This window comes from Pteropus medius, unplaced genomic scaffold (assembly GCF_902729225.1).
Source record: "Pteropus medius unplaced genomic scaffold, Ma_sr-lr_union100, whole genome shotgun sequence".
Taxonomy (NCBI): domain Eukaryota; kingdom Metazoa; phylum Chordata; class Mammalia; order Chiroptera; family Pteropodidae; genus Pteropus; species Pteropus medius.
The window spans coordinates 2,318,787-2,462,965 of NW_024351546.1; the positions used below are offsets into that span (position 1 = coordinate 2,318,787).

A 144,179-nucleotide genomic window follows, 5' to 3' on the forward strand; every position below is an offset into this window, starting at 1 on the left:
GCAGGAACTAATACCCTGCCCCCTACACACATGCACACACACACACACACACAGAGCAGGAATTCAGACTAAACACACCAGACCTGTCATTCTTATGTTGGAAGTCAACATTCAAGTTTAAACTCCCAGCTCTCAGACTTCTATTCTCTACCACACCATCACTACTTAGTGTTCTTTGAGTACTCTTAATCTAATTTTCTACTACTCCTTCACCTCCCAATCACTTCCATTGTGCTCTCTGGAACTGGCCCCCACCTGGCCAACCAAGCTCTGTTTAGGACACTACTTACCTTTGGATCTCTCAGGTGGTAGCGATTTAGTAACCCACAAACCTCAGGATGAAAACATGGGTGTGGCAACACGCATTCCAAATCCTCCCACTGTAGGAACTGGAAAATGTAAAACATGTTTTTCTTAAAACTCCATGTTCTAGGATTTCTTAAGTCAGAGTACAGATGTGTGACCTGGCTTCTGTCAATCAGAGGCACCCTACAGGGCACCTGGAGGTGGAGGTGAATCAAGTCATCTGAAGGTGAATTAGGTTTCCTGGCAAGCTCTGTAAAGGGAGAGTATTAGGCAGCTGAGGAAGTTGCGAAATCCCGTGCCCTATAGAGTCAGAGCAATAAGTAGTGGGGGCATTTTTTTTCTGACTGTGTTGTCCCAGAACACACTGCCGTCAGAACTCTAACATTCAAGCTTGGTTCTGTGGCACTCTTGAGATGTTTGGAATGAATTCCACTCTCTGCAGCTACGAACTCTGACCTACTGATTTATTCATTCATTGTAGAAATATTTATTGAAGACTTACTTTGTGCCAGGCAGTTTCCTAGGTGCGGGAAATCCAGCAGTGAACAAGATAGACATAATTCCTGCCCTTGGGGGGGCCCACATTCAGGAGTGAGAGGGTAACTGACAATTATATAGATATAAGTCAACTATATAGTATAGTAGTGATACATATGGTTCCTGTTTCTTATCTCTCTCTTTCAAGTTGCTCTTTGTTGCTTGCTGAAACTAAGGTTAAAAGAAAATCTCTAGGGTTCTGCATGTCCCAGCCCCCATAGAGTGACAAACCACTTCTGCTATTACTCATTTTTCTGCACCAAACTTTGCATTATGTCAAGCCTGTCATCTCTACAATCCACAAACTACAGTGTACATGAAATATAACTTTACTGATGTTAACAAGTTCTAGTTGAAGTCTCCATGTCACCAGGATGGTTAAACCTTCCCCTTTCCTCAGAATCAAATCCAAGTTCAGGGGTGGGTGTGGATCTTACCAAGGGTCTGGAGTCAGATGGGGCCTCTGGTACTTTATGTCCGTCATTTGTCTGTGTTAACACATACGCAGAGGTCCATTGTTCTTGGGTCCTTGGTTGTTTGAGAGCTCTCCCATGTACCTGCCTACATCCATCTCTCTGGTTCAGTGGCTCTTGGGAACATGAAAATCTCTGAAATGGCTATGTTGTGCCCTCACTGTCTAAGACACCACAATGTTATTTTCACTCTCTGGGTTCTGGTTGCCCCCCTACTACCCTTCTCAGAGAGGGACATATCAGCTCCATCTCTTCTCAGATCCCCCAAACCTCTCACATGTAGTCAAGCCAAACAGGACATAGGTGTTTTTCCACATTATTTCTTCTTTGGAATCACCCTCTTCTCTCCAGTTAGAAAAGAAAACCCATTGCTCTAATTTACATTTTCTCCCAAATGTTTTATGCATGCCAATAATTTATTCCTTTCCTAAAATGGCCTATACTTTTGAAATCAGAAGAGAGCATTTTCCACCTCCCTTAGCCTAACCCCTAGGTTTTCTGATGTCCTGATCTCCCCCTGAGGCAATGAGCCTGGAGCAGTGTAATTTTTTGAAATGACATAGAGGAGCAAAGCATCGTAATGAAATAAATGATGAAGGATGGAGGGTGGAAAGAAACAGCTAATATTTTTAAAATATCATTTTATTGACAATAAAATACAGCAGGAGAACTACAATAGGATAGTAAGAATGAAGACATGCAATGGAAAAGAAAGCTAATACTACTGATGTGTATCAATCTGTCATTCTGTGGCAGATTGTTTTGGGGATTGAATGAAGTTTGATCAGGTTAGTTGCTTGTATTTTCATGTAGAAGCATGATTATTTTTTCTAATCAAGAGACTGCTCAAGCCAAGTTATAGATAATGCTCATGAGTGTAACTGCACAAGATTTGTCAAGACTCAGGTTATAGTCATGGGGACAATAAGTTTTCGTTACACTAAAGATATTATCTTAGCTTTAGATGTGATTCAGCCCCAAGCCCACTGAGGCAGAACCACCCCTACTGGCCACAGTACTAGACAGTCCTGTCTGAACACAATGATCAATTACCCCAATTCCCTTAGTTTCCATGACAACTGATTTTCCCCTGTGTAACCCATACTCCTGAGAGGGATGGGGTGCGTTGAGAGCATTAGCTTGCCTGTGTCTCTGAGACTTGTAACTCCTTGAAATAAATTCTTACTTTCTTTGCTGCGAACCTCCCTGCATTCTTCTTTGACTTGAATGCAGGCAAATGAACCTTTTTTGTTCAGGTAACAAAAACTAAACTGTGTTGTGGAGAAATAGTATTTCTGCTGTGTGTACTGTTCCTTTAAAACGTGAGAACAAGAGTGAATGTGTGAGGAGAAAAGTGACTTCTATATAAAGGAAAAGCTACCCAGAGGCAAATCACAATAAAAGGGACGCAGACATGGGTAGAGCAGCTTCAAGTGGCCAGAATGAAGGATAAAATCAAACCATAATGGAAAAATCTGCCCAAAGGAATATAGAAAAACAACTCAACATTGTAAGAAAGTGAAGGCTAAAAATGAAGCTATGAGCAGAAAGAGAAGGAAAAAAATGAGAGAAAGAAAGAGAGAGAGAGAGAGAATGAGAGAGAGCAAGAGAGAGAGAGAAGGAGCAGCAGTAGAAAAGGAATAGTAAGTCATGCTGAGTAAAGAAGGTATTCATATGTAATATATTCAAGAAGCATATTCCTTAAAACAAGTTTTTGGTAAATCAGTATATTTGATAAACATTAATTCTTTATTACTCATTTGGCAAATGGATGTTTGAGAACTGACTACAGTCCCAGTTCGAGAGCCTAGATTTTAACTTAGCTTCCAGATCTCAAGCCCTAGCTCTTCACACCATGTTCCACTTCCTCCTGAAACAAATGAAAGAAGTGAAGTAAATTAGCCAAAAAAGAAATCAAACAAGGACTTCAAAGTAAGCTGAGAAAGGTTCATTGCTTCACACAAATAGGAATAGAAACAGTTGTAGAAGGACCTAAATGTGCCTGACAGATCAAAGATATAGTTGTGTGAATGGCAGAGAGTATTCCCAAATAACTGTAAATATGTAAATATGTATATGTAATTACAAGTGCATGCAAAGATTGACATAAAGAGTTTCTAAAATGTTTTAAGGAACTTTAGTTACCACTATGAAATGTGTTTTGTTTTAAATGTGATATATATATTTACATACATACAGACAGACATATATATATCTAACTTTGAAAAGGAATGAAATACTGACATATGCTACAACATGGATGAATCTTGTAGCTATGTGAAATAAACCAGTCACATAATACTGTATGATTCCATTTATACGAGGTACTTGGAAGAGGCAAATTCATAAAGACAAAGTAGAATGGAGGTCTCCAGGTGCTGGGGTTGGGGGGAAAGAAATGGAAGTTGTTGCTTAATGATAGAATTTCTGTTTGGGATGATTAAAAAATCTGGAAATGGATAGCAGTGATGGTTCCACATCATTGTAAATGTACTTAATGCCACTAAATTGTAGACTTAAAAATTTTATGTTATGTATATTTTACCACGATTAAAAAAAAAAAAACTTGAAGAGAGAAGTAAAAAAAAGAGTGTCAAAGTAATGCAATGTGAGAAAGACTCGGCTCTGTGTTTCTAGCTTTGAAAAAGGAGAAAGGGGCCATGAGCTAGAGAATAAAGACTCTTAGAAGCTGGAAAATGCAAAGAAACAGATTCTCCCCTAGAGCCTCCAGAAAGGAAAGCAGCCCAGGAACACCTTGATTTTATTTTATGGTTTTATTTTTTTTTTCAGTTAAAATTACATTTATTTATTTATTTTATATTTAATTAATTTGTTTCTATTAAGTTTATTAGGGTAACATTGGTGAATACAATTATGTAGTTTTCAAGTGTACATTATAATTTGACATCTATATATTCTAATGTGTGTTTACCACCCAAAGTCCAGTTTCCTTCAGCTACCATATATTTGATTCCCCCTAACCCCCTATATTTGACCCCCTTTACCCTGTCTACCTACCCACTCATTTCCTACTCACTACCCTCTGGTAACCACTAGTCCATTGTCCATGATCATGAGTCTCTGTTTGTTTCTCCTGTTCATTTGTTGCTTTTAGGTTTATATACCACATATAAGTGATATCATGTGATTTTCAACTTTTGCAGTCCGGCTTATTTTACTTGGCATGATTATCTCGACGTCCATCCATGTTGTCGCAAATGGCAGTATTTCATCTCTTCTTATGGCTGAGTAATATTCCATTGTATATATGTACCGCAGCTCCTTTAGCCAATTGTCTATCATAGGACACTTTGGTTCCTTCCATGTCCTGGCCACTGTGAATAATGCTGCTATGAACATCGGTGTGTGAATATTTTTTTCGGATATGGGTTTTTAAGTCTTTGGAGTAAATATCCAGTAGAGGGATTGCTGGATCATATGGTAGATCAATTCTTAGTTATTCGAGGAAACTCTGTTTTCCATAATGGCTGTACCAATTTGCAGTCCCACCAGCAGTGTAGGAGGGTTCCTTTTTCTCTGTATCCTATAACAAATGTAATAACATTTGTTATTACTTGTCCTGTTGTTGATAGCTATTCTAACAGGTGTGAGATGGTATCTCATTGTGGTTGTGATTTGCATTTCCCTAATAGCTAGTGATGTTGAGCATCTTTTCATATGTTTGTAGGCCATTTGTATGTCCTCTAGGGAGAAGTGTCTGTTCAGGTCCTCTGTCATTTTTGATTGGATTGTTTGTTTTTTTGTTGTTATTGAGTCGTATGAGTTCTTTTGCATATTAGGCCCTTATCAGAGGTGTTGCTTGCAAGTATATTTTTCCATTAAGATGGTTGTCTCTTTACCTTGTTGACAATTTCTTTTGCTGAGTGGAAGCTTTTCAGTTTGATATAGTCTCATTCATTTATTTTAGCTTTTACTTCCCTTGCCTTTGAGGTCAAAGTCATAAAATCCTCTTTAAGTCCAAGGTCCTTGAGTTTAGTTCTTATGTTTTCTTTTATGCATTTTATTGTTTCAGGTCTTATATTCAGATCCTTAATGCATTTTGAGTTAATTTTGGTGTCTAGTGAGAGACAACAGTCTAGTTTCATTCACCAGCAAAGGTGGCCTTTCAGTTTCCCAGCACCATTTATTGAAGAGGTTTTCCTTTCTCCACTGTATGTTTTGGCTTTTTTGTAGAAAATTATTTGCCCACATAAATATGGGTTTACTTCTGGACTCTCAATTCTGTTCCACTGGTCAGTGTGTCTGTTTTGCTGCCAATACCATGCCGTTTTAATTACTGTCTCTTTGTAGTATAATTTGAAGTCAGGAGAGTGACGCCTTCAGCCTCGTTCTTTTTTCTCAGGATGGCTTTGGAAATTCGGGGTCTTTTGTGTTTCCATACAAATCTGATGATTTTTTGTTCTATTTCTTTAAAAAGTGCCAATGGGATTTTGATGGGGATTGTATTAAATCTGTATTATGCTTTAGGTGATAAGGTCATTTTCACTATGTTGATTCTTCCAATCCAAGAACACAGAATATCTTTCCATTTCTGGATATCTTCTTCGATTTCTTTTAATCTTGTAGTTTTCATTATATAGGTCCTTCACATGTTTCATTAAATTTATTCCTAGATATTTTATTATTTTTGTTGCAATTGCAAAAGGAATTATGTTTTCCACTTCTTTTTCTGACACTTCATTATTAGAGAATAGGAATGCTATGGATTTTTGAACATTTTGTATCCAGAAACTTTACTGTATTTGCTATTGTTTCTAGTAGTGTTCTTGTGGAGTCTTTAGGGTTTTCTATATAGAGAATCATGTCATCTGTGAATAGTGACAGTTTGACTTCTTTGTTTCCTGTTTAGATGCCTTTTATATCTTTCTCCTGTCTGATTGCACTTGCTAGGACCTCCAATGTTATATTGAATAAGAGTGGTGATAGTGGACAGCCTTACCTTGTTCCTGATCTTAGAGGGAAGGTTGTTAGTTTTTCACCCTTAAGTATAATTTTGGCTGAGTGTTTGTGGTATATGGCCTTTATTATGTTAAGGTATTTTCCTTGTATACCGATTTTGTTAAGAGTTTTGATCATAAATGGATGCTGTATTTTGTTGAAGGTTTTTTCTGCATCTATTGATATGATCATATGATTATTATTATTTTATTTGTTTATGTGGTGTATCACATTAATCAATTTGTGTATATTAAACCATCCCTATGCTTCTGGGATGAAGCCCACTTGATCGTGGTGAGAATCTTTTTAATATGTTGCTGTATTCAGTTCGCTAGTATCTTATTTAGGATTTTTGTATCTGTGTTTATAAGAGATCTTGGTCTGTAGTTTTTTGTTTGTGTTATCTTTACCAGGTTTTGGTATCAGAGTAATATTGGCCTCATAAACTGAGTTGGGAAGTCTTGCCTCCTCTTTCAGTTTTTGGAAGAGTTTGTGGAGAAGAGGTATTAAATCTTGTTTGAATGTTTGGTAGAATTCACTGGTGAAGCCATCTGGTCCTGGACTTTTACTTTTTGGTAGGTTTTTGATGATTGTTTCAATTTCCATACTGTTGAATCATCTATTTAGATTTTCCAGTTCTTCTTGATTCAGTCTAGGAAGGTTATATTTTTTCTAAGTACTGGTCCACTTCTTCTAGGTTATTAAGTTTGATATTATATACTTTTTCATAGTATTCTTGTGTGATCCTTTTTATTTCTGCAATGTCAATCGTCATTTCCCCTTTTTCATTCTTGATTTTATTTATTTGTGTCCTCTTTTTTCTTTAGTGAGTTTAGCCAGGAGGTTGTCAATTTTAGGGACACCTTGATTTTAGTCCAGCGAGACCCATTTTGGACTTTTGACCTCCAGAACTATAAGAAGTAAATTAGTGTAAGATAAAAAAAAAAAAATGTGTTACCATCACCAAACACAAATTTCTCTTTGTTTTAAACTAGCTGACTTAATACTGCTACCTTATTACATAGTAACATGAAGATTAATAAATAGAACTTCATTTAAATTGAAGTTGAGAAGACCTGTAGGCGGAGCTCTCATGCCCTACCACTCATTCTCAATTACTCCAAATAGGGAGATAGTACTTTCCACCTCCAACAGTAAGATGTTTTTCTACTCTACTACTCCAGTAGGAAGGAAGAAAGAGATCTTCTTTTCACCCAGCAACCACTCAGCCAATGAGAGACTGTTACAACTCAGCCAATGAAAAGCTACTGCATTTCCAACTCCCAATTTCCTCCAATGAACTCTTTGTTTACAACAGCCTCTTTGAACTCCCTCTATCTTCTATAAAGAATGGTCCTCTCTTTTGGGCTTGTGAATGGTTTGGCATTAGACTATATGGCCTGCATTGCAAGTTGTTCCCGTAGTAAATCCATTTTGCTTGAAAAATAGCTGTCTGTCTGTACACATTTTGTGACCAGAGGAAAATCTTCCCTCAAGAAAGTCATCTTTTTCCTTCCCTGCACCACCTCAAACGTGAGTATAGCTAACCAGTCTTTTCTCAGGATTCCAAGAAACCTCCTACTTGAGGGCAAAGTCATGGAGCTGTTGGCTCCCAAGTAGAGTTGCCAGATGTAGCAAATGAAAATACAGAACCCAAAACAAACAAAAGACCCACAACCAGTTAAATGTGAGTTAACCATATAATATCTGGAATATATACTAAAAAACTATTGGTTGTTTATCTGAAATTTACATTTAACTGGGCATCGATATTTTACCTGGCAACCCTATTTCTGGGCCAGATTCAATGACACCACATACAGATTTTTGGTTGTTTTGTATTTTTCCAAGATTAAAGGATAGATTTGTCATTTTAAAAAAATCCAGTTTCCAGATTATTTTTCTAAATGTGTTTTCGTTCCAGCTGGCTGACTTTCAATAGTCCTGAAGACTCCGTAGGCACAGAGCGGACTTCGAAGCTGGAGAGTCTCCATCTGTAACCAGAGCGGGAACGCTGTGTGCAGGCCTAGAGCGGTTCGCAGAGCCTCTGGTGGCGTAGTCCCCCGCTGCCTTAGGCGCCAAGAACGAGCACCTGTCATCTCTCAGGAGCTGCCAGCGCTCTCCCTCCCCCATCCTCAGGGCGCGGCCCTGATCCCCTGCCCTCCCTGAGCCATCTATTTATACCGCTGGGCTTCACAGGCCCATATTAGGCAGTGCTGGTCAGTCAGACCCACTGCAACCCTCCCGCCCTGCGCTCTCCCGACTCGAGAGCGTCGGGAGGGCCACCAGGCCAGGTCGCGGCGCCATTGCAGGCAGCCCCTGCAGAGGGAGCCGGACCGTGCCTCAAGACTCCGTAAGTAACCGAGCGACAGGGGAAACGTGGGCGTCGAAAGCCTTGTCTTAGACCTAGGGCCAGGCCAAGGGAGAAGGGTCGCAGCCCGGAGTTGGAGGCAGCCTCATTGCTTGCAAGTCCCTCTGAGCTTCCCTTGGTCGCCCTCAGGCCAGCTCCTGCTAGCAGGGCTCAGCTCAGCAGTCGCCTTCTCCTAGAGACCATCTCTGCCCAGCCAGCACCCCCTACCCTGCTGTTTTCTGTCGCATTGTTCAGTTTCATAGACTTCACGGTGTTGCCATTCTCTGAACTGTCTAATTATTTGATCATTCGCCTCCCTCACTAGATTGTGAGCTCCAGAAAGGTAGGAACACTCCTCTTTCTGTTCCTGGTTGTCTTCCTAGAACCCTGAATAGTGCTCGGCACTTTTAAAAAGCTTCAATAAACATTGAGTGTATCCCTGGGCAACACTCTTAATTTTAAAGCCAGGAATATAATTGTCCTGCTTCCCACCCCCACCCGCTCCGGCCACACACACAAACGATTCTTAAGCAGAACTAATGAACTATAATGCATATTAAAAATTCTTTGAAAAGTATAAAGCATGGTGAAAATGCAAAACATTGTGAACTCAAAAGAAAGAAAAAAGAAGCCTGTCTTATTTAGCTTTATCATCCATATGCCTGACCGTTATTAAACACCTAGTGTGGGGATGTATATTACTATTAAATGAATCAGGCATTTGTCCATACCAGTGGGAGACTCACAATGCATTTAGGGTGATGTCGGTGTTCTGAGTCTTTTTCTACCACTGTCTGTGAAAGATGGTGATGCTGAAACAAATTAGGGTATGGGAATATTATGGTAAAAACCAGGGTTCACAAACTTAAATGACTGTAGGATAGCTAAAGGGACAGGGGTGAGGAAAGCAACAGCAGGAGAAGAATTATAAATAATAACTGATACTCAAGTCTGAAAAGGGAATAATGTGCACTGTGGAATGGGAAGGTAGATGTGCCATTTGAGAGCTGGCAACTGGCTACCCAGATCCTGCACACTGTTGTTGCCATGGGAATTATGGGCCCACTGTTGCTACATCTTCCATTATTTTCAATAGATGCTGGAATGTTTCAATTTTGCTTGTTGAATTTATCAAAAAAAAATAAGAAAGAAAGAAGAAATAAATAAGTAAAGAAAGAAAAAGAAAAGAAAAGAAAGAAAGGAAGGAAGGAAAGAAAGAAAGAAGAAAGAAAAAGAAAGAAAGAAAGAAAGGTAGAAAAGAAAAGTCTATGAGCAGCTAATTTGTTATCTCTGACTTCAGTTGTTCTCTAAGCGTGGGGGCCAATTTCCTGAGAGCACGTGGAGTGAGAAATGAGTGTCACAAAGCATTAAGCTATGGGCAAGGAAATCAAGTTAATGATTCTGGGTGATTTATTTAACTGGGACAAAAGGATAGCGACTTGAAGAATCAAGCACAACTTTTATATGTATAAAAAATCTTCAAGATACTGGTTTATTAACGTGTATAAAAGGTTATCATGAACTTGTAATTTAAGACTAAGCAAAGCATTCATATAATTGCAGAAACCACATCAAGCAACTCTAATGTGTCAGGCATCATCACAGACAGATGTTAAGAATACAGAAGTGATTAAGACATGAGCTCCCTACCCTCAATGTGCTCATCATTGAAAGGGGAGGCAGGCATACATATAAATTGCAGCAACCACAGTGCAGCCACTTTGTTCAATGTACAAGCAAGGAAGAACAGAGAAGGCTTCACTGAGGAAGTGATGTCTGAAATGAATTTTGAAAAGCCAGTTACATTTTTTCAGGTATAAAAGCATGTATGCATTGTTAGTGGTTCAGTACTACTAAACTATTGAAAAATGGAAAGAAGGAAAGTTAGGAGATGGGACAGGAAAGCTTAGGAGGTGCCAGATTGTGAAGGGCCTCATAATGCCCGAATGAGGAATCTTGTTGGTGAAAATAGTCTCAGGATAATTTTTTTAAATATGGAGTAGTGATTTTATATACATGATAGTCACCAACTTACAGAAGGGTTTTGTTTTAAACATTGGAACTGGGACATCATTTTCCGATATCATGTTGACATTCTTCGTCTTCCCAACCGAAGTCTGTTGAAGGCAGTTTTAGACAGACTGGAATTTAGAACACTATCCAAGTTATTTCTCAGGTCTTCAGATATTTTCATCATGAAAATTGAAGGCTTAGCTGTTGATCAACTCTATAATTTTATATTATAACCTACTCACCATGCTAAATATTTCTATGGGGGCAAATGCACACTAATTCAGAAATTTGTTAACCTCTTTTCCCACCAAAGCAGGGGTAGAAAAGAGTTGTTTTCACTCTCCCCGCAAATTTTTGCTTTATATCTAGTCTGCTCATTCAGACTGAATAAGTAAATTGTAAGCTTTTGTATTTTCCAATCACATAAGTTGGGCTGCCTACACCTTGACAACTTTTATATAAATATTATATATATATATATATATATAATATATATGCATAGATATATATATGTACATATATATGCATAGATATAATTTACAATGAGTATTAGATTTTCAAAGGTATGTTACTCTAATTTAATATAATTTTTTATTTTAAACTTAGTTTATGCCATATTTAAGACATACAAAAAGGCATAAAGAATAATTATGTATTGGGTACCCATCATACAGCTGGTGAAGTGAAACAATGAAGTGAAGTGAAACAAGCAGTTGAAACTTGTCATCCTTCTCCAATTGTCTTCCTCCTTCTCACCTCCTGAAGGCAACCACTATCCTGAATTTGGTATTTATAATTACCCATAATTTCTTTATATTCTACTACAGTTTTTTGTATCTTTAAAGAATATATAATTTTTTTAACTTTTTATTTTGATATAATTTCAAATTTACAAAAAAATATTCTAAGAATAGCACAAAAACTCTCATATGCCCTTTACCAGATTCACCAATTTTTTATATTTACTTTGTCAGGATATATCATCTACAGTTACTCTATTAGAATATATACTATTGTTTCGCATAGTTGAAACAAGACATCAATAGTATGCGGCATCTAGTCTTCTATAGCCTTTTTTATACATTATTATGTTTGTGAAATTCACCCATATTGATACATGTAGCTGTAGTTCATTCTTTTTTTTATGCTGTGTACTGTTCTCTGGAGTGAATACACTACAGCCTATTCTGTTAATGTATATTTAGGTTATTCCCAATTTTTTGCTTTTCAAACAATGCTGCTATGAATTTAAACTACTTTTAACTTTGACAAAACATGGAGGCATAGCTTTATGTCAATTGTTATTTAGAAAAAAAGCAACTTTAAAGATAATGTAAAGATTATAAAATTAAACATTGTGAAAGCAAAACAGTGGTAATTTAAGTAAATTAACATTATTATGTCACATTAAAATGTAGAGCAGTCCATTTCTCAAAACTAAATATACTGGACATGAGTACAACTGCATTTTGGATTTGCAAAGTAATTAGGCTTTATTCTTGTGATTTATATTTATCTTTGCTGCTCATTTATTCTCCATTATTATGGGTACTATTAATATGAATGCACCAGTTCAGTCTTCTATAAATTGGAGCAGAGAATAACTTCCCATTGATATCATTGAGAACACTGATACAATTTTGTCTCGCTGATGAAAGGAGAATGCCCTCTATGCCCTCATTAAAGAAAAAGTTGCTGTCAGCTCTCTTTTATGAACTGTGTTGGTACTCACAAGCAGTTTGTATATGGACCCAAACATTGTTATTATTTGAAAATTATTTATATAGATATCCTGCCTTAGCTTTACCAGGCAAATTTTACCAAGCAAATACATATCGCACAAGCATGGTGTTATTTAATTCGCCCAACTATTCTTAAATAATTAAAACTAATCTTAATTGAGAAAACTTAAAGAGGCTAAGAAACTTGCTCATGTTGCTAGGTAGCAAAGTAAGGATTCACACCCGGGCCTCAGTAACCCAAGCAAAACCCATGTTTCTTACCTCTGAGCTACACTGTGCTATACCACTGTAAACTAACAATAATTTTTGTTGGATGCTCAATCTAACTACTTTATTTATATACATTATCTCCATTTTACAGATGAAGAAACCAAGGTTTAGAGAAAGGTTTAGTAATTTTAGGATTACAGCAATGAAGTGGCTAAACTGAGATTCACACCTAGGACTAACTCATATCCAAGCCCCTGATTGCACTGCCAATATTTTCTATGCACTTTATATGTACAAAAAACAATGCTAAGAGTGTTTTTGAAATGTCATGGCTAATTTAATTGCTCAGGTATTTTTCAGGATTTCTATCAGTAAATACATTTGGTCTGTAAATCCATATCAATTAGGGTAGCTTTCCAGAGTTGTATAAAAGGCAAGTGGAAGGAAGAGTTACTTGAGAGATATATATGCACATCTAAAAAAATCATAAATGTTTCCTCAGAATGTTTGAAACAGTTATTTCTTTTTTTAAAGTATCTTTTTTTGTTTTGGAGCCAGCGTTTGGGACAGAGAAGCTGCGTCCAAATAAAGTATTTATTAAAGAAATTGATTTATATTTGAGAAACTTGGAGACAACCAGATGATCTTTTTAAAACAAGAACCTGACCATTCCCCTTCTGAAACTTCTTTAGCTGGATTTAAGCAGAGAAGTGGAGATTAGGTACCCAGACAGGATATTGTCATACTCATAATCTAGAAAATGGATTTATTTATGAGTAGAGCAGAAGTTTTGACCTGCATCCTGTTTTGGTATATAGCCCATGAGCTAAGAATGAATTTTATAATTTTAAATAGCTTTTTAAAATGAAAAGAAGAAAAATATTTCATGACATGTGAAAATATATGACATTAAAGTTTCAATATCCATAAAATATTTTATTGGCATACAGCCATACTCATTTGTTTATTTATTGTCTATGGCTGCTTTTGCATTACGACAGCAGAGTTGAGTTGTTAGTACAGAGACCTTATGGCCTACAAAACCCTAGTTTGCTGACACTTGCACTAGAGGGAGTAGTTAAGTTTACAGACTTTAAAGTCAGATGAAACTGGGTTCAAGACAGTTTCTGCACCTGTAAAATGATGTGGCCATTTAATGAGAAGTAAACTTAGAAGAGTGATTGTTGCTTTCCATCAAGGAGAAATGAAGATAGGTTAGAAGTTTCTACGTTTTTTTTTTTTTTACTTGACAGTATAATAATAGAAAATATAAGAATATAAGAGAAGTGAAATTTTATTTAAAAAATATAGTTTTAATTACCTTAGGTAACCCTTTCTAAATATTTTTGCATATGCCACATATAGTGTGGTAAGGACCCTTGAGTGCCAATAAAAGCAATCTCAATTCAAATTAATTTAAACAATAAAAGGAATGGTTTGTCTCCCCAAACTGAAAAATAGATATAAGGCATGTTTCAAACCCATTGCTAAAGATTCTATGCATCTTCCCTATATTGTCCTCATACTGGCTTATGGCAACATGGCCACAGCAGTCCCAGATCCTTCATCTATATAAGACATTGAGACCCCCAACCATTGAACCAGAGACCTGAGTTTCACTCTTATTAGGCCAGTCTCAGGTCTCACACCCATCCCTGAACTTGTCAGAGTGGTAAATGGATTGGAATCAATTTTACCAAGTGAAGGCAGTTTGGATGCTGGGGTAAATCCAACATTGTCCACTATAAAGTTTATGTGATATTATGTATAATGTGTTTAAAAAGAAAATAAGCATAACATGTACTAGTAATTATTCCGTTCTTAACCTCTTTTTGAAACTGATGCTACCTGTGTTGTTTTTAAAATAGCCATATGATGAAAGGTTTAACAAGGATGGTTTGGGTCCTGTCTTAAAGATACAAAATCCTACAGTGTGGTCATAATATTTGAGCCTCAGCATCTCATTTCTGTCCTAGCAACATCAAGATCAACATTTTAGGAACTAATGAGTCTGAACTACCTGGAGCTACCTGCATCGTGTTGAACGTAGTGATCCTATCTGAAAGCTGCACTTGGCTTTCCAGCATTGTTAAGACTGATATCCTTTGAGGGATTCTTGTATATTGGTGCAATTCTAGAAATTTTTAAAGATCTATTTTGTTATAGGATAGGTTTTATGCTTTTCAACTTAAAGTAACAACTGTCATCTATAGTTGATGTGTTTATATGTAAGGTAGCCTACATAATATGATTTGGGCAAGTCATAATGTGTTGTAGGAGAGTTCAGAAATATAATGAAATGACCTCTTAGCTCATAATTGGATTCTCTTTGTAAAAATCTAAAACAAATGAGAACTAAAAGCAAAGGTCCATTTTTAATCTGCAAACCCTTGCAAAGAAGGTCTTAAGCTTTTATTGAAATAAAACTGAGTTATTAATACCAGAAAATCTGGCAAGGAAGGTTTTATTCCTATTTCAAATATACAGGTTCTCAGATTGGCTAGTTGGTATTCCTTTTTATAGGTCTTATAGTTGCCATTATATAATTATACATTCTTATCATGCTTAACACTTGTATCCTGAAAAGAACTTTAATTCAGCACTAAAAAAACTGTCATGTCTCACTAAGTAAGATACATGAGATTTCTAACCTTTTTTAAGATTGGAGATTTAGAAAATTTATAACTTTAATGGCTGACAATTTTTACTTTAACATTGTTAAAATTATCACCTCCCTTTCTTTTTTAACTCTTAGTACTGATTTTTCTCCCATCAATGTTTATTTTTGTCGCACACAACTTACAGCCAAGTAAGAACTAGAAAGGGTGACAAAGATTTGAGATCTGCTCCTCACATTAAGGTTTCTGACTCTAGGAATGTCCTTCATTAAATCAAAACAGCTAATTAACTTCCTTGAAACAGTCTGTTTTCATTCTTCTGGGGAAGGTGAAGCTGAGACATCTACCTTAAAGAGACTTTTAATCAGACTAGTGCTTTTTTAAAACAAGAAGTGATACAGTCTCTGCCACTATGAAATAGGGAACAAAGAAAAACTGAGTAAAGAGGGAGGAGAGAGAAATAGGATGATTTTTGTGCGTTTTCTAAATTTAGGATGATTTAGTTGTAAGTTTCAAGATTTGTGAATTCTCAGATCAACAGACATTGGTCATGTTTTTCCAAAGCATCTGTTTTGAATTATTTGCCCCATAGCAAAGTTTTAGAAGAATTTTAGTGGACTTTTTTTTCCAGCCATCCTACATGGCCCCTGTTGTGATTTTGTGAATTGGGCCATTTTAACATTTGGGTGCGTTTTGGGGGGAGGTGAACATAACCCTCTAGGTGATGTTGCATCTCCTCAGAGAGAACATTACCTAATGCTTTTATATTTTCTGCTTGCAGAGCAGCTGTATTTGTTAACTGGAAATGGATTGCAGAATGTGCCCATCTTATCACTTCTCTCTTTATTTACCACCGGAGGGAGGACTTTCCAGCCCTCCTAGAAAAATCTCTGCTGCTGATTAGGAAAATATTGTTAGTGATTAAAATTTTGCTGTTTATACAATCGATCTTCTTTTTAGATATAAAAAGTAGTTATTTTAAACTACTCTGTTTAGAATGAGTAATATCTATGTAGAAATATGTCTTAGAATTAATGTTGCATTTTAAATTTTAGAGAATTTTTTTCTTAGAAAAAAACTGTTTCTTTTCTTTCTCTCAGGAAAATTGTAAGACATCTTTGTTGCTTTGTGAGTAATCAGACATGCAAATAGCCCCTCAAGAATCAAGTTAAATCTAAAGAAGACTTACTTAGACACATTGGAGAGTGTATCATGGCATGCAAGATTGAGGGAAAAGAAAAATACCAACACAGCTTGAATTTACTGAATAAAGTTAAGAACATGAAAGAATTAGCAGAAATGATTGATGTAGTACTCATAGCGGAAGGAGAGAAATTTCCTTGCCACAGACTGGTCCTGGCTGCTTTTAGTCCTTATTTCAAAGCTATGTTCACCTGTGGACTACTTGAATGTACTCAGAGAGAAGTCATACTTTATGACACCACAGCAGAAAGTGTGTTGGTTATATTAAATTTCATGTACAATGCAGCTTTGGAGATCAATAATGCCAATGTACAGACTGTAGCTATGGCTGCCTATTTTATGCAGATAGAAGAAGTTTTTAGTGTGTGTCAAAAATATATGATGGATCATATGGATGCCTCCAACTGTGTAGGTATCTATTATTTTGCAAAGCAGATTGGAGCTGAAGATTTATCTGATCAGTCGAAGAAATATTTATATCAGCACTTCGCTGAAGCAAGCTTACATGAAGAAATACTAGAAATCGAAGTGCATCAATTTCTGACGCTTATTAAATCAGATGACCTTAACATATCCAGAGAGGAGAGCATTCTGGACTTAGTTCTGAGATGGGTAAATCGTGACCAAGAATTACGCAAAGAACATCTTGTTGAGCTTTTGAAGCAAGTCAGATTGGAACTTATAAACCCTTCTTTTTTAAGACAAGCCCTAAAAAGGAACACAATGCTTCTATGTGATGCTAATTGCATTGACATAATTCAAAACACATTCAAAGCTTTCAAGACACCTCAACAACACCCTCTAAATCTTCGTTATGGCATGGAGACTACTAGTCTTTTGCTTTGCATTGGCAACAATTCTTCAGGAATTAGGTCAAGACATAGGAACTATGGGGATGCCAGTTTTTGTTATGATCCTGCATCACGGAAGACCTATTTTATCTCATCTCCCAAGTATGGGGAGGGTTTAGGAACTGTGTGTACTGGTGTTGTCATGGAAAACAATGCTGTAATTGTGGCTGGAGAAGCAAGTGCCTCTAAACTCTCTAGACAAAACAACAAGAATGTTGAAATCTATAGGTTTGTATCTAGCACTATATTTATAAATTTATGTTAATTATCTTGCTTCGACATTAGCAACAGTAAAAAAAAAAGTACTGCTGAGTGACATTGTAAATTGCATGTAGTCAAAATTATCCTGTAATTACACATTTTACGTATATGTAAAATTCATAATGAAATCAACCACATTTTAAAATTATTTTTTATCTCTCTTTGTTAAGAACATGTAGTTGAATTTGCATAAGTTAAATGTATGTTGTGATTCCATTGTATATTTTCATTTTTTCCTTATTACTTTGTTTTTGAAGAGCTTGATATAGCTTTAACCAGAAGAAAAGTTTATTACCACTGACTCCTTTGAACTGATTTTTTAGTTCCTACTTCAGAGTAATAAGTACTATTTTTCTCAAAGAAAATTATTAATAATTATGTCAGTTTTCATTATCCTTAATTTGTGAATTTTTCTTAAGCCTCCAATAGTGTAAAATGTCTGTGACCTAAGTAAGAATGCTTCAGTCCTAGAGAATAGTATATCATCTAGGTCTTGTATGTGAGGACACATATATTTGTTTACTATCTATTCAGCAAGTATTCAGTGAGTAATCAGCTCTTAAATGTAACTGGATAAGTAATAAATATATGCACAGAAGGATACTGGATAATAAAGCTCCCCTTAATAGCTTTTTTCTCTCAGTTCCCTCTTACCAGAGTTTGATAAGACTTTTCAGACAGAGAACGTTGAATGTTTTTGTAATTCTTCTTGACAGTGAAGTTGAGATAAAGAAAAAATTAAGAGGTCTACTATTTTTCTGTCAACTCTTAGTATTCCATTATCTGTTTCAAATTATAAGCCTGTCCGTTTTTCACATTTATACCTTGGAGACATGTCTCACCTCCCCTAGTAGTGAGAGAGGGGAAATGCAAAACCCTGGATGATTGACATGGACCTATGCACATAGTGGCAGAGCATGTCGCTGAGCAGCAGGAGTCGCTTTCTTCAGCATTATCAGGTATAATGTACAGAGCCGGAATATCAATCCTTACAGAAAGAGGAAGCTTTGGCTTTCTCAGCATGGGTCCATGCTACTTGTTTTGTTTGCTCTTGGTTAGATGCCTTTCTTTCCATCTAAGAGCTTCTTGTTAGAAGTGCCTCAGATTCTTTAAATAGCTCTTCTTCTTTCTCATCAAGATAGGCCACAAAACTGCCATCAGAATTTATTTTTAATAAATGTCCAATCCTGTCAAAGTGTCTTTCTGTTTTGACCCTCAAACATCTTTCCTTTAGCTTCTTTTGAAAGCCTGCTTCCCTCTCTTATGGCATATGTCTGACTATATACACTTCTTATCTATCTTGAACTCAACCAGGTTCTCATCACCAACCAGCTCCTGTGGTTAGAATTAGGGTAAAAGTATCAGTTGCCCTCCTCGTTTCTTCTAATAATGAAATTGTCAACAAAGCAAATAATGAAATTATCAGAAGCATTGTTTTGGGCTTAAATGAGACTTCCAGCAGATGTCTGAATAGTTAAAATCTTATAGCACTACTAAAGGTCACTTTAGTGGCAGTTTTGTGATATGTGTGAGAAATCATCATCTTGCAGTATATTCCTCCCATAGCATTTGTATCTTATCCCTTTTATTTTTGCCCAGATGCTCTTCAACTTGCCCTTACTCTAATTAATAGATTTTTATGCAGATATATTTCTTTTTGACTTAAGGGGAAGTAAACTAGTACTCTAGTTGGTCATTTCTTTTCCCAAAGATACACATTTCTATCTCCTTTACTTACCTCTCATACTTTGATATACAAACAGCTGAAGATATGTGTTCTTTTTAAACTATCAACCTCTGAGAACATTGAATGTTTTTGTCTTTATTTAGTCCTTATTTCAAAGCTATGTTTTTGAAAAGAAAACTATTATTTTCTTTTTTTATGTCATGCCCATTTATCTTAACAATAAATGTTATAGTTTTATCTGGGCACGTTCTCTCCTCATTTTCAGTTCAAATGTTAAAACAAAAGTCAGATTATCAAATTGCCCAGCAAACATGTATATCCCAACCTTCATGGGATATATTTCATTCTTGGCCTGTTTTCTTAAAGCACATCTCAGAAAACTAAAATCCATTTTTTAGTCCTATGTGTATATTCATTAATTGGTTTTACTTCAATAGCCCACACCTAGGGACACCTAATCCCCCTTTCTCTTCTAAAATCCAGTACAATTAAAAATAGTAGTGAAAATATCACCTGTGATTCCAGAGACTCTGGTTTCCTACCTAGAATTACGTAGAAGACAGCTATCATGAGGTTTAATAAATTTTTGCATTCAGTTTGTGACAAGCTAGGCATGCCCTCTAGGAAAGTAGCATAATCGTCTAACTTTCCTGTCAAGCTTAAAGTAAAGAGTTATCTTCTGGAGAAGAATGTAAGAGTTGACCTAGAACAACTGGGAAAAACTCCTATAAATGTGATCAAAGAGTAAGTGTTTGATGCAAAAAAAGTAGTCTGTACTTTAAAATTGTACTCTGCATAGCACACACACTTATAATTTCTTCATTTGTTTCCAAACATAACAACTTTTTCCCCATATTTTCCTGTTTGTTGTTGTTGTTGTTGTTGTTTTGTTTTTAGTTTTGAATTCCAGGTATATTTTCTGGATCTTTTTAGGACACGTCTAATATCACATATTTTATCCCACTGTCCCCATAATTACTTTTGTCCTTAGACCATATGTCTGAAATCATGACTGGAAAAAATAGACTTAGCCACTATCAAGAGACAAGACAAAGGATAGCCACAAACTCATAGACTTAGTGACAATATAATGCTACACACACACATACACACAGAGATAATCAGTTAATATACTCCCAGAGGTATTGAGAGACCATAAATCCTAGTGTCCCTGCCTCCCAAGATTCTTCTCAGACCCATATAATTATTCATGGAAGAAATTACTGAAATTGCCATATCTAAGAAATTAAAATAAATGTTAAATGTCCACAGACACTTGCAGATGGGTTTTTATACACCTACAGCTTTTCCTGATGCTGTGCTAAGCCAGTTAGTTAGTACTACAAGAACAATCCTTAAAATTCTACACATCTTACATCATCCCATTAGAAGTCTCTGAATTGAGATATTTTCAAATTCTCTGCTTTAAAACTGATTTCTTTAATGCAGTATTAAGGTGAAACTCCAGAACGAGACTTTTTTTGTCTTTCTTTATTTTTACTTATTATTCTCTTATGGTAAAATTACAAATGATTTTCTGGAAGACTTTCCTATTTGTTCTTTATTTCCCAGAATTAGGAAATGAAGGCTAGTCCTGGATAATCTATACTTTTTCAATATATTATTTTTCCTAAAATTCTACAGGTAGGTGTGGTTGTTTCTATGCACATTGTATTTTCCTCAACAGTCATTGGGAAAACAAAAACAAAAACTATAAACCTGTATCGCTATCTTATATTGATGTTTTTTCCTCTCTAATTAGAAGAACCAAATCATATTATTTTTAGTTGGAAAAAAACTTAATAAGTGTGTTTCTTGGGTAGGTTGTTTTCATATTAACTCTAATCCTGGGTTCTCTCTCTGTTAATTTACAGGTATCATGACAGAGGAAACCAGTTTTGGGAAAAGTTATGTGCAGCTGAATTTCGAGAGCTCTATGCTCTGGGCAGTGTCTATAATGACCTCTATATTATAGGAGGACAGATGAAAATTAAAAACCAGTATCTTATTACAAACTGTGTTGATAAATACTCTGTAGAACAAGACAATTGGAAAAGAGTGTCTCCTCTCCCACTGCAATTGGCGTGTCATGCTGTAGTGACAGTGAATAATAAGCTTTATGTGATTGGAGGCTGGACTCCTCAGGTCAAGAAATTTCTTATATAACTAATTGGCATGGCTATGCTGAGTCTGGCTGCTGTGTTGAAAAATGTTGCAGTTGTTGAATACTAAGAGTATGACTTACATTTTGGTAAAATACTTAAGTGTTAAACCAGTTTAGGAGAATGAATTTTAAAGTATGTTATTCATAGACATGACTTCATTCGGTATTCATGCTGTCTTCATAATCCTCCCTGTCATGCTAATTATGAGAGATGCTTATGCTGAGAGGTTATCTGTAGGCAGCACCTAAGAAGGAGGCAGAGAAACTGGTTTTCATCCCAGAACTGTCTGGTTAATAGCTATGTGACGTGAAGCAAGTGACTGTAAGTCTTTTCCACATTTAAAATTCTTACTCTAAGAAGGAAACCAGAATAGTCATCCTATGTTGGTATAATCATTTCCATAAAAGTATATTGTGATTTTAAACACTTATGTCTTTGCTGGGCATTAACAGACAGGAAAACCAGAATACTGTTTGTATTGAAGCCCAGAGAAATGATGGCAAGCCAGAATTGAAAAGTCAGTAGAATGTGACTACAGTGTGTTCTTTATTTTCTCTTGGGTGTCCCTCCCAGTGCCTTAGAGCTCTCACAGTAGTATCACTCCGCCTGCCTTTTGTAGGCCAGCCAGTCTTTCTAAAGAAATTAATCTTACTAGCTCCTCGTTCACTCACATGATATAAAGTTAATTTATTTTTGCCTCCATGAATTCTTGTTCCTCCATATTTGCTTCATGATAAAAGTGATGCTTTTGAATTCATCTCATAACCTTGGACTTTGCCATTTATAGCGTATTATACTTGTTTCAAAAACTTAAACTTTGCATTTAATGCATTTAAAATTTTGTACTACATATCAAAAAGAAGTACAGATTTAATCACAGCTAGTAGCTGATACCTGATAAATTATTTGTAATGAAACTTTTTCAGAACTATTCATTACGTAGTTAACTTTGCATGAATAAGCTCCAAAGTCAATTTAGAAGCTTTACTTTTCTTTCACTAAAATAGAGATTAAATACTTACATTAGAAAGAAAATTAAAACAATAAAGGCAATATTTGTTAATTCATTATGTCCTTGAACAGATGGCACATGCATATTTAGTGCATAACAAAAGCTTTTGCTAATCTGTATCTAATACAATACGTTAAATTGCAAGGTAATATGGGGTTGTGATTGCAACCATAGTGATCGTAACTCTTGATGCATTTAAAATAATTAAAATTAATTGCACACGATGTTCATTAGTATGGCAATTATTTCTGTGTTGAACACCTGCAACCGAAACAAAAAACAAAAGACACTTAAAGCATCCTTAGGCTGAAGTCATGAAAGTTCCTTACACTTTGTCGAAAAAAAATTACTTCACCTGAAATTTATGAGTACAAGAAACTATACGTATCTGTGTAAGAATAAAGTCATTCAATTTATACCATCTCTAGTCATTAAATATGTATATATAAATAAAATTAAATTAAATAAATACATAAAATAACTGCAAATAATTTATATTAATCCATATATCTTGAAAATTGAATTCAGATCATTTCTATATAGGTAATAATTATGAGATAAAAAACCTTTAATTACTAGAACACTAAAATTTTTGTAATTTTGTTCCATTTGGATTAGAAAAATATTATAAAGGAAAATGACATATTTAAAATAGTTTCTCACAAATATTATTAAAATACACCACTATAAAGTTTGGCAAAATAAAATTATACTTTAAATACTGTTCATTTTTAAGGATTTGCAGTTGCTTCATTTTTGAAAGTGCTATACTGTCTTACTACTAAGATCACAGATTGTTTGCTGTAACCCAATACTTTAGCCCCTTTATTATGGAATATAAATTTTTCTGATACTGACAGTGTACTTATAACCTTGAATCATGGGATTTGTGTGTTCGTGAGTTCGAGTCACTATAGTTAACTTCTATATCTATGGCCATTTGCTTTGATTAATTGCATTCATGTACTCATAAAGATCTTTCAATGGTATGTTGTTATATTGGCTGTCATATTTCATACAGATGGATCTTCCTGATGAAGAACCTGATCGATTAAGCAACAAACTGTTGCAGTATGACCCCAACCGAGATCAATGGACAGAGCGGGCACCCATGAAGTACTCTAAGTACCGATTCAGTACAGCCGTAGTCAACAGTGAGATTTATGTTTTGGGTAAGAAGCAGATTGCTAAAAGAGTATAACTACTTTTATTTTTTCTCTGCAGTTTGCCTCAGTAAAAATGAAATATTCTCTCTTTTTCTTGTATTCCACTTCAAATGAATACATAACTAGCCAAACATTTTCTTTTGTTTTTTTGCTTTCTAGAGCACAGTTACATAAGATTAAATGAAAGTCCATTGACTTTTTGAAAGCAAATTATTTTTATGGAATTTTCAAGTCCCTTAGAATTCAAGAACGGTAGTGATACATCCTTATATGTACGACCAAATAAAATATTTTGAAATAGGAATAAGCCTTTGGCCACCTTTAGTCAATGAAATGTGGGCTTTTGTAACCTACTGTGATTATCTGTGCCATTAGCGGAGAAAGCTACAATAGGTAAGACAATTCCACAGATCATGCCAATCCTCTTCATTTTGTCTCATCTACCTAATTTCTGTAGAGGTGTTATCAAATAATTTGTATCTGAACGTGTTTTTTTTCTTATTGCTTGAATATGTTTGTTTTTACACTAACCAGTAGGAGTTGGTGAAAGACTTGTTCATTTCCACTAAAGTGGGTAAAAACAATTCTAGAACATCAATATATTTCTCTTATCCTTCGCTCCTCATTTGTTCTTCTTATTAAGTCCTTTGCTTTTCTAAGCACATTCCATTTTCCTATCATCTCCTATCACCTTCCCTCCCTCCCTCCCTCCTTCTTATAAGTATAGGAAAGAACTAGACTGAGATAAAGAAGCTGACTGGACTGGTAAAATAATTATGCCAACTCTTTATTACATCCTATCTGCACAGATGGCTAACTGGCAAAAGAATGGGGAAGAGAATGCATAGCAAAAAGATGACAAAGAAAAAACATGAAATATAGGATGAAAACAAATCAAGCATTTAGTTTTGGTTTTTGTTTGTTCATTTATTTGTTTTTCTAAAGGGAAACTATTATTTCTTGGCTGCCTGCACAGTATGAAGCAAAATAATGTGCTCAAATATTAATAGTTTTATAATTTTAATAATGAAAACATTATACAACATAATTTATGAGTATCTCAGTTGTGAAACTCACTTGTAATTATAATTTACTCCTCTGGATATATGTTACTTTGTTATAACTATATGCTCTGTCATAGGCCTAGAAGAGACAATATCTAAACCAGGAATTATTGCCTAGGATAGCTGTGTAACTCAAGGGGGTGAAGGCTCATCTACTAATTGTATTAAAGTTAGAGGTAGTCAAAAGTGGGATAAAAGAGATGTATCAATTGACTTAAAAAGAGATTTCCCCCAAATGTGGACCACAACTAGGTTAGATGTGAAATAAAAATAATAGTGTCTTTTTTTGGTAAATTATTTGAGGAAAGACACCCTTAGGAACTTAAACTTCATGATATGAACAGATGTCCACTGAATGAGTGAAAGGAGGTAGATTTTAAAGGAAGGACCTGCAAATTTTGGGTATGTGAAATAGAGAAAAGAATGCTCCAAGAAATAATGTAGTGGTGAAGGGTAGGGAAGAACAAATAGGGAGAATGGAATAAGCAGAGGTTTGGAGGTAAGAATAAAAGATGAAAAGAGAGTGAGTAAATGAGCCCACCAGGGACAGATAGTTGTAAGAGACAGAGACTTGTATAGGTAAACTGGGAATCAGGTTAAAAAGGTTTATGGATGAAGAATTAAGAGGATAATGGTAAACAATGAGAAACTACACAACAGCAATATGATTAAAGAATGTGTTAGGAAGATTGGTGAGGTAAGGATATAAAGAACAGATTAAAGATGAAAAGAATTCTAATGACTATAATTCTAATGATTGGCCAAGAAGAGTTTATTTGTTAGTGCGAAAGTTGGCACTTTGATAAATGATCAAGAAGAAAAAGGTTAGAGGGAACTGGAAGTGGAGAGACCAAGTAGAAAAGCTTTTGCAGTAGCTTAGAATATAGTTTCTGGATATTGAGAACTGAGGACCAGATTCATAATCATTCAAATAAATTTTACCATTTTGTAATATTCAATTCAAAAGAGTGAACTTCCCCAACATTTTCTATTTAATTCTGAAATAAATTTATAGGCTTTGAAGTGGAACGAAGTTCAGTTGTTTTAGTCTTTTTTTTTTTTTTTTTTTTTGGTAGTTTTATTTGAGTTGAACTAGCTATGGAAACTAGCAGCTTTGTTTGCCAAAGGGGCTGACATGTTTGAGAGCAGAGGATGGAAAACTTATATTCAAATTAAACAGATTTACTTGTTCATTGTATATATAATTTGACCAATTGGAATTTGGGCAAATGTCATATAGGACCCTAAAACCTTATCAGTTTCAATGATACACAGGTACTTGTTATTTTCTTAGTAAAAGTCCTGTCTATAAGTGCTTCACTGTGGTTGAGGTCATTGCCAGTTAGTATAATAAGCCCTCTCTTTAATATCTGTAATGGATTTAATGCCTTACTACCTCCTAGATAGTCTACAGGCTACCCTTAAAAGAGGAGCCACTGAAATATTCACAATGGAAGAAGTATGATAAAGTGGGCGAAGTACCAGCTTTGGAGTTGAGTAGAGTTGGATTGAGATCTTGGCTCCACCATTTACTACTTGTATGTTCTTGGTCTAGTATACCTTTTTTGACTAATATTAATCAGAATGCCTACCCCTTAGAGTTAAAATTAAATAAAATAATGTATGTAAAATCCCTAAAATAGAAGTGTTCAAATATTGTTATGACCACTGTTTATTGACTCCTTTTACAGACATCTTGCTGAATTCTTTGCTTAAAAAATTTCATTTAATGGTTATAAAAAGTTGACAAAATATTAACTCTCTTCTGTATAGCTGACTAGATACCTGAACTGATCTTCCTACTGAAAATCCTCCCTGCCCCCCCGCTGAAATGTTGAGTAAAACATATGTATAAATCTTCTGAAAAGCTTCTAAAATCTGTTATAGCAGTAAGAATTTCACAAGCCAAAAGCTAAGTGAAAACAGGAGACTTCCAACTATGAATAAGTGAAAAGGTCCACAGCTTGTCCCCTAAAGGCAACTATAAAACCAGATAAATTTGTTAAAAACAACCATTTGAGATCTCTAGAAATCAACCAAGACAAACAATAAATTGAGAAGAGTTTAACTTCTCAGAACTTTTAAATGTGAAATAAATCTTCAGGCACTTTGTGGCATTCTTGCCTGAGACTCCCCTTATTCCCTACCCCAGTTGATTCATCATGGTAGTTCTACCAGGTAGTTAAGCTAACTATGAAAACTAGCAGCTTTGTTTGCCAGAGGGGACTGACATGTTTGGAAGTGGAGGATGGGCAACCCACATTCAAAGTGTCAAATGGAAAAGCCTGCAGCTCTCCTAGCTTGAGATTTAGTCCTGGTTGGGACAGTAGCAGACAAGAAAATTAGCCAGAAATTTAACAGGGATCTTCTAGGGAAGTGTTGGAAATAAGAGTCTTAGAAGGGCTTGATAAATTATTCACACAACCTTGGAGACTAGGGAAGCCACACAAACATACAACCTCCAACAGAGTCCAAGCTCTTCACATGTTCCTGGCTTACTGGAAGGCTGAGCACATGTACAGGAGAGAACTGAAAGGGCCAGGAAGAAAGTAAAAGTCATGGTAGACTTGAAAACTATCTGAACTTTGAATGTACTCTCCAACCCACACACAGACCCACCATGACTAGCCACTAAGCTATGAAGAATAAGAGTAACCCCTAGGATAAAAAGTAAAAATGAGAATTTTAAAAAATGGAGCAAGATAGCAGCCAACCACAGGGGAGGCATATTAAATCCAGTCAGATTATTTAAAAACAAATAGCAACAACAATAAAGGCAGCAGAAAAAGAAAATAAAAACCTTGGGGTGGAAATTAGAATCACAAGTTGCTGCAATATACCATTTTAAACGTCCAGTTAGTTACCAACACAAATTTACAACACAAAGAAAAAGAAACAGGAAAAAGAAAAGGGAAAAGAAACAGGAAAGTGTAACCTATACTTGGGGTGGAGGGGGAGGGCAGAACATTAAATAAAGTTGTCTCTGAGTATGCCCATATGTTGGATTTAGTAGGCATAAACTTTAAAGTAGCTATCAAATATATGTTCTAAGAATGAACAAAAAACAGTTTTAAAGAATTTTTAAAGAATTAAAGGAAAATATGATAGTGATTCCACAATGGTAATAAAGAAATAGAAATTATCTAAAAGAACCAAATGGAAATTCTAAACCTGTATAATAACCCTAATAAAAAATATACTAAATGAGCTCAAAAGCAGATTCGAGATGAGAGAAGAAAGAATCAATGGACTTGGAATAAGTCAATAGAAATTATATAATCTAAAGAAGAAAAATTAGCAGAGCCTCAGAGACATGGAGTAACATCAAGCCTACCAAGATAGATATAATGGGAATCTCAAAAGGAGAAGAAAGTGTCAGGAAAAAGTATTTTTGTTGTTGTTGTTGTTGTTTTTTAAATAAATAATGGTCAAAAGCTTCTTAAACTTGATGGGAAAACATTAATCTACAGATCTAAGAAACTCATCAAACTGCAAATAAAATAAAGTTGGAGATCCTAACCTAAACACATCATAGACAAACTACTGAAAGACAAAAAATTTTTAAAAGCAGCAAAAAAAAAAAAGACATATTGTATAGAGAGGAACAACAATATACTCAAGAGGTGACTTAGCATCAGAAACAATGGAGGCAAGAAGGCCCTGGAATAATATATTCAAAGTGCACCAAGAAAAAAAATTTAATCAAGAATTCTATGTCCATCGAAACTATCCTTTAAAAAAATGAAGGTAAAACAAAACATTCCCAGATAAATTTGTGGCTACCAGACTTACTAGAAATACTAAAGGAATTCTAAAAATATAAAAATTCTTCAAATTAAAAAGAAATGATATCAGACAGTAACTTGAATCCACAGGAAGAAATGAAAAGCACTAGAAATGATAAATATGTAACATACATATTGGAATTTCTAGAGCAACTACTAAGAAAATTTAAATAATTTAAAAATCAAAAGAATTACAATAGTATACTTAAAAATGTTAAACAAATAAACAAAAAAAAAAGTAGTAAAGGAATTAACTGAGAAGCATGGCAAAATGAGAAATGTCCCTGGATCTCTCCGCATGAAATAACAGTAAGCCGAACATCAAAAACTCAGCAAATAACACCTTCCAAAGTTTAGAACCTTGGGAGTCTGGAGGGTAGATTGGGAAGAACAAAGAAACTGCCTCATGGAGCCAGAGCTTCCTGCAGGGGGAGGGGGAAAATTGTGGCCAGTTCCCTCAACAGCCCTGCCTGAGGGATCTGCAAGTTTCATTCAGCGGAGCCCAGGGATTAAGGCAGAAAGTGGAGCGAGAATTAAGTGTAGAGGGGCAACAGCTGTGTCTTAGCAGCCACGGTTGTGAAGCCTGAGGCTGAGACATGGAGACTAGCATCAACCTCCACCCACCAACCCAGAGCACGTCCTCTGTCCACCCCATATCCTCCCAGACCTAGCACCACAGAATCCCAGGGGAATTTGAGCAAACTCTACCGAAACAAAAATTCATTGTCAGTACCACTGACAGGGGCTGGGAGAGAGGGTAGCTATCATGACTTGAATATTTATCAGAAAAAAAGGCATTATTAGTCTCAAAGCAGAGTTCCAAAAGGCTTGAATGCCACCTACTGGAAATAAAAAGGAAAACACCTTATCGACAGTCTAAAGAGAGACCTTTATATCAGTGGTCCCCAACTTTTTGGCACCAGGGACCAGTGTTCCTATGAGAATCTAATGCCCGATGATCTGAGGTGGAGCTGAGATGATGATGCTAGTGCTGGGAAGTAGCTGCAAATACAGATGAAGCTTCACTTACCTGCCCACCACTCACCTCCTGCTGTGTGGCCTGGTTCCTAACAGGCCACAGGACTGGTACCAGTCCACGACCTGGCAGTTAAAGACTCCTGTTCTATGTACTAAATCTTCTTTCTGAAAAGAAAAAAAGCAGAATACACCTCCATTAATGCCCAGACAGAGAAAAAGTCCATCAAACACCATGAACAACTAGGGTGACAAGGCAGCTCAAAAAGAAAAAGAAAAATCTTCAGAAAATAAACCATATAGAAATATGTGGTTTAAATGACAGAGAATTCAGAATTGCAGAAAAAACTTAAAGAGATACAAAATAACTCGAGTCAACAATTCCAGGAACTGAGAAAAAAATTGACCATCAGGATAAGTTTTTTAGCAAGGAGATTGAAACCCTAGAAAAGAACCAAATAGAACTTCTGGAGATGAAGAACACACTAAAAGAGATGAAGAGTGAAATAGCAAGCTTGGGAAATAGAGCTGGCCAAATAGAGGAAAGAATCAGTGATATCAAAGACATAAATCTAGAAATAATTCAGAAGGAAGACGAGACAGATCGAAGAATGAAAAATAATGAAAGAGAAATACAAGAAGTAGCAGACACCATCAGGAAAGGCAACATAAGAATAATGAATATTCTAGAAGAAGAAGAAAAGAAGAAGGGATCAGAGAGCATATTCAGACAAATACTTGATGAGAATTTCCCAAATCTAAGAAATGAGTTGAAGTTTTGAATCCCAGAAGCTGACAGAACACCCAATTATTTCAACCCAAAAAGGCCTTCTTATTAAAAGACACATTATAATTAAAATTATCAAAATATAATATATTAAATATTAATATAATATATTAAAATTATCAAAAATTAATGACAAAGAAATAATTTTTGAGTCAGCTAGGGAAAAGAAGACAGTAACCTATAAAAGAAAACCTATTAGACTATCTTTGGACTTCTCAGCACAAACCTTACAAGCAAGAAAGGATTGGAATCAAATATTAAAACTATTAAATGAAAGGAATTACCAGCCAAGAATACGGTATCCAGCAATGTTCTCCTGTAAACATGAAGGAGAAATAAAGACCTTTAAAAACATACAAAAGTTGAGGTCATTCTCCACTATGAGGCCTGCATTACAGGAAATATTGAAAGGGGCCAGCATACCTGAAACAGAATGACAAAAAGTTACATAACTATGAGTGAAGTGACTAGCAGGCAGATAGAAGCAGAATAGTGCAACCCTTATCAAGAACAGCACATTATAGGCTTTAACGATAAGAAGAGAATTGCTATTGCAAGATAGAAATGAATGTACAGCATGCATAGGGACAATCTGAGACAACAATAACAGAAAAAGGGAGGAATCAAAGATCAAAATTCACAAAGGGGAATGCAGATAAGGCACACACAGGAGAAAATGGACTACTGTATATATATATAACTACTTTTTACATATTCTTAATGGTAACCACACGCCAAAGAGCCAGAACTGAAGTACATAACAAAAAACCAGAGAGGAAAGAAGGACCAGAGGGGAAAATCCATAAAACCCCCAAATTAAAATCACAAACAGAAATGCAAGGACAAGGAAACAGTAGAAACACCGAACTACCAGAAAACCAAAAATAAAATGGCTATAGGAAAGCCTCATATTTCAATAATCATCCTAAATGTAAATGGACTGAACTCACCAATAAAAAGACTCAGAGTTATGGACTGGATCAAAAAGAACCCAACCATATGCTGCCTTCAAGAGACACATCTCAGTTCCAAAGACAAATATAGACTCAAAGTGAAAGGGTGGAAAATGATAATCTAAGCAAATGGCACCCAGAGAAAAGTAGGAGTAGCAGTACTAATATGGAATGTAATATACTTCGAGATAAAAAAGGTAAAGAAAGATACTGAGGGACACTTCATAATGATAAAGGGAATCATGCACCACGAAGACATAACACTTATTAATATCTATGCTCCTGAAATATATAAAGTACTTACTAACAGAACTAAAGGGAGGAACAGACCAAAACACTATCATAGTAGGGGACCTAAATACCCCACTGTCGGTTATGGACAGATCATCCAAACAGAAAATCAATAAGGAAATAACATTCTTAAATGACACATTAGACCAAGTGGACACAACTGACATTTACAGAGCCTTTCATCCCAAAACAGCTGCTTATGCATTCTTCTCTAGTGCACGTGGAAGATTCTCAAGGATTGACCACATACTGGGACACAAAATTGGCTTTAAAAAATATGAGAGGATTGAAATCATACCAACCACATTCTCTGATCATAATGCTTTGAAGCTAGAGACCAACTGTAAAAAAAAAAAAAAGTGGAAAGAACCACAAATACATGGAGATTAAACAACATGCTACTGAAGAATAACTGGATCAGAGAAGAAATAAAAAGAGAGATCAAGATATATATAGAAATGAATGACAATGATAGTATGACATAGCAAACTTTTGTGGCACAGCAAAAGTGATAATAAGAGGAAAGTTAATATCATTACGGGCCTATCTCATAAAACAAGAATGAGCACAAATAAACAACCTAACACTTCATTTTAAAAAAACTAGAAAGATAAGAACAAATGAAACCTAAAATCAGCAGAAGAAAGGAAATAATCAAAATTAGAGCAGAAATAAATTAAATTGAGAACAAAAAGATAATAGAAAAAACATGCAACAAAGAGCTCATTCTTTGAGAAAGTTAATAAAATTGGCAACCCCCTGGTTGCTCCTTTTTTTCAAAAAAGAGAAAGGAGACAAAATTAGGGATGAAAAAGAAGTCACAACAAATACCTCAGAAATACAAAAGATCATATGAGAATATTATGAAAAAATACGTAACACCAAATTTAATAATGTAGAAGAAATGGACAAGTTCTTAGAAAGATACAGCCTTCCTAGACTGAATCAAGAGGAACTGGAAAATCTAAATAGACTGATCAGCAGTGTGGAAATTAAAACAATCATTAAAAACCTACCAAAAAGTAAAGTCCGGGACCAGATGGCTTCATCAGTGAATTTTATCAAACGTTCAAAGAAAATTTAATGCCTGTTTTTCTCAAATCTTCCAAAAATCAAAGAAGCAGCAATACTTTTTAACTCATTGTTTGAGACCAATATTACCTGATACCAAAACCTGGTAAAGATAACACAAAAAAAGAAAACTACAGAACGATATCTCTCATGAACACAGGTGCAAATTCCTAAATAAGATACTAGCAAACTGAATACAGCAACACATTAAAAAGATTATACACCCTGACCAAGTTGGCCTCATCCCAGGATCATAGGGATGGTTCAACATATGCAAATCGATTAACCTGATACACCATGTAAACAAATTAAAAAATAAGAATTATATGATCATATCAATAGATGCAGAAAAAGCCTTTGACAAGATACAGCATCCATTTATGATCAAAACACTTAACAAAATTCATATAAGAAGGAAAGAATCTTAATATAATAAGGCCATATATGACAAACCCTTAGCTAACATTATACTTAATGGTGAAAACTAACGACCTTCCCTCTAAGATCAGGAACAAGGCAAGGCTGTCCACTATCACCACTCTTATTGAATATAACATTGGAGGTCTTTAGCAAGTGCAATCAGGCAAGAGAAAGATATAAAAGGCATCCAAATAGGAAACAAAGAAGTCAAACTGTCACTGTTTGTGGATGACATGATTCTCTATATAGAAAACCCTAAAGACTCCACAAGAACACTACTGGAAACAATAAGCATATACAGTAAGGTTTCTGGATACGAAATCGATGTTCAAAAATCCATAGCATTCCTATACTCTAGCAATGAATTGTCAGAAAAAGAAATGAAAAAAACGATTTCTTTTGCAATTGCAACAAAAAGAATAAAATATCTAAGAATAAACCTAACGAAACATGTGAAAGACCTATATAATGAAAACTATAAGACCCTATTGAAAAAAAATGAAAGAAGACACAAAGAAATGAAAAGATATTCTGTGTCCTTGGACTGGAAGAATCAACATAGTTAAAATGATTTTATTACCTAAAGCATTATACAGATTTAATGCAATCTCCATCAAAATCCCATTGGCACTTTTTAAAGAAATAGAACAAAAAAATCATCAGATTTGTATGGAAGCACCAAAGACCCTAAATCACCAAAACCATCCTGAAAATAAAAAGAACAAGGCTGGAGGTATCACTCTGCCTGACTTCAGATTATACTACAAAGCAAAAATAATCAAAACTGCAGGGTATTGGCAGTAAAAACAGACAAACAGACCAGTGGAACAGAATTGCAAATCCAGAAGTAAACCACCATTTATATGGGCAAATAATTTTTGACAAAAAAGCCAAAAACATAAAATGGAGAAAGGAAAACCTCTTCAATAAATGGAGCTGGGAAAACTGGAAAGCTACCTACAAAAGAATGAACTAGACTGTTGTCTATCAACACACACCAAAATTAACTCAAAATAGATTAAGAACCTGAATGTAAGACCTGAAACAATACATTGCATAGAAAAAAACATAGATACTAAACTCATGGACCTTGGACTTAAAGAGGAATTTATGAATTTGACCTCAAAGACGAGAGAAGTAAAAGCAAAAATAAATGAATGGGACTACATCAAACTAAAAATCTTCTGCACAGCAAAAGAAATCATCAACAAGGCAAAGAGACCACCATCCGAATGGGAGAATATATTTGCAAACGATGCCTCTGATAATGGCCTACTATCTAAAATATACAAAGAACTCATACAACTCAATATCGAAAAAAAATCTAATTTAAAAAATGGGCAGAGGATCTAAATACACACCTTCCAAGGAGACATACCAATGGACAAGAAGTATATGTAAGGATGTTCAACTTCACTAGCTATTAGGGAAATGCAAATCAAAACCACAATGTGATACCATCTCATACCTATTAGAATGGCTTTTATCAACAGGATAAGTAATAACACACATTGAAGATGATATGAAGAATAAGGAACCCTCATATATTGCGGTAGGACTGCAGAATGTTACAACCACTATGGAAGACAGTATGGAGGTTTCTGAAAAAACTAAGAATTGATCTACCGTATGATCCAGCAATCTCTCTACTGGGTATTTACCCTAAACACTTAAAAACATTTATCCAAAAAGATATATGCAAATCGATGTTCACAACAACATTATTCATGGTGGCCAGGACATGGAAGCAACTGACGTGTCCTACAGTAGATGATTGAATAAATAAGATGTGGTACATATATACAATGGAATATTACTCAGCTATCAGAAGAGATGAAATATTGCCATTTGCAACAATATGGATGGGTTTTGAGATAATCATGCTAAGTGAAATAAGCCAGACAGGAAAAGTTGAAAACCACTTTATATCACTTATATGTGGGATATAAATCTAAAAACAACAAACAAATATGACAAACAAACAGAGACTCATGGATATTGACAGAGGACTAGTGATTACCAGAAGGAAGTGGGGGGATAAATGGGGTATAAAGGATCGAATATGTGGTGACAGAAAGAAATCCAACTATGGCCAGTGAACACATAATGCAATATATATATATATATATATATATATATATATGACTTACTGTTCAATTATACACTTGAAATTTATTAGATTTTGTTAATCAGTGTCACCATAATAAAAGTAATAATTATTATTTCTAAAAAAGGCAGTAAAGGAAAAATAGAGGAACAAAGAAGATATGAGACATAGAAAACAAATACCAAGATAGCAGATCTAAATCCAACCATATAAGAAAAATCACATTAAATAGTAATGGACCAAACACTTCTGTCTAAAGGCAGAGATTTTCAGACCGAATAAAAAAAAAATAAGAGCAAGTATAAGCTGTCTGTAAGATACGCACTTTATCTTCAAATACACAAATAGGTGGTAAGTTTTACTATCATTTAATAAAAAAAAGACATGCTATGAAAGCAGTAACTTTAAGAGAGTTGAAGGTGCTGTATCATCATCAGACAAAATAGACTTTAAGACAAGTACTATTACTACAGACAAAGAGAAATTCCATAATAATAAAGTGGTTAATACATCAGGAATATGTATCATTTATAAGTGTATCACACCCAACAACAGAGCCCTAAAATATGAGACAAAAACTGAAATGAGAACTAGAAAATCACCATTGGAGATTTCTATCCCTGTATCACTGATTAAAGAACAACCAGACAGAAAATCAGCAAAGTTAAAGACAGCACCATCAACCATCACATATATAACAACAGCAAAATACATTCTTTTCAAGTGCACTTGGAACATCCTCCAGGCTAAATCATATGGCAGGCTATAAAATAATAGATTTTTTTTTAATTGAAATTATTATATATATGTTTTACAAACGCTTTATTTTTGAGACATAATTCTTTTTGTATAATTTGTTTCACATTTTTTTTTTCAGAAGAAAAAAGGGAAAGAACAAAATCTCAGTTTAAGTACCTTATTCAAACTTACTTATGAAGTGGCATAGCAGTAATCAGAACCAGTCATCTGACAACAAAGCCTTTTTACCACTATGTTATTCCTTCCTTACAGCAAGTGTTACTGATTTTTATCCTGTCATTTCTCTAACACTGTTTCATTAGCCATCCTAAGTTGTTAACAAAGGCCCTTAGGGAAACACCTAGTTCTGTCTTTACTTTGAGTCATCAGAGAGTGGGGAGCAGTAACCCCACTAAGTTATATATTGGGTGGTGCTGGCCCTAAACTATCTCTACCTTCAAGATTTGGGCTTCAAGGTTTCAATACTTCCTTATCTCTGGCCAAAGATCATAAACTAGATCCTCTCCATGGGGGCTGGTTTGGGGAAACTGGTTCACCACTATGTAAGCATATAAATTCCGTGAATTTTTTTCCACAACTGGAAGAGTGATATGAAGCACAAACTTATATACTCCAGCCAAGGTCATGACATCTCATCTGGAAGTCCTGAATTAATAGAATCTGTAGAGCTTTGTCAATTGAGAAACAGAATGGATGAAAATTTGAAGTTAAAGTTCTAATTGTGTCTTGAAGAAATTCTCACTCTCATACAAATATCAAATTATCCTGTTGTACATCTGAAACTAACGTTATATATCAATATACCTAAATAAAAAATAAATTTAAAAATGTTTAAAATAAACTTTAAAATAATTTTAAAATTCTCACTCTTTAGAGACTGAAGCAAGTGAAGTCTATGCTTCTTTATATTACCTGCATTTTTATCACTACACTTTATGTAAGCCGCTTGATGGAGAGTTAGAGAAAGAAAAGGAATTGAAAATCATATTAGCTAAATTTGCCTTCTGACAATATAATAGCTTTTATAAATAAATAGTTTGCCAGGGCAATAGCTAAATTATGTCTTGGATGAAATGTTGATTTTTATTATCTGTGTTTCTTTGTTCCTTCTTAGCATAAGAATTTAAGAATTGGCTTTATAGTTTGATCATTGGGTTTAGATAAGTGATTTAGTAATGTGATTTCTGCTACTTTTGTAGTTTTTAAATTTGTTCATTTGTAGTTTTTAAATTTGTTCATGAACTCAACATAATAACACTTGAAACATGCATAAAAATTAAAATTACAAACCCTTTACCAGATGTATGGGTTGCAAATATTTTGTCCCATTCCATAGGTTGGCTTTCACTCTTAATTCCTTGCTGTGCAGAAGCTTTTAGTTTGATGTCGTCTCATTTGCTTATTTTTTTATTTTGTTGCCTGTGCTTTTGGTGTCACAGCCCTGAAATCATTGCCAAGAACAATGTCATGAGGCCTCTCTCCTAAATGTTCTTCTAGGAGTTCTACAGTTTCAGGTCTTATATTTAACTCTTTATCCATTTGGGGTTGATTTTTGTGTATTGTGTAAAATAAGGATCAATTTTATTTTTCTGCCTGTGAGTACGCATTGGTGAAAATGTGGAGAAATTAGAACCTTTGCATGCTATTAATGGGAATGCAAACTTAGAAATATCAATATGATCTACTAATCCCACTTCTGGGTATTTATACAAAAATTTGGAATTAGGGTCTCGAAGAAATATTAGCACTCCCATGTTCATTGCAGCACTATTCACAATAGCCAAGATGAGGAAATAACCTAAGTGTCCATCAGTAGATGAATGGATAAAGAAAATGTGCATATACATACAATGCAATACTATTCCGCCTTAAAAAAGAAGGAAATTCTGTAATATGCAAGAACATGAATGAAACTTGAGGATATTATTCTAAGCGAAATAAGTCGGTCACAGAAATACAAACACTGCATAATTCCACTTAACCAAGGTATCTAAAATTGTCAAATTTTCAGAATCAAAAAGTGGAATGGTGGTTGTCAGGGCTGGGGGAAGGTGAAAATGGGGAGTTACTAATCAAAAGGGCATAAGGTTTCAGTTAAGCAAGATGAATAAGATACAGAGAGCTACTGTGCAACATTGTTTCTACAATATTGTAGAATATTGTAGAATATTCTACAATATTGTAGAAACAATGTTGCATTGAACATTTAAAGTTTCTACAATATTGTAGAAACAATGTTGTATTGAACATTTAAAATTTTGTTGAGGATAAATCTCATGTTAGGTGTTTTACCACAATAAAATAAAATTTTTAAAAATTAAAATTACAAAATATACCATTGAGTTAAGAAAAATGTAAAGGGATAGGAAGAAATACACATACTGGGGGGAAAATATGATATGGAGGTTCAAAATAATTACAGTGAGAGAAATAGGAAGAAGGAGATAGCACAGGCCCTTGGCTAATAGGGAAGAAGAAACATCAAGAGACTTATAAATGAAAACAGTTCTTAGGAGCTAGGTGACTGAAAACAAGCAAAGTTTGGACTCTCAGAATTGAGGAGAGAAATAATTCAATAGAAAGTAAACATTTTTAAATAACAGGCAAAATTCAATTGAGTAACATTGATGTCAGATAGATTAATAATATCCATAGAAGAGACAATTCAATTTTTTTTATCATACTACAGTTTGAGTCAGCAAATCTTTTAGGAGCATAGGATATGTCAGACCCCAGGCTGGGTGCTGAGGACTCGGAGATGAAAGATACACTCTATGCTCAGAAGGAACTCATGACTAGGACAAGATATAGACAGATCAAGTGTGTATATAGTTAAGTGCACATCTATGGGGACATAGTGGAGGGTCAACTAACTCACCCTACAGGTAGGAATTAGTCAAATGAAGAAAAAGGAGAAAGATTGTACAATATAAGTCAAAGCATGGTAGAGAAAAATCAGGTTGAGCTGCTTTAATATTTTCATGAGTGAACATTAATCTGTTTCTCAATTAAATATCAATTATTGATTACTGTTAAAGGATAAGACCATCACTCAACACCTGAAATCAAAAAACTTAAGTGCAGAAGTGGTTAGCTGGTCAGAGATATTCTTATTGAGCAAAGTTAACTGGTAATCTTATGTAGGATTGTGAGCAAGAGTTTGTTTTGGATTAGTGTTGTTACAAAGGTGAGAGTGGGTTGCTGTCAAACTTAGAAGTGTAGTTTGTGTTCATTATAGAGGCAGGAGTGGGTCAGCTTTCACAGGGAGTCAGTGAAGTGAGATAGCTACTGACTTGGCTTCCTTTCAGAGTGCGATGGGTTCCAGAAGCATGTTTGCTGAAGCAATGTGTCATTGATTAATCAGTTTGAAAACCAGTTCTGATGTTGACTTGTTACCATGGCTATAGAACGATTAGTCTTTTCTTAGGAGTGTTAAACTTTTATGTATTCTCACTATCCTCTTTTAGTCTTCTATCAACCAAAGTATCAGGAGAGACCATCAGGGGTTATCCAGATGTTCTCCAATAGTTTGGGAGAGCCAAATTTTATAGTTATCGATTGTTGATTCTTCTTGAAACAAGATTTTATTCGTGGGTCTGATTTTCAGTTTGTTTGTTGATCAGCATGAGCCCTTCCTGTTTTTGTCTTTAAATCGTTTGTTAGAACCTTTGTTAGGACAGTGGTTATATAGATTTAAGACTCTGGATAAACAAATCAAACTATACAAAGTATTACAAGAAGGGATTGGAGGTCATAATCTCAATTTTTCCAGGTCTGACCTTGGAAATAAGTTTCAACAATTCCCTGAGTCTTCCTTAATAGTCAGTTTATCTTTTCATTTTGCATAAATAGAAATTGTTCTACATCATCTGTGGTGTTAATCTAGGTATAAAATGAAGTGTTAGCAATGGCACACTCTCTCTGGTTAGCAATAGAAAAATTCAAGGCTATGGTAATTTCCGTAAGTTTTTAGGAAAAGGAATTTTAACTGGTTGGTTTACTATTTTTCATATCAGCCAAAGTAAGGGACAAATTTTTGAGGATCATCTGAGTTGAACAACACCTATGGATGGGATTGTTATCCTCAGGAATCTGTTCCACCAGTGTTCATTTATACTGTTCAGGAAAGGTTTTATCCCTTCAAACCCTTTATATGAAGACATAGCCCCTTGAGGATATTAGGGAGTCATATACTTGAGTGGTTTAACTAATAGACTGATAGAATAATTGGCCCTGTTCCTGGATTGGCATCAAAGAACCTGATTCACATAAAGAACCTGAATCCAAGAGCTGCATTAGAGGTATGATCAGCCATACTGGAGCCATAAATATATTGTCTTTAGGGCTCATGATAAAGTCACTATTATATTCCAAGAAAATTTTTATTCCCCTCTCTCAATGAAAGAATATTTTTTAAAAAATTTGGTATTGTATCATTATTGGTAATGTTAGTATAATATAGTTTTATACCATACTTCAAATTAGCTGCACAAGCAATAGTTTGGGAGAGCCAAATTTTATAGTTAGGATGGTCTTCGTTCTTTAATAAGCCAGTAAAGAGAAAAAAAATGATAAAAAAGATAAAGAATAAAAGTATATAAAGAAGGGTGTGACAATGGTTTCAGCAGAATTTAGGCAGTAGTCTCATTAGTCCAAGGATTTTCTATGGACCAAGTGCTTCTGAGAATTATCTGGAGAACCTCAGTTTAAGGTCCCTAATGGGTGTGTGTCCAATCCATAAGATCCCTAATGGGTGTGTGTCCAATTGTTTACCTTCTAAAGCACTTTGAAAATGTTCGGCCCATGTTAAAGATCTTCTAAATCAATAGCTTTCCATTCCAATTAATTTTTTTCTGACACTTTTCTTTCAGGTTTAAATTCATTTACAAAAACAGAGGACAAGGCTTATTTTACCTTAGCTATTGGGTGCACCCCAGAAAATTGTCTGAAAGTTTCCTACAGTCTATTTTTAACTCGACACTTGATTCTCTTTTATTGTATTTACAATTTGAATCTTTGTGTAACTATTCCTTATCGAGCACTATTTAGATAATTACATGGACAAGGCCCTTGTCTACAAAAAGTTTATCATCTTACTTAACATGTTGTTAAATAAGTGGATAATCTGCCTTGACAGACTGAATTCTGAGTAGTGCAAAAACTGTTTTCCTGGCATTAGAAAAGAAAAGCTTCTATACAGTTACGTTGTCCAAGTAATTTATGCCAGCACCTTTAAGGGCCCAAGTCTGATAGCATTTTCACCAGGAAAAAAATATTTTAAGTTATGATACTCTTCTCTGCCTCATGAAAAACTTCTTTTAAGGAAAGTGATAATTGTCAAGAACTACTAAATGCTAGATGCTATACATGTATTACCCCAAGTCTTATCCTATAAAAGTAAGTTCTTCATTTATTTTTATCACTCAAATAGTGTGATTAAATCCAGGATTCAAACCTCAAATCTGTCCTATTTCAAAGTTAAGATAACTTAAAAATAATCATTGCAAGCATCAAAAATTGTGTTCTTCTGTATGTGAGTGCTATGCAATGACTGTTGAATTATGTAGGACTATTTGCTGCCTAAGTTAGATGGCCACTAGCTGCTGGATTTTGATGGTTCTTCCTTTCCTTCCCACTGCTCAGTTACCATTTCTTCACTTCTCATTGTTGTCACCATATTGTACATGCAGACAATTGTACATCCATAGAGATTATACACACAATTAGGCCATTAGGCCTCCTATCTTTAACAAAGTCTCATTTTTTTTCAGAATAAAATTCAAGGTCTCTATCACAGCACTGCCGCTCACGTTTTTAAATTTTGTTCAGGGTTTACATTTGTGTTCTGGGCAGTGGCTTGAAGTCTCGCTTCTTGTCAAATGAGGGGTTACTATATTAGGATAACAGAGTCCCAAGGACCTGAAAGCTTAAGCATCTAACTACCATGGGAAGAAATTTAGGCATGAGGGATAATCTGGATCATCTGATTAATGGCCCTTGCCTTTACTTTATTATACGTTTATAAATCTTCTGAGTTAATGCCATCCGTACAAAGATTCCCAAAGCATCTTCTTTACCTCAAGTAAGTCGTGTGAAGAAAAAGTCCTTCTGCAAACAAATCCTAAATCTACATCTTTTTAACGCCATGTCATTTTGAGCAAGTTGCTTAACTTCTCTGAGTCTGTTTTCTTCATTTATAAAATGAGCTTGATAATAATAATAATGACATTACCATCTCATGCAGTTGTGAAGTTTAAGAGAGTTCTATGTCAAACAATGAATATTGTGTCTGGCATGTAAGTAAGTGCTCAATAAATATTGTTATTATTACTTATAAGTACCAAGGGGCCCAATTATGCTTTAGTGCCCTAATAATGCTTGGCCCAATTCTTTCCTTAACTTAGTACCCTGGAGTATTCCAGCTTCCCCTCTTACAGATCTTTGTAGTGGCCACATGGCCCAACTGAAGAACCACCCTTGTGCTGGGGTCAGTTTGCCCTCCCACATTTGGGGTCAGAGGACTGTTCTTTCTACTTTTTTAATTGCCTCCCATTGTAAATACACATCAACGACATACTGCACATTCACACAGCCTGATTTTCTGTATAAAATAGGTATGCATTTTCATATGAGGAACTCTAAAAATATTGTCTAAAATGTATTCTTCCCATAGGAACAAAACATTAAAATATTAAAGTACTGGACATTGTGGCTAACTCTGACCCTAGAGGTTTAATATGAATTGTACAGATTTTAGAATATTGGCCTCAATTAAAATCTGTGGTAAATTTTTGTGGAAATGTTTGTCCAAAAAATGTGTTGTCATATTCCATGAAGAATTTGAATTTAGATAAAAACGGCTTCTGGAGTTATGGCAGACAAGCCAAGAGGCTTATTAGTCAGATATTGGACAGTTTTCCTGGAAATCTATAAATTGCCTTCTTCACATAAAAATACAGAAAAAGACATGGCTAGATTGTAAGTGACTCCATTGTTCGTGCACTTATTCATGTGTATTTTATCAGCGTTACAGCATCATAATTGGTTCTTCCATTGACTAACTTCCTGGAAAGCTTAAAATAGTCTGCGTAAGCCGTATGGGTAAATGGTACCCTTATTGAAAACTCAAGTATTTAAAACTGGCTGATTTTCATTCTGGCTTTTTTTCTGAGGAATTTCTTGGGAACATTACCATTTTTGTTGAGAAGTGCAGAAAGTAGTGGTGCTGTGTACTTAATGACAGAACCAATTGAAATCTGGGAAGAGATCAAATGGAATGGTGCTGTTTAAGGCTGTGCATTTCAACATATTTTTTAAAAATCTTTTGTCATTATTTTGTATTTGAAAGAGATAGGTAAACTACTTTAATCTAGAATATATCCTAATCTTCTAAAAAATGTTTTTTAAAAAGGCAGTCCAAAAATTTTAGGTTAATATATCTTATTGCTATGAGCAAGTGTTAACTCCTTATTTGCAAAGTTTTATATCCTATTTTCACAAATAATAAAGTAGGAAATGAATTAAATGCAGACTGCTATTTGTAAGATTTCGAGAAAGAACCGTCTGGATACGACCTCTTAAAACCTAGTTGTTAGCTCTTGTTGAGTGTCTATATTATAAAATACTCATTTAAATATGGTACAAGGGATTTTCTCTTTGAAAAAAGTTTTTGTGAGATAAATTAACAAGCATTTTAGATCTCATACTATTAGTTATTTTTTAAATAAATTATGCTTGCTTCTGCAATGACATGTATATTCACAAATATACTTTGGATTTCCATCAAGTATTTCACAAACTAGCCCCAGCCTGCTTTTGTAGCCTGATCTCCTCCAAGCCACTTCCCTCCCAACACCATAAAACCTAAATTCCAGCCCCAATAACTAAGGGCCACTTTTTGAACACACCTCCCTCCTCTTGTGCCTTTGTTTCCTCTCTTCCCTCTGCTTTTAATACTTCATCCTCTGTTAAGCTAACTCCTACACATCTTTCAAGGTCTAGCAAAAATGCCATCTCTTCTTGGTGGTTCGTATGAGCTCTCATCAGAATTAATAGCATTGGTTCTCTGCAGCATGCCACTCTACCTCTTGTCATTGCCCTTGTCACTCTACATTCGGACTGTCTTGGGGAAGAGACCTGGCCTTATTCATGTCTGTGTCTCTCCTAAAAGCCATCCTAGGGTTTGGATTATGTAATAAGTGCTTAGTAAATATCTGTTTATTGATTTGACTTTTCTCATCTCTGTAGTCTGTCTTATTCTTCTGTCATGTAAAAAGCCACAAAAATAATTCGAGTTACAGATCTTATGGAGAGTTTTTTAAGTAAGGACTTTTCATTTCCCTGTCTGATGAGTCTACAAATAACAAGTCTTCCCACACAGCTAATGTCCCAAAGTATCAGCATTGTTTTCTCCAGACCACTCTGTGCCTCACTGGCTTACTTAATCAGCAGCACTGTGCAAGTTTAACTCTCAACTGGAATGTCATTGAGCATGATGAAGGAAAAGTTACACAGAAGGTTCCAGTTACTGTAGTAAATATATTACAAAGATTACTTTAGAGGAGAATTATTTTATATGATGACAGGATGAAGTTTCATTGTGGTAAGATTTTGCCTTTTTCTTTCCTTTGATAAAATTCTAAGAAAAAAAGTGTTTCTCAAATTACCGAGATCATTTATTAAAATGGCAGATTCTTGGCCATTACCCTTGGCAAATTCTGAGTTGTAGTTCTGAAAGTGAGGCCTAGGAATCTGAATTGTAGGAAGCATTCAGGTGGTTTCCATGTGAATAATCATAGCACCACATGTAGAGAAATATAGATATTGTGAGGAAAGTGAAAAGGTAATATTATGTTAATGGAGGTATCATATGCTCAAAATATGTTACTTCATCCAGGCCTTGGGTTGGCTTTTAGAAAAGACACAGAGAGGAATGGAACTATGTCTCTCCCCCAGGACAGCATTGTGTATTCGAGTATTCTAGGAAGATGGGAATGGTTATTTGATCAAAGTATCCTGACATTTCTAAATTATCAGAGCAAATTGTCCAGTATGTTCTGATCTAATTTCAGGAGTGTTCTGGGCTTAAATATACATTTTAAATGCATGGTGAACAAGGAAAGAAATATGCTTTTACAAGGGCCAAAGAAGTCAGATGGTATTCCTAGTGCCTCCTTTTTTCTGGGAAAAGACTTGGATTTAGAGATTCAACATCTGAAGTGGCTTTGAATTTAAGTAAATGGCTCAGAATATTTTTGCTGTAAATATCCATGAAATATATTTCTAGTTAATCATATGAAGATTTTAACCTTGATTACCTGAGGAACCCAGAAATACATACTCTAAGAGACCAAAGTTTGCCTATGCCTCCCAAATAGCAACTTAGGTATGGTAATTTTTATCATTGATATCCACAATGAAATTGTAGCAGTTCCACAATGAAGTTGCGACAATTAGTTAGAAATTGCACTTTTCTCAATCAATGTATAATTATAATGCTATATTACATGTGGTTTTTAATTTGTCTTTGATTTCCCAATAGACTGTGTCTATGGACAAAAAAACCCAACCAACCAAACAAACAAAACAACAACAACAAAAAAAAAACCTCTTAAACTTGTTATTCTCTGAAACCTAGTACGAATATGAGTGGATATCCACAATACAAATTGCTTAAAATTTACTAGAAGTTTAAGTGTTTTGGATTCTGAAATGAGTGTTTGGAAGCTTCTTCAATGTGAAACTGCCTGATGAGCAGTGATGATAATGTTATTGAGAATAGATGAGAAATATCTTAGGAGACTGTTGCCTTGGCCTCTGATTCAATTGTGTATATTTGCAGAAAGGCATAATGGTATGCAGCCAAAGGATTATGCAATTACACATTATATGCTTTGCTTTTATGAAAAAGAGGTAAATTTCTAAAAGCCACGCTAATAGCAAGGATTTGCTGAAGAAAGCAAATCTTTAGCATATCTTCATGCAGCCTAATGTATAGAACCATCTATATATCTATGGCATATTATGAGAACAGATCATGTTGTTACTCCTGAATCCTTAAGAAAATGTTAAATTATATTTGATATCTTCAATTTACTAAGGCAGAGAATAATGTAATCTATGTTTTAAATATCATAAAAGTTGAAACAAAAAATTTTGATGCTTTAAAGAGGAAAATGTCAATTATCAAAAACTGCCATTTTGAGTAAAATATATTATCTTTAGTTTATCCTAATTCATATATGTGATCGTTTTTTAATCACTACCTTCCTCTACCAGTTCTTTGGTAAATATGGAAATATGCACAAATTATCACTATAAATCATCTTATTTACTCACAAGATAAATATGCCAAAGACTTATTATGATCTTTTTCTTTAATAATTATTCAAGCAAACGTCAGCAAGATTTTTTAGAAGAAAGGCATTATGTTTGGCACCTGGGAGAATATGACTCATACTTTGCCTTCAAGGACTTATATTTTGTGTGTCTACATTTTTAAGTTGTGGAATATATTTGATTAATAGTCCTTGTAGGGCCACTTCAGAGATGGGTTAGTAGAAACTTTGCCTGTGTCCTATTAGGCCTAGCCCAAGTTAACAGAAGTAAATGATGCTTTAGGCAGGCACACCTGGGGGGAAAGATAAACCCAACAACATGGTCACCAACAATTTCTCTCTGTATCTGGGCTGAGATTCCTATATCCTCAAGAAGGCGATACTTATAATTTGACAGAAAGTGAGTTTTTACCTCTTTGGATTCAGGGCTTGCCACATTCTGGAAAGCCAGCCATCACTTTTTATTTTGACAAAAAAAAAAATGTGTGGTAAAAAGACACTTGAGATGAGGGTGAGAAACTGATCTATTCATGTATTCAGTTAATTTTTTATTTCTTTACTATCTGTACCGTATAAAAAGGGTTGGGGATACAGATGTGATTAGATATTATTCTGCCCTCAAGTGACTTACAATCTGATCTGATAGGGAGAGATATATAAAGATAAATAAAACAATATATTTTATAGGAATCTTGATTTCTGTTCAGAGGACAGTGGAAGCCCAAAGGAAGGAATGGCCAATTCTGTGTAGTGAGACATGAAAGATTTCTTGAGAAGGTGACTATTGAAATGAGCCTTGAAAGAGGAGTAAGAGTTTGTCAAGTTAAGGAGAAAGAGGAGGAGGAGAGTCCATTCTAGGTAGAGATCAGTCTAAGCAAAGGCCTAGGAATAAATAACTTTGCCTTTTGGAGGAACTGCAAGAAGCTAAGTATGCCTAGAGCAAATGGTGATGGAGAATGTGGGAGGAAGAAAGGAAAGGCGAGAATGTGAAGAATTAGGCAATGGCAGGATCATCAAAACTTCTCATAAAGGGATAGATATGAGAAGTGATGAGATACGATCAACAGAATTGGGTGACCTATAAGATATAGAGGTGCTGAGGAGAATAGTGTTGACTCTGAGGCTGAGTCCCGTCACCTCTGACCTGTTGTGACATCTATAGGTCATCTGGCAAATTTGCTTCTATTCACTGTTCCTAGGCTCTCCCTTTGTTCTTTCCTTATGGGCTCAGCCTTCAGACCTGCTGGACTTGCAGGGCAAGCTGGTGAAGAGGGATGGGGAAGAAATAAAGAAAAGATGGGCCCAAGGTTTGGAAGAAATGACAGGATAAGGCCCAGACTCGACTTGCACATTGAAACCCACTGGATCAAGACATAAAGCCCAGGGGTTATTCAGAATCAGATGGGACAGCAATTTTGTAATTGTAGCTTATTTGGTACCCAGGGCTAAGTGCCAGAAGTTTCTATTCAACTGTCTACATTTCCACTTGAAATGTATTTCCAATTCCAATGGAAATGTAGACACTTCAGATCCTTGATTTTCCCTCCAAAACCAAGCAGAATCAAGCTCTAACAAATGGAACTTGGTATTTTCTTTTAGCTCTTTCATTTGATTTTTATGATAATCTGTTTTGAGGAGCAAACAGAATGCAGAAAGATAATTCTTTTCTTAGTGGCAAGAAAAAAAATGCAAAAGACAATAAAGTGTTAGCAGGTGAAGAGAATGGCCTTAATAGAAGTGAGGAGTACTAGCCCATGTTCTGGGGTCCCAAGACACATTATATAGAGAGTGATAGATTAGCATTGCCTGGCATAACCCAGAATTTTGTAAAAAGCAGGCGTGTAAGCCTGCTTTCAACCCTGTCCTGAAGGACTGTTTCTTCTGAAAATACCAGAGAGTCCTGTATTAGACTAAGAAAGGGACAAGAGCTAGGTTCACATTTTTTAGGGTCTTAGGGTTCAAATCTGGAACTCTAAAATGAGAGTAGAAAACATTAGCGAGCAGGGAATTGGAGTGAGAATGAAATTGTCACAGGCATTATATTAGTAGTGAATAGATTGCATTTGACATGCAGGTCAGAAAGTAGCTCAGCCACGCAGATATGTGAGCCAGCTTCACTCCTGGAAGCTGGGAGAATGCAAAATTCTTTTCTAGCTTGTATGATGTCAACCAACATCTCCTACTTCTCTCAAATTTTTATGACCAAACGAGTTACTCAAATTGCAGCAACTCAATTCTCCCCACCTTAAGGCTAAAAAGAAGGCTTAGCTTATTTCTGAGCCTTTTGACCTTCTGATTGCCTCTATCCAACCTTGAAAGAAACTTTTAAGAGAGATTTAACCATATGGTCAGCAAGTCATCAGACATAGAAAACAATTAAATTGAAAGTAAGCAAAAGTAAGATTTCAGCAACTTCAGTAAACACTGGTTTACTTATGCTAGAATATGAAGGAGAAAGAACTAACATTATTGAGTACTTATTACATGACAGCCATTTTGTTTACATGCAGTACATGAGAATAAATAAAAGACAATTCCTATAGTAATATTTGTGAATAGGTATACAGCAAATGTGAGTTCCTCCTTACTCTTCTCCACCTTTACATAGTCATCTAATAATTTAACTTTTGCAACAATTTATGAAATTGATACTATTAACCTTAACTTACAGATGAGAACATTGAGGCTTAGAGAAATTATATTGACCAAAGTTGTCCAGCTAGTAAGTGGTGACACATTCATATGAACCAAGGTCTATCTATTTCCAAAAGCTTATGTGCTTTTTCCATGACACATGAGAGCCTACGACAGTAAATATATTTGTTAAAGCTTGTTTCTAAAGCTTGATTAGCAGTGCAAGTAACTTTGGAAGCTTGTCAGAATGATTACAGAATCCCCCTCCTCTTTTTGGATCCAGCCCAGGGGAGAATAGAGTAAGCCTGCCACCTGAAGACAATCCTGAAGGCAGAAGAGCATTAGAGCCAGCACCACTGTGTCAAGGCATTGTGTTAGGCAAGCCTTTGGAAATGTCAGAGAAGTACCATTCCTCCTCTGCCCTTAGCCAGCTCCCTGCCAGATTTTGTGTGGGGGAGAGTTTTTCTCCTGCAGCCTATGGAAGGGAAAGAGGCTGTAATAGCCAAACCTTAGAAGAGTGGGTCTTCATCTTTGTAGAAATGAAAAAGAGGAGAGTGGGGCATTGTTCTCTTCTATAATCCCCCCAACACAGACACCAAAAACCCCGCTAAGGTATATATTTTGCATTTTAAGTCCATTTGGGTATGACTCAAAAAAGATAATTTCTTTTCATTTGTCTGGTTTTGTGTAAAGAAAACTGGGCTCAGAGGTTCTCATAGCATATAAATTAAAGATATGAAAGTATGTCATTGAAATTCTAAAGATGTGCTGATCCTCTCATCAAAAGAGTTCTCTTGTGGTGCTGGTGCTGACTTATTAATAAAAGATTATGCTTTTATTTGATTATTTATCTAATCAGGTTCACCTTCAGTTTAAGCTCATTAAGTCTGCTGTTAATAGTCTTGCTGAAAGTGTACTTGATTGTGGAATTAGATCCAAATGAGACAGAGAATATGTTCAAGCATTAATGGTCAGAAATAGACAGAGTGCCCTGTAAGTCCATGTTGCCCTCGAGTAGAGCGTGTGAACTGTCTGCCAACCAAATAGAAAGGGCACATATTTAAAAGGTTGGTTTTGTAGAGTAAAGGCTGACATAATTAAATACGCTTAGTAACAGAGAAACAAAAATGACAAGCATTCTAATTGTCAAAAAAAAAACGAGTTCAATACCTATTCTTTATATGCATTATGTTGGGGAAGCTTTTCTAATAGTCTTTTATGTGAAACTTCTGAATTACATTCAGGATGTTGGTTACTCGATGTTCCCTGCCCTGACTCCCAGTAACTTGCATTTAATCTGTTTGCTTCCACTTCTAAAGTGGTTGTAAGATAAACCAGACTTATAATGCCTCTCCTGGGTCTTGCAGAAGAGATAACTAAATCATTTTGTTCTTACCTGATAGATGGTTGTCAAGTTTAACTGCTACAGATAAGTTTTCTTCTTTAAGGTGGTCTTGCTCCACTTTTTGTTGGACTAAGGAACTTCTAGCTACCACAGTACCACATTGAAAGAGGGCCCATGAACAGGAGAGCTGTACAGCTAACCAAGGCCAGTGTGTTCCCTTCTTGGAAACACTGCAGCTCAGACTTGGCACTGGAATGAGCTAAATTATTTATCCAGCCAGATAAGAGAGAAAGCAGCTAAGAGCTTCTTGAGTTTATAGCTTCAGTCCCTGGATTCATACTGAGACAGGAAACAGGCCAGGCTCCATCAGAAAAGAGAAAAAAGAAGACTCCTCCCAAGTCCTCTTCCATCACTTCTTACGAAATGCCATGAGAGGGTATGTGATTAATTTCTCAGTAAGTTATACATTCAGTAAATGCCATGAGATTAGAGCAATTCTTAGTTTTGGTTTTGATATTGTCATAAACAATATAGCAAAGCACCAGTCAGTACTCCACAAGTGCAAACTCTTCTAAGACCTTCTCTACAGGAAAATGCTGGTTTAGCATAAGGTCAGCACTTTAAAGTCTTTTTGACTGGTCATACAGATCACAGTCATCAGATAGGGTCTTCATGGAATGAGGTCCCCAATGAGAGAAATGTCTGCACGTACAGGGATGTTTCCTTCCAGGGAATTCACCTCTGTCTCAGAAGCAATCCTTCAGGTTAGGAAATATAGCCCTGACATTTAAGAACTTTGATTGTGGGACTTCTGAGGAGAGAACAAAAAGATTGCCTACAAACTTGTGTTTCTTATTGTAGTTAATTGGAAATTCTTACACAATTACTTTCCTCATAGAGGGCTGTTACAGTCTCTGGACTTCTGAGTCTAATTTGTATCTCCTTTAAAGTATCTGTCATGATCTCCTCTATTTACTTACATACATGGCTCTTTCATTCCATTAATTTCTTAATGACAAGAAACATGCCCTACTCTTTTTTCCAAACTCCTAATCACTTAACATATCGCCTTGCATATATTAGGTGTCAGTGAATATATGTTGAATGGACTGTATCATCCAAAAGTGGAAGATGCACTAGGCATTTGGGTTTGGGGCATTCTTTGGACCCCCAAACCTGAAATTCACCAAAGAATGGCACTTCCCTAATGGGGAAAAATTTATGCAACTTAAGAAAGAGAGAAAGATAGGTCTGCAGTGATGAGGAATGGAAAGGACACATCCTTAGCTAGCTAGATCAGTGGAATCATTTCTAATGATCAACAAGAAGGCAGATGTCAGAGTCAAGTTATCTCACATTTAAACCTGGAGTTCTTATTCTAAAGGGAGTGCTCATGGTGTCAACCAGCATTGGATGTTTTAGAATAAAAAAGCCTGTGGTGGTATCAACCTCATGCATAAGAACAAACAGATAGAATACTATGAATGAAAATAATATTAAATTTGGCTATGAAGTACATAATAGACATCGTTATTGCTTAGAAATTATCTTAGAGGTAGCACCAGGCAAGAAAGAGAAAAATCAAAGGCCCATAAACCTGTGATACAAACCATAGCAGGAAGGAGGTGCTATCCACAATAAAGTTTCAGTTCTCAGTCATCTCATTTCTGTGTATCATTCTCTATAGGTGGAATTGGCTGCGTAGGTCAAGACAAGGGGCAGGTTCGAAAGTGCCTTGATGTGGTGGAGATCTATAACCCTGATGGGGACTTTTGGAGAGAGGGTCCACCTATGCCAAGTCCCCTGCTCTCTCTTCGAACCAATTCTACCAATGCAGGAGCAGTGGATGGGAAGCTATATGTCTGCGGGGGATTCCACGGAGCAGGTATTGATCAAATTTTAAATGTTTTGTAACCTCCTTTGGTTTGATTTAACCTCCATTAACTGACTCAGTCACCAAGGAATAATCCTGAGAGCAGTGTGAGCACTGGCAAAAGCGTGGATTTTAGATAGAGTTCAATGACCTTGAGCAACTCACCAAATCTTTGAACTTGAGTTTCCATATCTATTAAATGAAGCTACTATCTCCAAAGGTATTGTAAAAATGAAATGAGATATTTTTCAGATAACCTAAGAAATTTGAATAGGGACTGGAGTATTAGATGATGTTTAAAAATTGTTCATTTTGTTAGCTTATAATATTGGCATTGTAATTTTATCTAAAAGAAGAGGGAAAAGGAAAAAAATGTTCTTTATAATTAAAGATTATTTAGAAGTATTTATGAATGAAAATGATGTACTCTCTGAAATTTACTTCAATCTACTCTAGCAAATATTTTTTTAAAAAGCGAATGGGGTGGATGGGCTAAGAATAGATTTACAACGTTGGTAAAATGTTGATAATTATTAAAGCTGGATACATGGGGTTCCTCAGAGAACTTTCTAAAGAGGATTTTAAAAACTGTTTTAATACCTATTATATTAAACATCACATAATTATGTAAAGGTAGTAATTTTTCATAATAGCAAGAAAGCTGACATAGTAAAGAGATCTAATAGTACCTCCTTGTTTAAGTTTTGTGGGTAAAGAGATACACAAGGAGTCAAGAGAGAGATCTCAGGTGCTGGACCCGTCATCCACCAGGGCTCTTCTCCAGCTGTGATCACATGCTTTCCTATCTATCCTCTGGCTTTTGGCTTTCTCTTAACCAGAAGAGAAGGGCAGAGAAAACAAAGAGTAGCCTCAGGACCTCCAGAAGGATGAGTGGTAATCAATGTTTAAGGTTCTAGAAAATATTCTGTTTTGTCTTGTCTCTTTATCTTAACTTTCTTTGTATAATATTGAGTTAGAGAATTGATATTCTCCAGTTTTTCAAACACATCTAAATTCATACTATGAGCCAACCTCTTTTCTTGAAACTGTAATGGACTAATAATGCTTTCATTCAGAGGAAAAGGGATTTACTATATGAGCTCTCAAAGTCCTTTTTTTTAAAAAAAATATTAAAGGTATATTTAATTAAAAAATGAAGTCAGTCTGCAATGGTCCTATTATCAAAACCAGTTAATTTGACATTCATTTTTTTAAACAAATTTATTTATTTAAATTAGTTTCAAGTATACAGTACACTGGTTAGACATCCACAATGTTCATAAAGCGATCCCCCCAAAGTCCATTTTAATTATTTGTTTCTAAATTGGTAGATTGTCTGGTCTTAGCTGAATGAAATCACTGAATAAAAGTTTTATGAAAAATAAAGTTTTAGGAAAAATTGTATAGTAGCATATCCATTATTAACTAGAGATCTTGGCATCAAACCTAAATACAGGAAGTGGATTTTCTCTCTTTGTGTGACACAAATTGCTCATATCATTCATTTATTCAGAAAACCACAGTCAAGAAATTAATCTTGGGGCAAGATGGCAAAGTAGATAAATGCTGTTCCTGCCTCCTCCCATGACCACATTAAAATTACAACTAAGTTATAGAGTAATCAACTTGGAGAACCATCTGAAAACTAGCTGAACAGAAGTCCTATAACTAAGGATATAAAGAAGAAATCACATCAAAATTGGTAGGAGGGCTGAACACACAGAAGGGGCTAGCTTCACACTAACATGTGTCAGTTGAGAATCATGAAGGATATCTCAGCTGCAGAAGTCTGCCTGGAGGAGTGAGGAGTTCTAGCCCCACACTGAAGTCCCCAGCTTAGAGCATCAGTGCCAAGGTGAGGGTCCCCCACATTTGGCTGTGAAAATCCAACAGCATTCCATCCATCAGTGTGTGATAAAGGGCAGCTAGAAATCCAGACATCCTCTTAAGGGGCCTGTGTACAGATTCACTTGCTCACAGGCACTCACCTTGGGCTCTGGCGGAAGGACAGTGATTCGGGACTCACTAAAGACATAAAGGGAAAGACTGAGTTGTGTGTCTTAAGGGTGAGAACCGAAGGGACAACACTACTATCCTTGTGTTGAGCCCTCTTCCACGTGGCCTACAGGTGGGCACCATCTTTCCCGTGTTGATCCCTCCCCTCACACAGCCAAATCTGAATCTGCATTGACCTGGTGAATTCCACTAACTCCACCCTAGAAACTCCCTGGGACCCCACCCAACCCAACTTTTGCACTACCAGAAACAATGTGGGTGGTGAGCAACCAGCCCTGACCATGTAGCAGTCTTTCTTGGAAAACTCTTGACAATCTGTGGGCCCAAGGCAGATGGTGGTTGGCCTTGATGTGCTGTGGACATTTTTCTGAATAGCTCAGCACTGACATCAAACCTGAATCTGCATTAACCCAGTAAACACCACTCACCCTACCCCGGTGACTCCCTGGGACCCTGCCTTACCCAACTCACATACTGCCTAAAGCTCTTTCAGCAGCTGAACTTTATGAACGGCCAACAGGTGGGCACCATCTTTCCTGTGCTGATCCTTCCCCTCACACAGCTAAATCTGAATCTGCATTGACCTGGTGAACTCCACTTGCTCCACCCTAGTAAATCCTTAGGACCTGGGCCTTTTGCTGAGCTACCTCAAATCTAGTACTAGTGGCAGCCAGCCTAGGTTCACAGTGTGGCCTCTCCAGGTCCAGCATAGGCAATGACCAATGGTGGAAAGCTTTGTAGCTTCTACCAGGTAGCTCCGGGCCAAGCAAAGGCAGCGGCTGAACTTGGCCTGCATGGGACCCTCCCCCAGGGGCCTCCAGAACCAACACACCCAAAGGTCAGCTTCAGACCACAACAAAGTACTACCCGATTAGATTCAGAAGTGGCACACCCAAAGGATGGTCTCAACAGACACACAGGCTTGCTGGAGTGAATCCCACTCAGTGGGGTCAGCCCCAATACAGCAGCTTACACACTGTGGACATGCTCACAACCAGTCAGCCTGGGAGTCAATCCCACCCACTGATGGGCCAACAACAATCAAAACTCAACTACAACAGAAGGGCACACACAAATCACATAAGGGACACTCCAGGAACACCTATGCAGGTGATGAGGGAGACTGTACCGCTGAGCTACACAGGGCACCTACTATATAAGACCACCCAGCCAAGGCTGAGAGATGTAGAAAATGTACCTAATGCATAGAAACAAACACAGAGATACAGCCAAAATGAGGCAGCAACAACAACAAAAAATATGTCCCAAATGAAATAACTGGAGAAAACTAAAACAGAAAAAAAGCCTAAATGGAAACAGGCAAGAAACCTACCAGATACAGAGAACAAAATTCTGTTTATAAGGATGCTGAATGAACTTAAGGGAAGAATAGATGATCCCACCAAGAACAGATGATCTTACAAAGAAATAGTAAGCATCAAAAAGGATATAGAAACCATAAAAAAGAATGAGTCAGAAATAAAGACTACAGTAACTGAAATAAAGAATACAGTGGAAAGAATCAACAGCAGATTACATGAAGGAGAGATTCGAATCAGCAATTTGGAAGACAAGATAGCAGAAAACACCCAGACAGAACAGCAAAAAGAAAAAAGAATTTTTTAAAATGAAGATAGTTTAAGGAGCCTCTGGGACAACATCGAGCATACCAACATTTGCATCATAGGTACCAGAAGGAGAGCAAGGAATTTAAAACCTAATGGAAGAAATAATAATGGAAAATTTCTCTAACCTGGTGAAGGAAATAGACATACAAGCACAGGAAGTACAGAAAGTCCCAAATAAGATGAACCCAAACAGTCTCACAACAAGACACATTATAATTAAAGTGCCAAGGGTTAAAGAGAAAATCTTAAAAGCAGCAAGAGAAAGGCAGCTAGTTACTTGCAAGGGAGCTCTCATAAGACTGTCAGTTGATTTCTCAACAGAAACTTTGCAGGCCAGAGGGGTTGGCATGAAATATTCAAAGTGATGAAAAGCAGGGACCTACAATCAAAACTATTCTACTCAGCAAGGCTATCAATTAAAATTGAAGGTGAGATAAAAAGTTTCCCCAACAGGAAAAAGCTAAAGGAGTTCATCATCACCAAACTAGTATTACAAGAAATGTTAAAGGGACTTCTTTAAGAAGAAAAAAAAGAAAAAAAGATTAAAAATATGAATAATGAAATGGCAATAACCACATACCTAGAAACTATTACTTTAAATGTAAGTGGGTTAAATGCTCTAATCAAAAGACAGGGTGGCTGAATGGATAAGAAAACAAGACCCTAACATATGCTGCCTACAAGAGGCTCATTTCAGATCCAAACACACATACAGACTGAAAGTAAAGGGATGGAAAAGGATATTTCATGCACATGGAAACCAAAAAGCTTGGGTAGCAATACTTATATCAGACAAAATAGACTTTAAAACAAAAACTATAGAAGAAACAAAGAAGGATGATTCATAATGACAAAGAGATTGATACAAGAAAAGATAACCCCAGTAAATATTTACACACTCAATATAGGAATGCCTAAATATATAAGCAAATATTGACTGACATAAAGGAAGAAATCAACAGTAATACAGTCATACTCAGGGACTTTAACATCCATTAACACCAATGGACAAATCTTCAAAACAGAAAGTCAACAAGGAAACAGTGGCCTTAAGTGACACACTAAACCAGGTGGATTTAATTGATATTTAGAGCATTTCACCCCAAAACAGCAGAATATACATTCTTTTCAAGAGCACATTGAATATTTTCCAAGATAGACCACATGTTAGGCCACAAAACAAGTCTCAATAAATTTAAGAAGATTGAAATTATATCAAATATCTTCTCTAACCACAATGGCATGCAACTAGAAATCAATTTACAAGAAAAAAGTGAAAAACACACAAACACATGGAGGCTAAATAGCATGCTATTAAGCAACAAATGGGTTAACAATGATATCAAGAAAGAAACCAAAAGATACCTTGAGACAAATGGAAATGAAACACAATGATGTAAAATCTATTGGACACAGCAAAAGAAGTCCTAAGAAAGATAATCATAGCAATACAGGCCTACTTCAAGAAACAAGAAACATCTCAAATAAACAATCTAACTTAACTCCTAAAATAACTAGAAAAAGAACACCAAACAAAGTCCAAAGTGAGTAGAAGGAAGAAACTAATAAAGATCAGAATGGAAATAAACAAAATAGTCTTTAAAAAATACGAAAGATCAATGAAACCAAGAGCTGTTTCCATGAAAAGGTAAACAAAATTGATAAATCTTTAAACAGACTCATGAAAGAAAGAGAGAGGATCCAATTAAATAAAATCGGAAATGAAAGAGAAGTAACAACTGATACCACAGAAATACAATGTATTATAAGAAAATACTATGAACGATTAATTCCAACAAATTGGAAAATCTGAAAGAAATGGATAAATTCCTAGAAACATACAATCTTCCGAGACTGAATCAAGAAACAACAGAAAATCTGAACAGACTGATTACTACTAATAAAATAAAATCAATAATAAAAAAACTACCTACAAACAGAAGGCCTGGACCAGATGGCTTCACAGGTGAATTTCACCAAACATTCAAAAAAGAATTTACACCTTTCTTTCTCAGACTATTCCAAAAAATGCAAGAAGAGAGAATGCTCCCAAGCTTATTTTAGGAGGCCACCATTACCCTGATTCCAAAACCAGAGATATTACAAAAATAAAATAAAATTATAGACCGATGTCCCTGATGCATATAGATGCAAAAATCCTCAACAGAATATTAGCAAACCAAATTCAGCAATACATTAAAAAGATATAACACCATGATCAAGTGGAATTTATTCCTGGGATGCAAGGCTGGTTCAATATCTGCAAATCAATGTAATACACCACATAAACAAATTAAAACATAAAAATCATATGGTCATATCAATAGATGCAGAATAAGCATTTGACAAAATCCAACATTTATCTATGATAAAAACTCTCAGCAAAATGGGAATAGAGGGAATATACCTCAACATAATAAATGCCATATATGACAAACATACAGCTACATTATACTCAGTGGGGAAAAGCTAAAAACATTTTACTTAAGATCAGGAACAAGACAAGGATGTTCACTTTCAGCACTTCTATTCAACATAGTTTTAGAAGTCCTGCCTACAGCAATCAGACAAGAAAAATAATTAAAAGGCATCCAAATTGGAAATGGAAAGTTAAACTGTCATTATTTGCAGATGGTGTGATACTTGTAGAGAGACCACTAAAGAGTCCACCCAAAGCTATTAGAACTGATAAATGAATTCAGTAAATTAGCAGGATACAAAATTAATATTCAGATATTGGTTGCATTTTTATACACAATAATAAACTATCAGAAAGAGATATTAAAAATAAATTTAACCAAGAAAGTAAAAGACCTGTACTTGGAAAATTATAAGACACTGAAGAAAGAAATTGAAGAAGATACAAATAAATGGAAACATATACCATGCTCATGGATAGGAAGAATTAACATTGTTAAAATGTCCACATTACCCAAAGCAATTATAGATTCAATGCAATCCCTATCAACATACCAACGACATTTTTCACAGAACTAGAAGAAATAATCCTAAAATTTATATGGAACCACAAAAGACCCTGAAGAGCCAAAGCAACCTTGAGAAAGAACAGAGCTAGAGATAACATACCACCAGAAATTGAACTATACTACAAGTCTATAGTAATTAAAACCACATGGTACTGACATGAAAACAGGCATATAGATCAATGGAATAGAATATAGAGCTCAGAAATAAACCCACATCTATTTGGTCATTTAATCTATGACAAAAGAGGCAAGAATATACAATGGGGTAAAGATAGCCTATTTAATAAATAATATTGGGAAAACTGGGCAGATACATGCAAAAAAAATAGAACTGGACCACCTTTTTTACACCATGTACAAGAATAAACTCAACATGGACTAAAGACTTAAATTAAAGACCCCAAACCATAAAATGCCTAGAAGAAAACATAGGCAATAAACACTCTGACATTGCTCTTAGTAATATTTTTTTCTGATATATCTCCTTGGGCAAAGGAAACACAAGAAAAAATAAACAAATAGGACTATATCAAACTAAAAGATTTTTGCACAGCAAAGGAAACCATTCACAAAACAAAAAGACAACCTGAATGGGAGAAGAGATTCACCAATGATACATTCGATAAGAAGTTAATATTTAAAATTTATAAATAACTTATTCAACTTAACACCAAAAAAAATTCAATTAAAAATGAGCAGAGGACCTGAATAGACATTTCTTCAAAGAGGACATATAGATGGCCAATAGACATATGAAAAGATATTCAATGTTACCAATCATCAGAGAAATACAAATCAAAACCACAATGAGATAACACCTCACATCTGTTAGAATGACTATCATCAATAAATCAAAAAAAGAACAAGTGTTGATGAGGATGTGGAGAAAATGCAACCCTCATGCATCGTTGATGTGATTATAAATTGGTACAGGAGTTTGAAGAACATGGCAGAGTGAGAGACATCCCCAAATCTCTCCCTTTGAAACAACAATAAGCTGAACATCTAAAACTCAACAAAAAACACCCAATCTGCACACCAGCACATCTGAGCATGGGATCTGTGTATAAGAGCTACCATACGTCAGAACCCCGGGTGTCGGGTGGTGAACTGGGAGAAACAAAGAAGCTGCCTCTTGCAGCCTGAGCTTCCTGTAGGAGGAAGGAGAAAGAAAAGGTGCAGCAAGTTCCCTGAACAGCTCTGCCTGGGAGAGCTGTGAGATCCACACAGCCAGCGACAGGGCCCAGCCATTATGGCAGAAAGCAGAGAAGTGGGATGGCAGAGAAACAACAGTTAATTTTTACCAGCCATGGTTGTAAAACCCAGGATGAGCTGCAGCCCCCATTACCCAACACAGAGGGGCCATCTCCCCATATCCTCTAAGACCAAATACCGCAGAGCCCCAGGGGAATCGAGCAACACTATCAAAACTGTCGCTAACACTGACAAGGACTGAGACTGAGAATAGCAAGCATAATTAAACATCTATGAAGAAAAAAAAGGCACTGTTAAGGCTTTATACAAAGCAGGGATCCAAGAGAAAAAAGCCTTCATTGGAACAGGCTAAAGAGAGACCTTTATGCAATAAATCTTCTTTCTGGGAAAAAAGCAGAATACATTTCCATTAAAGACCAGGTGGAGAAATAGTCCATTAAATACCATGAACAACCAAGGTGACAAAGCATCTCAGAAAGAAAGAGGAAAATCTCCAGAAAATAAGCTTACAGACATAGAAATATGCGACCTAAATGACAGAGAATTCAAGATGATACTTCTGAAAAAACTCAGTGAGATCTGAAAAGAGTCATATCAATAATTTCAGGAATTGAAAAAAACTAGATGAGTAGAATGAATTCTTTAGCAAGGAGATTGAAACCCTTAAAAAGAACAGAATAGAACTACTGGATATTAAAAACAGAGCAGGAGTTGAAAAATGAAATAGCAAGCTTGGGAAATAGAGCTGACCAAATAGAAGGAAGGAGCAGTGATATCAAAGACAGAAATCTAGAAATACACCAGAATGAAGAAGAGAAAAACCAAAAAATGAAAAATAATGAAAGAGAAATTCAAGAACTAGTTGATATCATCAGAAGAGGAAACATAAGAATAATGGACATTATCAAAGGGGAGGAAAAGGAGCAGGGATTAGAACACATTTTCAGACAAATAGTTGATGAGAATTTCCCAAATCTAAAGAATGAGCTGGAGTTTGGAATTCAAGAAATCAATAGAATACCCACATCTCTCAACCCCAAAAGGCCTTCATCAAGACACATTGCATTTAAATTACCAAAAATGAACAAAAAAGACAACATTCTCAGGGCAGCCAGGGAAAAGAAGATCGTAATTTATAAAAGAAAACCCATTAGATTACCGTTGGACTTCTCAGCACAAAGCTTACAAACCAGAAGGGAGTGGAATCAAAACTTTAAACTATTAAGTGAAAGGAAATACCAGCCAAGAATAATGTATCCAGCAAAGCTCTCCTGTAGATATGAAGGAAAAATAAAGACCTTTCCAGACATACAAAAATTGAGGAAATTCTCCACTACTAGGGCCGCACTACAGGAAATACAGAAAAAGGTTAGCTCACCTAAAACAAAATGACAAAAAAAAAATACATAATTAGGAGTAAGGTGACTATCAGGCAAATAGAAGCAGTGGAGTGCAATCTTTACTAAGAACAGGGCATTATAAGCATAAACAATAAGAAGAGATATGCTATAGCAAGATAGTAATGAATGTTCAGCATACATAGGGGAATTTGAAAAGGGGAATGGAGGTAAGCATGCATAGAAGAAAATGGACGACTGTATGTATGCATATGTATGTACGTACATATGTATGTATGTATGTATGTATAATATATATATATATATGTATCTTTTACATATTCTTAATGGTAACCATACACCAAAGATTCAGAGCTGAAGTACATAACATAAAACAAGAAGGACCAGAGGGAAAACCCACAAAAATCAACCAAAATTAAAACAAACAAACAAACAAACAAGCAAACACAAGGACAAGGAAGCTATGGAAATGCCGAGCTACCAGAAAGCAAAAGATAAAATGGCTATAAGAAGACCTCATATTTCAATAATCACCCTAAATGTAAATGGAATGAAGTCACCAATAAAAAGGCACAGAGTAGCAGAATAGATCAAAAAACAAAACCCAACCATATGCTGCCTCCAGGAGACACATCTCAGCTCCAAAGACAAATATAGACTCAAACTAAAAGGGTGTAAAATGATAATCCAAGCAAATTGCACTCAGAGAAAAGTGAGAGTAGTGGTACTAATATCAGATGAAATAGACAGCAAAATAAAAAAAGGTAAAGAAACATACTGAGGGACACTTCATAATGATAAAGGGTATCATGCACCACGAAGACGTAACACTTATTAATATCTATGCTCCCAATCAGGGAGCCCTGAAATATGTAAAGCAATTACTAACAGAGCTAAAGGGAGAAACAGACCAAAACACTATCATAGTAGGGGACCTAAACACCCCACTGTCAGATATGGACAGATCATCCACACAGAAAACCAATAAGGAAATAACATCCTTAAATGACACATTAGACCAACTGGACATAATTGACATTTACAGAGCCTTCCAGCCCCAAACAGCTGCTTATACATTCTTCTCTAGTGCATATGGAACATTCTCAAGGATTGACCACATACTGGGACACAGAGATAGCCTCAAGAAAAATAAGAGAGTTGAAATCATACCAACCATATTCTTTGATCGTAATGTTTTGAAGCTGGAGATCAACTGTAAAAAAAAAAAAAGCAGAAAGAACCACAAATACATGGAGATTAATAGTACAACATATCAAAACTTTTGGGACATAGCAAAAGCAGTCATAAGAGGAAAGTTCCTATCATTACAGGCCTACCTCCAAAAAGAAGAATGAGCCCAAATAAACGACCTACTGCTTCATCTTTAAAAAGTAGAAAAGGAAGAACAAATGAAGCCTAAAGTCAGCAGAAAGAAAGAAATAATCAAAATTAGAGCAGAAATAAATAAAATTGAAAACAAGAACAACACCAAACAATAAAAAAAATAAATGCAACAAAGAGCTGGTTCATTGAGAAGGTTAATGAAATTGACAAACCCCTGGCTAGACTCACTAAAGAAAAAAGAGAAAGGACACAAATAAACAAAATCAGGAATGAAAGAGGGGAAATTATGACTGAAGAAATACAAAGGATCATGCAAGAATACTATGAAAAAGTACATAATACCAAATTTAATAACCTAGAAGAAATGGACCAGTACTTAGAAAATTATGACCTTCCTAGACTGAAACAAGAAGAACTGAAAAATCTAAATAGATGTTCATAGCAGTATTATTCACAGTGACCAAGACATGGAAGCAACTGAAGTGTCCTACCATAGACGATTGGATAAAGAAGCTGTGGTACATATATACAATGGGATATTACTCAGCCATAAGAAGAGATGTAATACAGCTATTTGCGACAACATGAATGGACCTTGAGATAATCATGCTAAGTGAAATAAGCCAGACAGAAAAAGTTGAAAATCACATGATATCACTTATACGTGAGATATAAACCTAAAAGCAACAAATAAACAGGACAAACAGAGACTCATGGACATGAACTATAGACTAAAAGTTACCAGAGGGTAGGAGTTGGAGTAGGAGGGGATAGGTAGATGGGGTAAAGGGGGTCAAATATGTGATGACAGAAAGAAATCTAACTATGAGAGGTGAACTCACAGTGTAAATATATATGTGCCTTACTGTTAAAGTGTACAGCTGAAACTTATTGGATTGTGTTAACCAATGTCACCAATAAATAAATAAATAAATAAATAAATAAATAAATAAATAAGTAAGTAAGTAGTAAGTAAGTAAGTAAGTAAGTACAGCCATTCTGGAAAACAGTATGGTTTTTCTCAGAAACAGTATGAAGGACCCAGCAATTTCAATACTAGGGTTTATCTGAAGAAATCCAAAACAGTAATTCGAAAAGGCATATGTACCCTTATATGCACTATAGCATTATTTACAAAAGCCAAGATATGGAAGCACCCTAAGTGCCCATCGACAGACAAATTATATATATGTGTGTATATGTATATATATATATATATATATATATATATATATATATATATATATATACACACACATATATATATATAATAAAATATATATATAATGAAATATTACTCAGCCATAAAAAAAAATGAAATCTTACCATTTGTGACAACATAGATGGACCTAGATGGTATTATGCTAAGTGAAATAAGTCGGACAGAGAAAGACAAATACCATATGATTTCACTTATATGTGGAATCTAAGAAAACAAAATAAATGAACAAACAAAATAGAAACAAACTCAGATATAGAGAACATTTTGATGGTTGCCAGAAGGGAGGGAGTTTGGAGGAATGGCTTAAAAGGGGAAGGGATTAAGATATACAAATTGCCAGTCATAAAAACAATCACAGGGGTGTAAAGTATAGCATAAGGAACATGATTATAATATTGTGATAACTTGTATGGTAACAAATGGGTACTAGACTTATCCTGGTGATCATAACATAAAGTTATATAAATGTCTAATCACTATGTCGTACATCTGAAACCAATGTAATATCTTTGTCAATTATAATCAAAACCACTGAATTATGCATATTTAAAGGATGAATTTTATGGTATATAGATTATCTCTCAAATAAGCTGGGATAATACTCTTAGTTGCATAGAATGTAGCTATGATCCTTAGAGCAATAGCCGATTCTAGGTTTGGAACACAGAAACTTCAAGGTGAGTTTAGGATATCTTGCTGTACTAGAAAGCAAGTGAGCTGTTGAAGGCTTAAGGGAGGTGTACCGAAAGACAGAAAAGCCATGACGAATTAGGGGGATCGCTTTATAAACTATGTAAATGTCTAATCAATGTACTGTATACATGAAACTAATTAAATTAAAATTTAAAAAATATATTACAATAATATCTAGATTATATGAGACATATAAAAAAGAAAAGAAAAAGAAAAGCCAGCCTAAAAGGGAAGTTGCAGGACAAATTCGGAATAATTTAAATATCAAAAATCATAACTGACTATAATTGATTGAAACACAATGAATAAAAAGCCATTAATAAATGTGGAAGATTGATACAATCATCATTATGTAACCTCGAATAGAGTAATTGGTTCAGGCAAAATCATTGATGGGTGCTAAAAGCATTAGTTGAAAGGTTTAGGAAGAACAGGATGTTCACGTGGCATCGAAGTATTACTCAATATTAGTCACAATATTAATACTAATTATGAGAAAAAATATATACTTTTAGATTGACGAAATTGGATGGTTGCCATTCTAACCAAATAATTATCATTAACAATGAGATCATTTTATAGTATTTTCTTGCCCCTCTCATGGCCAAAATGCTTAAGTAATTTGTGTCTAATCAAGCCTCTTGACTTCCAGTTTATAGGAAATACATGGGAGAGGAATAAGTTAAATGATCCTATAAGGAAATAGAAAAATTCAAAATGTAGGACATTCAACAAGAAAACTGGGAACCCTCATACACCGTTAGTGGATTGCAAACTGGGGCAGCCACTATGGAAAATGGTATGGAGTTTCCTGAAAAAATTAGAAATAGAATTACCTTACTGACTCAGCAATTCTACTTCTGGGTATTTATTTGAAGAAATCCAAAACACTAGTTTGAAAAGATATGTGCACCCTTATGTTCATTGCAGTATTATTTACAATATCCAAAATATGGAAGCAACCTAAGTGCCCATTAATAGACTATTGAATAAAGAAGTGGTACGTATATACAGTAGAATATGACTCAGCCATAAAAAAAATAAAAAATCTTACAATTTGTGACAAGGTGGATGGACCTAGAGGGTATTATGCTAAGTGAAATAAGTCATACAGAAAAAGTCAAATATCATATGATCTCACTTATATGTGGAATCTAAAGAAAAAAAATGAATGAACAAACAAAACAGACATAGGCTCATAGATACAGAAAATAAACTGATGGTTACCAGCAGGAAGGAGGGTTAGGGCATTGGGTGAAAAAGGTGAAGGTATTAAGAAGTACAAATTGGCAATTACAAAATAGTCATTGGGTTGTAAAGTACAGTCTAAGGAATACAGTCAATAATATGGCAATAACTATGTATCGTGCCAGGTGGGTACTAATCAGGGAGTCCCTTCTTAAATTACGTAAATGTCTAACTACTATGCTGTGCACCCCAAAATAATATAAAATAATATTGAATATCAACTATAATTGAAAATTTTTTAATTAAAAAGAAGGAAAAAAGAATAAGGGCCCAGACCCTTTAAAATACCCCTCCTTTAATGTCCTGGGGGCGGAGGGAAAGCCAAGATGAGTGCTATCCTAAATGAGAAGAGACCAAATAAACATAAAAAAAAAATCAGATATAATGTGTAAGCACTTTATTGGATTCTGATTTTGAAAAGACCAGCTATGTAAGACAGTTGAGAACAACTGGGGAAATTAGAATATTAACAGGATATTATTTAATGTTATGGAATTAATGTTGTTTTTTCTTAGGTGTGATAATGGTATATAATTATGTAAAGGAATGTCTTTATTCTTAGAAGAAACATGCTGAGTGTTTAAGGGTGAAATATCATGTCTGCAACTAATTTTTAAGGGTTTCAGAAAAAATGTATGTGTGTATATGTGTGTGTATACATGGGGGTGGCAGTAAAACAAATATGGAAAAAATGTTAAATATTATTGAATCTAGATATAGAACAAACAGGTAATTCATTGTGCTATCCTTTCGACTTGTCTTTCAAATTTCTCAAAATTAAAAGTTGAGAAAGGAACAAAGCTTTGATGGCTACTCGCTATGGTGGCCGCTAGCAATTTCTGTTTTACTCTAGAACTATTAACTATAGAGATAAATATAGTATGGTTGACTTTTTCTGTTTTATCTTTGTATTTTGGTCCTCTTGGAGAAATTTTATTGAAGTAGTGATAACCTGAAGGAAAGTTGTTACTTTTATTTTCAAGCTTATATATACCATAGTCATACTCTATATGTCATATATACCATTTGTTTTCAAAAATAATGGAGACAATTTCTAGAATAATCATAGATGCAATAAAACTAAAATCTAAAATCATGCTTAGTAGTAAGTAGAAGGGGTAACTTTATCAGAAAACCTAAGCTAGGAAAAACTTCCAGAATTTAGTTCAGTCACCAAGACAGAGAAGGAAAAATGATGGTCACCAAGTCACCAAGCTAGGAAAAACTTCCAGAATTTAGTTCAGTCACCAAGACAGAGAAGGAAAAATGATGGGTTCTAAAGCTCTTGTGAGAATCTGCTACAACTGTCTGCTTCTACTGCATCTCATCCTAAGGCTGTCTTAATCTTTTCTTTCTCTTCTATCTGTGTTCTTCTCAATACCTTCCATGATACAGAGCAAGAGTGTTCAATAGCCATCAATTGCACCCTGTTCTGCCATGCTGGTCCTACAGCACTGCTGTCTCTAGACAATAGAGCAATAGACTGTGGATCAGTTCGTGTATGGGCAGCAGGAAGGTGATATCCTCCAACTAATAGGACCTCCTATCACTGGAGAGTGAGAGGCTAAAATGCCATCCTGACTGCTAAGAGACTAGCTTGCTGTTTCACACCATTGGACCTGTTATTTCTCCTCCACACCATTTGGATTCATTTTCCAATTAAATTTTCAATAAATAAAAGTAGTCATCTAGCTTAAGTCGAACTCCCCCAGAAGCAGAAAGTGAAACAAGGATTTAAGTGCAAATAGTTTTTGGAGGCACTAAGAGGGAAGAGAATGAAAGAGGAAAGAGAAGGAGCCATAAGAGAACATTAACTGGCAGATTACCGCTGTGGGCCATTGGGGCTCAATCCCACTGGAAAACTCCAGGAGACAGTGTGGAACACGCCTCAGAGTTGTTCCATCCCAAAGGGTGAGGAATCTGAGGTACTTATCCTCAAACTAACTTCTTGGTGTTTGAGCTAACGCTTGAGCTGAGAAAAAAATCCTCAGGCAAAGAGTGGTGGATGGATGTAGTCAGCATGTCCTGGAACAAAGAGGGGAGATGGCTGACAGCCATGTCAGTGATATTACTGGCAGTCTCTTCTATGCTACTTAACTACCCACTTTAAAAAAAGGAAGGTTTATTACTTTTAAGTAAAAGACATGTCTGAACAGATTCAGCTTGTGGTGGTTTTAGCCACCTGTCATTGTCTCATCTTGCAACAGCTTCTTCCCACCAAGTAATCACAGGTTTTGCATTCTTTTTTCTAGAACACATCTAAGAATAAGAATGCAGCTTCCATGTTCTATTCTAAACTGACATACAGATCTATGTTTTATAAGTTTTTTTGAAAGATTGACATTGCTTTGTAAACATGAAATACAATTTTCTCTTCAATTGCTAGCAGGCTAGGAAAAGCTGAAAAAGTCTGCTATTGGCTGATCTTTAGGCAGCAGAAAATGCCTGTAATTGGTTACTGCTAGTTGACTGACATCACAGTGGCCATGAGAGAACAGAATTTAGGGAACTCTGTTTTTTTTTTTAACTTCTTTGGAAATAATTTCAAACTTACACAAAAATGCAAAGTAAAAATAGTATAATGAATACACAGATTCACCTATTGTTAACATTTACCTTGTTTACTTTGCTTTACTTTACATTGGCTCAATCACTCAATCTATCTGGCTATATGTATGTATGCATTCATACATATATATATATACACATATACATAATTTTGTCCTGATCATATTCAAGTAAGTTGCATACATCATGTCCTTTCCCAAGTGTTTGAGTGTGTAGAATAAGACTATTCTCTTACATAACCACAGTGTAACTAACAATTTTAGGAATTTTAACATTGATCTCATACTTTTATATATTTACTGTTAGTATTTTAATTTTGTCAGCTGACCTGATAATGTCCTTTATAGAATTTTTTCCTTCTCCATACCAGTCTAGGATCAGGCATTGAATCTTGTTAACATATCTCTTTAGCTTCTTTAAATCTGAAATATTTCTACATACATTTTTTTTGCCTTTTATAACATTGACATTTTTAAATAATACAATATTCCCCTTAATATTCCCTTTTTTAAAACTAAAATATTCCTCTTGTGAGGCTTATCTGAATGTTCCTTGTGATTGAATTCAGGCTATGCATTCCTGGATGGAATATTACATAATTGCTATGTCCTTTTCAGGGCATCCAGTCTGGAGGCAAATCAAGTCCACCTGCCCCTCATTGGCAATGTCAGTTTTATTTACTTGGTCAAGATATTGTCTAATTTAACCTTTGTATAGTTACTATTTTTCCCTTGCAACTAATAAGCAGAGTGTGAAGAGATCCTTTCAAACCATGCATTTCACTCTTTTCACTTAACAATATTTCCCAGTAATCATTCCATATCAGGTAATAAAGTCTCCCTTGTTTGCTTTTACAGCTGTATAGTGTTCTATTGTGGGTATGTATCATAGGAGCTCTGTTCTTTATTTTTTCCTAAGGCAACTCCCCAGCATCTCTTAGGCCAAAAAACTAGAGCCATCTCCCTGATTTTAATAACAGACGGGAATACTGGGTTGCAGTCAAGATGGAGTAAGCACCTTTCACTCTGTCTCTTCCACAGAATGCAAATAAAAACCTTGGACAGAATGCATGGAGAATTCTGAAAAGTAAATAGTGGTGAGGAGATTGGGGAAGGAAACCAGAACTTGAAGTACTGTGACCAAATCAATGATAAGTTTCCCTTTTTTTTCCTTCAATATCTCCTGGCCTGGACTCAAAGGCAGCCTGAACCTAGAACTTTACAACAAGTATGGACAGAAAGAGCTCTAAGAGAAGCCCTCTATTTCTGTTTCGAGGAGCAAGAAAGAGGACCCCATGGATCAAAGAGAATAGGGGAAACTTTTTTCTTTTCTTTTTTCTGTTCTCTCTTACCCTAACCCTCAGGGATCCCAGGTGGCTGACAATAGCAGTGGCTGGGCTGGCCCTTCTCTCTTGACTAGGGGAACTCTGGCCCTGAGAGTGTGAGGAAAATCTCCACTGCTTTTCTTTCTCAATCCACTGGCCACTAAGCCCTGAATGGATCCACATTCATGGGAAGTATGCAGCAGAGCAGGGAATCCAAAGCCCCAGCTTTTAGGCCAGAGGACTAGGAAAAAGAATAAAGGAATTCTTAGAATCAGAAGAGTGCAGATGAGAGCGAGCTCAAGAAATTGATCCCATCAGGTTTGGCATGAACTCTTGGACTCTTCCCTGAGTTTCACACAGGTAATTTAGCCCTAAACGGTATACCACAGTCTTTGAAAACTGATCTGAAAAGTAAACCAGTGCTCAGTCCCAGCCTGGCCACTCTGTGATGTAAACATAGAGCTGATCCAAATAGCACTGCAAAGGCTTTGAAAACTGAACAGACATTGGAAACACAGCCTACAGAAGTTAGGTAGGAACTCATGGCCTACCTAACTGGGTCAGTTTTCTGCTTTGAAAAAAGCAACATTTTCCATAAGATTTAAACAAGACCCAGAATCACATGATATTTAGAATGCCTACTATATAATTCAAAAGCACATACCAAAAACCAAGAAAATGGCATCATCTTGCAAGGGGTAAGACAAGATAATCAATAGATACCAACACTGAGATAGCACAGACTTCAAAATAACTAGTCAGATACTTTAAAGCTGTTGTTACAATGGTGCTCCAAAAAGAGTGACCACTTTTGAAAGTTATGTAAAGATAGAAAATCTCAATAGAGATATAGAAGTTATTTTTTAAAAAGAACTACATGGAAATTTTAGAACTGAAAAATACAATTACTGAATGGGCTCAATGGCACAATGAAGGTGACAGGAAGGAGTGAATGCACTTGAAGACAGACAAATAAAAATCATCCAATCTAAATATCAAAGAAAAAAAGATTGAAAAAAGTGAACAGAGCCTCAGGAATTTCTGGGGTAATACTAAAAGGTCTAATATTTGTGTCATTAGATTCCAGAAGGAAAGGAGAAGTGTGAATTTAAAAACAAACAAACAAACAAACAAAGTATTTGAAAAAATAATGGCAGTAAACTTGCCAAATTTAGCAAAGACATAAACTTATAAATTCAAGAAACTTAGCATACTAAAAACAGGATAAACTTGAACAAACAAACAAACAAACAAAAGCAACCCATACCCAGACACATCATAATCAAACTTCTAAAAGCTAAAGATAAAAAATCTTGAAGATGACAGAAGAAAACAACAAAAAAATATGAGGGAAAAATTAGTAGAATGACTGTGGATTTCTCAAACCACTGAGGCCGGAAGGCAATGGAGCATAACTTTTAAGCTCTGAAAAAAATAAAAAGAGCTGTCTGGAATTACATATCCAGCAAAAATAGCCTTCAAGAGTTAGGGCAAAATTAAGATAAGATATTCTCAGATGGAGAAAAACTAAAAGAATTTATTGCCAGCAGACATACTCTAAAAAAATGGTTAAAGGCAATTTTTCAAATGAAAAACAAATGATACCATAGAGAAACTTAGAACTTCAAGAATCGAAGAAGAGAAACAGAAATGATAAATACCTGGATAAATATAATGGTCTATTTTTCTCCTCTTCAGTTCTTTAGAATACATATGATAGTTGACAGCAAAATTTTTACCCATATCTGATAGTATTTTCAGTGCATGTTAATATTTACAGAGAGTGCCATCTCCCTTGTGATGAAGAGGGTTACAACATAAAGGATAAGGAACTATATGATGGTAAGGTAGGTTCCTACATTCTACTTGAAATGATAAAGTATTAATTCAATGTAGTCTGTTAACAGTTAAGTATATATATCGTAATCCTTAGAACAACTACTGAAAAAAAATACAAAGAAGTATTATTAGAAACTCAAGATAAATTTAAAAAGAATATTAAATATTCAAACAATCCACAAAGAAGGAAAAAAAGGAAACAGGAACAAAAATAAAAGAAATAATAAAATAGTAGACTTAAATCCAAACATACAAATATTTACATTAAATATAATGGTCTTTATCACATAATTTCATCTCATGGACCTGCCACTTGTGCTTAGAAAAAGCTTAATCTCATTTTTTAAAAGAAGTCCTTCTGGTAAGGAAAAGAAAATCAAAAAACAAATTTTCTTGAAAGAATCATCATATCCTAATTTAACTCTTACATGTAACTTTAAGCATAAAACACATTCTATATTTCTGATAAATAAACTCGGCATACTCAGTAGAAATTTGTTTGCAATCTGTTACATGGGATGCCAATTATTCCTTGACCAAAGTGATATTATATAGCTATTCCTTCAACTTGGTGAAAAATATAAAGACTTTGATTAACTAATTGAATTTATAGACAAAGAAAGTGTTACTGTGCCATATTATTTTATAATTATGCTGATATACTATGTATACTATAAAGAATTTTTGCTCCCACCTTCCACCTCATTGGCAGATAGGCAACTATATGTACCCAGCCATTCATTTGTTTCTTTTTTGCCCATTTGAATGGATTATGGGTCCCCTCTGCTAGCTGAAGTCATCAGCTGCTGGTTATGCCTACTTGTATAACTCATGACCTTCTTTCTGCTTGAGTCAGAGGCAGCTAAATTACCCTTTTCACTGACTAGTGGCTCCTTCACCACTGGAGAGGTAGGTAATACCCCTTACCTGAGGAAAGCCAATCAGCTGGACAAGCCAACTTAGCCTGTAGTCAGTTACTTATTTTATGATTTGTTAATTATTCACATACCATTCATTCAAAATAAAATGGAATCTGAGATGGCTTACAGAGATGCATACAACACAGTAAGATAGAAATTAAAATAAATCAGGAAATTAAAATAAATGAAGAGAAAATAAAGACAAAATAAATAAATAAATAAAAGCAACCAAGATGGGATAAAATTGCCCGAAGCTCTTAAGCACTGGCTACAGATGGACCACCAATTCATCTCTGATCTCACTAGAGTCTAGAGCAAAAAACCATGCCCTGTTATAGATTTGCAGTGTCCTCAAGAGAAGAAGAAACCACTGCTTGGAAGATGCACATCTTTTAAAAGTGGGAGAAAATTCTCCCCAAACTTCCTTTAGGATAGTGAGGAGTATCCTCAATACTACTCCTACAATAAATAAAATGGCAAGTCAGCATTTCACCAGAGAGCAAGTCAGAAAAAACAATTCCATAAGAACTAAAAAAAAAAAAAAAACCTAAGTTTTCAGTTTTCTGGTTGAATTCAAGGATAAAATCTAAAGTGGTGCTTCTCAAAGTTTTTCATTGAAGTCCCTCCAACAACAGAGAGCACCCTCTAAAACACAGTGGTCTGCCACCCTCATGGAAGTTCTCTGACACTGCATCACTTACCTCAAAAACTATGCTAGAGGTGCACAAAAAAAAATGTGAAATTTGTATTTATTTCATATAAGATGTGTTTTAGATTGCTCACTATTGGAAGTGGCAGGATGCAGGGAGAGTTTCTCAACTTCTTTAATGAGTAAAATGCTATTGTATTATGTGTCTATTTCTGGAAAATTAACTGAATTGAAAAGAGCTGACATTGAGTTCAACCTCACTTTTTTCCTTGTAAGTATGATAATATTTCAAGAACCCAAAATTACGTAAGTAGGTAGAAATGCCAACCATTGTTTTCCTGTTTTATGAGTTCTGTGGGGTAGAACCCTAGAAGAACACCCAGAATGCCCCAGAATGCACTGTTGTCAGGCAAGAGCTTTGACCAGTGCTGGTTCTTCCTGAGAGTTCAAGTTTCCAGCCACACAAGGGGCTGTGATGTAGTTCACTGTCTCTCTCACAGTCCAGAAAGCTCGCTGACTATACTCTTTACTTCTTTACTACTAATATGGTAATGTTTATGCCATGTAAATAAAATAAGACATTTCTAGGAAAAATGGTAATATGTATATATAGTTTAAAAAGTAAAATGTCCCTAATAAACAATGAAATGAGCAAAAGGAATAAAAATTAATGAAAAAGGCTCTGTCTATTCTGATATTTGAAAAGGCCCCAACCTGCATTAATTCGAATAAGGACATGATAAGCCTTTGTCCAGCTATAACTTGGAGGACACTATCCTAGACGAAAAGTCTAAGATGAAGAGCAATGAAAAGATAAATATGTGTATTATTCTAAATGAGCATTTACTATATAAAACATAAATGTCTTGCAGAGTTAACAAATATATATAATTAAAATGCACATCAACAATGGCCAATAAATTGAGAGAGAAATAAATATAATTAAATTATTCTAAGGCTCTCCAAGAGGAAAGTCAAGGTATTGATTATCATTAGGTCTCGATAAGTTGAGTATACATGTTTTAATTTCTAAGATAACCACCAAAAGAACAGAAACAGGATTTATAAATTCTGAATCAGTGGAGGGAAAGAAATGGAATGATAAAAATCAATCCAAAAGCCAGCATTAAAGGAAAGAAGAAAGAACAAGTGAGACAAGCACAATCCACAAATGGGGTGAATTTAAACCAAGATATATCGATAATTGCATTAAATGTACATAGACTAACTGCTCCAGTTAAAAGATAAAGATTATCAGAATGTTTTTTAATCATATTTTTTACTATTTATATTAGTAAAAAGAATTCTAGTACAATTTATTCTAGAGTAAAAGAGTCACTCATAACAAATTCATAAATGATAAATTTTATATTTATTTAATAACGAGCTCAAATGTGTACACTAAAAATGGACAGAACTAAAAGGAGAGAAACAAATTTATAATCTTAGTGAAATGTTTTAACACAGCTCTCTCAGTAACTGACAGAACCAGCCCACAAAAATCAGTGAATATGTAGAAGTGCTGAATAACATGACCTAATTAACATATATGGAAAACTGCACCCAACACCTAAAAATACAAATCCTTTACAAGCATACATTGGCCATTTTCAAATATTTACTTTTATATGCCAGTACTGATACTTTTATATACATTATCTCCTCTAATCATAATACATTGTGAAGTAGACACCTGGGCTGGAAATCTTTCATTTGCCCCTCCAGACTCACCCTATTCTCTTCTCTATCATGCTCTGTGTCCTGTGAAGCTAACCTGTATGGGCTGCATTCACTGCTCCTTTCCCCTATGGCTTATGAAGGCAAGAGCAGGAACTGTTGGGTGAAGGAGGGTAGAGTCAGTGTATTTATTCTCCCTGCCCCATCCCCGTGGGTTTGCCAAGCCAGGGATGGCTGCATTTGTCTTCCCCTACCTAAGTCTCCTCCTGCCAGGCAGCACTCTTGAGACAGCTGCCTCTCCAAGTTCCAGTACATATTCTCCCTCTGCTGCCTTTCATGGAGTAATGGCCCTTGCTGTTCTTAGTCCTGGGGTGTTGTGCCATCCCTTGTGGATCTTCTTAAACACTTCCCACACCTTTCCAACAGTCCTTTTGCTAAACTGTCTTCAAATTACCCAGTTAGAGTGCTCTATCTGTTTTGTGCAAGGACCCTGGCTGTATATTAACATTCCTGTCTCCATTTAAGGAAACATAAGCTCAGGGATCTCAATGACTTGCACAGGTCACATGATTCCACCCACGACTCTTCTCATGGGTATAGAAATAGAATAGTTTCATCTCTTGACCACATCATTAATAAATAATTAGTGTAACACTGCAACATTCTTTCAGCTTTAGACAATAGTATGCCCTGTCAGTATGTATGTCTTGGTTAAATTTTGAATGTGAGTTGTAACATGACTTTTCTTAGTTTCTTAAATTCATCAACACTGTGTTTTCCATTTAAAGTCTCCTTATTCCATTGTCTGTTAATTTTTGCTGCATATATCTTTTAGAAAAAGTTGTTTAATACAGTAATTATGACCTCTGAATTTAATAGCCCCATGATATTTTGTTTTACTACTTTGCTGTTTTTCAGATCGCCATGAAGTTATCTCCAAAGAAATATTGGAGCTGGACCCATGGGAAAACCAGTGGAATGTTGTAGCCATCAATGTCCTCATGCATGACAGCTATGATGTCTGCCTGGTGGCCATGATGAACCCCCGAGACCTCATCCCCCCACCTTCAGATTTGATAGAAGAAGGCAAAGAGCACTGAGATCAGCATTGCTGTAGGGCCTCCTGTCATGTCTGCAAAGGAGGCATTAGGAATGGAGAGAGCCCATGGGTATCCTTCAGTCACCCATACATGTGCTTTGTGTGCGTAGTAGCCTGTGTGCAAAGTAGTGTGTGCTGGGCACTGTAAGGAAGAGTATGCGCCCTCAAAGACCTCCACTCAGTTAGAGTGGATAAGACATGGTAAGGCCGAATGTGGTGATAGCACATGGGGAATACAGAGTAGATGCCACAAGAGTACAGAGGATGGAGGGATCTCACACTGCTGGGGACTCAAGGACATCATTTCCAAGAAGCAAGCCTTCTAGCAGAGTCTTGGAGGATGAGAAAGAAGCAGTCTCGTGGGTGTAATTGACGGTGAGATCACAGAAATAACTGAGTGATGGCCAGAGGTGGGCCGGCATTGCTATAAAGGCTAGAAAAGTTGGTTAGAGCTAAATGTCCAACACATGGAAGAATAAGAACTTTGGACCTAGTCTCTGAGCAGGGTAGTTATCTCTAAAGAGTGGTGCTAAAGGAAGACTTATCTTGGTGCTCTATTCTGGCTTCGGTCTTGTAGACTGTCTATTCACATGTAGGATATGTCTGTTGCAGCAACATTGCCCAAAACAGGACAGCAGTGGACTACAAGTTCATAACAGCTTAGGCACTCAAGCCTGACCACAGTGAGCAGTCATTCCACCCTGGGCCAGGTTTGTGTCAGCGAAGTTGACACAGTGGAGTTCTGTAGCCATGGTCCACTCTGGGTTTGGTGCCCAACCTGCCCTTGACCAGCTCTCAGACACATATGGCCTTCTGCAAGCTGACTTTGGCTGAATGCAGCTTGCCTATGCCACCCAACCCAGGCACAGGCCAGGCTCTGTAGTGAAAGAGAGGAAGCACACCATTGGTGGCTGTCTGCCCTCTTGGTCGCAGCCTTTGCAATATCTTCTCCAAGGTTGGAAGGGAAGGATGAAGCCTCCTGCTTCATTCCACATTTGAGTATAATTAGAAAACAGCCTCTCTCAAAAATATATTTTAGGGGTGACATTTAAACAGCACCTAGGAAATCCATTTATTTTACTTACCGGCTATACTTCTGGAAGGACAGTGGATTCAAAGAATGCATTTTGATAACTGTTCTTCAACAACTTCTCAAGAAATTCACCTATACAAGGCTCTCTTTTAAACAGGAGTGGTCAGTAAATTCCTTAGAACTTTACCAGAGAGAGACAATCGTAGATTGAGATAGCTCTTTGAGATAGTGCTATGTGGCTCTGGTCACCACTAGCTCATGTTCCTGGGTTCCAGCTGCTAATCCAAGTAGGAGAAACAGGTCCATAGAAACAAGCCAGTTGGAAACGTGCTTCTGCCACTGTGAAGAGGGCCCAATTAGACCCAAAGTAAGTTGTTCCCTCCTAGACTAGACAGGGAAGAGGCCACATCTGTCTCTTTGCAGTTGTTCCCAAGAGCCCACTAAGGTAACTGGTATATAGTTGAGTCTTCAGGTGGCCAGCGTAGAGTAGCATTTCTTAATCCAAGGGTTTGGTCTTTGAGTATGTCCAAGGATCTGAGTTAAAATGAGTTAATTTTTCTCTCTGGTGGAGGGTCCTAATTTTGTGGGTTATTTTTCTTGCTGCAAAGGCAGAGCAGTTCCTCTGAGCAGGCTGTGCTGGCTTGCAGTGTCTGTGGTTGAGGAGAACTGCCACAGATTTCTATTTCCCTGATCTCATCTTAACAGAATCCCTGTACCTGCTCCACCTACTTTAACATACTAGAAACTACTACATTTCCTTGGGTCAAGGAGGCTTTGTGAGCATGTCATAACACATTTCCAGGTGCATTGGTTTCAGAGCAAGCCTCTAGTCCCAGATCTGCTATTTAGAGAGCTGTGTGATCTTGGGCAAGATAACATTTCTAAAGCCTTATTTTCCTCACATGCAGAATGGGAAGAAAAAAATGTAAAGGGAGGTTCTGGTCAAGATGATGGAGAAGGTAAAAGTTGTGTTCATTTCCTCCCATGACCATATCTAAATTATAGAACAATCAACCTGGAGAACCATCTAAAGACTAGCTGAACAGAAGTCCTTTAAATAAGGATATAAAGAAAAAAACACATGAGACTGATAGGAGCAGCAGAAACATGAAAACCACTGGTCTCACACTCATGTGTGGCAGTTGAGAATTGAGAAAGATATCACAGCTGCAGAGGTCCCCCCTCTGAGGAGTGAGGGGTGCCAGCCCTGTGACAGGCTAGTATGCTGTGGTAGTGGCCAGTCCTCAAAGTAAGCTTGAGAATCAGTCCCACATACTGACATGCCAACAGTAAGCAAGTTTCAACTACAACAGGAGGGCACACACAACCCACACAAGGGACACTCCTGGAGCAACCTAGCTCAGGTGATCAGGGAGACTGCACCACCAGGCTCCACAGGACCCCCTACTATATAAGGTCATCCTGCCAAGACTAGGAGATGTAGCATATCTACCTAATACATAGAAACAAACACTTAGAGACAGCCAAAATGAGGAGACAAAAAAACATCCCAAATGAAGGAACAAGAGAATACTCCAAAAAAAGAACTAAGCAAGATGGAAGCAAACAAACTACCAGATACAAAGTTCAAAACACTGGTTATAAGGATGCTCAATGAACTTAGTGAGAACTTCAACAGAGAGGCAGCATAAAAAAGGGCAGAGAAACCATAAAAAAGAACCAGTCTAAAATGAAGAATACAATAATGGAAATAAAGAATATACTTGAAGGAATCAAAAGCAGATTAGGTGAAGCAAAAGATAGAATCAGCAATTTGGAAGATAAGGTAACAGAAAACACTTAATCAAAACAGCAAAAATAATTTAAAAAATAAGGATAGTTTAAGGTACCTCTGGGACAACATCAAGCATAACAACATTTACGTCAGAGGAGTACCAAAAGGAGAAGAGAGAGAGAGCAAGGGATTGAAAACCTATTTGAAGAAATCATGACAGAATGGGAAGAAAAATACTTTATAGCAAAGTGCCTGTACAAAACTAAAAGAGTAAGTATTACTATTATCATTATTATTGTACTCAGCATTTCTGAAAGCATGGTGCCCAGAACAATGCTTGAGTGGAATCTCTTGGGATTTTAGGGAGAGATGTGCATATGATTTGTGATAGTTCTTAAGATCCAGCCACTTGGCTCCTCCAGTTGGTGTGCTGGAACAAGTAATGTTTGCTTTAGTGTTTAAGCTCTGGGTGTTTCTTTTCTAACTTTCATATTTGTTATTCAAAATTAAATATTTCTGCCTTCCTATTGTTAGATATTCAGCTTCAAAACAACATTTTTCTATCAGTCCTTTTTCACTTTAATTGATCACTGTCCCAGTATCACACAGAGGACTCTTCAACTGTTTGCTAGTTCTTCTCTTTGTGAAACAGGATTTTGAAGCTGAGTTATGAAACACAAGAGAGAAGTGATTTGAATGCTGAGGCTGATGGGAGACTGCAGCTGTCAAACATACTCCAGTTCAATTTGTGTTCATCAAGAAAGCATCATTATTCTCACTGATCGACTTAAAAATGAGCAAATGCTTAGAATTTAAACTTATAAAATAAAATTCTAGTAATAAAAGATCACTTTCATTTGTTTTCACGTTGCAATCCAATGTCAATTTCATTTGTAGAATGGGCTCTCAGTGCCCAGGAAGTGCAGAACATCACCAGAGTGGGGAGATGACAAGCCAGAAAATCATCAAGAGCAAGGCCCAGAGGCCAGGATATATGAGACAGGTGAAGGAGATGGTCCCATTTGCAGATGTTTGAAGCACAGATGGATGGCAGGAAAAGGAGATGAGGCCAATAACAGAAGATCTCAGGTACCACATCGAGGAGTTGGTCTTTACACCTCAGCAACATGGCTTCAGGCAAGGAAGTCCTTTAAGAACATACCTACACAGTCAGAGTAGATGAGCAGGGTGAGAGCAGACATTGGCAGATGGGCAGGAGGCCTTACAGAAGTCCAGGTCACAGAAGCCGAATTAGTAGCAGTGGGAACCAGTGCAAGTCCAGTGCAACTGGAAATGGAGGATATCAGCAGTGTGCTGGCCAATTCAGAGGGAGATGCCAGGAGTTTAACCACAAGAGAACAGCCACTCAACCAAAATGAAAGACCAGAAAATATTTCAAGGGGTTCTACCCCTTCCACCTTAAAGTGTTCCTTAAAGAGAACCACCACCCAGATGGCTCTAGCTGTTCACCCTGGGCCTGGCTGGAAGAGGTATTGGAGTGTAGAATCAAGTCACCCCACTTCTTTGCCCACCACAGTTGGGTGTGCCCCCATAGCCATTCCCCTATTCTTGTATACAGCAGCTAAGACCCTATCCCAGCTGATTGGTAAACCCTGCCTTACTTAAATGAACCAGTTGTAGCAATCCCCTTCCTTTTCCCGTGGTTAGTTTAACATGGCCATATGGCACAATCCTACTCAAAGAGACATAGAGGAAAATTTATAAAGGGGCTTTAGGAAAGGTTTCTCGCTCTTTTAAAAGAGGTATAGAGGAAGATATGGGCTTTTTTCTGCTGAGTCTTTTCAAGTCTGCATGTCCCCTAGAACCACAATAACTGTCCTGCAGTGATGACAAACTAGACAGAAACTGCTGCAGTTGACCTACAGAAGGAAATAGGACAGGGAGATGGAAAGGACCAGGTTCAGGATTCATGACTGAGCCACCGAATAAAAAAGCCATAGGACTTCTTGCTAGATGCTAATTGTTGCAATAAATATGTCTTAGTATTCAGGCTACCCTGAGTTATCACAGCCAACTACTTCCTAATTGATACTTCTACCTTCCCTTACCAAAGCCACTTTCTCTTGAATGACACTGATACTCCTGCCAAAAAGGAGGACCCAAATGGTCCTGATTCCTGGGATGTCAGGTAACAAGTTCTGCACACTTAGTGAGTATTGATGGTTTATAATCCTGAGTCACTTCTTAGCTACTTCTCAGGTATTTTCCTATCACAACTTAAATATTTTTGTTTACAACAAATCTCACCCAACAGTTGTTTTTGTAAATAACATCATATTGGCATATAGTCACACTCATCACTTATGGATTGTCTGTGATGCTTTCACGCAGTAACAGAAGAGCTGAGAGGCTGCAATAGAGACCTCTGGCCCAAAAAACTTAGAATATTTACTATCCAGCCTTTTACAAGAAAAGTTTGCCAACTTCTGGTGTACTCCATCACATTTTTTGAAGAAAAATACTGAGCTAAGGTAACATATAAGTTATAAAGAAATATATATGTGTATTTTTATGTTTACTTATCTAACATGGTTCTAATCCATTGTTCTTTTACTCAATAATATATCTAAAGCAGCTTCATAGTATTCCATTATAGATGTAGCATAATTTCTTAAACAAATCACCAAGAGATTGACATTTTGAATGATTCCTCCAGCTGTTATTTGAAGGGGAGACATATGATCTCTCATTATATTGATCTGGGCTCTGGCACCAAATTCCAAGGTGGTGGGTATTTAGAATGTGAGAGCTTTGGGAGCATTAGACAAAGATGAAGGAACCTACCTGCTTGTGATAGACATGACCCTAAGCCACTTAGAGGTATTTGGGTTTATTGAGAGACATTACAGATCACAGCCAAGTTAAGAAACAGACCAGTTCATGCAAAGGCTGGTCAGGGCTTTGTAAAGAGAAACTCTGGGAAGAGGCAGGCAGTTGGCACTGAGGGGAGAACTGGATAGTCACAACATCCCGTGGGAGGCCAAGCCCATCCTGCAGCATTGAGAAACTCAGCAGTAGATGATCTCCATTGGCATGGAGCACAGGAAAAATACACAGGTCAGAAAGAGCAGCCAAAGCTTCAAGTTCCAGGCAAACATGAGGGTTTTCACCAGCAAAGGCATTATTTAAGGCCCAGCAGCCCTGCTGAAAGCTTGGTTCTCTGCCTTCCTTCTGTTGCTCTGTGAGTCTTTAGAGAGACATTCTCAAAAGGAAGTGTGCCAGTATTGGATCTGCACCTTCTGGGGGCGGCGCACCCCAAGAGGGTAGACAAGGGAAAGGGCAGGGGCAGAAAACGTCCTCTGAGGCATACATCTGACAGCCTCTGGCTCCAGACAATAGCCACACTCTCCCCCTTCCTCTATCCCCACTCAACACATATGGCTGCTCAGCCCTGAACGGGGCACTACCAAGATATCCAGAATAAAGCAAGAGGTCCCTTACCATTTATCAGAGAGAAGACGTGCTTGAGGAAGATTGCAAAGCATCAGTCAGTTGGTCAGCATGTTCTGAGCACTTCTTCTGAACCAGGGGCTTCACTGGGCAGAGACCCGATGCAAAGCCAGACTCTCGACAAGTTCACTTTCTGAAAGACAGAAGAGATGTGCAAATACAATGACATGACATCTTATGAGGGATTAGAGTCTAATCCACATCAGACAAAAATGTGGTATAGTTCACGCTATCCCTGCATTAGTTTTCTGTTGTTGCTGGAACAAACCGTCACACATTTAGTGGCTTAAATACAACCGCAAATTTATTATCTTACACTTCTGTAGTTTGGAAGTCTGAAATGGATCTCCATGAGCTATAATCAGAGTGTCTGCACAACAGTACTCCTTTTGAGACTCTGGGCAAGAATTCATGTCCTTACCTTTTTCAGTCTTTGGAGGCATCTGGCATTTCTGGACTTGTGGCCCCTTCCTGCATCTTCAAAGTCAACAATCATATTGCCCTGTCATGCTCCTATCATCATATCTCCATTAAGACTCCCTTCCCCACTTTTAAGAAGCCTGTGATTACACTGGGTCCACCTAGATATTCAGGATATTCTTCTTATCTTAAGGTCAGCTGATTAGCAACCTAATTCCCCTATGCTATGAAACTTTATACAGTCATCCCTCGGTATTCACAAGGGATTGGTTCCAGGACCCTCCATCATATCCAACTCTGAAGATGCTTAGTCCCTTAATAAAATGGCACAGTATTTGCATATAACCTACAGATATCCTCCCTTTTGCTTTAAATCATCTTTAAATTACTTACAATACTTAATACATTGTAAATGCTGTATAAATAGTTGTTATACTGTATTGCTTAGGGAATAATAACAGAAAAAATGTCTGGAGAGAGTTTGGAGAAACATAGCTGAGTGAGAGACATTCCCAGATCTCTCCATTTGAAACAACAATAAGCTGAACAACTAAAACTCAACAACAAACACCTAAACTGCACACCAGAATGTCTGAGCTTGGGATCTATGCATAAGAGCTACCACAGGTCAGACCCCTGGGTGTCAGTGGTGGACTGAGAGAAACAAAGAAGTTGACTCTAGCAGCCCGAGCTTCCTGTAGGAGGAGGGGGAGGGGAGAAGGTGCAGCAACCCTGCCTGGGAGAGTTATGAGCTCCACATGGCCAGAAGCAGGGCCCAGTCATCAGGGCAGAAAGCAAAGAAGTGGGATGACAGAGAAACAACAGTTGATTTTTGCCAGCCGTGGTTGCAAAACCGAGGCTGAACCACAGCCCTTATCCCCCAAGCCAGAAGGCCCCACCCTCATGTCCTCTGAGATCAAACATCGTGGAGCCCCAGGGGAATCTGAGCAAACACTAACAAAACTGTTACTAACAATGACAGGGACTGAGACTGAGGGTAGCAAGCATGACTAAACAACTACAAGAGGGAAAGAAAAGCATGATTAAAGCTTCATATAAAGCAAGAATCCACGAAGCTTAGATGCCACCTACTAGAAAACAAAAGAAAAATGCTTCTTCTTTCTAGAATAAAAGCAGAATACACCACAATTAACGCCGAGGGGGAGTAATAGTCCATTAAACACCATAAACAACCAAGGTGACATGGCATCTCAAAAAGAAAGAGAAAGATATCTAGAAAATAAGCTTACAGACATAGAAATATGTGACTCAAATGAAAGAGAATTCAGGATGGTACATCTGAAAAAACTTGGTGAGATCTGAAAAGAGTCATATCAACAATTGAAATTGAAAAACAACTAGATGAGTAGAATGAGTTATTTAGCAAGGAGATTGAAACCCTCAAAAAGAACAGAATAGAACTCTGGAGATTAAAAAATACTCTGAAAGAGTCAAAAAATGAAATAGCAAGCTTGAGAAATAGAGCTGACCAAATGGAAGAATGGATCAGTGATATTGAAGACAGAAATCTAGAAAGAAATCAGAAGAAAGAAGAAAGAAACCAAAGAATAAAAAATAATGAAAGAAAAATACAAGAACTAGCTGATGCTATCAGGAGAGGAAACATAAGAATAATGGGCATTATTGAAGGGGAAGAAAAGGAGCAGGGACTAGAAAGCATTTTCAGACAAATAGTTGACAAAAAATTTCCAAATCTAAAGAACGAGCTGGAGCTTGGAATTGAAGAAGTCAACAGAACATTCAATTATCTCAACCCAAAAAGTCCTTCATCAAGACAAATTGTATTAAAATTATTAAAAATCAATGACAAAGAATTCAAAGGGCAGCTAGAGAAAAGATGGTAACCTATAAAGGAAAATCCATTAGACTATCGTCAGACTTCTCCACACACTTTCCAAGCCAGAAAGGAGTAGAATCAAATATTCAAACTATTCAATGAAAGGAAATACCAGTCAAGAATAATGTATCCAGCAAAGTCCTCCTTTAGATATGAAGGAGAAATAAAGACCTTCCCAGACATACAAAAATTGAGGAAATTCTCCACTACGAGGCCCGCACTACAGGAAATACAGAAAAGGGTCAGCTCACCTAAAATGAAATGACAAAAAAAAAATACATAATTAGGAGTAAGGTGACTATCAGGCAAATAGAAGCAGCGGAGTGCAATCTTTACTAAGAACAGGGCATTATAAGTGTAAACAATAAGAAGAGATATGCTATAGCAAGATAGTAATGAATGTTCAGCCTACATGGGGACAAAATGAGACAACAATGACTGAAAAGAGGAGGATTCAAAGATCTAAATTTGCAAAGGGGAATGGAGATAAGCATATGTAGAAGAAAATAGATGACTGTATGTATGTATATGAATGTACGTATGTATGTATGTACGTATGTATGTATGTACGTACGTATGTATGTATGTATGTATAATAAACATATATGTATCCTTTACATATTCAAAGATTCAGAGCTGAAGTATATAACATAAAACAAGAAGGACCAGAGGGAAAACCCACAAAAATCAACCAAAATTAAAACAAACAAACAAACAAGCAAACACAAGGACAAGGAAGCAATGGAAATGCCGAGCTACCAGAAAGCAAAAGATAAAATGGCTATAAGAAGACCTCATATTTCAATAATCACCCTAAATGTAAATGGAATGAAGTCACCAATAAAAAGGCACAGAGTAGCAGAATGGATCAAAAAACAAAACCCAACCATATACTGCCTCCAGGAGACACATCTCAGCTCCAAAGACAAATATAGACTCAAAGTAAAAAGGTGTAAAATGATAATCCAAGCAAATTGCACTCAAAGAAAAGTGAGAGTAGTGGTACTAATATCAGATGAAATAGACAGCAAAATAAAAAAAGGTAAAGAAACATACTGAGGGACACTTCATAATGATAAAGGGTATCATGCGCCACGAAGACGTAACACTTATTAATATCTATGCTCCCAATCAGGGAGCCCTGAAATATGTAAAGCAATTACTAACAGAGCTAAAGGGAGAAACAGACCAAAACACTATCATAGTAGGGGACCTAAACACCCCACTGTCAGATATGGACAGATCATCCACACAGAAAACCAATAAGGAAATAACATCCTTAAATGACACATTAGACCAACTGGACATTTACAGAGCCTTCCAGCCCCAAACAGTTGCTTATACATTCTTCTCTAGTGCTCATAGAACATTCTCAAGGATTGACCACATACTAGAACACAGAAGTAGCCTCAACAAATATAAGAGGGTTGAAATCATACCAACCATATTCTTTGATCATAATGCTTTGATGCTGGAGATCAATTGTAAAAAAGAAAGCGGAAAGAACCACAAATACATGGAGATTAAACAACAAGCTACTGAAGAATAACTGGGTCAGAGAAGAAATAAAAGAAAACATCAAGAGATACATAGAAACAAATGATAATGATAGTATAACATATCAAAACTTTTGGGACACGGCGAAAGCAGTCATAAGAAGACAGTTCCTATCATTACAGGCCTACCTGCAAAAAGAAGAATGAGCCCAAATAAACGACCTACTGCTTCATCTTAAAAAAGTAGAAAAGGAAGAACAAATGAAGCCTAAAGTCAGTAGAAGGAAAGAAATATTCAAAATTAGAGCAGAAATAAATGAAATTGAAAACAACAACAACAAAAACTAAAAAAAAAAAAAGCTATATCGTTGAGAAGGTTAATGAAATTGACAAACCCCTGTCTAGACTCACTAAAGATAAAAGAGAAAGGACACAAATAAACATAATCAGAGATAAAAGAGGGGAAATTATGACAGACACTGCAGAAATACAAAGGATCATGCAAGAATACTATGAAAAAGTATATAATTCCAAATTTAATGACCTAGAAGAAATGAACCAGTACCTAGAAAAATACAATCTTCCTAGACGGAATTAAGAACTGGAAAATCTAAATAGACCGATCAGCAGTATGGAAATTGAAGCAATCATCACAAACCTACCAAAATGTAAAAGTCCAGTACCAGATGGCTTCACCAGTGAATTCTACCAAACATTCAAACCCCTGGCTAGACTCACTAAAGAAAAAAGAGAAAGGACACAAATAAGTAAAATCAGGGATGAAAGACGGAAAATTATGGCAGACACTGAACAAAATTGGGATAGAAGGAAGGTACCTTAACATAATAAAAGCCACATATGACAAACCTCCAGCCAGCATTATACTTAATGGTGAAAAACTAACAACCTTCCCTCTAAGATCAGGAACAAGGCAAGGCTGTCCACTATCACCACTCTTATTCAGTGTAACATAGAAGTCCTAGTGAGTGCAATCAGACAAGAGAAAGATATAAAAGGCATCCAAATAGGAAATGAAGCAGTCAAACTGTCACTATTTGCGGATGACATGATCCTCTATATAGAAAACCCTAAAGACTCCACGAGAATAGTATTAGAAACAATAAGCAAATACAGTAAAGTTTCTGGTTACAAAATCAATGTTCAAAAATCCATAGCGTTCCTATACTCTAATAACGAAGTGGAAAAAGAAGGGGAAAACATAATTCCTTTTGCAATTGCAACAAAAATAATAAAATACCTAGGAATAAATTTAACAAAACATGTGAAGGATCTATATAATAAAAACTATAAGGTCTTATTAAAAGAAATTGAAGAAGATACAAAGAAATGGAAAGATATTCTGTGTTCTTGGATTGGAAGAATCAACATAGTTAAAATGACCATAAAGCATTATACAGTTTAATGCAATCCCCATCAAAATCTCATCAGCATTTTTTAAAGAAATAGGACAAAACATCATCAGATTTGTATGGAAGCACAAAAGACCCCGAATTTCCAAAGCCATCCTGAGAAAAAAGGAAGAGGCTGGAGGCATCACTTTCCCCGATTTCAAATTATACTACAAAGCGACAGTAATCATAATGGCATGGTATTGGCAGAAAAACAGACACAGAGACCAGTGGAACAGAATCAAGAGTCCAGAAGTAAAAACATATTCATATGGGCAAATAATTTTTGACGAAAAAGCCAAAAACTTACAGTGGAGAAATGACAGCTTCTTCAAATAATGGTGCTGGGAAAACTGGAAAGCCACCTGCAAAAGAATGAAACTAGACTGTTCTCTATCACCACACACAAAAATTAACTCGAAATGGATTAAGGACCTGAATATAAGACCTGAAATAATAAAATGCATAGAAGAAAACATAGGAATGAAACTCAAAGACCTTGGACTTAAAGAGGATTTTATGACTTTGACCTCAAAGGCAAGGGAAGTAAAAGCTAAACTAAAAGAATGGGACTACATCAAACCAAAAAGCTTCTGCTCAGCAAAAGACATTGTCAACAAGGTAAAGAGACCACCATCCAAATGGGAAAATATATTTGCATGCAATGCCTCCGATAAGGGCCTAAGATTCAAAATATACAAATAATTCATATAACTCAACAACAACAACAAAATGATCCAATCAAAAAATGAGCAGAGGACCTGAACAGACGCTTCTCCCAAGAAGACATACAAATGGCCAACAAACATATGAATAGATGTTCATCATTAGTAGCGATTAGAGAAATGCAAATCAAAACCACAATGAGATACCATCTCACATTTGTCTGTTAGAATAGCTGCTATCAACAGGACAAGTAATAACAAATGTTGGAGAGGATGTGGAGGAAAAGGAACCCTCATATACTGTTGGTGGAACTGCAAATTGGTACAGCCACTATGGAAAACAGTATGGAGGTTCCTCAAAATACTACGAATTGATCTACCATACGATCCAGCAATCCCTCTACTAGATATTTACCCCCAAAGACTTGAAAACCCATATCTGAAAAGATATTCACACAGCATTCATAGCAGCATTATTCACAGTGGCCTGGACATGGAAGTAACCAAAGTGTCCTATGATAGATGATTGGCTAAAGAAACTAGTACATATATATAATGGAATACTACTCAGCCATAAGAAGAGATGTAATGCAGCCATTTGCGACAACATGGATGGACCTCGAGATAATCATGCTAAGCAAAGTAAGCCAGACAGAAAAAGTTGAAAATCACATGATATCACTTATATGTGGGATATAAACCTAAAAGCAACAAACGAACAGGACAAGCAAACAGAGACTCGTGGACTTGGAGAATAGACTAGTGGTTACCAGAAAGTAAGAGAAGAGAGGGAAAGAGCAAGTTAGATGGGGTGAAAGGGGTCAAATATGTGGTGACAAAGAAATCTAACTATGGGAGGGGATCACACAATGCAATATATATATATGCCTTACTGTTAAATTGTACACTTGAACTTACTGGATTTCGTTAACTAATGTCACCATAAATACTAGATAGATGATAGATAGATAGATAGATAGATAGATAGATAGATAGATAGATAGATAGATAGATATTAAAAAGAAAGTGGGACTCTTGTAGGGAAAATAAAGACAGTAGAGAGAGAAAAGAAGGACACCTCGAGAATCAGGAGATTCAATAGCCAGCATGTAGGAGCTCCAAAGGAGAGAACAGAGAGAGCATGGGGAAGAAATAACTCGAGAAACGACAGGTTTCCCAGGACTCATCTAATTAAAACTATGACCTGAACAACAAATGAACAATGGCCTACTGGGAAATATCAGAACTTCTGGGGTAAAGTGAAGACCCTAAGGGCTATGGGTGGGTGGAGCAGGTTACAGTTAAAGAGATGAGAATCAGAGTTTACCAGGGCTCTTAGAAGGCAACAGTCCTACTAGAGATCAGTGGAAAAATGTTTTTAAAATTCAGTGAGAAATTCCTTTTCAATCTGTATTTCTATTCCCAGACTTACTATTCATCAGCAAGAGAGCAGAATAATGACATTTATAGACAGGCAAACATTTAGAAACATTTCGTTCCGGTTGTCTGTTGTGTGAAAAACTATATTCAAACTTAACAACGACCTTTTTACCACATCTCGTGACTTTGTGGGCAAGGAAAACTGGCATGTCTCAGTTGGGTAGTCTATCTGTTCTGCATGGTATTCAGGCTTAGCATCACTCAAAAGCCTGGAACTGTGGATGGAGGGCTAGAAGGCTGGACTCAACTGAGACTCCATGGCATCTCCAGCACTGGCAACCTCAGAGCTCCAAAGTAAATGTTCTAGCAAGCAACACAGCATGGCCTTGCATGACCTTCCCTCAGAACTCACATTACTTCACTTCCACCATACTGTATTAGTTGAAGCAGTCACAAGTCTGCCCAGATTCCAGGGGAGGGGCATGGACCACTTCTCAATGAGAAGCATGCCAAAAAAGGTGCAGTCACATTTTACATCTGCCACATTCACCTTCCATGCACTTCATTAGAAGCCTCTAGGATGTGCTCAAGCAAAGTGAGAGCATAAACCAAAGAAAAGGAAGACACAGGGCCAGGAAAAAGTGGCTCCTACTAACGGATTCATGATTAGGCCCCAGGGCAACTTGGTGTGGGCCCAAACAACATCCATTCCAGGGGAGAGAAAGAGAAAGGATTCCAGAAGGGAGTTCCAGGACAAAAACAACAATAGAGACCAAAGGAGCTATTGAAGCAATAAAAAGGGGAAAGAATTAAGAATATGAATGGAAAGCATTATGCAAGTGACAACATTAGGTAATTACTACCATAGTAAAGAAACCAAAATACAGTGTAAATGAATAGAAACTTAATTACAGTGCACCACTTGGGTCTGAAATGAATAATTTTACCGAGCCATAATATCTATGCACTATGTAACCCCCAAAAGAAAAATAACTATTTGGGGAAGGTGAAGGAAGAAAGGTAAAGGGGTATAAAAGAGCTAAATCTTTGGCTAACCAACCAATAACATCTAAGAGTGATAAGCCAAGAAATAGCAGTATAGACATATTATTTGGTAACTATATAAAAAAAAAGGCAACTAAAAACCTAAGCATGCCTGGAGGGTGGAAAAGTGGGGCAGTTACCATTCATGTAATTAGCATCTTTTTGGAATTTTTATATACATGTATCAGTTGGTAAAATGCTAAACATTTAAGATTTAAAATGTATTAAAATAAAGGGCAACTAGAGGGTTTCACGGTTCCTCATTGAAATAGACTGTCTGGGCCAGACAGGACTGTAAAGATGCTCTCCTGGGAGATCAGCCAGCCACACTGGCCTTGGTAGGCTGACCTAGGAACCAGAATGTGAAGATTGGAGCTAGAAAGGGGCCCCGTAGCTGCGGTGGCCTGTCCTAAACTCCAGCTACCTCTAGCCTCAGGAGTTTCTTTCCAGCAGTGAGGTGGTCAACATGGCCCCCAGGCTCTGATCAACTCTCAGGCTTGTTCCATGGCCCCAAATGGCTGGGAAGGCCAGAAGTCAAAGGAAAAGGAAGAGTGTGATTAATTAGTCATGAAGTGACTTATTGATCAGACACTTTATTTCCAGTGATACAAATTACCAAGTTGGGCTGGGCTGTTCACTCCAAAAGCCTGAGTCTGACCTCCTTAAGCCTTTCTCGCAGCTTTGTTCCCTGTACCACCAGGCCAGTTCATGTCACATTTGGTCTGGGGTAGAGGGAGTGCCCCTATCTGTCCTGGGGTCCCAGGACTGGCTTTTGCTAGGAAACCCAATGATCTCTACTTAGATTAGAAGCCTCTTCTCATTTGCAGTTAAAGCCAAGAGGCCTGGAACTGACCTGATCCCAGAACCACTTTTTCCGCAGTTTCAAACCCAGCTAGAAGACGTAAGTTCCTCCTGTTGTTCACCAGCATTCATAGCCTCCTCTGGCACCTGGCTGGTGCTGGAACCCCAGGAAGGTGGCTCAGGATCCATTTCAGAACATCCATGCCTTTGATAACCCAGGCCCTTCATCCATCCTATGACAGGAGCTGAAAGTACAGAACTGGTGCTCTCACACATTTGGGTACAGTAAGAATGGGCGAAATCTCTTTGGAGGACAACTTGGTGGTGTAATACATTTTAAATGTCCATCATTATTGTCCAGCAGCTTTTCTTCTTTCTGTGAATGCATCCTACAGACACCCATAGGTACATAAAAGCACCATCAAAATGTCCCAGCAAAGGCTGGTGATGATCCCAGTGCCCATCAATGAATGATCTCATATCTATATTGTGAATACTGTGAAGCCATTCAAAGAACGAGACTGACAGATAGAGCTGACTCTAGGATAAGCCATTAAGTAAACAGGATGAGCAAGTGTCTGTACAAGAAACCATCATTTGTGTTAAAAGGCAGAAGACGGATGTACAGATGTGCTTCATAGAATGTTCTGGAATGATACACAAGAAACAAGAGAACTGGGGACTACAGATGGGGTAAGAAGATTTACTTTTTAGTGTGTATCCATTTGAACAGTCTGTAATTTGTGCATGTGCATGAAAGCTTGTAACAATATTATTTCAATCAACAAGGGCACAGAGGAGAGTTTCACAGAGGAGGGGTTGAGGGATTGGGAAGGTGACAGTGGCCCAACCATCCTGGCAGTTTGAGAAAAAAGGCAAGAAAGCATGAAAGGGCTTAGTAGTCTGGCCAAGTACCATAAGGCTGGGGCATAAAGGGTAAGGAGGAATATGAAGCTAGAAGGCAAGTTAGGGCCAGGCTGTGATAGCCTTGAATGCCAAGCCATGGAGTTTGGGTTTGGTCCGGTAGACAACAAGGGGTGGGCAGAAGCTGATAACTAGCTCAGAAAAATGACTCATAGTAATGCAGGGGGGTGGTGAGAAGAGAGGGGTCTTACTTGAGGCAAGGAAAGTTTGTCCCAATGAGGCAAGAGGAAGTGACAAGATCTCAATTAAGATAGTGAACATGGAGATGGAGAGGAGAGTACAGATCAAAAAAACAACTCTAGGTATTGGTGAAGTCTGAGGAAGAGGTGAGATCAGAAATGACTGATAGAACCATTAACTGAGAGTGGCTACACCTGGAGGATGGGGAGAGATGAGACAGGGTGAGAGGGAGAGAGAGAGAGAGCCAAAGGAGAGAGGGAGAGAGGAAGGGGAAGGGAAGGAGAGACAGAGAAAGAGAGAGGAAGAGAGGGAGGAAGGGAGACATAAAAGGATGAGAAGGGAGGGATACACATTGAGGTTCAATCACTTGGCCACGTTTTTTGCTTTTTAAAGTGACAGGATGAAAAAGGGGATTTGCCCCTTCTAAGAGAACTTTGTCCCATAGATTATGGACATACTCTATCTAAAGATTTGGAGTGAGAGGTTCAACTTTAGAGAAAACCGATGTCAATATAATGTGTGGTTAAGAATGTCAGCCATTAAGCAGACAGCTTAAACCCAACTCAAGGACTTGAAGAAATATTTGCACATCCATGCTCACGCTTCATAGCTCTGTGGCCCTGAGCAACTGCTTTAACTTCTCTGAGCCTCAGTTTACTCATAATAATAGTATTCACCTCATAGGATACTTGTTAATATATGTAAAGGGCTTAGAATAATACCTGGCATATGGTAAGTACTCAATTAAAATACAGCTTTAATATTATTAATAATTGATATTATAATTAATCCCATCTCAACTACAACAAGAAGAAGCGGCATGCCCCATTACTTTAAGCCCCTGAAACTCTCCCTGCCCTTTCTCCTGTCCTCCATCCCTTGGAGAAGCCAGAGACTTTGTCACCCATATATTCTAACCTCCCAACTATGGTCCCTAGCTGAGAAATCATAGCACCCCACCCTTGTCTTCCCCTCTAAGCCTTTTTCTTTTGACAACTATTCTCTATATGTATAGGCTGATAGTTGATTGACTAGGAGATAAAGTGAGAGAAGAATGTAAAAGACAGATGGACAGGTTAACAGATTAATATATGATAGATGTATAAATGGTAAGAACATGGTAAGAGAATAAATGGATGGAAGGATAAACAATTGGATGGATGAAGTGATGGCAAGATAAAAATGAGGATAGAAGGATGGAAGAATGGAAAAATGGATGGATGGATGGATGGATGGATGGATGGATGGATGGATGGATGGATGGATGGATGACAGGCTTATGGACTGACATGTGGATATAAGAATAGATGACAGATCCAGGATAACATCTTGGAGCTCAAGATTTCTCATTCTGCCAAGAGATGAGTTTATCCTCCCTTACTGTCGATGTTTCTGACTGATCACAAACTGAGCACTGCTGGCAGATGGCAGGAGGCCAAGTCAGAGCTCCTTAGCAAAGGAGATTCAGGGAAAGTTTCCTGAGCACCTGCTCCACACAGGGCCTGGTGCTGAACTGCCCTGAGTGTCCATTCAGATGCTTGGTCCTCACCACAGAACCTGCTCCTGGTGCTTAGCCAGTGCTCACTCAGACAGTTGTTTTAAAATCTTTGTCTAATAAGTCTGAAGTCTGTATTTGTTCAGGGATGTTTTTGGAGATTTTTTTTTCTTTGAATGGGACATATTTTCATGTTTCTTTGTATACATATGATCTTTTGTTAAAAATGGGGATCATATAAAATAGCCGCCTCTCCCAGTCTTTGCATGCTGTCTTCAAGCTGGGAAGGACTTCACTAATTAGTGCAGCATGAAGACTTAAGATTTTCTCAGGCCTTTTCTGGGCATTTGTCTTCTTTGGGCCCGTATGTGTGTTCTTCACACATGGGCCCAATTCTCCTGTATACACGGCTGCTTTAAAGTGTACTAATTTTTAAAATATTTTTTGTTCAGTTACAGTTTGCATACAATATTATATTAGTTTCAGGTTTACAACATAGTGATTAGACATTTATGTAACTTATAAAGTGATCACACCAATAAATCTAGGACCTATCTGACACTGTACATAGTTATTAGAATATTATTGACTATACTTCTTGTGCTACTTTCCATCCCATGACTATTTTGTAACTACCAACTTGTACTTCTTAATCCCTTCCACTTTTCTCCCTATCTCTCATCCTCAGTCCCATTTGGCAACCATTAAAATGTTCTCTGTATCTATGAGTTTTTTTCTGTTTGTTTGTTTGTTTGTTTGTGTTGTTCTTTAGATTTCACATGTAAGTGAAATCATATGGCAGTTGTCTTTCTCTGTCGAACTTACTCCACTCAGTACTACCTTCTAGGTCCATCCATGTTTCTGCAGATGGAAAGATTTTATTCTTTTTTTATGGCTGAGTAATATCGCATTGTATATATGTACCATCTCTCCTTTATCCATTCATCCATTGATGGACACCCAGGTTGCCTCCATATCCTGACTATTATAAATAATGCTGCAATGAACATATGGATTCACATGTACCTTCGAGGTGATGTTTTGGGTTTCTCCAGATAAATATCCAGAAGTGGGATTCCTGGGTCTTTCTTTGTCTCTTGTTATAGCCTTTGTTTTAAAGTCTGTTTTGTCTAGTACAAATATTGCTACCCGAACTTTTTTTGTTTGTTTGTTTCCATTTTCATGAAACATCTTTCACCACCTCTTTACTTTCAGTCTGTGTGTGTCTTTCAATTTGAAGTGAGTCTCTTGTAGGCAGCGTAAAGGTCTTGCTTTCTGATCTATTCGGCCATTCTATCTTTTTATTGGAGCACCTAATCCATGTATATTCAAAGTAATTGTTGATAGATATGTACTGATAGTCTTTTTCTTATTCATATTTTTGATACATATTTTCTTCTTCTTCTTAAAGAAGTCTTTCCAACATTTCCTGTAATACTGGCTTTTTCTTGTCTGGAAAGCTCTTTATCTGCCCTTTGATTCTAAATGATAGCTTTGCTAGGTAGAGTAATTTTGGTTGTAGGTCCTAGCTTTGCATCACTTTGAACATTTCCTGCCAATTCCTTCTGGCCAACAAAGCTTGCTGAGAAATCAGCTGATAGTCTTATGGGTGCTCCCTTGTAGGTAACTAATTGCTTTTCTCTTGATGGTTTTAAGAGTCTCTCTTTATCTTTAACTTTTGACATTTTAATTATAATGTACCTTGGTGTGGGCCTCTTTGGGTTTATCTTGTTTGAGATTCTCTGCACTTCCTGAGCTTATGTCTATTTCCTTCATTAGGTTAGAAAAGTTTTCCATCATTATTTCTTCAAAAACATTTTAAAATTTTTTGTTCTCTCTCTTCTCCTTCTGATATCCCTATGATGTGAATGTTGTTATGCTTGATGTCTCAGAGGCTCCTTAAACTAGCCTCATTTTTTTGGATTCTTTTGTCTTATTGCTGTTCTGGTTGGGTGTTTTCTGCTACCTTACCTTCCAAATTATTGATTTGATCCTCTGCTTTATCTAATCTACTATTGATTCTACATAAGGTATTCTTCATTGCGGTTATTGGAATCTTCATTTCCGACTGGTTCTTTTTTATGTTTTCTATCTCTTTGTTAAAGTTCTCACTGAGTTCATTTAATCTTCCCCTAAGTTCATTGAGCATCCTTATAACCAGTGTTTTGAACTCTATAGCTGGTAGATTGCTTGTCTCCACATTGTTTAGTTCTTTTTCTGGAGCTTCGTTCTGATCTTTCATTTGGGACGTGTTTCTTTGTCTCCTTATTTTGGTTGCTTCCCTGTATTTGTTTCTATGTATTACATAAAGCTGTTAGGACTCCTGGTCTTAGTAGAGTAGCCTTATGTTGTAGGTGTCCTGTGGGTCCCAGTGGCGTAGTCTCCCTGATACCTGAGCCAGGTATTCCAAGTGTGTCCGTTGTATGGGTTGTGTGTATTTTCTTGTTGTTGTTGAGCCTCGGTTGCTGTTTGCACATCAGTGGGAGGGATTGACCCGCAGGCCAATTGGTTGTGAGGACTAGCCATTGATAACAGTGTAGGAGCTATTATACAGAGACTGACCCTATGGAGCAGAAATTGTTTTAGCAGGGCTCTGGTGCCTGCCCAGTCTGCCCTTTTGGGAATGTAGTCCTTGAATGTGGCCCCAGGTGGTACTTCTGCTCAGATTGCAGCCAGCCACCAGGCATGCAGGCCGGTGCCTCCTGGTAGGGGCCCTGCCACAGCCAAGTTCAGCCGCAGACTGTACCCTACCTGGGGACACCTGGCATGCGCTAACAAGCAATCCTCAAATGGCCGCCACCCATGCTGGGCTTGGATGTTCCTCGAAAGGCCACGCCATGAACCAAGACTAGCTGCCACCAGTGCCAGGCTTGACACTGCTCAGAAAGAGGTATGGGGCTTGCCAAGGCCAGATGCTGCTTGTTTAGGTTTTGTGAACCTTTAAGAGATTTTAGGAAAGTCTGCAGCATGAGCCAAGACAGGCCATTTGTATGGAAAAGCCACTGGAGATGGCTTAGGTGTGATCACAAGTTGGGTGGGGCAAGGTCTCAGGGAATCACCAAGGTGTAGTGACTAGTGTTAGCCAGGTTGACAGAGACTCAGATATAGCAGCCACATGCATCTTCGTGGTGAGGGGAGGGACGCAGCTCAACAGAGAGACAATGGATTCTTCCAGCACACTGTCTGGGTGAAAGCTGCCCCTCCAGCCCCAACCCTGAAGCCAGACAACTCAGTTCTTCCCCATATGTCCCTGGCCCTAAGAGAGGAGAGGAGGCATCTGAAAAATGCAAAGGAAAGGGCTTGCAGAAATGACCTATTCAGCTGGTTAAAGTCCATTCCTCCTCTTCCCCCCACCTCCTGCCCAGGACTCTCCAGCTAACATGTTTTCCCATAGCTATCTCCCACACCTCAAGGACTCTCCAGCTCACATCTCTTGATTCATAGCTTACTATCTAACTAATGTTCTTCCTTATCTCTGTAGCTGTGTAGAGATAACAAGACTGTAGAAAATTGCCTGTTTTGAAAACCCATATCCGAAAAGATATTTGCACATCGATGTTCATAGCAGCATTATTCACAGTGGCCAGGACATGGAAGCAACTGAAGTGTCCTACGACTGGCTAAAGAATTTGTGGTACATATATACAATGGAATATTACTCAGCCATAAGAAGAGATGTAATACTACCATTTGCAACAACATGGATGGACCCTGAGATAACCATGCTAAGTGAAATAAGCCAGATAGAAAAAGTTGAAAATCACATGATATCACTTATATGTGAGATATAAATCTAAAAGCAACAAATGAACAGGACAAACAAACAGAGACTCATGGGCATTGACTATAGACTAATGGTTACCAGACTCATGGGCATTGACTATAGACTAGTGGTTACTAGTGTTTGGAGGGTTACCAGAGGGTAGGGTGTGGGGGAGGAGGGGTAGGTAGACAGTTAAAGGGGGTCATATATAGGGGAGTAGGGGAGAGTGAAGTGGGTAAAGGGGATCAAATATATGGTAGCTGAAGGAAACTGGACTTTGGGTAGTAAACACACAATAGAATATACAGATGTCAAATGATAATGTACACTTGAAATTTATATAATTGCATTAACTAATGTTACCCCAATAAACTTAATTAAAAAAAATGCCTGTTATGTCACAAACTGCCTTTGAACAGGAATCCACTGAACCAGTGCTGGCATCAATAAGTGATACTTTCTCCTTATAGGCTATGTGTCCCTTCTCTCTGTTCGAGAATCCTATAACAGTGCTGATAATGCCAAGGTCACAGGTTCTACAAGGCAAACGACCTGTAAATAGATAAGACTAGTAGTCTGGAAATTCCTCCCTCTTTGCAGCCCCCCTCCCAAAGCTCCTCCTCCCTATCCTGAGTCATGAGGCATATGTGAAACCTCAGACAAAGGAATCACGTGCCTCTTGCATGGACTCTGCAAGGGTATATAAGCTGTAAGAAATCTAACTAAGGAGAGCTCATGCTTTGGTGCTGTCATGCCCCAAGCTCTCCACTGGCAATAAATTCTTCCTCTAACAAAGTTGTCTGAGTGTCCAAATTCCTCTGTTGGGTGTTGCTTCCTGCAACAGCACTTTTTGAGCTACTGTCCCAGTGCTAGAGCTCAGAGCGAGTGAGTCCATCAGTGAGTAAGTTCACTTGCAGGCTTCTTAAGAGGAATGTCTGCAATTCACTCAACTACAATCCCCACTGGTTTTCACAGCCAGAATTTGTGGGAACTTCTCTTCCTGGCATTGGAACCCTAGGTTGGAAGCCCTGGTGTGAAGCTGGTACTCCTCTCATCTCAGGGGTACCTCCACAGCCAAGATATCCCTCCTGATTTTTAACTGCCACATGCGGGTGTGAGACAAGCCCATTCCTCATCTCTGGCCCTCCTACCAGTCTCGAGTTGGCTTCTTCTGTATGTCGTTATTTGTAGGACTTTTGTTCAGCTAGACTTCAGGCAATTTTTGAGGATGGTCATTCTATAGTTTAGTTGTAATTTTGATTTGCTCATGAGAGGAGGCAAGCACAGCATTTACCTACTCTACCATCTTGACCAGAATTCAAGTGTTTTAATTTTGTTAAAGTCTCTCCTTTGTTTCTTCTTGGGACCTTAGCTGGTTATATTGTTTTTCTCTGCCTGTAATCTCTTACCTCAAGTGTCTGTAGATTTGTAGTCTGCTTTTGGTTATCATGAGCCATGACCAGTGCTTCCTGTAGCTTCCTTAAGACTGAGAGATCCCAGCCACTTTTAACTGTTTGAATTCTGAGTTAGGCATCACAGAGGCCAATCCCTCAGGCAGCTACTAGATAGGCTAAAACATTGCAAATTTGGTCTCTCTGCTCTCTCTGTTTTGTGAAAGAGAACTGGGGCCTGGGCAGCACCAAGGAGTGGCGGGTGGGGAAGGATGACTAAAAATGCCACAAAGTTGTCTACTATTTTAAATGTACATGTTCTCGATTGGGCATTTGCTTGGTTGCTGTAGTTCTTTGACTGACTTCCAGAGCTCCTATTAAGTTATTTAGTCACTTTCTAATTGTTTATTCAGTATTTCCATGGAGAAAGAGGGCCTGGAGCTTCCTGTCCATCATCTTGCTGTCACTCCTCCATTCATGTGTTTTTAAGATCTAACCATGTTGTTCCATGTACATCAAATCAGGGCTTCTAACCACTGCAGAGTATTCTCGAGCCTGTTATCCAATAAAAACATAATTACAAGCTGTGGTTATTGTTTAAAATTTTCTAGTACCCACATTAAAAAAGTAAAAGTAAATGGGTGAAATTAATTTTAATAATACATTTTATCTGACTCAATATATCCCAAATATTTTCATTTTAATACATAACCAATATAAACAATTACTAATGGGATAGATTACATTATTTTTTTAGTAGTAAGTCCCCAAAATCCAACGTGTATTTTATACCCACAGCACATATCAATTAAGACAAGTCACATTTCTAGTGCTCAATATACTTATTCATTCCCCTACTGACAGCCACTTGCATTGTCCAGAATACTCCACTAAACAATGCAACAGTGACACGCATACATGAGTTTCCTCCCAGACCAGTGTGAGCACTCAGTTCTCTCCAGTACACCCCAGAGGAGGGATGGCTTGTTCATACTCAAGCAGCCTGCATTTGTCAGCTCCTCTGACAAATGTGGCAGTGCCCACTCCACCTCCAGCAGGCACAAATGTGTTACGGACTCCCATCCTTTCAACCTCCAGCATTATCCATCTTTGTAATGTTTGTCAATAGAATGGTTATAAAATGATGCTTCCTTGTTGTTTTGATTTTCGTTTCTCTAATTGCAAATGAGTTTGGGCTGAGCTACCTTTAAAAGAATTTTTCCAACCTAAATGAGCATCAAAAACGGATAAGCTAAATAAATTACGTTGCATCACTTAATGGACTATTATAGAGCTACTAAAAAGAATTCCGTCAATGTGCATGCACTGACTAAGAGAAATCATGTAAGTGCAGAAATAAAGCTGCAGAACAGAACAAATGGTGAAGTGTGCTGATACCCGGCGTAAACAGACAACTGCATATGTGCAGACGGTCCCCTGCTGTTACAGTGACCATCGCTGCAGGAGTTGGGTTACAGGGGTCTGAGTGGCAGCACCCATAATTGGCTCCTGGGGGACCCATAGCTCTTGGCCCTGCAGCCTTGGCTCTCTCTGCTCAAAGCTACCCAAACAGGCTCTCCATGTACAGTGTTTCAGCTCTTCTGGCTCCCCAGTGCCTGACCCAGTGGAGTGGGCTGGCAGTGGCTGCTGGTTAGACAGGAGAACACTAATGACATCAGGATCTCCAGGGGAGGGAGGTCATGATACCAGTATCACTCTTTAGTTCATTTAAAACCAGGAAGCATAAAGAATAATAGAATACTGAGCAGGAAAGCCCAAGAGCCACCTGGAAAATGAACATGGACCAGGTATGGGGGTGGGGCTAGTGGCTCTAGCCCCAGTCCTGGCACTCAGTTAAGTCAGGAATCATTGTCCCCATTGAACAAGGGCTGCTAGAGTCATCAGGTTCCAGGTAGAAAGGTCCAGCTTCTCCATCACCCAACTTAGTGTCACCATCGCAGGATCTTCCTCTGCCTGTGGTCCATGAAGCATCCTTAGGAGCCAACGCAAGTGCCCCATCAATGAAGTAGTTCCTCCCCCTGATGGCTGGACATTACAGTGTTCCTGCAGTGAGGCAGTGGCCCAGCCCTGACACCAAGGGAATATTGCCATCTTAATAACATTGAATCTTCTAATCTATGAACACAGATATCTCTCCATTTATTTATATATGCTTTCAGTGAAGTTTTATAGTTTTCAGTACATCTTGCACTTCTTTTGGTAAATTTATTCTTAAGTATTTTAATGCCATCTTAAATGAAATTGTTGTTTAATTTAATCTGCAGGGTGTTTATTGCTAATTTATAAAACTACAATTGATTTTTGTATGTTGATTTTATATCCTGAAACCTTGCTGCACCCATTTATTAGTTGTAATTGTGTGTGTGCGTGTGTATGTGTGTGTGTTTCTTAGGATTTTCTGTATACAAAGTCATGTCATCTGCAAATAGAGATAGTTTTACTTCTTTCTTTCCAATCTGGATATTTTTTGTTTCTTTTCTTTGCTCAATAGCCTTGGCTAGAAGCCCCAGTGCAATTCTGAGTAGCAATGGTGAGGTGAACATCTTTGACTTGTTCCTCCTTTTAGGAGAAAGCCTGCAGTCTTTCGTCATTAAGTGTGAATAATTCTTTGTAGATGCCCTTTACCAGTTTGATGAAGTTCCCTTCTATTCCTAGTTCATTGAGTGTTTTGTCATAAAGATGATTTTCTATTTTTTCAAATGCCTTTTCTCATGCTCTGGTTTTTCTTCAGATCATATAAATCTTTTGCCTTTTACTCAAATGCCTTTTCTCCATCTATTAAGATGATCATCTGTTTTTTTGCCCTTCCTGCTTTTGGTGTATTACATTTATTAATTTTTAGAGTTAACCAACCTTGCCTTCCCCGGATAAATCCCACTTGGTTTGGCATATAATCCTTTTTCTATATTGTTGGATTCAATTTGCTAGTATTTTGTTGAGCATTTTTGTATCTATATTCATCAGATATTGGTCTTTTTTTTTTCCTTGTGATGTTTTTTTTGTGTGGTGTTTGTACCCAGGTAATACTGGCTTCAGAGAATGGACCTGTTTTTTTTTCTCTCCTACCTTATGAAGACTTTGCAAGAAGCCACTTGTCAATCTCTTTAGGATTCTCTCATATTAGTTTAGTTGTTTTCTCTTCATGCTTTCAAGATTTTCTCTTTGTTTTTGTCTTTAAACATTTTTACTATGATGTGTCTGAATCTGGATCTCTTTTTGAATTTATCCTCCTTGGAGTTCATTGAATTTCTTGGAAGTATATATTAATGTTTTTCATAAAATTGGGGGAGTTTTCAACCGTTATTTCTGTGAATATATTTTCTCTTTCAACTATCCTTCTGGTATTATTTTTACATATATGTTAGTGTGCTTAATGGTGTCCCACATTTTCTGAGGCTCCATTCATTTTTCTTTCTTTCTTTTCCTCATTTATTGTCTTAATTTATTCTATCTTCTTAGGATTGCATAATCTTATTAATCTATCTTCAAATTCACTAATTCCTTTTTCTGCCAGTTCAAATCTATTCTATTGTTGAGACTTTCTAGTAAATTTTTCATTTCAGTTATTGTACTTTTTAACTTCAGAATTTCCATTTGATTTTTAAAAATGATTTCTATCTCTTTATCGATATTCTCTATTTGATGCAACATTGTGATCATGCCTTCCTTTAATTCTTTAAGCATGGTGTCCTTTAGTTCTTTAACCATATTTATAATAGCTACTTTTAAATCTTTGTGTGTTAAATCTAACACTGGATCCTCTTCCAGTCAGCTTCAGTTACTTGCTTTATTCTCCTGTGTATAGTCACATTTTCATATTTGTTTTCATGTCTCATAATTTTTTTTGCAGGAGTTGGGGGGAAGTGGACATTTTAGATAATATATTAGAACGACTCTTCATACTGATCCCCAGTCCCTCTCTGGCATTTTTTGTTATTTTCTTGTTTACTTTTTTAGTGACTTGGCTAGATTATTTTAGTGAAGTTTATTTCCCCCACAGTGTGTAGGCACTGACATTGTTCCTTAGAGTTTGCAACCTCTGGAATGCCCACATTCACCCTAGGATGACAATGGATTTATTAGGGCTCTCTGACTGTCTTCTGTCCCAGATCTCTCTGTTAAACTGTCTGCCTCTTTTGGTATCACTCCCAGCTATTAGGCTCCATTATCTACTGATTGCTCTATTGTTTTCCTCAATGTCCAAGGGCATAAATTGCGTCACAGTCTAATCCAATTAAATTTGGGCCACTTGCAGCCATACTTTTTAAGATAAGTCTTTGAAATTTCTTCGAACCACGGGATAGATCTTTTTATGTCTTTCCTTGGTTCTCTTTGGTAAATTAGCTGGTCTAGAGTCTATCTTATTGTTCTCAAGGAACTACCAGTCGCCTCTTAACTGCTTGCCACCAAAATCTTCATTTTTTTTTTTGAGAGTGTCCTTTGGTTTGAACTTTCCCACATTCTGTTGCACATAAAGCTATTTACTTTGGGGAGAGCTTTGGAGCTCTGTGAACTTATGGTCTGCTTCTCCCACTGGGCAAAATTTCTGAGCCACAACTCAAAAGCTGGGAGCAAGGACAATGATCCACTTCTCTTGGAGAGATACTCTACTTTATGAGAAGAGTGCTGGATAGAGGCAGTAGGCTCTGGCTTCTCAGCTTGTCTCTCTTGGTGTGGAAACTTCACCCTATGAAAGAGCTGGGCAATGGTGATAGGGAACTCATTATTTTCAGTGCATCATGCCTAAGGTAGAGCCTCTACTCTATGATTGGGAGCTAGGTGGAAAAAGAGAGCCCCAGATCTCTTGGCTCTGCACCTAGAATTTAGTCTCTGCAACAAGTAGGTGGGTGGGGCTGGTGGTACGGGGAATAAGTGCAGAAAATAGATAACATTGAAAGCCTGACTGTTACCTTTTGAAAGGCCTGCTTACAAGGTTAGCCTCTGCTGGCATCCAGGAACTTGGATTTCAGGAAGGTTCCCACTCCCCTGATGAGCGACTCATTGTGCCTAAACTGTTTATACAATCGGCTTTATGCTGAACACCTTCTTTTCCTCTTGTAGTCTGGAGTTTTGCTACATGCTAGTCAGAGGGTGATTACATGACCAATCTCCAATAAAAAACTGTGGCTGCTCAGTCTCTAATGAGTTTTTCTGGTTGACAACATTTTACTCACATAGCCACAACTTGTTACTGAGAAAATTAAGTGTGTCTTGTGTGACTTCACTAGGACAGGACCCTTGAAAGCTTGTTTCCACTGGGCTTCTCTCCATGTGACTTTTCTCTTTGATTTTGCTTTGTATGATTTTACCATAATAAATATAGTTATGAATATGACTGACTATATGTTGAGTTTAGTGAGTCCCTTCAGTGCAGAAAATAGATAACATTTTTCTATGCAAATCTTCAAACCTGGGGATGTCTTGGGGACCTTCCAACAAAGGAGCAATGAGAAAAGATGGCAGCCTGCCCATCTCAGGGAGAGACCTTAGCTTTGAATTGGGAGCTGTGGGGAGAAGAAGTCCTGGATTTTTGGCTGCCCCACTTGGAATAGGGTGTCTGTCACACAGAACTGAAAGGGTAAAGAGAGAGTGGTTCATGATTCAAATGCCATAGTTTTGGCATTCAAGTTTTCTTGAATAAATGTTTTTCTTCCTTTGCTGGATACCCTCAGGACAATTTATAAAGACTTTACATGATCTTTTATATAATTTTCACCAGTTATACTTGTTTAGTGGATCTACAGAGCTCCTCACACTTCCATTCCGGAAGTGAAATTCCAAACATTTAAAAATTAATTTTAAATTTTTAAAATGGAATTAATACATATAAAAATGCAAAGAATAATATAACACACACCTATTTTTGACAAAGTAAACATTTGGCCACATTAGTCATATTAATAAGCCTATGCAAACCTATTTCTCTCTCTCCCTTCCCTGAAGTAAGCATTCCCCTGAAGTTGATGGGAATCCTTCTCTTCCATGTTTTTACACATTTATTGCATATATATTATAAACATATATACTGTGCATATGTGTATATGTCAAAAACAGAGTATTATTTTTATGTAATTTTAAAATTTCATATACATCTTCTCAGATCTTACATATGTATTTGTAACTTGATGTTTTTATTCAACATTACGTTTTTGAGATTTATCCATGTTAACCCATGCAGATCCATGTAGGTCTAATTTATCCATTTTAACTACCATAAAGTATTCCAGTCATACCAAATGTATTCATCCATTTGGCTACCAATGGTTATTTAATTTATTTCTTATTTACTGCCATTCCCAGCAAGGCCACTGATCACCCTCACACCGGCCTCCTGGTCCATAGGCTCAAGTGCTTCTCCAGAGAAAATACTCAGGAAAGAACTACTGAGTCTCAGGGTATCTGCCTCTCAGGCTTCACCATGTATTTCCAGATTGAGTTCAGAGTCACTACATCAAAAGTTATAGCTTCGAAAGTAGGGCATATACTGAGCTCCTTCTAGGTGACAAGTGTTTTCTGAAGGCCGGCTTTCAGATTACTTTCATATTTGATTTCTTTAAAGTTCCAGGCAGCAAAGCCAAGAGTCCAGAACTAATCAATCATCCAAAATTGTGAAGGGGCTCAGATCCTAGAAGAAGTGGCAGCTATAGCCTTCACTACATGTATGGAATCAGATGCACATTCCTTCAAGAAATCTTCCAAACATCCTTCGAATAGCATTCTCTATAGTTCATACCTAATGAATATAAGGACCGGGAGGAGCCATTCACCCCAGCAAGGCCACTGTCAACAAAGCCCAGCCAATAACTGGACACAACTCTTAAATACAACCCTGAGGAGAAAGGGGGAGAATTTGAACCTAAATTAGCCAAGTTCACCTGAAAAGGACCCGATTAAGTAATATCTTCCATTTGAATATGGCTGATCAAAAACAGTTAATTCTGCCTCCTACCAACAGTTCTATCCCTAGGAATATTTTTTTAAGAGTATGTATCTACCAAGAGACATGTACAATATGTTCATATTACTCTTATAATAACCAAAAAACGGAATCTACTAAAATGTCCATCAACAGCACAATGGATAACTGTGACACATCATAACAATGGAATAGTACTCTGCTGTAAAAAGAGAGTGAACTGCTGAATCATGCAACATGGATGAATCTCAAATGCATTATCTTGAGTAGAAGAAGTCAGCATCAGAATGTTACATACTATATAATTTCATTTCTATGATATTCTGGAAAAGGTAAAATTGGAGGGATTGGAAAGCAAATTTATGGGCACTAGGAGCTGAGAGTGGGGAAGGGCTTAACCACAAAGGAGCACAGGATGATGGAACTCTTCCATAACTTGATTGTGGTGGTGGTTGCATGACTGTACACATGTGTCAAAATTTGCAGAACTACACATGAAAAAAATGTAAAATTGAATGTATGTAAATTATAGATTCATATTTTAAAAAGAAAATATATTCATGGCAGAGAATAGAAGTATGAACTGACCAAGAAAACATAGGTGGACATTCTGGGCAGTGCTGGGGCCATCTGAGGTTGGATGGATTTATGGTGGATTCAGTCTGCCCAGTAACCTTCAGCTCCATGGGCCAGCCAAGAGAAAGAAAGCAGATGGCTAGATTCACCCATAGTTGAGATTATGCTTTGAACAGGGGGTGTGGGGGGACATATTGAAAAATTGATCTCCACAATAAATTTAGTTAACATCTGTCACCAAATATAGTTACTTTTTTTTTCTGACGATGAAAACTTTTAAGATCTACTCTCTTGGATCTCAGTTCATTAGTTCTTATTTATTGAATGGATGGATCAGGGAGGGAAGTGAAGAGAAAGGAGAGCACCAACAAGGGGAAGAAAGACCTGGAGATCTCAATGAGATGTAGGATCAGCCATCTTAGGAATAGTCAGACAAGCTCCTGTGGGCTTTTAGGACCTCTAAAGACCTTCTAATTCTAAATTCTGGGATGCTCTGAGATAATTATAACAAAATAAATGTGCTCCATGGACTTGCCAAGGTACACACACCATAGAAGCAGATGGTGTAAAGAAACTGGTCCCAACTTGGGGACAGGGGAAGGCTGCATGTAGGTGGTAACACTTGTGCTGTGCTTCAAGGGATGAGAATTTGAATGAGCAGCGGCGAGGTTATCGGATGAGGAAGAGGAGGAGGAGGAGGAGGATGCATCCCAGACAGATGGAGGAGTGTGAGAAAGACCCACAGGCAGGAAAGTATATGGCGCAATGAGAGGAGGGCAGCGCAGAGTGGGAGCACAGGCTGGGGAGATAGTGCCAATCTATTTGTAGAGAACTAAGTGTATGAATGCCAAGATGACTTGGCTTCCATGCAATGCTGTAGGTTTGCTAGTTAGTTCACAGTATTCATTCTCCCTTTCTTCCATAATAATGGAATATTGTGGATTTTAGCTGAATATGTGACCATCTGAAATAAATTGATTAAAGATATCCCCAAACTGGACGCAACCCAAATGTCCATCAACTATGGAATGGATAAATAAAGTGTGGTGGAATGCTACAGAACATTAAAAAGGAGCAAATTATTGTTACATGCAACAACATGGATGAATCTCACAGACATAAGGTTGAGTGACAGGAGCCAGACACAAGAAATCCCATGCTGAATGTTTCAATATATTCAGAAAATTAGGATATAAGCACAAAAGTTCCAAAGTAAGCAAAAGTCAACTATAGAAACAGAGATGAGAATAGTGGTTAATTAGGGTAGGTCTCAAAACTGAGAGCTGCACAGGGGAGCTTGCTGAGGCACTTAAGCTCTCTCTGTCATGGTCCTGATTGTGGTTACTGGAGTATAGGCATATGTACACATTTGTCAAGCTGTGTACTTAAATGTTGTGCACTTTATTCAGTGTAAACTATACATGTTCCAGCCTTCCTTGCAGCTATAATAGACTAAATTCTGGCCTAGGAGACATACATGGAAGTTGTATGCACAATTTCTAGAAAAGATCTTTAAAGGAAAGAAGTGTGATCTATTTCCCTTCTTCCTTCCTGCTAGCTACAATATACATATATGGCTGACACTTGAACAACCATATTGGACTATGAAGTGCCACACTGGCAGAGCAATAAGATAGTAGGAGCCTGGGTGTCTGAACCATAGAGCATGGCAGCAGCCCTAGAATAGCTACTTCCAGACTTCCTGAAAGTGAAAAAAATGAAATTTTATCATGTCTAAGCTGCATTATTTGCAGTTTTCTGTAATAAGCAGCCAAACCTGATCATAACTAAATACAGACACCATCAAAGACAATTGAGCAACAGAAAGAAGAGCTTTCAAAGTCTCTGAAGGGCAGGCTGCATAGGGCCAACTGGAAGAGAAGAAGGGCAGTTACTGAAAAATGCACTTGCGCTGGCAGGGAACCATGTGTGCAAACAAGAGCAGTGACAGTGGGGGATGGGACCAGAAGACATTGAGAAGGTTGATATTGGATGTGGACATAACAACAGAGAAGTGAACCTGGAAATAGGAAAGTGATGATTCCATTAAATAAAGTAGAAAACAGGACAAGGAGAAGATTTGCAAAGCAAAATAATAACCTTGATTTTCCTTTTGTGTTCACATCCTAATTTTCTGATTTCTTTTTAGACCCACACTAATTTCCATTGGGCTCCTGCTAGTAAAGTACCACTTTTAACAAAATTTAGGGGGTAATTTGGGAGGCATAGAGGGGAGCTGTTAATTATCCACCATGCCCAGCTGCTAAACACTCTACACCAGGGGTCCCCAATCCCCAGGCCCTGGAGCAATACCAGTCCATGACCTGTTAGGAACCAGGCTGCACAGCAGGAGGTGAGCGGCAGGCAAGCGAGCAAAACTTCAGCTGTATTTGCAGCTGCTCCCCAGTGCTAGCATCACCACCTCAGCTCCACCTCAGATCATCAGGCATTAGATTCTCATAGGAGCACCAGTCCCTGGTGCCAAAAATGTTGGGGACCGCTACTCTACATACTTTAGCTCATTGAATTCTCACAGCCTTGTAATGAGGGAGATGCTAGTCCATCATTCCTACTTCATAATTCAGGAGATCACGACTCAGAGGTTAAGATAGCTGCCTATGGAGCCAGAGTTCACCTGGATTTGAAGTTGGGCCTTCTGACTTCAAAACCTGAGCACCCAATCCCAACAACATTAGACTCCTCATTAGATTGTCTCTCTGTAACTTTGTCTCAACCCTCGCCTTTAAGAGGACAGCCATGGAAGCAGCGAGGAACCCTGACCTCAGATCCAACAGGGCTGAGTCCCAGTTTTGCCACTAATTAACAATGTAGCTTATTATGATTGTGTCAGTTGGGTCCCCCAGAATTTCAGATACTGAAACAGAGTTAGGAGTATGCAAAGGTTTGTTGAGAGTAACTCCAGGGATTGGGGGTAGAGAGCTGGGGGGTATCTCGGTCCCCATGCAGACCCAGTAGAGGAGCCCCATGTCAGGCAGAAATCACAGGCCCTCAAACCATAATGTTCCCAGTGACTGGCTGGGGCTACCTCAGAAGCTTATGCAGCCTTGAAGGAGTTCACAGCTGGAGGCTATCAGATAACTCACTCCTCAAAAGGGATCTGAGCACACACTTCTGTGTCTGTGCTCTCATCAACTGACATCATCTCTACTCAGCACAACTCAAGCAAGCTGGGAATCTCTGACTGTCCCTTACAGTGAGGGAAGCAAGGTCTCTGTGGTTGACTAACTCCAAAGTTCTCACCCCAAAATTTGGCCTTGAAACTATTTGGAATAACTAAAAGGTGAAAGTACCACAAGTGCCCATTAACAGGTGAATAGATAAACACATGTGGCATAGACATACAATGGAACATTATTCAGCCTTAAAAAGGAGGAAATTCTGACACATGCTACAACATGAATGAAACTTAAGGACATTATGTAAATTAAATAAGCCAGTCACAAAAGAATAAATGCTGTGTGACTTCGCCTTAGAGAGAGAAAGTAGAAGTCATCAGGGGCTGGGGGAGGGGGAAGGGAAGTTGAAGTTTAAAGGGGACAGAGTTTCAGTTTAGGAAGATGAAAAAGTTCTGGAAATGGATGTGTCGATGGTTACACAACAACGTACTTAACACCACTGAACTATATACTTCAAAATGGTTAAAATGATACATTTTATGTGTATTTTACCACAATTAAAAAAATAAAAAGCAATTTTGCCTCCCCTCAGGGTTATTGGGAAGGCTAAATTAAAGGAGATAATAAATCTTAAAGATGCCTGGCCAGTGGGTCTGACAGCGTGCAGGCCTCCCCCAGCTAACATGAGCTTGCTCTACTCTACAGCCCAGACTACTAAAGGGAGAAGGAAGAAGTGGCCCCTTAGTGAGAGGCAGACCTGGGACTGAGCCATGATTTGCGACCCACGTCGGGAGCCCACTCGTCAGGCCAGGTTAGACCTCAGGGATGGCTTTGGGCAGCAGCTGCATCACCCAAGTGACCGCGCGCAGCCAGCAAGCATTTCTACCAGCACTTGATGTGGCTTCTAGTGTCCTTGCCAAGTCTGAGTAGCCCTAGTGAGCGTCATCAAGCACAGCATCCGGGAGCTGGGCTAAGCCAGCTCACCACGTGGTCTCACTCAGTTCATGAAGCCCATGAACTTGCAAATATTTTCAACCTCCTGAAAGAGCAACTTCCTATGGTTGCCATAATACTGACTCTTTAAGGGTGGAATGTCCCCATTGGCACAACACCAGCTCCCTCACATGGCCTAGCCCAACGCAGCAGCATGGGTGTATGGAGAAGGACTGGAAATGTAACATGGAGGTCAAATTTGGAACAATGTTAACATGCTTGTCTTTTCCTTTTGCCTTTCTGAGCCCATGGCCATCGTCTGGGGACGGGTATTTGGGAAGAGAATAAGAGCCTGTTCACCTTCAGAATGAGTGAAGTACAGTGGACCCAAGTTGGTGGTGCCCCTCCAATCCCTACAACTCCTAGCAGCTTTGGTTTATCAGTCCTTCATTCATATAGTTACTCATTCAGCAAACATTGACCTCACACCGGGCCCTTTACTAGAAGCTAGTCCAAAAGAGAGGCAGGATTACCCATATTTTTCAGAGCTGATAGGAGAGAGCAAGGATGTCTCACGTCAAGAAGCAGACAGACAGGAAGCCTCAGCCCTTGGTGCCTTAGAGCTCATCTCCCCTGAAAATTCAGTCCTCACCCACAGAGTCTAGCAAAATGGTAGCAACTTCTCTGCTCTGAGAGGCCAGTGAAAGCACTTCCACAGAATGTTAGGGAGAAAGTAGGCCTCTTAGAGAAGACACATGGGACTTCTGTGAAGTTGCTTATTAAAAGATCTGTTCTCAATCTTAGTTATGCCGACTCATCTGTGGAAGTGGTTACGCTTGGTACACGTTCAGAGCAGCCTCACTGCCCCAAGGAGGTAAATGGAGAATGTCAGGTAATTCTGTGATGGCCCCAGGAGACATTTTCATAATGATGTGCTCAGCACATCATTAGTCTGCAGTCTGCTGTAGGGATAGAAAACTTTTCCTTCCTTCTCTTCTAGGTTCTTTGGCTGTTCTAATAATCAAATTGACATAAAGCAGATTAACAGGAGAAAAAACAAATTGAATTTTGTACGTATGGGAGCCTCATAAAATATGAGACTAAAAAAAAAAATGACCAAAGCAGGAAGCCTTTTTACCTTTTAGACAGAGAAAAAATAAATTTGTGAAGAGTTGACAAGACAAGGAAGTTTGGACTTGGGGTAATTGTAGGGAGCTAAAGCTCCCCAAATTCAAGAGTGCATGGTTTATCTCCGGAGACCTGCTTGCATAAAAAGGAAAAGGCTGGTTCTGTGGAATTCCAGGAAGAAGAAGATTAAGTATAGATAAAGGGAGTGTCAAAGGGAGTGTCAAAAGAAGTGTCGATTGTACCTTGATCTTCAGGATGTTACTTTAATTATGTTATCTTGAGATACCAAAAGGAACAGATTATGTATAAAAAGAAGGATAAGAAATAAACTCGGAGAGACAGTTGTGAGATCTGTTCTCCCTCCTGCACCCTGTCTGTCTTCTCTTTTTTCTCAGTCCCCGCTCCCCCATTCAGGTACCCGGTTTGACTTGGTCGGCTGGTTTCCGACAGGTAATAAATTAGTGAAGAAGTAACAAGGCCTGTTTATACAGTCTTCTCAGCCCCAGATTCCCCATCTCTGGTGATAAATATGCCTTCTACTCTCCTACGACAGGGAGGGTACTTTTCACATGGGAGATTTATCTCTTGTTTTTAGAGAGCAAAGAAGGGTCAATGTGTCCTCCTTGCAGTGGCTGTTTCTTAAGTAACTTTAATTCAAAATAACCAATATGCCTAAATGTCCTATTTTGGGGTGGCATATTCTTTCCCTTCCCACTACTAACAATGAATAGGATCTGTGCTAGAATCAGTTAGGAAGAACATTGTCAAGCCAAGCAAGTGACACTCACCATTCTGTAGAAAACCATAGCCCACATGTACAAGAAGGATGCCATGTGGGAGGGTGAGGAATATTCTAGAAGATCTCGAAGCTTTCCTTGCAAGCAAAGTCAGTCTGGATCATAAGGTGCATATGCATGGCCCTCTTTCGACCAAGCTGACCACTTGGGCCTTTTGTGTTTAAAATGACATTTGCCTGATATCATTTGTTAAGAATCAAACTAGATACAGTGGCAATACATGTCAAGAACTTTCAAGGTGTCCATTGCTTTTTGCCTTCCCAGAAACTCCACTTTTGGAATTATATCCTGAGGAAATAATAGGATTTTAGGCAACATTTTAGTTGTTATGATATTCATCCCAGTGTGATTTATAATAGGAAAAAAAAAATGATGAGCAATCTAAACCCACAACTTTAGGGAAATTGCTATGTAAACCATGGTGCCTCCCCAGATATACCTCCCCTGGATATAGTATTAAAATGAAGTTTATGGTGAGGGTGGGGGGTGGGGTGGAACGTGGCAAGAGGAAAATAATACATTAATTATTGAAAATACTTAGAATACTTACTTAAATATTAAAATATTTGAAAATTAAAAATGACAGGATGTTTTATAAAAGCAATATACAAACGATATGTGGTCACAGCTGTATTAAAAGTAGTAAGGAACAAAGACAAAGAAAACTGATAGGCATTACATTCTCTCCAGGTGAGGTATTACAGGAGATTTTCAATCACTCATTCATAGTTTCATATTCTTTAATGCTCTGAATATTTTATAAACAAAAAAAATTAATCATTTTTTCCAGAGACTCCTGAGAATATTTGTCTTCCTGAAGAGGTGGGTCCAGCCCTAGTTGATGCCTTATTACTCTCGCCATGTATCCAGGCCCCTAATAACTAGGCTGTGGATGGCTGCCTGGCCTCAGCTGTGCCAAACAATTTCTCTCTCCTGGAATTTTGAACTGGAAGCTAGTGATTCAAGGCATGTGATGGGTACACAGGTGAGGCTTACCTTGGTGGAATCACATGTTGTACCTATACACACTGAAGAAGAGAGCCTGAAGAAAGAGAAAGAATAGAGAAAGGGGTCACTGTGGAGTCCAGAAAAGTGGCACCACAACCATAGCTAACAGCACCCCAGCTTCTTACCTTGCCCCACAGAGCCTGTCTAATTACTTTGTCCTTTCCTTCTTGAGCCTCCCTGTATTATGCTGGGACATTTCCATTTCTACTGTGCTCATTTGAGGGATCTGTTTTCATTCTAGCCAGAGGTCCGGAAAGTCCATGGGAGCTCAAAGCTGGGTTTGTGCCTTTGAGTTGGCCCTTCAGATAATCCTGACCAAGACTTTGAAAGGTAAAGAAGTAATGTGACCACAAGGGAACAGTTTTTCAATGTTGCTTGCTACCAGAAATCCTGTCTAAAAGTATGATGTGGTTAAATTTACCATGTCGCTCATGAACCACCTCAGCCAGATTGAGAAAGACACAGAGAAAGAAATGCACAAACCCTAAGCACCTGGTTGGATGAATTTCTGTAATGTGCACACACCCACTACCCAGCACCAAGACAAGAATTGGAACATGAGCGACATCCCCCAAAACACCCATGACCTCTCCCAGCCACTATCCCACCCCCTTCAAGAGTAATTGCTATCCAGAATATCTAACACCATAGATTAGCTTTACCTGTTCTTGAAAACTATATGAATGGTATCATATGTATGTGCTCTTTTGATTCTGGCTTCTTTAATTCAACATCATGTTTGCAGCAGACCATTTTTTCCAAAGAAGGTCAAAACAGCACTTTCTGCTCCAGTGGTCTTCTTGAAGCAACCACTAACCCACTGAGAAGTGGATTCCATTCCCCTGCCTTAAGTCCTAGTGGACTCATGACTCATTCAGAACCAGGGGAAAGCAGCAGGAGTGATGCTGCATGACTTCTGAAGCTAAAAGACAATGCTTGGTTTGCTGAAATTCTTGCTTTCAGAGCTTTGCCCCTCCCTGTCAGAAATCTTACTATCCCAAGGCTGCTATGCTGAAAAGAAGCCTAGGCCACAAGGGAAGGCCATGTATATTTCTGCTCTGTTCCACAGCCCCAGCTGAGCAGTACCAGCTGACAGCCAGAATCAAACAACAGACCTGTAAGTGAAAAGGAATTTCAATGACTCCAGCCCCTACTGTCAAGTCATCTCCAGCTAAGACTACCAAACTTAGAAAAAAACAAACAAAAGAAAATACAAGACATTCAGTTATATTTGAATTTCAGATACAATGAACATTTTTCAACATAAGGATGTCTCATGATTATTTGTTATTTATTTGAAATTTGACTTTAACCAAGTGTCCTGTATTTTTTGTGGCAACTCAGCTTCCAGCTACCAAGTTTTTCCAGCTGAGGCCTCAGACACCAGAGACAAGTCATTCCCACTGTGACCTGCCCAAATTCCCAGAATCATGTGCATAAAAAATAGTTGTTTTAAAATGCTAGGTTTTGAGGCAACTTGTCATGCAGCAAAAGTAACCAGATTAGTGATGCATTCATACTGTCACATGTAATTATAGTTCATTCATTCTCATTATTATATGGTATTTCCTGTGTGAATATATCACAATATATTTTTCCATTCTACTATTCATAAGTACACAGGCAGTTTCTAGATTAGGGCTGTTATGAAGGGTAGTATGGACATTTTTGTATATGTCTTTAGGTGGACATATGTAATCATTTCTCTTAGGAATAGTCCTAGGAATGGAGTCGCTGTGTCAGAGGACAAGTATATGTTTAGCCTAAGTTAAACTGTTTTCCAAAATGGTTGCACCATTCACAGTCCCATCAATAATGTACCAGCTCCTGTTGTTCCATGACCTTACTACCACTTGCTATTATCGGTCTTTTTCATTAGCTATTCTGGTGTGTGAGTAGTGATAAGGCAGCTTTTTAAAAATAGCTTCATGACATGTCAAAGATCACAAGGAATCTTCTTAAAGGAGATCCTATTGACCAAAGATTGGGATAATTTGAGCATCAAAAAAGGGGAAAGCAAAAAAATCTAACTTGCTACTACTGGGGGTAACTGTTGCATATCAACTTATCATGAAAATTATTAAAAGGGTATAATCAAGCATGACTCATTGCTTCCCTGTACAAACTGTAATTCCAGGTTACCAAGTAACCCTAGTTGATGTAGGAAAGCTCTCCTTTGCAGAAGAATTCCACTTATAAATGTAGAAACTCTTCTTTGCAGAATTCCACTTATACATGTAGAAACAATGAGAGAAGTTTAAAACCACTATTGAAATAATTGATTTGGTCAACAATCACCAATGAATGCCAAAGCCATGGAGTGATAGTCACAGGCTGCCAAAGTCTTGCATCACTGGGAAAAATCCACAAAGAAAAAATGTACCTTACAAGGAAGGGCTCAAGCTGTCACTACCTGGACCCACTGGTCAAACTTATCATTAACAGCAAAACAACCAGACATTCTGTGCTTTCCGTTATGATGCAGAATGAAGTGCCTAGCACCACCTATGCAGTACTCTTGCCAAAAATGTTTTAACTACATATAATACACTTGTTAAGTAGTTAGGTAGTCAGGAGCAACAGGAGTGAAGGTCCAGCTCAGTAACCATAGAAACCTTCCTTAAGAATCTCTCAGAAACACCCATTTTATGGTTATCAATTACCCCTACATCCTAAGGCACAAATGCGGGAGACATGTGTGTGTCCTGAACTGAGAACTGCAGGTCAGGACTGCTGCATATAGCTGGAGCTCTATCAATAGCAGACTCCTCCCGGAGCAGCCGCAAGTGTGTCTTACTACCTCCTCCCCAGCCTCAGCTCTGGGGGGATCAGAGGGACCAGCTTTCCACTCTGCACAGGCCTCACTGCTCCAGGAGACTCCAGGAGACTCAAGGCTCAGGATGCCTGCCCTGTCCTCAGCCAGGGGAAAGCCATTAGCTGCTGGCCTGCTGGGAGGCCAGCCTCCACTGTCACGCAGTGACCTCCTCGGATTCCCTAATTATGGTCACCCTGTCCTCTGCCGCTTAGGAGCTCCTAAACTCATCCATACATTTTGTGACCCTCCCAGTCAAGGAAAAGGAATTATGTCAGACCGCAAGTGACAGGGCTCTTATGATTTTGCTCCCATGTGGACTTGAAAAAGAGATCAAGTCACCAAAAAGCAAGCAAGCAAGTAAACAAACAAACAAATGCTACCTCAGAGGCTCAGACATGAGACCGTTGTGGGTCAGAACCAAAGGGCAGTGGCGGGAGAAAGACATGTTTGTAAAGGGGCCCAGCCTAGTCTGGCATTCTCGTGACGACAGATTTCTGGACACACTGGAATGTTGTTTGGATTCAATGGGATCGTTCTCCATCTAGTCAGCCACCTCTCTCAGGACAGGAGGCTCTCTCTGGTCCTGACCTGGATGCTGGGCTGAGCAGGCTGTGGGCCACCCGGTGGTTGCATGGAGGCAGCGCATGAAGCTCTGTCCTAATGGTTCTGGGCTCTGGTGAATGGGGGTGGAGAGTAGCTTATGGGGGACAGGGTGGGGGGATTTCTTTTCCTTACCTTGACTGTTTTGAAATTCAGATTCTTGATTGTAACACCGATGAATTCAAAGGTGATGTTGGTTTCAGGGGCATGCTGTCAGGCCGCAATAGTTCTATACGAGATGTTCGCCAAGAGAGGTCCAGCGATCATCTGTCACCCATAAAATTTTCATAATGTGACTGAGAGGATTCTCCTCCTTTTGGACAACCAACCTTCACACCTAGGCACAACCAAATGTTGACAAATGTCTCTGGGGAACACCTTTGACACATTCACACACTCTACTAGACAATGCTACCCCCAAAAGTCTCTTAAGGCACACATGCTGCTTTACACTCCCATGAAAGTGCATGCACAATGCGTCCACATTATTAAACACAAGTGAAACTGTACACTGACACTCATAGAAATGTTTACCCAGATACACACACGAGGGTGCTCACATATTTCCACCTGCCTGGATATCACACAACCACATCTCTTTCTCACACACAGAGACACAGATATACAGTCATACACACACACACACACACACACACACACACACACACACACACACAGAAACTGTAAACTCCCAGCCAAAAATCTATTTGAACTAGTTCTTTAGAGATTGAGGGACATGGTACCACACCCACAGCCTGCTGGGAAAGTGAGGCATTTGTGGCTGTGCCTGTTTGATACAGACACATGAAACATGTGAAGGCCTCCGACATCAAGGAGGCTTCCGCCTGGGCTCTCAAGGACTCCAGAGGCCTTTCTCTTCTGTGCCCCATACACTTGGGCCTAGCTTGGTCTCCTCAGCCCTCTGACTTCCTGGTCTCAGGAGGAAAGGGACTGTGCCTGGCAGCACTGATGGCAGAGGGGACGTGGGGTCTCTCCTTCTGAGGTGCTAGCCAGGCCTAATAAAATATGACCCAACCTTCTGCCCCCAGGACCCTGTCCTTTGTTGCACCAGCCTGGCTGGGCAGTGAGCTTCACAGAAGCCAAGGTCCCAGGAACAGGGAGCTTGCTGGTGGTCTAAAGCCTTTCTATGGATAAAGAGACTTTCCCAGGTGAGGGTCGGGGAGGGTGAGAATGGGCTGTTTGTGTTGGATCACGTAGGTGAGGATCATGGCTGTGGAGAGAGCATAAGGACACTGGTCAAACGGGAGAAGGGAGAGTGGTAGAATTGGCAGCAAGGGAGTATGGAAACGTGGAGGAGACTGCGAATGGGTTTCCTGGAGGCCGAAGAAGGTGGAAGGGTTCTGGGAGTGGAGCTGTAATTGAGAGTAGAAAGAGTGTGGAATCGGGTATCTGGAAAAAGAGAAAGGCTGCTGTGTCATGGGAAAACACAGTGGAGGAAAGAAGGAGGGAGAGCCCCCTCCCTGCCTGGCCCTAATAAATTTGATGGGCGACAGCTGTGATTAATTGACAGCTCATCCCGCCTCCAAGGACCGCTGATTGGGCAACTCACCTGTGCCAATCATGGGGCCCAGAGAAGCTGAACCCCTGTCTAAGTACCCCTTCCCGCCCAGGCCCAGATCTCCCCTCCAGGGTTTTCAAGTGCTTTGGGCCTGGCTGTAACCAGTTTGCAGAAGAGCTAAGCAAGGACAGAGAAAGAGACAGAAAAGAAGCTCCAGGGGAGTTGGGAGGCAGGAAAAGGTGGCTGATGTTCACTTCCCCATCAGTCAAGAGGCCTGAGGCTAGAGCATGAATATTGGTGACCTGGATGCTCAAGGCAGGGGTGAGACTGGCAGCACCCATGCCCACAAACCTTTAGGGGTTTACGTAGGTGCTAGTTCTCTGAGTGGTGAAAGGGAGGTGACTCCCAGACCTCCCAGTTCCAGGCCCTTTCCATGCTTGCCGCCCATGGCATTCGACATAACAAGACCATCTCTTGTTCTGGTCCTTCTCTGAGACATGCTTACTTCATCCGAACCACCATCCTGGCGGGTGGATGGTGATAATAGCCTCAACTGGGCTGTGGGCAGTGGCCTCTTTTCACTGTGTGTGTGCCATTTATGTCAGGACTCCCACGTATAGCTTGGTCTCTATCAATAGTAAACCCCTCCCAGAGCAGCTAAGGGTATGTCTCACCACCTCCTCCCTAGCCTCAGCCCAGGGAGGACCAAAGGGACCATCTTTCCACTCTTCACCAGTCTCAGTGCTTCTGGTGACCCTAGGGGAACGAAAGCTCAGGACGCCTGTCTTGTTTTCTGCCAGGTGGTCAGGCATTAGCTCCCCGCCTGATGGGAGGCCAGCCTCCACTGCCATGCATTGACCTCCTTGGCCTCCCTAATCATAGTTGCATCTGCATTCTATTGGCCCAAATGACATAAGTTTTCCCCTAGGGCCAGTGGCCTGTCCAGCCACCAGTATTTAGGCTGGAGACTAGAGGTCACCTGACAGCCCTGGGAATTTCTGAGCTGCGTTCTACCTGGAACTCAGGCCTCTGCCAATTAAGAGCTCCTAAACTCACCCATACATTCTGTGACTGGCCCTTTTGAGCAGTCTCCCTCCCTGTTAAGGGAAGGGAACTATGTCAGACTGTAACAGACAGAGCCCTTACAATTTCTCTCCCATTGAAGAGGAATTTTCCACTCAAATGGCCATCCTTGTAATCAGCTCTTTGTTCTACTTCTGTAGACATGCTTGCTACATAGGCCAAAGGGCAGAGGGATCTCGAAATCAACTGAAGACTCACCCTCCCCTTTGCTTGTTCTGTTTGGATAACAGATGTATTGCCTTTGCTTCTTAAGAACAGATGTATTGCCTTTGCTTGTTAAGCCTTATAAAAGTAAGGTTACCCCTGAGCTCGGGGCCCAGATCTTCAGAGTGCTAGCTCTTCTGGGACCACCAGCATAAACCTGAGTTCTCCAACTCTCTGAGTGGTGCTTGGTTTCTCCCCGGACTTGTTTTGCAACATCTCTTCAACACCATGTGGACTTGAAAAGCAGAGCAAGACACCGACAAGCAAGCAAGCAAACAAACAAACATACAAATACCAACACAGAGCCTCAGACATGATACCGGTTTGGGTCAGAACCTAAGGACACTAGGGTATGAACGACATGTATGTAAAGGGACTCAGCCTTTGGGAGACAGTGATACACCAGGCAGTGGGTACTGAGCACCCCACACAGGTGATCGATGATGGAGTAGAAAGCAGTGGCCCAGACATGTGGATAAGGTTCTTAATCCACGTATCCCCACTTGGTTTGATTGTGTCAAATAGACAGACCGCGGCAGGTTTGGAGGCACCAAACACTAGTCTGGCATTCTCATGACAACAAATTTCTGGACACACTGGAACATTGTTTGGATTTGATGGGATTGTTTTCCATCCTGTCACAGAGCCGCCTAGCTAAGACTATTGTGGTCATCTGAGTGCCATTCAAAATGGAATGGGAGTCCTGGTGCCTCAGTGTTTGCTGGGACCATGTCCGTCAACTTCCTTCTTTGTTTTGAGAATGAGAAGGACTCCAAAAGGATGTATTTTGGAGAGCCAGAAGAGGGACAGGGTAATCCATTCTGGAACAGAGGAGTGAGAAACAGAGAAATGAAAAGAAGGCTGTGACACTGCTGACAGAGGGATACCTGACCCCTTTCTCAGTAGCTTTCACAAGGTTCAGACTTGGAGAACAACAAACAACCTTGTTTAGAACAAAGGGTACTTGGGAGCCATTTGTTCTGTTGGCCTCGAAATAAAGAAAAGTCAGATGCCAACTTTTCCATATTCCTGTCCTGTACAAGTGATTCCCTCTGTCTGAAACTCTATCTCTGGAAACAATCCAAATTCCTTAAGACACAGTACAGAATGCAAGGCATTTCCCAATGCAAAACCTATGAAATAGATCATTGGGTCAATTCTTTTCAGACATCCAATGAGAAGGAGGGTGGGAGAGGGAGAAAGGTGCCAAAGAATCAGCTGGTGGCTTCTGGGTGTTGCAAAGTGTCTGAGCCCACTGCTGACTTGTCTGTAATCCTCAAAAGTTAAGGCTGGCCACTGGAAATGCGGGTCACCTCGCATACCCTTTTTCATGGTCACCAGAAATTCCATAAGTGAAGCAAAAAAGGAAAGGATGAAGTCTGAGGTGACCTTGGAGCAAATGAAAGGTTCTCAACTCACTACTGAGGAAAATATCTGAGAGGCACCATAGTCAGGCCCCCTCCTCAGCCATCTGGGCCCTGGACCGAGCTATGGCCTCAGGTGGACTGGGCCTCTCTTGGCTCCCGATACCGGATATCTCAGCCACCTTCTCAGGATAGGAGGCTCCCTCTGGTCCTGACCTGGATGCTGGGCTGAGCAGGCTGCGGGACATCCGGTGGTTGTAGGGAAGCAGCACATGAAGCTCTTTCCTAATGGTTCTGAGCTCCGGTGTGTGGGGGTGGGGAAATCTAATCCGGTGGATTTCTTTTCCTTACTTTGACTCTTTTGAAATTCAGATTCTCGAATAAAGCACAGACGGATTTAAAGGTGATATTGGTTTCAGCGGCACACTGCCCAGCCACAACAGTTCCAGACAAAATGTTCATCGCCAGGGGTCAAGCGATCACCCGTCAACCAGAAAATGATCATCGTGTAACTGAGAAGATTCTCCTCCTTTTGGACACACAGCCTTCACACCCAGGCTCAACCAAATGTTGACAGATGTCTCTGGGGAACATCTTTGACACACTCACACAGTCTACCAGACATTGATACCCCCAAAAGTCTCTTGTGACACACAGGCTTCTTTGCACCACCATGAAAATACAAGCACAATGTGCCCACATTATTAATCACAAGTGAAACTGTACACCAACACACATAGAAATGTTCACCCAGACACACAAACGAGGGTATGAGGGTATTCACATATTTCTACCTGCCTGATATCACACAGTCTCATCTCTATCACACACACACACACACACACACACACACAGACACTGTAAATTAAATTCCTAGCCAGAAATCTATTTGAACTCACATCTTTAGAGATTGAGGGACATGCAATAGATCAACCACACCCACAGCTGGCTGGGAAAATGAGGCAAGCCATGGCTGTGCCTGTTTGATACAGACACATGAACACATAAAGGCCTCCGACATCAAGAAGGCTTCCCATCTGGGCTTTCAAGGACTCCGGAGGCCTTTCTCTTCAGCGAACCACACTCCTGGCCCTAGCTTGGTCTCCTCAGCCCTCTGACTTCCTCGCCTCAGGAGAAAAGGTACAGTGCCTGGCAGCATGGCTGGTGGAGGGGATGTGGGGTCTCCTCTTCTGAGGTGCTGGCCAGGACTAATAAAATATGACCCAACACTCTGCCACCAGGACCCAGTCTCTGACTGCCCCAGCCTGGGTGGGCATAGGTCTGGACAGCAGCCAAGGTCCCAGGAACAAGGAGCTTGCTGGTAGGCCAAAACCTTGCTGTGGACAAACAGACTGTCCAGAGTGAGGGTAGGGGAAGGTGAGAATGGGCTGTTTGTGTTTGGTTGGGTAGGTGAGGATCATGGCTATGGAGAGGGGGTAAGGATGCTAGTCAAATGGGAGAAGGAAGGGCAGTCAAACTGGCAGCAAGGGAGTACGGAAACGTGGAGGAGGCTGAGGTGGGGCTGCCTGTGTTTTGAAGATGAGGATGATTCCAAAAGGATGTGTTCAACTCTTTCTGAGAAGTTGGCTCCTCAAGAGCCAGAAGAAGGACAGAGTCATCCATTCCGGAACAGGAGAATGAGAAACAGGGAAATGAAAAAAAGGCTGTGACGCTGCTGACAAAGGGACCCTCTGACCACTTTCTCAATAGCTTTTACAAGGTTCGAACTTGGAGAATAACGAACAACCTTGTTTAGAACAAAGGGTACTTGGGAGCCATTTGTTCTGTTGGCCTAGGGCTAAAGAAGGTCTCATGGTGAACAGGCTTGTGCCAATTTTTTTATATTCCTGCACTGTCTAGGTGATTCCCTCTGTCTGAAACTCTATTGTCATAGCTCCCCGGAAACAATCTGGATTCCTTAAGGGACAATACAGGATGCGAGGCATTCCCTGAGACAAACCTTTCGAAATGGATCATTGGGTCAATTCTTTTCAGACATCCAATGAGAGGAGGTGGGTGGGGAGGGAGAAAGGTGCCAAAGAATTAGCTGGTGACTTCTGGAGGCTTCAAAGTCTCTGGTCCCACTGCTGAGTTGTGTGGATTCTGAAAAGTTAAGGCCAGCCACTGGAAATACGGGTCACCTCGCAGACACTTTTTCACGGTCACCAGAAATTCCATACCTGAAGTAAAAAAGGAAAGGATGAAGTCCGAGGTAACCTTGGTGAAATGAAAGGTTCTCTACTTCCTACTAAGGAAAACATCTGAGAGATGCCACAGCCAGGCCCCCTCCATAGCCATCTGGGCCCTGAGCCGAGCTGTGAACTCAGGTCGACTGAGCCTCCCTTGGCCTCCGATACTGGGTTTGTTAGCCACCTCCTCATGACAGGAGGGTGTGGTCCTCTGAGTAACATATTGACACACTCGCACACTCTATCAGACATCAATACCCCCAAAAGTCTCTTGAAGCATACATGCTTCTTTGCACTCCCACTAAAGTGCTGGCACAATGCACCCACATCATTAAATACAAGTGAAACCATACATCGGCACTCATAGAAATGTTCACCCAGGCACACACATGTGAGCACGCTCGTATTTCCACCTGCCTGGATATCACACAAAGAGAGGAGAGGAGGCATCTGAAAAACGCAAAGGAAACGACTTTCAGAAATGACCATCTCAGCCAGTTAAAGTCCATTCCTAACTGCCCTTTTCCCCGTTCCAGGACTCTCCAGCTCACATCTGTTGATTCATGGCTTATTAACCAATGAATGTTCTTCCTTATCTCTGTAGCTGTGTAGGTATAACAAGACTGTGAAAAACTGCTTGTTATGTTACAATTGAGCTCAGCCTTTGGATAGGAATCTGTTGAGCAGGTGCCGCCATCAATAAGTGCTGCTTCCTGCTTATAGCCTAGGTGTCCTGTCTCTGTGTTCAGGAATCCTATAATCGTGCTCATATCACCAAGGTCACGGGTTCTACAAAACAAACTACCTATAAGACCAGTGATCTGGAAATTTTTTTCCCCTTGCAGCTTCCAAGCCGAAGCTCCCCCTCCCCATTCTGAGTAAGGAGGCACACACAAAACCTCAGACAAAGGAAAAATGTGCCACTTGCATGGACACTCAGAAGTATATAAACTATAATAAATCTAACCAGAGTGAGCTCGTGCACGGAGCTGTTAATCCCACACGCTTCGCCGGCCAATAAATTCTCCTTTTCCTAACAAAGTCGTCTGAGCATCCAAATTCCTCTGTTGGGTGTCACTTCGTGCAACAGATTTATGGTGCATTGGCCAGGAAGTGAGGAGGAATGGCGCCTGCGTTTGGTGGACTTCAGATACCCTACTGGGGAGACCCCAATCTGCCTTGTTGACATGCCCTCTGAGTGCGTATCAGGGATTACCCCATGTGGACGCCTCACAAGATGGAAGGGGAAGACCCAGCTGCCAGTCCCTGCAAGGATCAGACAATGGAGGAATGAGAAAACGAGGATGCATCAGGGCTATGGTAAGGAAAAAGTGTGCAAGGTCCTGCCCCATAGGGCAGAAGGGGAGACTGATCATCTCCCGAGGTCACCTGTGTACTCTACATTTGTTAGGGGAAACCGTGGCCTCACAGGTGTATAGGGTGGAGAGTGGAGTGTGTTTGGTTAATACTGGGCAAAAGAAAGGCCTGATCACCCTCTGGAGAGTAACCAAGCACCCTCCACAGGTTAAGAGAAGTGACTGCTTACTCTCCATAGGACAGGTTAAGGGATGGTGGGGGTTGTATGAAAGAGAGTGAGTGCTTGAGTGACTGAGACGTGGCCTTGCCACGAAGCGAGAGTTGAGCCCAAATCTGCAGTTCCGTGGCAAACCTCATACTGCTTAAGGTAGTGTCACTGGATCTCCATGAGGAGTCTACTCCAGTGATCCAGGTTGCGGGTTTATAACGACCCACCAATGCTACGAGGTGCCTGAAATATCTCTGTGAGGAGAAAGGCCGGAGACTGGCAATGCGAGTGACTTCCCCTCCAAAGTTTCCCCAACCCTATCCCCCAACCCTCTGTGTGGTGTGATTGTTGTCTGTCGTGGGAGGCATGGGGGGCACACAGGGAAAGCCTACTACCCTGGCCACAATGGTCAAGAACTTCAAGAAAGAATATACAGGAGATTATGGTGTTACTATTTCTCCAAGGAAATTGAAAACTTTGTGTGAGCTAAAATGGCCCACTTTCGGGGTGAGATGGCCGGCAGAAGGGAGCCTGGATAGGTCTCTTGTGCAAAAGGTGTGGCAGGTAGTTACTGGAGATCCAGGCCATCCTGACCAGTTCCCCTACATAGATACTTGGTTTGCTTTAGTATTGCACCCTCCCCTTTGGCTTAGAGGTCAGGCTTTCATTGTGTTAGTAGCACAGGCAGGGAAGCGTTCCACCAAATCTAAAGAACAATTGCTGCCGTCAGTGCCAAAGATTTTAGCCCCTAATGAGCAAGAAGAAGCAGAAAGCCTGTCTCCACCACCATATATACCAGCAAGATTGCACTCATCATTGCCTCGTTCCCTATCCACCCCAGGGACTGTCACTGGCTCAGGCACATCATCGCCTGATCAATCTAGTCCTGGCATAAACCTGGGCCTGAGGTGTCTCCCACTACTCCAGAATCAGGTTCAGGTTCTTCCCTCACTTGGAAGTTGTGCTCAAAACAGTGTCCGGAATGAAGATGCCTCTGAGAGAAATGAGAAACCCCGTAATGAATGAGCAGGGGTGCATAATAGAGCAGCGGATGCTAGTGTACTAAACTTTCACTAATAATCTTCTCAATTGGAAACACCACATTCCTTCATATACAGAAGAGCTGCAGGCCTCGCTAGACCTCATGCAGTCTATATTTCAAACCTGCAATTCCACATGCATAGATTGCCATCAGTTGCTCTTCTCTCTGTTCGACACAGAGGAAAGATGCCAAATAATACAGGCGGCAACTAAATGACTAGAGAAGAATACCCCTGAGGAAACCCAGAATCCCCAGGAATATGTGAGGGTCCAGATGCCAGGAGAGGATCCTAGGTGGGACCCAAATACAGAGAAAGGCCTGAGATGGCTCAGGAGATACAGAGAAGCTCTCCTCCAAGGCCTCCGAAAGGAAAGACAGAAGGCTACTAAAATCAATAAAGTGGCAGAGATTTTACAAAGGAAGGATGAAAGTCCAGGTGACTTCTATGAGAGGTTATGTGAGGCCTATCAGATCTAGAAAGTCTAGAAAACCAGAAAATAGTTAATATGGCCTTTGTTGGCCAGACTGCAGGATACATAAACAAGAAGCTCCAAAAATTAGAAGGCTTCACAGGAAGGAACATCTCCCAACTCCTCAAAGTAGCCAACAAGGTATATGTTAATAGAGAAGTTGTCTCCAAAAAGGAAGATGAGTGCTGTATGCAAAGGAAGACTGGGCTCGTAGCTGCTGCCTTTCAACAACAGAGCAAAGGAAAGCCTCTCCCATTTTAAAATAGAAAGAAGACAGGCAAGGGGGAAAAAAAGGTGGTCAAGAAGAGCCTCCCTGTGATGTGATCAGTGTGCCATATGCCGGGGAACTTGTCATTGGAAAAATGAATGTCCCAGCTGGGACAAAGGGGAGGCATGCTTGCCGGCCACCTCCAAAAGGGAAGACACATTGTTCAATGTCACTGGGGAATCCCTCTTGGACTGAGGGCGACCAGACTCAGGGGCCCCTGATGACTCTATGGTCTATATGATGGTAGGGGGCCAACAGATAGACTTCCTGATTGACACAAGGGCTGAACACTCGGTGGTGACTCGACCAGTAGCGCCGCTCTCCACCGGTAGAGTGAACATTGTTGGAGCCACTGGGAGACAAGCAGAACAAGCATCTGCCTGTCCCGTAAATGTACTATAGGAGGTCATAAGGTCATGCTTCAGTTTCTGTACATGCCCGACTGTCCAGTGCCCTTGTTAGGATGCAACCCTAAGCAAGTTAAGGGCTACTATATCCTTGCTGACAATAGCCGGTTAGACTTACAAGTGCCCAAGCCTAGGCTTGTTCTAACTCTAACTATTCCCAGAGAGGAGGAATGGAGGATTTTTGCTACCGAGATTGGGAAGCTGCTTAGCCAGAGACTGACTCAGAAATGGCCCAGAGGATGGGCTGAGGACAATCTTCCCAGGCTGGCAATAAAACAACTGACAGTGCAGATAGAATTGAAGCCTGGGGCACTGCCTATCAGTGCCAGAGACAATATTCGATTCCTAGAGAGGCCTTGGAAGGAATCCAGGTGCATTTACAGAGGCTCAAGGAGCATGGCATTATTATCCTGTACCAGTCACCTTGGAATACTCCTTTACTCCCCGTCAGGAAATTGGGATTCAATGATTACTGACCAGTACAGGACTTGAGAATCATAAATGAGGCAATGGTGACACTGCACCCAACAGTACCAAACCCCTACACTCTCCTAAGCCTCCTTCCTGCCCAAGTCTCCTGGTTTCCTTGCCTAGACTTGAAAGATGCCTTCAGTATAATGCTGGCTCTTGAAAGCTGGGAGCTGTCTGCCTTCCAATGGGAGGATCCGGCTACAGGGGCAAAAGTGCAGCACACTTGGACCAGGCTCCTACAAGGGTTCAAGAATTTCCCTATAATCTTTGGGGAGGCCCTTGCTTGAGACTTCCAGCAATTCCCTGCAAAGGACATTGAGTGTGTCCTCTTTCAGTACGTAGACGATCTGTTACTAGGTCACAAGACTCTCCAAGGATGTGCTCTAAGAATGGATGAGCTTCTACATCATCTAGAGAAGAATGGATACATTCTTCTTGAAGAAGAAGGCCCAGATCTGCCAAAGGCAAATAAAATACTTGGGATTCACTCTTCAGCAGGGAGAAAGGAGGCTAGGAGTAGAATGGAAAAAGGTTATTCAGAATATCCTGGTCCCCACCACAAGGAGTCAAGTTAGAGAATTCCTGAGTGCAGTAGGATTTTGCTGTTTGTGGATCCCCAACTTTGTAGTACTAGCCAAACCCCTTTATGAAGCCACAAAGGGGAGAGAAAAAGAACCCATGGAATGGGGGCACCAGAACAAGACTGTGCTTTTCAGACCCTTAAAAAGGAATTACAAGTGGCCCCAGCGCTAGGTTTTCCTAACCTAGTGAAGTTTTTTGTGTTGTATGTCTTAGAAAGGAACAAGACAGCAGTGAGTATATTAACCCAAGACTTGGGGTCATACCCTAGGCCAGTAGCTTACCTCTCCAAACAATTGGATGGAGTCGCTAAGAGCTGGCCACCCTGTCTAAGAGCCTTAGCAGCCACAGCAATGTTAGTACAAGAGGCAGACAAATTGACTTCGGGATAAAACTTAAAGGTGCGGGCGGGTACCTCATGCTGTAGTAACTCTGATGAATACAAAAGGGCATTCTTGGCTCACAAATGCCCATCTCACCAAGTACCAGAGTTTACTCTGTGAAAACCTGAGGTTGATAATAGAGGCGTGTACTACTTTAGACCCGGCAACACTGCTCCCAGTGAAAAAGGGAGAGCTGCAGCAGGATTGCTTAGAAGTGCTTGGCTCCATGTACTCCAGCCGGCCAGACCTGTTGGACCAACGCATAAGAGACCCAGATTGGGAGCTATATGTAGATGGAAGCAGCTCTGTCAGCTCACGAGGGGAAAGGCAAGCAGGGTATGCAGTAGTGACTCTAACAGAGACTATAGAGGCGTGGCTTCTACCCCAAGGCACCTCAGCTCAACGGGCAGAGCTGATAGCCCTGACTTGGGCCCTAGAGCTCAGTGAAGGAAAAAACAAACAATTTTACTGAATCTTGCTTCCTTTTCTTATCCTGCAATGTACAAGGAAAGAGGGCTCCTAACAGCCAGGGGTGAGAGCCTCAAGTACCCAGGAGAAATCCTCCAGGATACTTGGAAGCCTGTACCCTGGAAGCCAAGGCAAGTAGCAGTAGTCCACTGCTGAGGACACCAGAAAGGAGGAATGGTAGAAGCCAAAGGGAATGCTGTAGCAGACGCAGAAGTAAAAAGGACTTCTACTCTGCCCTATCACAGGCTAACATAAACTCTCTCATCTCATGGGCCACAGATCTCACACCCAGATATTCTGAGGGAGAGAAAAGGTGGGTGAGAAAAGAAGAGGCACAAGAATTAAAGGACGGCTGGATGCAACTGCCCGATGGTAGAATTGTCATCCCTCACCTGTTAGGACCAGTAGTTGTCCAGACTCTGCACACTGCTACCCATTTAGGACAAGAAAAGACAGAAAAGCTTCTAGGAAGGTATTATTACATTCCTCTCCTAGCAACTTTGGCCAAAGGAGTCAGCTTGTGCTGCCCAACTTGCCACCAGAACAATGCCAAACAGAGGCTCTCAATGCCACCAGGTATCCAAACTTATGGGGCAGCCCCCTTCAAAGATATACAAGTGGACTTCACTGAGATGCCCTGATGCCAAGGCTACCGGTACTTGTTAGTGCTAGTATGCACCTACTCAGGATGGGTAGAGGCCTACCTCACTCAGACTGAAAAGGCCAGAGAAGTAACGAAAGCACTACTTAGAGAAGTTATTCCAAGGTTTGGACTGCCACTTCAAATAGGTTCTGACAATGGCCCTGCTTTTGTGGCTAAGGTGGTACAAGAAATGACACAAGCCCTAGGCATCACCTAGAAGCTTCATGTGGCATACAGACCACAGAGTTCAGGGAAGGTGGAACGCATGAATAGGACTCTAAAGCTAGGACTTAGCAAGTTATGTCAAGAAACAAGTCTTAAATGGGTGCAAGCTTTACCTTTAATTCTGTTCAAAGTTTGGTTCACTCCCTCCAAGAGTACTGGGTACTCACCCTACAAAGTGTTATAAGCCTCCCCCAATTTTGCATAGCTTGCCAGGGACTCCCCAAGAGCTAGGAGAAACTGAACTACACAGGCAATTAGAGGCTTTAGGCGAGGTAGCCTGTACCTTATCCAAGTGGGTGCTGGATAGGGTTCTGGTCAGACTGTTTGCTCCTGTGCATACTTTTCCCCCAGGTAACCAAGTGTGGGTCAAATACTGGAATCCAGCTCCCCTCCAATCCAAGTGGAGAGGACCCTACACTGTGATCCTGACCACTCCAACGGCTGCCAAAGTAGAGGGAATACTTGCCTGGATTCACCACAGATGGCTAAAACTGGCAGCTCCCATGGAAATCCCCTTGTGGACAGCATAGACAGATCTCACCAACCCTTGTAAGCTGACCCTGAGAAGGGCAACATGCCCTGCTCCAGCCACAGACTGGAAGCTGGTTGGTGCCACACATGGCTGAAGCCTGAGGAATCTCATCATGGGGCTCCTTATAATTGGACCCCGGGGAGGGAGGGGAATTAGGGCAGAGGATTGTGAACTATGTATCCATGTCACCAAGGAAGGACAAAGAATTTCCACTACCTTACTTTTCTATAGCTACTGTGAATGCCAGGGAACTCAGAAAGGGACCCGTACCTATAACCAGACTCAATTTCAGTATGTGACCCAGAAAATAATCAATCTTATGTATATTATAACCCAACTAACCCTCTCACTGAAACAGTTTTTGAAATAAGGATAGCTTTAGGGGACTGGGAAGGATGGACAGATGAACCTGTGTTGGCCCAGACTAGGGTAAAAGAAAACCCCAGTCAGATTACCCTAAAGTTTGATGCTTGCGCTACTGTGAGTCAGGGTCAATGGGAGGAAGAGAGACCCTGCGGGTCTCTCCGCTGGGAAAAAAGCTACAGAACAGAAGAAAAGTATATATGTCCTCACAGCTTCACATGTGAAAGAAGCTGTGTCTATTGGTCCTGTGTCCTATGGGCTACTTAGGAAAAAGACACCACCAAGAAAGAGGTGTATTTAAAAAACGGGGTAGCTCTATCAAACTGCACCACACAGAAGTGCAATCCATTAGAACTAATCATAACCAACCCCTTGAACCCCCGTTGGAAGTCCAGAGAAGTACTAACACTTGACATTGATGGAACAGGGCTGAATCCCTATGCTCAAATTCGTATCAAAGGTCAAGTACTAGACCATCCAGCTCAAGCCTTTCAGGTTTATAAGTCCTTCTACAAGGAAGTAGCTGAACCGCCCCCCCAACACCACAATCAACTAAAAATCAACCACCCCCCCACCACCACAATCAACTAAAAATTTATTTCTCAGAATGACTAAAGGAATAGCTCACTCCCTGAATGTCATTTCCTGCTGTGTATGTGGAGGAACTCTAATTGGAGATAGGTTGCAGTGGGCAGTTACAGAATTACTTCCCACCAAGGCAATGCCAAATATAATGGCCCCACACACCTCTAATGACAGTCAACGGATTTTAAAGCATACTATTTTAGGACAATACTGCCTGGCTAGGGGTGGAGGAAATCTCATGGAGTCAGTCAGAAACTTAATTTGCCTTGACCAACGGTATTACAATGCCACTTCCAAACAAAGTGTGTGATGGGGAAACAGGACAGAGAAATTCATTGTCCAAATTCCCAGAGCTAACTAGAGCCTGACAGGACCCAGGCAGAGTCCGAGACTGGATAACCCCATGTCGGTTTTCCTGGATTTGTGGAAACAAGGCCTACATCTGCCTCCCCCAAAATTGAGAAGGAAGCTATGTAATAGGCATGATAAAGCCATCCTTCTTCCTCTTACCTCTGAAAACAGAGGAACTGCTTGGTTACCTGGTCTCACAACCCTTACAATGGATAAAAAGAAAACTCCAAATAGGGGACTGGAAGGATGATGAGTGGCCCCCAGAGCAGATAATACAATACTATAGGCCTGCCACTTGGGCAGAAGATGGATTATGGGGATACTGTACCCCCATTTACATGTTAAACCGGATTATCCAATTGTAGGCCATCTTAGAAATCCTTACCAATGAAACTGGGAGAGCTCTGACCCTTCTTGCACATGAACAGACTCAGATGAGAAATGCCATCTACCAGAACAGGTTGGAACTAGACTATTAGCAGCAGAAGGAGGCATGTGTGGAAAATTCAACCTCACCAACTGTTGCCTACAGATAGATGACTAGGGCCAGACAGTTGAGGACCTTGTCAAAAAGATGACAAAACTGGCACATGTGCCTGTGCAAGTATGGAACGAATGGAATCCCAATAGCCTTTTAGGGGGATGGTTTTCAGCCTTTGGTGGGTTTAAAACCTTAATAGGAGCATTTTACTCCTCCTAGGAATCTGCCTGATAGGGTCGTGTCTGCTGTCCCTGATAAGAAAAAGCTTAAAAGGCATAGTAGAAGCCGTTGTACAGCAGTGAGCTGCAGCCCACATATACTTTACCCGTCACTATCAGGAGATCCCCCAGGATAGTTTAGATGGAGAATGTGAGACTCCAGCATAAAAACAGAATATCTAGAATTTCAAAGGGGGGAATAAGAGAGGAGAGGAGGCATCTGAAAAACGCAAAGGAAAGGGCTTGCAGAAATGACCAACTCAGCCAGTTAAAGTTCATTCCAAACTGCCTTCTCAAGGACTCCCCACCTCAAGGACTCTCCAACTCACATCTGTTGATTCATGGCTTATTAACCAACTAATGTTCTTTTTTTTTTATCTCTGTACCTGTGTAGGAATAACAAGACTATGTAAAACAGCTTATTATGTTACAATTAGGGCTCAGCCTTTGGATAGGAATCCGCTGAGCAGGTGCCGGCATCAATAAGTACTGCTCCCTGCTTATAGCCTAGGTGTCCCGTCTCTCTGTTCAAGAATCCTATAATGGTGATGAAAACGCCAAGGTCGCGAATTCTATAAGACAAACGATCTGTAAGAACAGTGGTCTGGAAATTTCTCCCCCTTTGCAGGCCCCAAGCCGAAGCTCCCCCTCCCCATCCTAGGTAAGGAGGCACACGCAAAACCTCAGACAAAGGAAAAATGTGCCACTTACATGGACACTCAGAAGTATATAAACTATAATAAATCTAACCAGAGTGAGTTCGTGCATGTAGTTGTTAACCCCACGTGCTCCGCTGGCCAATAAATCCTCTTTCCTCTAACAAAGCTGTCTAAGCATCTAAATTCCTCCCTCAGGTGTCGCTTCCTGCAACAACACAACCACATCTCTATTTTTTGCACACACATACCCATAGACACAAACACATACAAATGTACCTTTTACACACACACACACACACACACACGGAGAACGACCTCGAAGCCTGTTGAACTCAGTTCACTTAGAGATTATGAGGGAAATGGAATAGGTCCACCACACCTACAGCCGGCTGGGAAAATGAGTCAAGCCATGGCTAAGCTTCGTTGATACAGATCCATGAAGACATACGAAGTGAAGGTGGCTTCCCAGCTGGGCTCTCGAAACCTCAAATCTTTCTCTTCTGTGCCCTACACACCTGGGCTTAGCTCGGTCTCCTCAATCTTCTGACTTCCTGTCTTCAGGAGGAAAGGGACTGTGCTTGGCGGCGAGGCTGGCAGAAGGGACATGAGGTCTCACCTTCTGAGATGCTGGCCAGGACTAATAAAATATGACCCAACTCTCTGCCCCCAGGACCCAGTCCCTGGCTGCCCCACCCTTGCTGGGCAGTGAACTTGACAGCAGTGAAAGTCCCAGGAGCAGTGAACTTGTTGGTGGTCCAAAGCCCTGCTGTGGACAAACAGACTGTCCAGGATGAGGATGGGGGAGGGGGCAGAATGGGTAACTTCTGTTGGATCAAGTAGGTGAGGATCATGGCTAAGGAGAGGGGGTGAAGACGCTGTTCAAATAAAAGAAGGGAGGACAGAAATGTGGAGGAGGCTGGGAATGGGCTGCCTGGAGGCCAAAGAAGGTGGAAGAATCCTGGGAGTGGACTTGAAAGCTGAGAGTGGAAGGAACATGGAATGGGGCATCTGGAATAAGAGTGGGGCTGCTCTGTCATGTGAAGACACAACAAAAGAAAGGAGGAGGAAAGAGCTTCCTCGCTGCCCAGCCCTAATCAATTCGATGGGCAGCAGCTGTAATTAATTGATAGCTCGTCCGACTTCCAAGGAGCAACTCACCTGTGCCAATCACGGGGCCCGGAGAAGCTGACCCCTGTCCAGTCACCCCTTCTGGCACAGGCCCAGACCTCCCCTCAGGGGTTTCCAAGTGCCCTGGGCCTGGTGGAGACTGGTTTGCAGAAGAGCCAAGAGTGGACAGAGAAAGAGACAGAAAAGAAGCTCTAGGGGGAACAAGAGATAAGAAAAATGGCTCGTGTTCACTTCCTGATCAGTCAAGAGGCCTGGGGCAAGAACATAAATAGCGGTGACCTGGCCACTAAAGCAGGGGTGGGAAAGGAAGCACCCTCGCTCACTGCCCAGCAGACCTTAGGGGTTTACCCTGGTACTGGTTCTCTTTTCAGGGCCTGGTGCCCAAGGTGTTCGACATAACAAGGTCAGCTCTTGCCTTGAGCCTTCTCTGAGATGTAGTGACTTCATTCCTACTGCCATGCTGGTGAGAGGGTGGTGATAACAGCCTCACCTGGGCTGTGGGCAGTGGCCTCATTTTGATGTGAGTGTGCCAGTTGCATGTCTGAACTGAAAATGGCAGGTCAGGATTGCCAGGTACAGCTAGGGCCCTATCAATAGGAGACTCCTCCTGGCCACAAGTGTGTCCCACCATCTCCTTCCCAGCCTCAGCCCAAGGTGGACCAGAGAGACCGGCTTTCCACTCTCCACAGGCCTCAGTTCTCCTGGAGACTCCAGGAGAATCAAGGCTCAGGATACCTGCCCTGTCCTCTGCCAAGTGGTCAGCCATTAGCTGCCAGCTTTCTGGGACGCCAGCCTCCACTGCCACATATTGACTTCCTTGGGCTCCCTAATCAGGGTCGCTTCTGCATTCTGTAGCCCACATGCCATAAATTGTCCCCTTTGGGCCAGTGGCAGGCCCAGCCACCGGTGGTGAGGGTGAAGGTCGCCGGACATCTCTGGGAATTTCTGGGAATTTCTCTGGGAATTTCAGAACTGCGTTCCACCTAGATCTCAGGCCTTTGCCACTTAGGAGCTCCTAAATTCACCGATTCATTTTGTGACTGGTCCTTTCGAGCTACTCTCCTCCCCATCAAGGGAAGGGAACTATGTCAGACCACAAGGGACAGGGCCCTTATGATTTTGCTCACATGTGGACCTTAAAAAGAGAGAAAGACACCGATAAAAAAAAAAAGCTAATTCAGAGCCTCAGACATGTACCAATGTGCGTCAAAGCCTAAGGGCAGTAGGGGAAGAATGTTATTTGTGTAAAGGGGCTCAGCATTTGGGAGATGGTGACACACCAAGCAGTGGGTACTGAGCACCCCACACAGGTGACCAACAGAGTTGATAGCAGCGCACCAGACATGTAGGTAAGGGTGTTAAGCCATTTATTCTGCTAGGTTTCATTGTGTCAAATGGACAGACCGCAACAGGTTTGGAGGTACCAAAACCTAGTCTGGCATTCTCGTGACAACAGATTTCTGGACACTCTGGAACATTGTTTGGATTTAATGTGATTATTTTCCATCCTATCACAGAGCCGCCTAGCTAAGCCTATTGGAGTAACCTGAGTGCAGTTTGAAATGGAAGAGCAGTTTCGGTGCCTTAGTGTTTCCTCAGACTATGTACAAAAACTTCCTCCTGTGCTTTGAAAATGAGAAGAGTTCCAAAAGGATATGTTCATCTTTTTGAGAAGTCCACTCCTCGAGAGCCAGAAGAGGGACAGGGTAATCCATTCTGGAACAGGGGAGAGAGAAATAGGGAAATGAAAAGAAGGCTGTGATGTTGCTGACAGAGGGACATCCCGGTCCCTTTCTCAATAGCTTTCACAAAGTTCGACTTTGGAGAAAAACGAATAAACTTGTTTAGAGCAAAGGGTACTTGGAAACCATTTGTTCTGTTGGCCTCACGCTAAAAAAGGTCCCCAGGGACCCAGGCACATGCCCACTTTTTCATATTCTTGTCCTGTCCAAGTGACTCCATCTGTCTGAAATTCAGTAGTCATTGCTCCCCAGAAACAATCCAGACTCCTTAAGGGACAATACAGAACGCGAGGCATTCCCCGAGACAGTTCCTTCAAAATGGATCATTGGGTCAATTCTTTTCAGACATCCAATGAGAAGAGGGGTGAGGGAGGGAGAAAGGTGCCAGAGGATCAGTTGGTGGCTGCTGGGTGCTGCAAAGTCCCTGGGCCCACTGCTGACTTGTCTCAAATCCTCAAAGGCCAGCCACTGGAAATGCAGGTCACTTCGCATACCCTTTTTCACAGTCACCAGAAATTCCATAAGTGAAGCAAAAAGGGAAAGGATGAAGTCCAAGGTAACCCTGGAGGAAATAAAAGGATCTTGACTCACTACCAAGGAAAACATCTGAGAGACGACACAGCCAGGACCCCTCCTCAGACATCTGGCCCTGGGCTGAGCTGTGGCCTCAGGCAGACTGGGCCTCCCTTGGCTCCCAATATCGGGTGTGTCAGCCACCTCCACAGGGCAGGAGGCTCTCTCTGATCCTGACCTGATGCTGGGCTTACAAGGCTGCGGGACACCCAATGGTTGTAGGGAGGCAGCACATGAAGCTCCATTGTAATGGTTCTGGGCTTGGGTGTGTGTAGGTGGGGGGATATTATTCAATGGATTTCTTTTTCTTACTTTGACTCTTTTGAAATTCAGATTTTCGACTGAAGCACAGAGAGCTTCAAAGGTGATATTAGTTCAGAGGTATGCTGCCGGGCTGCGACAGTTCCATACAAAGTGTTCATCACCAGGGGTCCAGCAGTCATCTGTCACCTAGAAAGCGATCATAATGTGACAGAGAATTCTACTCTTTTGGACACCCAGCCTTCACACCCAGGCCCAACCAAATGTTGACAGATGTCTCTGGGGAACATCTTTGACAGACTCACACACTCTATCAGACATCAAAACCCCCAAAAGTGTTTTATGGCACACATAGTGCTTTGTACTCCCACAAAAGGGCATGCACAATGTGAGCACATTATAAAACACAAGTGAAACCATATGCCAACACTAATGAAATGTTCACACATGCACACACACGAGGGCACTCACATATTTCCACCTGCCTGGATATCACACAACCACATCTCTGTTTCTCACAGAGGCACACACACTCACACACAGACACTGAAACTCCCAGTCAGAAACCTCTCTGAACTCAATTTCTTACATATTGAGGGACATGAACCAGGTCCAGCACACCACAGCCAGTTGGGAAAATGAAGCACGCATGGATGTGCCTATTTGATACAGACACATGAACACACAAAGGCCACTGACATCTAGGAGGCTTCCCAGGTGGGCTTTCAAGGCCTCCAAAGCCTTTCTCTTCTGCGCCCCACAGTCTCTTCAGCCCTCTGACTTCCTGGCCTCAGGAAGAAAGAGACTGTGCTTGGCAACTTGGCTTGAGGAGGGGATGTTGGGTCTCACCCTCCGAAGTGCTGGCCAGGCCTAATAAAATATGACCCAACACTGCCACCAGGACCCAGTTCCTGGCTGCCCCAGCTTCACTGAGCAGTGGACTTGACAGCAACCAAGGTCACAAGAGTGATGTGCTTGCTGGTAATCCAAAGCCCAGCTATGGATAAACAGACTGTCCAGGGTGAGGTTGGGAGAGGGGGAGAATGGAACCGGCATCTCAAGTTGGATCCGGTAGGTGAGGATCATGGCTGTGGAGAGAGGTTAAGGACACTGATCAAATGGGAGAAGGAAAGAAGGTAGAATTGCCAGCAAGGGAGTATGGAAAAGTGGAGTATGCTGGGAATGGGCTGCCTGGAGGCTGAAGAAAGTTGAAGCCTCCTGGGAATGGACATGAAAGCTGAAAGTTGAAGGAAAATGGAATGGGGCATCTTCAAAAAGAGTGGGGCTGCTATGTCATGGGAAGATGCAGCACAATAAAGGAGGAGAGAGCCCCTGTCTGACACCAATCAATTCGGTAGGCAAAACTTTTGATTAGTTGACAGCTCGTCTTGCCTCCAAGGAGTATTGATTGGACAACTGACTTGTGACAATCACAGGGTCCTGAGAAACTGCTTCTTGCCCAGAGCTACCCTCTGTGGTTTCCAAGAGCCCTGGGCCTGCTGGAGAACAGTTTGCAGAAGAGCCAAGCCAGGACAGAGAAAGAGACAGAGAAGAAGCTCCAGGGGTTAGCAGGAGGCCAAAAAAAGTGACACATGTTAACTTCCTGATCAGTCAAGAAGCCTGGGGATAGAGAATGAATATCGGTGATCCAGATGCTCAAGTCATGGATGACACAGGCAGCACCCCTGCCCTCTGCCCCGCAGACCTTTTGGGGTTTTCTCAGGTGCTGGTTCTCTGGGTGGGAATAGGGCACTGACTCCCAGACCTCCCAATTCCAGGCCCTTTCCAGGCCTGGCTCCCAGAACGTTCGACATAACAAGGCCAGCTCTTGTCCTGGTCCTTCTCTGAGATGTGGTTACTTCATCTCTACTGTCATCTGACGGTTGGGTGCTGATAACAGCCCAGACCGGGCTGTGGGCAGCAGCCTCATTTCACTGTGAAAGTGCCATTTGTGTGTCCTGAACTGAAAATGGCAGGTCAGGATTTACGCATACCACAGGTGGTCTATTGATAGCAGATCCCTCCCGGAACGGCCACAAGTGTGTCTCACCACCTCCTCCCCAGCCTCACCCCAGGGTAAACCAAGCGGACCAGCTTTCCATTCTTCACAGGTTTCATTGCTCCTGGAGATGCCAGGAGAAACAAAGCTCAGGACACCTGCCAAGTCCTCTGTCGGGTGGTCCGCCATTAGCTACCAGAGTGCTGGGAGGCCAGCTTCCACTGTCAGCCATTGACTCCTTGGCTTCCCTAATCATGGTCGCATCTGCAGTCTATTGGCCCAAATGCCATAAGCTGTCCACTTTAGGACAGTGGCCATTCCAGCCACCAGTGTTTAGGCTGGAAATAAGACATCACCAAAAAACCCTTGGAATTTCGGAGCTCCGTTTTGCCTGGAACACAGGCCTCTACCACTTAGGAACTCCTAAACTCGCCCACTCATTTTATGTCTGGCCCTTTCAAGCAGTCCACCTCTCAGCCAAAGGAAGGGAACTATGTCAGACTTCAAGAGACAGGACCCTTATGATTTTGCTCCCATGTGGGAGTTTACATTGTCCCTCTGTGTGTGTGTGTCTGTGTGTGTGAGACAAGGATGTGTTTGTGTGATATCCAGGCAGGTGGAAATATGTGGGCCCTCGTTGTGCCTGGGAGAACATTTCTATGAGTGTCGGTATACTGTTTTACTGTGTTTAATAATGTGGGCGCGTTGTGCATGCACTTTCGTGGTAGTTTAAGGCAGCATGTGTGCCTCAAAAGACTTTTGAGGGTATCAATGTCTGGTAGAGTGTGTGAATGTTCAAAGATATTCCCTAGAGACATCTGTCAACATTTGGTTGGGCCTGGGTGTGAAGACCGGGTGTCCAAAAGAAGGAGAATTCTCTTAGTCTCATGATGATCTTTTTCTGGGTGAAAGATGATCGCTGGACCCCTGGCGACGAACACTTTGTATAGAACTGTAATAGCCAGGCAGAGTGACCTTGTAATCAACATCACCTATGAATCAGTTTGTGATGCAATTGAGAATCTGAATTTCAAAAGAGTCAAAGTAAGTAAATGAAATCCACCCAATAAATATACCTCCACCCCACACACATGAGCCTAGAATCATTAGAACTGAGCTTCCTGTTCTGCCTGCCTACAACCACTGGGTGACCCACAGCCTGCTCAGCCCAGCATCCAGGTCAGGACCAGAGAGAGCCTTCTGTCTTGAGGAGGTGACTGGCACATCCAGTATCAGGGGCCAGGGGAAGCCCAGTCCACCTGAGGCCACATCTCGGTCTGGAGCCCAGATGGCTAAGGAGGCCTGGCTGTGGCGTTTCTCAGATTTTTTTTTCAGTAGTGAGTTGAGAACCTTTCATTTGCAACAAGGTTACCTCGGACTTCGTCCTTTCTTTATTTGCTTCAGGTATGGAATTTTTGTTTACCAGGGAAAAGGGTATGCGAGGTGACCCATATTTCCAGTGGCCGCTCTTAATTTTTCAGGATTCAAGACATTTCAGCAGTGGGCCCAGAGACTTTGCAGCCCCGACAGACACCAGCTGATTCTCTGGCACCTTTTTCCCTCCCCATCCCTCTTCTCATTGAGTGTCTGAAAAGAACTGACCAATGATCTATTTTGGAGAGTTTGCCTCGAGGAATGCCTCACAACCTGTACTGTTCCTTAAGTATCCAGATTGTTTCCAAGGAGCCATGATGATAAAGTTTCAGACAGAGAGAATCACCTGGACAGGGCAGGAATATGAAAATTTGGCATCTGCCTAGAATCCTGGGAGACCTTGTTTAGCCTGAGGCCAATAGAACAAGTGGCTCCCAAGATCCTTTTATTCTAAACAAGGTTTTTCATTGTTCTCCAAGACTGAACCTTGTGAAAGCTATTGAGAAAGAGCCTAGGATGTGTCCCTATGTCTGCAGTGTCACAGCCTTCTTTTCATTTCCCATTTCTCGCTTTCCTGTTCCAGAATGGATTGCCCTATCCCTCTTCTAGCTCTTGAGGAACCAACTTCTCAGGAAGAGTCATACACATCCTTTTGGAGTCCTTTTTGTTTTCAAAACACTGGAGGAAGGTGACGGACATGGTCTCAGGAAACACTGAGGCACCGGGACTGCTGCTCCATTTCAAAAGGCACTGAGGTGACTCCAACAGTCTTTGCTAGGCGGCTCTGTGACAGAATGAATAACGATCCCATGTAATCCAAACAACTTTTGAGTGTGTCCAGTAGTCTGTCATCATGAGAATGCCAGACTAGGGTCTGACACCTCCAATCCTGCCGCAGTCTATCCTTTTGACACAATGAAACCTAGTGGGTATACATGGCTTAACAGCCTCACCGACATGTCAGGGGCACTGACTTCTACTCCAACATTGGTCCCCTCATTGGGTGCTCAGCACCCACTTCCTGGTGTGTCACCATCTCCCCAAACCTGAGCCCCTTTACACGCATGTTGTCCCTCCCCAACTGCCCTTAGGCTCTGACCCACACTGATCTCATGTCTGAGGCTCAGAGTTGCCTTTCGTTTTTTTGTTCGTTTGCTCGCTCGTTTGCTTGTCTGTCCCTCACTCTTCTTTTCAAGTCCACTTAGGAGCAAAATCATAAGGACCCTGTCCCTTGCGGTCTGACATAGTTCCTTTTCCTTGACTGAGAAGGGGACTGCTCGAAAGAGCCAGTCACAGAATGTATGGGCGAGTTTAGGAGTTCCTAAGTGGCAGAGGCCTGAGTCCCAGGCAGAACGCAGCTCCAATTCCCAGAGCTGTGTGGCGACCTCTCTTCTCCAGGCTGAACACGGCTGGTGGACTGGCCACTGTCACAAAGGGGACAGCTTATGGTATTTGAGCCGATAGAATGCATATGCAACTATGATTAGGGAGCCCAAGGAGGTCAATGCGTGGCAGTGAAGACTGGAATCTCAGCAGGCCAGCAGCTAATGGCTGACCCCTTGGCAGAGGACAGAGCAGGCATCCTGAGCATAGGTTATCCTGGGGTCTCCAGGAGCACTGAGGCTAGTGGACAGAGGAAAGCTGGTCCCTATTGTCTGCCCTGGGCTAAGGCTAGAGAGGGGTGGTGAGACATACTTGTGGCCACTCCAGGAGGAATCTCCTATTGATAGGGCCCTAGCTGTACCTGGCAGTCCTGACCTGCCATTTTCAGTTCAGGACATGCAACTGGCACACGCACAGTGAAATGAGGCCGCTGCCCATGGCCCAGTCGAGGCTGTTATCACCACCCTCCCACCAACACAGCAGTAGGGATGAAGTCACCACATCACAGAGAAGGCCCAGGACAAGAGCTGGCTTTGTTATGTCTAATGCCCTGGGCACCAGGCCTGGAAAGGGCCTGGAATTAGGAGGTCTGGGAGTCACCACTCTTCTCTCACCTGGAGAACCAGCCCTTGCGTAAACCCATAAAGGTCTGCAGGTGCTGCCAGTCGTACCTCTGCCTTGAGCATCCGGGTCACTGATATTCATGCTCTTGCCCCAGGTCTCTTGACTGATTGGGAAGTGAAAAGAAGCCACTTTATTCTGCCTCCTGCTCCCCGCTAGGGCTTCTTCTCTGTCTCTTTGTCTTTGCTTGGCTCTTCTGCAAACTGGTCCCCGCTAGGCCCAGGGCACTTGGAAACCCAGAGGGGAGCTCTGGGCCTAGTTGGAAAGGGGCGACTAGACAGGGTTCAGCTTCTTCGGGCCCCATGATTGGCATAGGTGATTTTTCCAATCAATGCTCCTTGGAGGTGGGATGAGCTGTCAGTTAATCACAGCTGTTGCCCATCAAATTGATTAGGACTGGGCAGCAAGGAAGCTCTTTCCTCCTCTTTTCCTCCACTGTGTTTTCCCATGTCAAGTCCCACTCTTTCTCCAGATGCCCCATTCCACGTTCCTTTCACTCTCAGCTCTCAAGTCCACTCCTAGGTCCCTTCCACCTTCTTTGACATTCTGGTAGTGCATTCCCAGCCTCCTCCACTTTTCTGTACTTCCTTGCTGCCAATTCTATCACCCTCATTTTCCCATTTGACCAGCGTCCTTACCCGCTCTCCACAGCCATGATCCTCATATACCTGATTCAATACAAGCGGCCCATTCTCCCCCTCTCTGACCCTCACCCTGGACAGTCTGTTTGTCCACAGCAGGGCTTTGGACCCCTAGCAATCACACTGCTCCTGTGACCTTAGCCACTATCAAGCCCATGGTACAGCCAGGCTGGGGCAACCAGGGGGCCTAGGGTTGGGTCGTATTTTATTAGGCCTGGCCAGCACCTCAGATGGTGAGACCCCACGTCCCCTCCGCCAGCCATGCTGCCAGGAACAATCTTTGCTCCTGAAGCCAGGAAGTCAGAGGGCTGAGGAGACTGAGCTAGGCCCAGGCATGCAGAGCGCAGAAGAGAAAGGCCTCTGGAGGCCTTGAGAGCCCAAATGAGATGGCTCCTTTATGTAGGGGTCATCGTTTGTTCATGTGTTTGTATCAAACAGGCACTGCCATGGCTTGCCTCATTTTCCTAGCAGGCTGTGGGTGTGTTGGACCTGTTGCATGTCCTTCAATCTCTAAAGAACTGAGTTCCAACAGTTTTCTGGCTGGAAGTTTACAGTGTCCCTCTGTGTGTGAGTGAGTGTGTGTGTGTGTGTGACAGAGATGTGTTTGTGTGATATCCAGGCTGGTAGAAACATGTGAGTGCCCTCATGTGAGGGCCTGAGTGAACATTTCTATGAGTGTTGGTGTACAGTTTCACTTGTGGTTAATAATGTGGGTGTATTGTGCATGCGCTTTTGTGGGGGTACAAAGCAGCATGTGTGCCTCAAGAGACTTTTGAAGGTATCCATGTCTGGTAGAATGTGTGAGTGTGTCAAAGATGTTTCCCAGAGACATCTGACAACATTTGGTTGGTCCTGGGTATGAAGGCTGCATGTCCAATCGGAAGAGAATCCTCTCACATTATGATTGTTTTCTGGGTGACAGATGATCTCTGGACCCCTGGCAGCGAATTCTTTGTATGGAACTAAAGAGGAAATTCGAGGAATTTTCATTAAGAACTAATCAGCCATTTGTTCTGTTTCTGTAAATATGCTTGCTGCATGCAGTAGATCACTTGCAGAGATCACTTTCACTTTGCTCATACTGTCTAAGTAAAAAATGTAACTGTACCCCTAGTAGCTCCCACCTCATGTAGCACTTTGTACCTTAGCAGCTCCAGCTTCCTTTAACAATTTGTAACCATCAGTAACCCTTAGCAACTCCCACCCTTCCACCAATGTTACTGCTTGCAACCATAGAAACTTCCATCATTTGTAATGGTCTGAGTTCAAACTGACCAATCAGCTTGTGTAAAAATTCTGTATATAAGGAATGTTGCAACTGTGCTCTTGGCTCAGATCTTCAATGTGCTAGCTTCTCTAGGATCACACATAATAAAACTGAGTTCTTCTTCTCTCCGAGTTACTGTTTGGTTTTTTGCTGGACTGAATTTGGAGCTTTTCCACATTTTTGGAGGCCCCAGTGAGATTCCAACCATGCCAGCCTCTTGAGCTGCTGGACCATTGACTCGGCCGTACCGAGGTGAAGGAATTCTGAGACAACTGAGGAGGTGTGCCACCTGAGTATTTCAGGTTCTCGTTTAGATTGGTGCCTCTGACTCCCAGGATGGCTGAGCCCCCAACCAGACTCATAGGAGAGAAGGACCAACTTGCCAGAAATGGCCATTGGAGGAAGAGAAGGAGGAAAAGGAGCC

The 144,179-nt window shown here is 39.5% G+C and overlaps 1 protein-coding gene across 3 annotated transcripts; it reads left to right on the plus strand.

Annotated features, from left to right (window-relative positions):
- The first annotated feature begins 7,585 nt into the window (after window positions 1-7,585).
- Window positions 7,586-78,606, plus strand: KBTBD12 (kelch repeat and BTB domain containing 12). 3 transcript variants are annotated; one of them, XM_039843618.1, is made up of 7 exons: window positions 7,586-7,808; window positions 8,200-8,628; window positions 16,309-17,490; window positions 21,085-21,355; window positions 23,409-23,559; window positions 51,769-51,966; window positions 75,561-78,606. In XM_039843618.1, exons 3-7 carry the CDS (start codon window positions 16,421-16,423, stop codon window positions 75,740-75,742), a joined length of 1,872 nt encoding a protein of 623 aa, XP_039699552.1. In that variant the 5' UTR covers window positions 7,586-7,808; window positions 8,200-8,628; window positions 16,309-16,420; the 3' UTR covers window positions 75,743-78,606. The 3 variants fall into 3 exon arrangements, with proteins under 3 accessions (XP_039699552.1, XP_039699554.1, XP_039699555.1); XM_039843620.1 differs by lacking the exon at window positions 75,561-78,606 and adding an exon at window positions 69,274-69,306 and having other exon boundaries at window positions 7,588-7,808; XM_039843621.1 differs by lacking the exons at window positions 51,769-51,966; window positions 75,561-78,606 and adding an exon at window positions 24,363-26,478 and having other exon boundaries at window positions 7,590-7,808.
- Window positions 78,607-144,179: the final 65,573 nt, after the last annotated feature.

Bases quoted from the DNA above. Each gene is read 5' to 3' on its own strand.
- KBTBD12 (XM_039843618.1), top strand. From the start codon at position 16,421: ATGGCATGCAAGATTGAGGGAAAAGAAAAATACCAACACAGCTTGAAT. The intron at 17,491-21,084 runs GTTTGTATCTAG...GTTAATTTACAG, and splicing joins AAGAATGTTGAAATCTATAG to GTATCATGACAGAGGAAACC. The intron at 51,967-75,560 runs GTATTGATCAAA...GCTGTTTTTCAG, and splicing joins CGGGGGATTCCACGGAGCAG to ATCGCCATGAAGTTATCTCC.